We start from the raw sequence: 103,874 nt of genomic DNA, 5'->3' as shown, positions 1-103,874 counted from the left end.
AGGAGGGGGGTGTGGAGGGAGGAGAGGATGGTAGAAGAGGGAAGATGGGTTTAGGAAGGAGCAAATGGCAGAAGGCCCAGAGAGGAAAGGCATATCATTAAAATGTGAACATATCTTCACTGCAAAGAGAAGAAACTGATTGTGTGACATCTTTTTAAAAGTACCCCCTCCCAAAAGTGAATGCCCTTTTCCTTAAAATGATGTACAGTGTATAATAAGGTGTGGGGCAAATGGGGGGTTGATATTAATGGTACAATAATGTCACCACCAATATCATATTACACCTTGTAATGAACACTTCACGTTAACTTTATGAAAAGCAGTTTATAGTTTACAAGGGGCTTTCCCATTCATCTTTTCCATTTCCTCCAACAGCCCACTCAGGTTATGAGCCACATTTTACAGATGAGAAAATTGAGGCTCCAGGAGGATATATGCAATTAACCGAGGCATAATTAGGAGCTGGGGAGGGGCAGCTTTGTCCTAAGTAACCCAGAGCTATGATACTTACTAGACACACTAAGGAGGGTGATTCCTTTTCTGCTCAGAGGGCCAGGTCTCCACTGCGTTTCCAGGTAGAGCAGCCCTACCTTCTCCAGCGTTGTCCAGAACAAGCTTCTCCAACTAGACAATTAGCATAGCGTCTGTGAAGAGTAAAGCACCAGGGAAAATTCCTAGATGCACCTCATGCCATTCTTTCTCAGTGTCCCGTCCTCGACCAGTTCTTTCTGTTCTGGAAACAATACCTTTGGGTCCTCTAAGCATGCCATCTTGTGCTCAGGTGGGTGGGAAATATCCTTATTTGCACAGGACATTATGGAAGCACAGGACCCACCCACCTCAAGGGGTCAGGCAGGTGTTTTGAAAGTGCCGATACCTGTTGGAATCTTCAAGCAGTGGTTCTCAAACTTTGGCCTGCATCAGAATCATCTGGGGAGCTTGTTAAAGACACGGACATCCAAGCCCCACTTAGACCTTCTGAATCAGAATCCCCAGGGGTGGGGCTTGGACATTTGTGAACTTAACAAGCTCCCCAGGTGACTCCGAAGTACACCAAAGCTTGAGAAGCACTGTCTCATCATGGGAGTGGGAGTTACTCAGGTGAAGGAGAGGGGAGTCACGTTGGGAGAGAAGGTAGCAGCAACAGGAGTCTGAAGAACCAAGAGGAGACACAGTCGGGAGCAATTTTCTTCTCCATCCTTATCTTCCTCTAACAAAGTGGTCATATAAAGGGGGTTAGAAATCCCTTTCTTCAGGCATGTCCTCCTTCTTATAGAATTGCTGTGTGCACTAGGAATGAATAATGCACCCCTTTTAGAAGAAATCAAAATAGCCCCTCTTTTTCAGAAAGTAGAGCAGAGGTTACTAGGGGTCAGGGGTGTGGAGGATGAATGAGGAGTTACTGTTTGATGGGTACAGAGTTTCTGTTTGGGGATGATGAAAAAGTTCTGGAGATGGGTAGTGTAATGATTGCACAACACAGTGAGTGTGTTCAGTACCACTGAATTGTACACTTTAAAATGGTGAAAATGGCAAGCTTTATGTTATGTATATTTAGCACGCACACACAAATTAGCCAGTTGTTTTTGAGGGATGTAATGATAGGAGCCAACAACTTTCAACTTTAGCTGATTGCTGCTGCCTCAGGGTGTGTGTGTGTGTGTGTGTGTGTGTGAGGTTGACAAAACACAAGTGGATTCATAGATAAAAAATTTTGAAAAGTGATGGCAATGAAAAAGTGATATTATGTATATATATATATATAGAGAGAGAGAGAGAGAGAGAGAGAGAGAAATGTCTAGAACTCTCTTTCCTGCCCCCTTTGCCTGGTTGACTCCTGGGTTCCAAATCACTTTTTTTTTTGGAGTGGCTTGTTGAGTAGTGTCTCTCAGACTTCACTGAGCATAAAAATCACCTGGGGACCTTGTTAAACTGCACGTTCTAATTCAGTACGTGTGATGTGAAGCTCTAGCCTGCATTTCTAACAAGTTCCCAGGTGATGCTGACACTCTAGATCTACAGACTACATTGAAGGGCTGTGTAAACTGATTCTTTGTTTACCATGATATCCTTATGTCCAGCACAGTGATTGGCATACAGTAGGTGCTCAATAAATCTTTACTGAATGAATGACAGAGTACATAGGGTTGGTATGGGAGTTTGGAGAGCAGACGATCTTTGTCCTGAACTACAGCATATTTAAGGTGTTTCTGCTTCTAAAAGGCATTCACTTTGTAAATTTACCTCATACTCTGTAGAGTAAGGATGTGAGTACAGCATTTATTGGGCCTTGTCACCTTGCTGCCTCAACTCTAATCTTTGAAATAGTTGTCCTATACGCATGGAGGATAATGAACTCTGATTTGCGAGCTCTGAGGAAGCCTTGCTGTAGTCTACAATCGCTGCAAACAAACTCTCTCCATCCAAGGAGGAAGCAGAGTGCAGGGATCCTGCTGGTATGGGAATTTTCCAGATTTTGGTGCCTGAGTAATTTCCACCTTGGCCTCCTCAAATCAAATACACATCCTTTTTAATAGTGTATGTGACAAAGAGATTCATTACCCCAAAACACATGAATGCATTATTTCTGTTAGTTACTATTATCGTTTACGATGATGATAACGACTCTGGCAGTTGAGCGATTAAGTGTGTAGGTCAGTAGGGGGAGGGGGACAGGGCTATGAAGGCAGGAGAAAGAGGAACTACACCTCCCAGAATACCCCGGGAAAGCCACGCCACGGCGGCGCCCACCCCTTTTGCCTGCTGGACCCGCCCCCACCGATGACGTCACAGAGGTGACATCACGGCGCCCAGAGCGAGGCTGGGGTAGGGAGGCCGACTTAGCTGGAATCGTCCGCTGGTCGTGGAGGCTGCTAGGGAGCCGGCGAGGGGGTGAGCAGGCGAGCAGACGAGCGAGCTAGAGCAGGCAGGAGGGAGCGTTGCGCGGCGCAGAGTAGCGCCGGGGCCGGGCCGCGAAGGAACCTACAACCGGAGAGGGGCAACCCGAGCCGGGCGCCGCGGGTCCCCACCCCCACTCGGCCGGACAGTGCCCGGTGTTCCCCCGTGCGGGGGGCGGCGGCGGCTGACTGGACCCGACAGGACCGCGGGGGTGTTGCCACCTCCACCGAGAAGCCGGCGCGGCCGCGGGCTCCTCAGAGCCGGGGCCCGAGGCCCGTGACAGACGGGCCGAGGAAGGAAGGGAGGCGGCGGCGGCGGCGCAGGCGACGGGGAGGCAGCGGCGACACCATGTCATCCCCCAGTCCGGGCAAGAGGCGGATGGACACGGATGTGGTCAAGCTGTATCCTTCGTGGAGGGAGGATTCGGGCTGTAGGTGGGGGGTGGTGTGGGGATGCCTAGGGCACCCCCTGAAACCCAAGCAAGGGCCCTGGGGCACTCCAGGCCACTGTCCGAGGCTCCCCCTTCCTTCCCTTCCCCCAGTGCCTACGGCGGCTGCTTGGCACCTCTTAGGAGCCGAGAGCCTTTTCAGCTCCCCCTTTATTTCTAGTACCCCGAAATGTGCGTTTTTCCTCGCTCTTCCTGCAACCCCCGCCCCATTGCCTCTGACTTTCCTCCACGACGCTTGGACTCCCAAGACAGCCTTTAAAAAAAATTTTTTTTTTTTTTTTTTTTTTTTTTTTTTGGCAAGACCAGCCACCTCTTTTCACCAAGGCCACCTTTTAAGGTCTCTCTTTCCTGTTTGCTTCTGATTTAGGAACTCGAGATAGAAATTCCCGAGAGTGAAGCCTTTCCCCCTTTCTTGAGATGCCTCCATTCCCTCCACTTAGTGCTTCTTGAACTGGGGTATCTCGAGTGACCTCCTTTATCCCTAATTCCTTTCTATATTAGGAAGAGAGTAGTCTGCTCAGGGCCCCTCTTGTAAGTGATAAAGAGCTCTGAGTGTTTTAAATAAGAGACCCCCGGTAAAGGCTCCTTGGTCCCTAGAAGAACCCCACTGTTTTTCTTCCCACTGACAAAGCTTGTCCTACCCATGGTTGTATGTGGTGAGGACCCCCAGGCCCTCCAGCAAGCCACCCTCCATATTGTGGATATGACAGCTGGGGCGAGGAAGAGAAAGACAATCTCCTTGACAAAATAGCCCCTGTACTAGCCACTTAAAGGCAATTCCCTCTATGAAGATAAGGTTCTTTGGGAATAATTGCCAACGACACCCTTTATTTTCCTACCCTCCCCCCTCGCCCCAAGTTTATGTACTCGGGAGGGAGCAGTGGGAAAGCTGTAACTGATAAGAGTCCTTCAGGCAGTGGTTTTGGTTGGAATCCAGACTGATTATTTCAGGACCAACTAGAGAAATTCGCGAAGGTTCCTGTGACAAATCGAGAAATTTTTTGAGGGGTAATTTAGAGGGTAGGGGGGAGAGGAAATGAGGCCAGTGTTCTGAACAACTGATCACTGGGGAGAGGGGGAAGCAGGGGTGGGGAGTGTTAGTGTGTGAAACACAGTTAAAAAGTCCTGTGTCCTGCTTCTCTTTCTGTCTTACCCCCATCCCCCCACCATTTCCCCCTGTTGCAGGGTTTTGTTTATATAACTCAAGTTGTTTGGCTGGATTCTTCAGGTGAATTCCTTCTTTCTTCCTTTTATTTGTTACTGTTTGCGATTGGACGTTTTACCTCTGTAGAGATCGATGATTGTTGCTAAATACCCAGTTATGGAATTTGCAAAAGTTTTTAAACAAGTAGTTTTTGCATTTGGTTTGGAAGCGGGGGATGGGAGGGAAGTTCCTGGGCAAGTGATTTTCTTCTCATAATCTTTCCAGGAATAAGAAGGTGTTTTTCTCTTCACTTAGGAAAACTTGGCTAGAAATTAGGAACAGATAGACTTCGAAGTTTTGGGATTTGAAATTTAGAATTTTGGGGAGGTGGGAGTGGAGATTAGAGAGAGGAACAAGTACTAAAGTGTATATTATGTACCAACATATGTCCAGGCTTAAGTGAGACCCTTTATGAGCTGTTTGTGGCTCTGATTGAGTTTTGTAAATGTGTGAATGATACCAGTAATGCTGGCTTTTCATAAGGTTTCAGGAAAACTTGCAACTGTGGCTATGTGTACATTTTACATAAAGCAGTTTCAGATTTTATTTTTGTTTAGAAACTAGGAAATGGCATGATGGCAGAATCTGAGTTATTTTTATCTTGAATTCAGAGTTACTGTCACACCTAATGCAAATTTCTACCTAATGTTTAATTAGAATGGGGGTGGGTGGGAGAATGCCAGCTGTTTTTGATCAATGTCAGGTTCTCAAATTATATACATATATATTTTTAGAAGATTGAGGATAAAGGGTGAGGCCTAACTTGACCTGATGCCTTTTCCATATAGTGCCTTTTGTTCATTTAGTAGTTGTGGCATCTAGAATGATTACCGCATTTAGGAGTCGGGGTGTGGGGGGTGGAGAGGCAGAGGAAAACAGACAAAGAACTGCAGGGTGTCTTTCTTTTTTTCCTTCCCCTAAGTGGCTTATTTCATAGCTTATTTTTAGTAGAAGATAAAGAAAGGCTAAGATGTATTGGCCTTCTGTTCTTTCCCCACCTTCCTTCTTTCTGACAAAAGAAAGCAAAGGTGCTTTAAAATCATAGATCTCTGAGATAGGAGAACAGCAGTCTCGGGATTTAAAAGGCAGAGGTTATCTTTGTTTCAGATTTTTGATTTTCAGGGTTAACATAGTTTGGAAGTTAAAATTTCCTGCATCCTTTTGTGTGTGCATATGTCTTGTCGGTTGAGAGATTTTGTGGCCTCCTTTCTCTGTTGAATGCACATTAGCAGGCCCAAATGGAGCCAGCAGTTTTTTGAGCAAGGTATAGTTAGCAAAAAAAAGGGAAAAATTCCCTAACCCACTATGAAAATGAGTACAGTTGTGTGAGAGGGCTGGGGGTTGAAAATGAAAGATGGTGGAGAGGAAGTAGAAAAGGTCTGAAGGAATGTACTTGTTTTTTTGCTCCTTAGTGTCCCTTGATGATTTCTTTGGTGTGGAGGCTGATAGCTGGTTTCATTGCAATCTCCTGTTTCAGCCCATTTTTGGATGTCTCCCGAGTGTAATTATGCTACAAGGATTTACAGCCTGATAGGGAACCTGTATAGTAGGAAAGTAGCGGTGTGGGGGTAGGGAGAGAAGAGGATGTGTAACTAACTGGCCACTGCCTTCTACCACCTCCCTAGACACTGACTCTGGTTGTTTGGAGTCAGTGCTGTTTCTTTTGTGATGGGTTGGTAGGAGGAGAGCTGACTTCCAAGTTATACAGGGAGTGAGTGTTTTGCACCGATTCACTTATTCACTTAATAATCCGCTGGGCGATTATGTTCTGAAACTCTGACTCATTCATTGTTTCTCTTCTGATCCTTTGCTGAATGTTGTGCAAACCTCTCCAGGAGCCTAGAAACTGATGTACATGACTTTTGGGCCCTGTTAAAAGTGTGTCCCACTCAAAAAACTTACATTTAGCCTAAATCCTGTGGAATGGTTGTGAATAGTGTGGCCATTTGTCTGCAAATTCAGGTAGATGAGTAGTAATACTGTGCTGTTTCCAGCCTGGCAATCTTTGAGGTTTCCATCTCAAACTCTGCTGCTTATTTAGATTGCCTGAGAACTGGGACTTGGGTGACCTTAAAGCGTGATTTGCCCTAAAGGAAGATCGGTTTAAGTTCTCCCTGCTAGAGGAACAAACAGCTCAGATTACACGGGTTTCCTTGTTGGTGGGGGTTACTCGTCTCACCCTGTTGCACAGCCTGGTGATCCTTTTATCTGTGAACCAGTGGCCCCTGGTGAAGGCTGGAGCTGCTTGTTTTGGAAAAGCGTTTGCAGGCAAAAGGCCGCAGGCACAGCTCCTCACAGCTCATTGGCTGCTCTGTTACTACCCGGAAAAGGAGGAGGGGTGGAGCTTCCAAACAGCTGATAGAGTGTGTGGCCGAGGGTGTTTATATACAAAAGAAGTAGGGGCTGGGAAGGCCTTGTGCTTGGTGTTACAGGATCAAGTGCATTTTCAGGGGTAAAAGGAGGAGAGGAAAATCTGACTTCATAGAGTGAAAGAAATGTTCAAGGTTAAATCAGAAAAGTAGATCTGATAATAATGGGGACCTGGCATACTCGGTATTTGTTATTGGTGTGAGATTTTGGAACTTACAATACCAGGAGTTTTCAAAGATTACTTTTTTCAGAGGGAGTGCAGTAACTTCAAACAGGGTATGTTGCTACTTTGTGTTCTTAATTGACTCTTTTAGAGGCTCAAAAGTATGGAAGAATGTAAGCTTCCTCTGCAAAAGCTTTGCATTTTAGAAGGGAGCAGTGACTTAACACTAAGTTTATTAACGACATTAGTGAATCTTACAGAATCCTGGGTATCTGCTTAGGGCTCAGAAACTTTCAGTAACAGTTCACCCCCTCGCATGTTTGAGTTCCCCCTTTGTGCCATGTTTGGTGTTAGGTGCTGGGGGTTTAGTATTGAAAAATCCCTTGGGGGTTGTCATGATGATTCTGTAACTAGTCAATTTTTTTTTAAAGGTCAGCACTGTATATATCACCTTTTTGAATAATTTGTATTTACTTTCAGGATTGACTTTTCAAGGAATAGAAAGGTTAAAATGTGAATTTTATTTGATGGGATATATGGGAATATTTGTTCCTGTTATTTATCTTTTCACTTTACTTTTTTATTTGTAGAGAGAGGGGAAGGGAAGGAGAAAGAGAGGGAGAGAAACATCAATGTGTGGTTGCCTCTCACACGCCCCCTACTGGGGGCCGTGGCCTGCAACCCAGGCATGTGCCCCTGACTGGGAATCAAACCAGCAACACTTTAGCTCACAGGCCCGTGCTCAATCCACTGAGCTATACCAGCCGGGATTTGTTCCTGTTATTTAAAAGAAAGATGTTAGCCCTGGCTGGTGTGGCTCAGTGGAGTGAGTGCCGGCCTACGAACCCAAAGGTAGCTGGTTTGATTTCTGGTCAGGGCACATGCCTGGGTTGCCAAACAGGTCCCCTGTTGGGAGAGTGCAAGAGGCAACTGATCAGTATTGTATCTCATGCACAACCTGTTTCTCTCCCTCTCTTTCTCCCTTCCTTCCCTCCTCTCTAAAAGTAAATAAATTAAATCTTTAAAAAAGATATTAAAAAATAGAAACAAGAAACATTAAAGTGTGTAGCCATTTGTCTTCGACATCGACGTTAGTATTTTGCTGTTAATCAGTAGTTATTCTGTCCTTTAGTTAGTAATCTTTGTTACTCTTTGGTTTGTGCTGAAAGTGTAGACAATTATGTAATGTTGTCATCAGTTCCCCTGTCAGTCGGGAGCCTGTGTTTTGCCTTTTATTTCCTGTGGCCTCTGTTTTTAGTGAGATGATGAGGTGAAAGGTAGACAGTTTAATGGTCTTCAAGCTCAGAGTTAAAGCTTTGGCAACTCCCAGTGTTCTGAATTTGTTTTCTCCGCCTAGGTTTTGGTGACAGATATAACATACGAGTACTTATTTTGGTTAAGCAGGAACCCACATGAGTAAGCATTCACAGCTTCAGAACATCTGATTCCTGCAGTGCAGTTCTAGTAAATTACACATGAGCCTAAAAATTCAGCTTTTGGGGATAAAAATCTCTTGCAGATGTGACCCATAAAAGTCCCTTACCCTGTTTGTGTCCATGTGTTAGAAAATCATGGGTCTGGTTTTCTAGTGTTGTGCAATTTCCCTAGCACCTTGACCTGCACTTATATGTAGTGTAAGTAATTTAGTATCTTGTTCAGTCTTACCAGATTTAATGGTTCCAAGGACCTTTGGATTTTTAGGCATATAACTTAGACTTGCCAAAGTGCTTATATAAGTGCAATTGTTTTCAACTGTAGACCCTCAGTGTATGTTTTAGTAAAATAGTATAATGAAAAAAACTTAGTTGGGTTGTACAAGTACTAAGATAATTGAAGAAAATGTAGCTTACAAAAAGGGAAATAAAATAGTTACCCATAGTTCTATCCTTTAGATAGTGGCTGTCAGTTATCTGAAGGTTTGTTAAAACAGGTAGCTGGGTCCCCTCCCTGGAGTTATCCCATTCAGGAAGTCTAGAGTGTGGCCTGAGAACTTGAATTTCTGCCAAGTTCCCAGATGTTGCTGCTGTTGGCCTAGGGACCACAATTTAGTAACTGTTGTCCTCAAACGTTACCATTAGGATTTTTCTCATTACTCTTTTTTTCCTTTCCATGATATGTTTTTTAAGCTTCTGAAAATACTGTGTGTGCCTTGTTTTTGCTTAATATTTTTGCAACTGTTTTTCACAGTTAAAAATATCAAACAATGAATAACTGATGTAACATGCCATTTATCGGTTTAATTCTTTGCCATTTCTCCGCGGTAAATAAGATTGAAATTAACATCTTGTGTACAAGGCTTTCCCTGTATTGCTGGATTATTCCTGTTTTTGAGAAATGGGACTCTAGATCAAAGAAGGTAAACATTTGAATTAAAATATTTAAAAATCTCGAGGCGTGCACTTAGCAGGCTTTCATTTTATTCTGTTGCATTTTTGTTGTGTTATTTCAGCACCGCAACAGTCAGCGTGGCATAGTGATGAAAGATGAGCTCTGATCTCTTTGTTGAAACTTTCTTTTTTTTTTTGAAAAAATAATGATGCTCCTCAAATTAGGGGTACTTTTGTACTTCTCAGAGCGCCTATTGTGAGTTGGTGGGTTAAAAATATCACATTCAGGAGCAGATAGATACAACTAGTAAGAGCTGTAGGATCAGTTTTTGTATTGTGAATTCTTTTGTTTCTTTTTTCATCAAGGTATGTTTGACATAAAGTAACTGCATATTTAAATTTGATAAGTTTTGATGAAACCCACCACCACAATCAAGACGGTGACCATATTCATCTTCCTGAAAAGCTTTTTGTGCCTCGAGGTGGTCGTTCTTGCCTCCTGCTCATCCACTGACATGGTTTCTGTCACTGTAACTATTTAGTGTTTTCTAGAATTCTATGTGAATGGAATCATACACTATGTACTCTTTTTGTGTGGATTTTTTTGCCATATTTTGAGGCTCACCCATGTTGTTGCTCTGTAATTCTCTCCTTTTTACTGCTGAGTATTATTTTATTGTATGGTTGTACAGCGGTTTGTTTATGCATTAACCTCTCTGTGAACATTTGGGTTGTTTCGGTTTGGGGCTACTACAAATAAAGCTGTTGTGGACATAAGCTTTCTTTTCTTTTGGGTCAGTGGGAGTGGAATAGCTGAATCACTTTTGGTGGGTATAGGTTTAACTTAAAAAATATATATGTATAGGAATACATATATAAGATGTATGTAAAAATGTATATAAAAATATATATATTTTTAGAGAGATGGGGAGGAGAAGGGAGGGAGAAAGAGGGAGAACTACCATATGACATGCCTCTCGTACATGCCCTGACTGGGAACACAAGCAACCCAGGCGTGTGTCCTGACCACGAATCGAACCTGCAACCCTAGCTTTGTGAGACTACGCCCAATCTACTGAGCCACACCAGCCAGGGCTAGGGTGTTGTTTTTTTTAAGCTCTTATTTATTTACCTTTAAAGAGAGGGGAAGGGAGGAAGAAAGAGGGAGAGAAACAACAGAGGATAATACATCAGTGTGTGAGGTTTGCCTGTCAGCAGGCCCCAAACTAGGGGAAGGGAGGGAGGGAGAAAGAGAGGAGACATCAGTGTGTGAGGTTTGCTTGTCATAGGTCCCCAACCGGGGCCTGCCTGGCAACCCGGGCATGTGCCCTGACCAGGAATCGAACCAGTGACCCTTCGGTTTGGCGCTCAGTCCACTGAGCCACATCAGCCAGGGCTAGGTTTACCTTTTTAACAGGTAGTGTGAATTTAATTTTTACTGATGGTAGTCTGTATTTCAGACACATTTAGATTGCGATGTTAAACTATTGTTTCAACTGTTTATTTTAAAGGAATCCCATTAAATAGCATGATCCTAAAGCACTGATTTCTTAACTCTGTCAGAGTTAATTTTGTAGCTGGTCTGCCCTCCCATTCAAAATAAGTGGGTTAAATTTTCATTGTGAAATATTTTTGTTTTGTGGCCCTTTGAAATGGCACTTAACCAGTATGGACACAAATAACATATTTTTGGATTTGTTACTAAAACTTTGTCAGCTTTTTGAAAAGGTGAGCACACTTTTTATTCATGGTACCCTTTTCTTGCTTTTTGTAAAATACTGATAGAAAGAAAATTTTTACCTTTAGTTTTACTTAGCACCTCCAGTTACCTTTACAGCAGTTTGCAGGGATTTATTTACATAGGAGTCTGTGGAGTCTGAGTAGTATCTTCAGTTTTTATATGTCCTAAACCCAGGTGAAAGGAACCAATAGCAACTCAGTGCAGAAGTGGAAACAGAGTCTCAGAGTTAGGTTATCCCTTACTGTGTTTTCTGGAATCTTTTTTTTTAAGCATCGGAGGTATTGGGGCAACACTGGCTAACAAAATTATGAAACCTGTGACAGGTTTCAGGTACATAGTTCCACAGGGCATCGTCCGTTCACTGTGTTGTGTGTTCACCACCCCAAGTCAAGTCTCCCCATCCATTACCATTTATTCTTTTTTTAAAGTTAATTTTTAACAAAATGATGGGGGTTTGTGTCATTATTTTTTGGCATCCTGTGTGAGTTATTTGAAAGACTTAATTAATAGATATTACTATAATAAAATGACACACTAATATATGGTTATTTTATTCTTCCTGATAAATTACAAACAGAGTTATTATATAGGTGTTTTACGTAAACATTGCTTAAAAAAGTTAACATCCTATTACCGACAGCTGGAACTTCTAGCTTGGCCAACAAGGAAAAAGACACCCTGCTTTATGCCTGTTTCAGGTTGGAGGCAGTGACAGTTTGTTCAGTGGACGGAGACTTCGCTTCCGTCGCCAGACACGAGGACGATGATGCCTGGAGCGTGTGTATCAGAGTGCTATTTTCGTTTGCCCACGTGTAATTTATGGGCAAGGTAGAGACCTTTGAAAACACAGAGAAGCCTGAGTACTTTTGAGGGCTTGTACAGTAGTGATTCTCTGGTGGGTTATTGCATTTGAGAAGAATTACTGTATTTTTATGGGCAGGTACTATGGTTATTATAGTTGCTTCTGTGGACCTCACCAGGTGCTTGGGAAAGGTGGGTGGTTGTGTGCAGGCGGATGCTCAGGGTGGTAGCTGCCATGGGTGGAAGAAGCCAAGCCCTCAAGAGCCAGGTGGTAGAAGTCCCTCTAGGGCAGCGCATGAATGATGATCATTTTGTCTTCCCCTGGTTTCTTAGGTACCTAGGGCATTAGGTAGTGGTTTGAATAGGTGCAATTGATCTTTTGACCTGGCCCTGCAAAGAAGTCAGGGAAGAGCGGGACACCCAGTGAAGGGGAGAGGATTGGCTGGCCTTCATCATCCTTGGGCAGAAAGGCATGACGGGGGGTATCTGTCCTTGAGCTCACAGAAGGTGCCTAGGCCCTAGCACTTGTGAGAACCATATTGAGGGGTTTAGAAAATATTTAGTTGCGAATGGAGTCTGTATGTCTTTTGTTCAACTTCCTGGTTTCTAACTTGAAACCACTTTCAGGGAGGCATTATTTATAGAAAGAAGAGACATTTCCTACATGTGAAATTGTTGTTAATGTTGCAAATTATGTATTTTCTTTTTAGTTAGGCAACATGTTTCGTTTTCCTTATATCATGTTTTTATCTTGTGCATTTTTTTCAAGGTTTCTTGGATTATAAAATCTTAGTTGAAGTAATATAAATAGAAAATTAGATACAGCATGTGCCTGGTTTGTGTTACCTCAGATGCAATTGGGTTACACTTCAATTAGTGAAAAGAAATTTAGTTTTGTTTAAATGGTGCCAGTTTTGGTTATCTGGATATTGCTTTTTAATCGGTTGACTTTATATTGCAGAGACAGTTTCTGAAAGGTTCATTGATTTAAAAAATTTAAAAATTCAGCCCTGGCTGGTGTGGCACAGTGGATTGAGCTCAGGCTTGTGAACCAGGGGGTCGCTGGTCTGACTACCAATCAGGGCACGTGCCTGATTGTAGACCAGGTCCCCAGTGGGGGACATGTGAAAGGAAACCACACACTGATGTTTCTCTCCCTCTCTTTCTCTCTCCCTTCCCCAATCTCTAAAAATAAATAAATAAATAAAAGCTTTAAAAAATTTCAGGTAAAGATTTCCATTGTAGTGTCTACCTATAGGTTGGTTTGGTAGGAAACATGTCCATAAGAGACCACCTGGTGTTACATAGTTGTATACATTGTTTCATAGGTTTACAGACTACTGCATGTTTACTCTTTTGCTAATTATTTATATAAACCTGTGAATAAATTAGTAAATCTCCATGGCAACAAAGCTTGAAATTATATAACTCTTTTTGTTTGTTACTCCACAGGAAAGAAACTGGATTTTTAAAAATTATTCTTAACAAATGGTAACTTACATTTGGCCCTCAGGGTTCCACACCTGTCAGCTGGTAGAGTAGCTTCCCCGTCCCCTGACTGCAGGGCGTGTGTTCTCAGACTTCTGCTGGACGCCTGAAACTGCAGATGGTCCCCAGTCCAACGTATACATTTTTGCCTGTGCATACATACCCTTACCCCCTTCTCTTTGGCTTATCCCAGTTGTCAGCATCGATACTCTGGTACTTAGGGGCCATTCATCATTGAGTGAAACGAGGGTCGCCTGCCCCAGGCACTGCAGTATCTTGAGAGTAGGCCTGATAACCAAGCTGACTGCTAAATGACTGACAGGCAGGAAGTGCACACAGCGAGGAGACACTGGACAAAGGGATGATTCACACCTGGGGCGGGATGGAGTGTGACTTTGTGAGATTTTTTTCATGCTACTCAGAAAGGCATGCAATTGAAAACTTTTAAATTGTTTATTTCTAGAGTGTTCCATGTCATATTTTGACCCTGAGTAACTGAAACCATGGAAATGGAAACTGCATAATGGGGGGAACTACAGTACTTGGTCATCACTAATCCAGACTAAGACTCCTACAATGAAATCACACCATGGCCCTGGCCGGTGTGGCTCAGTGGATTGAGCACTGACCTGCGAACCATGGGAACCAAAGGGTGGCTAGTTCAATTCCCAGTAGAGGCGCATGCCTGGGTTGTAGGCTGGGTCCCTGCCGGGGGCTTGTGAGAGACAACCACACACTGATGTTTCGCTCCCTCTCTTTCTCCCTCCTTACCCCTCTCTAAAAATAAATCTTTAAAAAAAAAAAAGGAATCATGCTATGATGTAGGTCTTGGATATTTTGGATTTTTATTACAAATTACATTCAAATGGAAGTGTATTTTAAATACTTGTAGCATTTTCTTTTTTTAATCGTTTTTTTAAATTGATTTGAGAGAGAGAGGGGGAGAAACAGAGAAACATTGATTTGTTGTTTCACTTATTTATGCATTCTTTGGTAGAGTCTTACATGTGCCCTGACCTGGAATCGAACCTGCAACCTTGGTGTTTTGGGACAACACTCCAACCAGTGGAACTGCCTGGCCAGAGCACTTGTGGTGTTTTCTGACAAAAGGAGTTTTAGCTCTTTATCTTAACTTGGTGGCTGATCTCAGTGTTGCTTTAGAGAATATATTTAAGTAAGTATATTAAAATGTAGAACATAATATATGGTTGAAAACACAATCATCGATTTGGCAACACAATTTTACCAATTAATCCAGTCAATTCACCATAGCTACCATCCTGATAATAGAGGGGGAAAAACCCTTTATTTAACACCTCTGTTCGTTTGTATCCTTAGGGATTAAAAATTAAAAAAAAATTTTAAAGTCAGGTTTGTTTTATGGGTGGAAGAAGGAGAGGATGTAGACTTTTGAGTGTGTTCTTCGGTCTAATTATGTGGATTGCTGCCCATCTCCCGACAGTAAAGAGTGGCAATCTCGAATGCTGTCTTTGATCACCAGATGATGTCTGTTTAAGTATACCTGTATGGAGTCATTCCTGCTCTTGTGAACACTTTTGCTTTTATCTTTTTTTCTGTAGGCTCTTGGGTTAGAATAGTTAGGTAACAGATTCTTTCTCTGTAATTAATGTGGTGTTTCCTTTGAGATTTAGCCGAGAATTTTGTAACATCTAAAAACCTAACACATCAGGAAGACTGTTGGTGGCTCATGAAGACTGTAATACCATTTCATATAGTATTTCAGTGTACCTTTGTATATGTCTCTTCCTATAGTGTTCCTAGCCTATGTTTTGGCTAATTTTTAGGAATTGGGCAAGACAGTTAAGTGCACTGGCAGGGAAGTACATAAATAAACCTTTAGGGAGAAGGTATTTCCAGATCCTTTTCCCTACCTCACATTCAAGGTTAATTAAAAGTAGTAGTGAAGCCAGGTCCTTTTTTCTAGGCCTGTTTCACTCTGTGCAGCTTGGCAATTATTCATCTAACTCAAACTTACGCCAGAAACATGAAAAGTAGTTTACAGCTTTGCTATTTATCTTCTGAACGCAAAAATAAGCTATGCCTTAGATTTGCTTTAACTTTCGGTGAAGTCGGGCACAGTGGAACTTGGCACCTGAATTTTGTGTTCTTCACCCTTTAAAGGTACTAGTCTCTTCTTGCCACTGAAGAGCTTGTTTTTTCTAAGCTGGTAGTATACAGTCTGGTCAGTGTCTCTGAGATTTAGAAGCTACTAAGTAACTGCATTTTCTTTTAAGTCCTCAAGCTAGGAAGTGGAGAGGTCTGTATCTCCCAGCCCCAGCATCCTCTTCTTGCTCTTCCGGCAAGGTAAATGGGAGTGGCCTCTGTCCCTTTGGGGCTTGTTCCCAGGGTGGAGTTTGGGCCCCTTTGCATCTTGTAATTCAAAGAATGACCAACAAAAAATCCTGTCTCTGTTGGTGCTTGTTCTCTGTTTTGGGGAGTGACTTGATGTATGCATATATATTCAAGCCTTTGAACTGGATTATCTTAATTGACAGAGATACATGTCGTATTTTTTTATTTGCTTGATTAGCAAATAGAAATTCTGTTTTTTATAGGATCAAAAATAGTGTATGACTTGGATGCTCTTTAAATTGGGACTTATTACTCATTTGAATTAATTGAATAAAATGTAATGATTTGGGTCTGGTAGTTCTGGCTGTTTTAGTTCTTATGTGTCATTTTTAATAGTGTTTTGTCAGCTCTGATGAAGTTCTGATGACATTTTATTAAAGTGAAATCTTAGAATTTTATCTAGATTTTGGCATGTTTTTATACGTGGAGAAAACTCAGTGCAAAAAATAACGAATTACAAAGCAGTGGTTGCTTTCTGAATATAAGGGTTCTTTAAGTAGAAATTAATAATCGTACTCTCCCTAAGCAATATTAATTGTGGCCTTAAGTAATAGTTAGAGAAATACTGATGCTTAGCTATAAATTCTGGTAATTTTTTTTTTTTTTGATAGAAAAAAATAAAAGCCAAAGTTGAACTAAGGAGTCTGCTTTTCATTTGTGATTTATAAATCAGTTTTGCTATTTAGTAGTCACTTTTGATATGTGAAAATAGAATTAAAACTATAGACTAATACCTCAGTTAATTTTATTTATGAGTGTAAGTTATGAAGTCAAAACTAAAAATGACTTAGTAGGTTTTCATATAAATGTTCTGACATCTCTTTCTAACAGTAGATTAGATGGCATTGTGCTTTGTGTTCTCGAAGTGTCTGGTTGTATGTGCCCTGTCAGTTTAAAAATAAAATAAGTCCCATAAGAGCGCCTGATTCATAGAAGCTTTTTATCAGGCTAGAATGGCAGCATGCTGTTCTTTTCAAAATTTTATATATTTAATTATATAAATTATATTTTGTTTTTTAAAAGGTAAATGAGGGAATGTGGGGTATAATTGAGTAAAAGAATATGCCAAGAGCCAGGATCCCATCAGAGTTTGAAACATCCAGTTTTTAAGCATTTAGATATTTTCCCTTTATGCCTTTTAATACTCTGCATATACCTTAAGTACATCTTTTGCAGAAAATTTAGGTGTCAGTATCTTTATTGATATTTAAGCTCTGAGTGCCTGTAGTGGATCAGTTTTGCTTCATGTTTTAGTATTTTTAATTATTAGTGTCAACACGGCTGAGTGTGTATAAAAACTTTATACGCTTAATTTTTAAAACATTGGGATGATTTTGTGAAAGAAAGCTTGGGATGTAAGCGACTCTCAATTTTCTGCTGTTTTTGCCTTAACGATTGATACCTTTTGACTTTTTAAAGATAAACTTTATTTTTGATTTATAGAAAAGTCGTAAAGATAATTCAGAGATTCCTTCTCTGTTACCTTCTTATATTACAATGGCACATTTGCCAAAACTAAGGAATCAGTGTTGGTACACTATATAAATTAAACTCTGGGCTTTGTTCAGATTTCACCAGTTTTTCCATGAATGTTCTTTTCTGCTCTAGGATTCAGTCCTTAGTATTGGGTTGGCCAAAAAGTCCATTTAGTTTTTTCCATAAAATAAAGTACATTTTTCATTTTCCTCACTAACTTTATTGATTTGGATATTTTGAGTATGTTGGCTCTCTCCCACGTAGTATAACATTGATTGTTCACAACTAATGTCTCTATTTGATTGCTACCAACTTCATCTGGTCTACCCCACTGTGGAGCATCGTCCAGTAAGAACTCTCCAGCATGAAATTTCGCAAACCGCTTCTGATACATTTGATCAGTCACAGCACCTTCTCTATACACTGCATAAATTTTTTGTGTGTGTTCTAGTTTTGTTTTTACCTTTCTTGAAATAATAAAGCATAATATGCTGAAAATGTTGTGTATTTTCTTCCATCTTAAATATTAAAGTGGCTACACAAAATTCACCAATTTTTATTTTAAATGCACACTGATACGGCAGCTGTCATAGTACAATCTAACAATTGTTTCAGATGAAGTTAAAGACAACTAAACGCTACTAGAGCCATCTTATGGAAAAAAACAAACTTTCTGGCCAACCCATTATTTCCTAGTCTGTGACAATTTTTCACTATTTCTTTGTTCTACATGACCTTGACTGTTTTGGAGTACTGGTCAGGTGGTTTTTGTTATGCTCCTCAATTTCAGTTTATGTGGTCCCCCCCCCCCCCACACACACACCCATGATCAGACCTCATGATAATGAGGTATTAAAATTTGGCCAAATTCATTGCAGTTTTTTGGAAAGAATTCCGCTGTGCCCACTCATAACTGCACTAGGTATAGTAACCTCGATTCACGTGACTGAGGTGCTTGCCAGGTTTCTCTACTGTGAAGTTACTGTGTTGCCTTTGCATTCTGTTCTGTGGAAGCTCATCACTAAGTTGTGTGACTAACACACATAGGTGGAGGGGGGGTGCTAGGGGGATTAGATTCGATCTCCTAGAGGGAGTAATTGTTTCTAACTTTTGATTGTAACCCATCGGTGCATTCATCTTAGTTACTAGTGGCTTTGGTATAGGAGTCCATTTAGCTATTTGCATGGCAAATTTAACTTCTTACATTTGGCTGTTTTTAGATCTCTAGTAACATTTATATGTGAAAATGAAGATTAAATTTAGGATGAGTTGCAAAGCTATTCGTTGAGAACCTCATAACTCAAAGAATTGTATAGTCTAAAAGTTTTAGATCAGAAAGAGAACTTGGGGATAAAGTAGTGATAAAATGCTATTACATTCAGTATATGTTTTTGTTATGAACTCTGGCAGGTTCTTGAATGTCATTTTGTTACAGTGTTGACGAGATGTTGTAAGGAACTAAACTCTGTATCAATTAGCCTATGGTAAAATTGGTTTCTTTATAGGTCATGTTCAAAAAGTTTCAGAACCTATCTACTAGGTTAAGTGAGGATTTACTGCAGTTACATAACTAGTAAGAATATATTCTTAACAGCTGCTAATTCTAGCAAAGGGCATTATTTGGGCTCATAGAAACATTGTAGTCTATCTTAAGGAGTATATTTTTTCACTATTTTGACACTTTTTAGCTGTTCTATTTGTAGTTTCAGTGAAAATCTTGATATATTGTAGTTGGCTTTCACTTTTTCTTCAGAATTTTCTAAACAGTTGAATCTTACTCCTTTAAATGAGAAAACTTACTTCAACGGTTGTGTTATATTTTTATATTGTCTGAGTTTTCCCATTTTCTCCTTTCTCCCTATGAACAACACTACCTGATTTCCATATGATAAAAGTCTTACGAAACTACATTGTTTTCTTGAGCAGAGTATTTATAGCTGAGGCTACTGCGTAGTGACCTCTGGAAAAGTAACAGAAGTTTATTAAAATTTGGTCTAACCTGTTTGATCTAGAGTAAAAGTTAAGGCAAAGTATTTATCTCCCAGGGTTGTCCTTGAAAATAGGAAGAAAGGTAGAAATTGAATATTAATGGGAAATATCTCACTAGTTATAGAGTGGTAATAAATTCTATTTTGAGATTGTAGAATATAGTTCAGGATTTCTATATCAACTCAAGGAGACACCTGGGTTTTTGTGTGGTATGTAAGTCAGAAGTGTTTAAAACCAACTGTTTATTGATTTAGTTACATCAGTTTTCAGACCTTTGGCCTTCGCCAGCATCTGGATGTCATGTACATGCTAAGAGCCAATAGTATGACACTTAGGGTCAGTCCTCTTACTGGCTCCACGACCCTGGGCAGGCGGTCAGCCGATGTTTTGGTAACCTCCATTTCCTTTGCTCGCTTTCTCAAGTATGAGTGCTCCAGTAGCTTAAAAAACAAAAAACAAACAACCAGAAGACTTTTTAGTTTTAGGTTCACAGCAAAATTGAAGGGAACGTGCAAAGATTTCCCGGGTCCTTCTGCCCCCACTCATGAACAGCTTGCCCCATAATTAACACCCGCCACCAGAGGTGCATTTGTTACAATTGATGAACCCACACGAGCACATCATAATCACCCAAAATAGTTTACGACAGGGTTCACTCGTGGAATGCTTCATCATACGGGTTTGGACAAACGTATGACGACATACGTCCAACATTGTAGTATCACACAGTATTTTCACTGCCCTAAAAAACCCTGTGTTCCACTTACTCACTCCACCTGCTCTAGATGCTGGCAGCCACTGATTAAAAAAGACAATTTAACAGGTTTTTTTAAAAAAAGATTTATTCTTAGAGGGGAAGGGAGGGAGAGAGGGAGAGAAGCATCAGTGTGTGGTTGCTTCCCATGCACCCCCCACTGGGGACCCAGCCTGCAATGCAGTCATGCACCTGGACTGGGAATCAAACCAGTGACCCTTTGGTTTGCTGGCCGGCACTCAGTCCACTGAGCCACACTAGCCAGGGCTCAATTTTTATTTATTAGAGAGAGAGAAAGAGAAAGAGATAGACGCCTGTTGTTCCATTTATTTATGCATTCATTAGTTGATTCTTTTATGTGTCCTGACTAGGGATAGAACCCGCATCCTTGGTCTATGGGGATGATGCTCTACCCAACTGAGCTACCCAGCTCAGGGCACCACTGATTTACTTTTTTAGCTGTCTCCATAGTTTTGCCATCACCAGAATGTCATAATAGTTGGAATCATACAGTAAAGAGTCTATTTAGATTGGCTTCTTTCACTTGGTAATGTGCATTTAAATTTTCTTCATGTCTTGGTAACTCATTTCTTTTTAGCTTTAAGTAACATTGCATTGCCTGGATGTACCATTTTGTTTATCTGTTCACCTTAGTGGGCCATGTTTAGTAAATAGAGCTAATAATCTTTAAGGTTTCTAATTTTTTTTCCAGATTTACCTTTGTACTTTTTTCAAAAAGTCTTTTAGTGGCGGGTAGCTAAATTCTATCCTGCTGACCCGTTCTGTCCTCAGGTCTGCTTTTCTTACCCTCCGCTCCTTGTCTGTAATGTGGTACTTCTCGTTCTAGTATTTATTCTGGTAGCGTCTTGGTCTGAGATGTTATGGCCCAGTTTTTCCGGATGAAACCCTGGGCTACAGAGACTGGTTGGAAGTGCTGAGATCGTAGAGTGTGTCCTTCTGGTGGTGGGCCTGGAGCCAGCGCGGCTTTCTCATACTTTGTCCCTTACAACATGCACGTTGCTCTCATTTTACTTAATGCCCCCAAAGACAAGAGTAGTGGCGTTGGCAGTTCGGACATTCCAAAGAGAAGCTGTAAGTGCTCCCTTTAAATGAAATGGTTTGTACATGCAGGAAAACACAGTATGGTTTGGTACTGTCTGCAGTCCCAGGCATTTGCTGGAGGGTCTTGGAACGTGTCCCTTGCGGAAAAGGGGGACTCCACTGAACGTTGGATGAGATTGTCATGGCGCCATAAAGTCGAGGATGTGCTTTATTTGTTCCTCGCATAGTGTTGACATAGTAGTACAATGTTTGATAAAATATTTGAAACAGATTGAATTGAATATACAATAAGCCACATAAATACGCATTTAGCCAAGAAGGAAAATTAGTGTGTGAAGATGGCAAGTGTGTTTATGTTAGTAAAGAATGTCAGATTTGCACTGTATTTTATAGATTCTAAGACACTTTTTCCTGCATCTTAATAGCTTTGAAATTGATGTCTTACAATTGGCGGGGAGTCACATTTCGGTGATCGGCCTGTTTCTCTCATGGTATGTCGTAGAGCAGTGGTACATCATCGATGTGATGGAATGCGGTGGTGCCTCTTTTTGTGTGGAGACGAGGAGGAGACACACTGGATGGTGGTTTACTTCTTGAGCTATAGGATGTGCTGCACTAAATGCTATTTTTGTCAGGTGCTGACTTGACTCTGGCAGCTGACCGTGGGGGACCATTGTTAGAACATTTCATTCATAGAGCAGCTATCTTTATTCCAAGCTAGAAGACTAGCCAGAGTCCAGGCTTTTCAAATAAAATACAAAACTGGTATGAAATTTTTTTTACTACGCAAAGTCTTTTGTTTTTTATTTAATCATATTTTTGGTGGGAACATAATGGTCAGTATTGTTATTTCCATTTCTGAGTGAAGCAGGCCTGGGGAGGGTTTACTCTGCAGCTCTTGGAAAAGGAGTGGAGAGTAGCAGAGTAAGTTTTCAGAACTTTTCTTTTAATTAAAGAACTGTAAATTTATTAATACTTCAGCTGATGCTTGAGGAATTAAATTACACGTTTACTTTCGGCTTCTGTTATTCCGAATCTCAGCACTGTTAATATTTATTCTACATGATTTTATGAGGGCCCGGGAGGCACGGGCGCTCATGTCTTCATCTTTAGGGCTTTTTCTGCTCTCTTGAATAAGTCCGTTTAAGGATAAGTTACCAGATTCCGTCATTAACTCTGTGCTTCTCTTCACTTGTGTGTAAAAGTGAGTAGGACCACAGCGTGGAGAGACCGTCGGTCCTTGAACAGCGTGGGCTGCGCAGATGCGTGTACACGCAGATGTTTCCAGTAACTACGCACAGTGCTGTAGGTGCCATGTCTCCTGTGATTTTAGCATTTTCTTTTCTCTAGTACGCATAACATGCGAAATGTGTTAATCGACCATTTACATTACCCCTGAGACTTTCAGTCAGCAGTAGGCTGTTGCTAGTGAAGTTTTGTAACCAAAAGTTACATATGCGTATTTGTGCAGGGGGTCAGCACCCCTAACTCCCGCATTGTGCAAAGGTCAACTGTATAAAGATACTACGCAGATAAATACTGTGGGCACTTAACTTAAAAATAAGTTTAAAAGAGGGCAGGGCCTTGGAAAAGCATAGACTTGAATCTCAGTCAGGTTTTGGGAAGGCTGCCTGAAGGAAGCTGACTGTCTTGGAGGCAGGAGTTAAAAGTGCGGGAAGGTGCCAGTCGGGCTGGGAAGTGTCTGGTGGCTACCTTGATTTAAAGGTCAGAGGTGGTAAATTAGTCCCTGTTGAGTATGTACTGCCATAGTTCAGTGTGTGTGACCAAGGTTATGTGGGTTGCTGTGAATAGGCTGAGCTTTTTGCTGTTTATGATCTAATGGACACTCAGGGACACACCTGATAGATTCTTCGCTGGAGGTATGATCTCTCGTCGTCTGTCGACCTAAGGAGGACTCTTGGTGAAGAATACACCCACAGAGGTTGTTAAAGTCTGATTGTGGATTGACAGGGTTGTAATTGTTTTTATAGAGGAAATGCATGATTTTGTGGCACATTATATGAGAAATGGTTGAGACAGTATTTTGAAATGCATATCCCTTTTCAGGTATGTACTACATTTGAAAAGTAAAATACAGTATAGTGGAGTGACTGTAGGTTTTAGTCACATATTTGGAATTGCATCTGCATTTGTTTCCTCATCCAAAACATAAGGAAAATACCACATTATGAGATTGCTTGAAGAATCATAAGAAATAGTGTATGTGAATGCATTTAGTATGTAGTTGCTTAGTGAATAACTTAGGCATTGTAGTTGGCTGCTACTAACAGATCTGGACTAATGCATCTATAACATGGAGTTAGCAAGTAGGCACAAGGGCAAAGATGATGTCATTAGGGACACAGGCTCCTTCTGTCTTTTTACCCAGTCCTCTTCAGTGTGTGGCTTAGTTTCTAAAGGAAACTAACTACCATAACATTCATGTTTCACGCAGGAGGAGGAAGGAAAGGGCAAAGCAAAAGTATAAGAACTAGCTAAGACTGTGCCGCCAACTTTTAAGTTGCTTTTCTGAGTGTCCCTCCCTACAAATTGCACTTTTATCCTGGGCAGGAAATGGCAGCTGACCAACCCTAGGTGCAGGAGAGGCTGAGAAGCATTGCTTTTTGATTGCCTTTAGTAAAATCAGAGTTTTATTAGAAAGAAGCAGAGAATAGATATCAGGTTGCTTCACCAGCAGTGTCTGCCACAATGAAGGTTAAGTTTTATTTTCTTATTTTCTTTACAGATTTAGGAGCATTATCATTGAGGCCTGGCTTCCTGCCATGAATGTTGGTTCATAAAATTCCCCTCTTACCTTTATCCCATGTCTTCTAGGTTCTACTTTGCTAGGAGACTAGGCTTCTATGATAAAATTGTTGACTCATGGGCATTAAGGGGAAAAATGTGAACTTGGTTGTTTTCATGTATAGCTTAGCTAGGATCTTCCAGCTTTAGTTCAGAGGACCTGACTGGGGCGTTCGGTGGAGAGCAGCGTGCTGGTGTGAAAATTGCCGGGCAGACCATCCAGGGTTCTTGCCCTTGGTTCTGCTGCTCAGTTGCCGTGGGGCCTTGTGCCTTTCACTTCCTTCTTGGGTGTATCTGTTTTTCTATCTATGGAATAAGGAGTTGTTGGAGATGATTCTAATGAGTCTCTGCAGCTTGAACATTCTGATTTTATCTCGACATTCTGCATATAATTCTGATTGTTTATGTAAAATGTAAAAAGCCTTCAGCCATATGTATTGCTTTCTAGGGAATACAGAATTGAAAATAGCTTTATAACAAATTTAAAATCTTATTTTGAATCTTAGTATCTTTACAAATAGATGTGGGTAGTTAAATAAGTTCTGCAGTTTATTGCTTTCTTGGTATGAATATTTACTAGGGCTTTTTAGAAGTACGAAATAAAAACCTTGACATCTTCAGTTCTGACTTTGAAATATGGTAGTAAAATGTTGCTTCATATTTAGAAAACTGCATTAATGTTAAAATTAGAGTATGAAAAGCCTCTATCTTATGCCCATAACAGTTGTTGTCCTTTCATTTCTAGAAATGAATCCCTAGAATTAAATACTATGAAATTACAATTATTTAAACACTATTTGTTTTTTTTTTTTAAGATTTTATTTATTTTTAGAGAGGGGAGGGAGATAGAGAGAGAGAGAAACATCAATGTGTGGTTGCTGGGGGCCATGGCCTACAACCCAGGCATGTACCCTGACTGGGAATCGAACCTGTGACACTTTGGTTTGCAGCCTGTTCTCAATCCACTGAGCTACGCCAGCCAGGGCAAACACTATTCAGTTTTAACTCATGACCTGCTGACTTGAGAAAGCAGACGCTTCGTTTACATGTTTAAGTCAAACTTCGACCAGCCCCGTGGAAGCGCCAGCTGTCGCCATCATGTCACAGATGGTGGACTTGAGGCGCGGCGTTCCTGCCCTGGTCTGGTGATGAGGGGCAACCACCGCACGACTGCCTTCCGAGGTTGTTCTCTGGGGCGAGCGAGTCTGCACTGCATTTTGGGAGATGGAAGCCTGTATTCAGTTCTGTTTTTCATGAAAAATACATCTTGAAAGGCAGTATGGTTTAGTAGGTGAGACAAGGCCCTTGTTTGAATTTTTTCAAACAATTTATAATATAATCGCATGAAAAAGGTCTAAGCTTATTCAGTAACAAGGGAGAGCTGCTTTAAATTGTGAGTAATACCACTGCAGAGCCAGTTCTAGGTTAGCAGTGAAACTTACTGGTTAAAATACTGTGGCAGGACTTAAACCTGGCTTTATAAAGAAATGCTTTTTCTTTTAGCTGCCCCATTTTTATGGGTAACAAGCAGGTAAAAAATCATTTTATTGTGGAAGTTAGTTGATAAGGGTGATTCAGATAGAATTGCATAATTGTGGCAATAGTAAGTTTTTTGCTCAATAGAAATTGACTGGAAAATTTTCTTTCTAGTTTACTATGAAGAATCTTAGAGAAATAAAAGAGGAAATAAAAATATACTGAGTTTTTTGGACTGGAAGACACACCAGACCATAAGACGCGTCTAGGTTTTAGAAGAGGAAAAATAGGAAAAAAATTTGAAGCAAAAAATATTCAATGACATAAATAATAGGCCCCCCCCCCCCCGGCCAGGTAAGCTGCATTCGGACTATAAGACGCACACCTCCTTTCCTCACGAGTTTGGGGGGTGGGGTGCGTCTTACAGTCTGAAAAATAGGGTAAATGAATTACCTGTATATTGTCCCATTGTGTATGTTCATTAATAAATATTTTTCCATGCTTTATCATATATATGGGGGGGGCAAAAGTAGATTTACAACAACCAAGGTTTGGAAGCAGCCTAAGTGTCCATCAGTAGACAAGTACTGATACAAGAAGTGGATAAAGAAATGTAAATATATACGATGGAATATTACTTGGCCATAAAAAGAATGAAATCTTAACATTTGTGACACCATGGATGGACCTAGATGGTATTATGCTCAGGGAGATAAGTCAGAGAAAGACAAATGCCATATGATTTCGCTTATTTGTGGCCACCTAAAGAGCAAAATAAATGAACAGACAAGATTGAAACAGACTCATAGACACAGAGAGCAGCCTAATAGTTGCTGGAGGGGAGAGGGGACTAGGGGAGAAAGGTGAGGGGATTCAGAAGTACAGATTGCTAGTTACAGAATAGTCTTGGGGATGTACAGTCCCCAAGGGAATGCAGTCATGATGTTGTAATATGTACGTATGATACCAGGTAGGTACTGGGAGTACCAGGGGGAACACTGTGTAAAGTGTGTGTATATGGTTGTCTAACCACTATGATGTACACCCAAACTGCTATAAAATGGTATTGAATGTAAACTGTAATTGAAAAATAAAATTTAAAATTTTACTCCTAACCAAAAAGGAAAAAAGATAGCTTTTAATATGGATTCAGATTAAAGGGGTTTCTCAGTTAACCCAAAGAACCTATTCCAAGAATTGAAATTATAGGCTAAAATATAGCCTGTGTCTGCAGTTTGTGTAAAATAAACACTCTGCAGTGATCGGAGGGGTGCACATGTTCTTTCAAATTAGCGTTTTGGGTTTCTCTGTTATATACCCAGAAGTGGAATCACTGAGTCATGAGGCAGTTCCATTTTTAATTTTTTGAGGAACCTCCACCGTACTGCTTTCCACAGCGACTGACTGCACCAGTCTCCATTCCCACCAGCAGCACGGGAGGGTCCCCTTTTCTCTACATCCTCACTAGCACCTATTTCTTGATTTATTGATAACCATTCTGACAGGTGTGAGTTGGTATCTCATTGTGGTTTTAATTTGCATTTCTCTGATGATTAGTGAAGTTGAGCATCTTTTCATGTCTATTGGCCATCTGTGTGTCCTCTCTGCAGAGATGTCTATTCAGGTCCTCTGCCTGTTTTTTAATTGGATTGTTTGGGTTTTTTGCTGTTGAGTTGTATGAGTTCTTTATACATTTTGGCTATTACCCCCCTATGGGACGTGTTATTGGTGGATCTTCTCCCACTCAGTAGGTTGTGTTTTCACTTTGTTCATGGTTTCCTTTGCTGTGCAAAAACTTTACTTTGATATAGTGCCATTTTATTTTTATTTAAAAGTTTTTTTGTTTCCCTTGCCTGAAGAGATACATCAGAAAAAATATTGCTAAGAGAAATGTCAGAGATTTTTCAGCTTTTGTTTTCTTCTAGGAGTTTTATGGTAAGAAGGTCAGGGTCTAGTTTTATTTTTTGCATGTATCTCTCCAATTTTCCCAACACTATTTATTGAATAGACTGTTTTCACCTCATTGTATGCTCTTGCCTCCTTTGTCATAATATTAATTGATAGTACAGGCATGGGTGTATTTCTGGGTTCTTTATTCTGTTCCACTGCTTTTTATGCCAGTACCATGGTGTTTTGATTACTACAGCCTTTGTAGTAGAGTTCAATATCAGGTAGCATGATTCCTCCAACTTTGTTCTTTTTTCTCAAGATTGCTGTGGCTGTTTTGGGTCTTTTGTGGTTCCATATACATTTTCGGATTATTCTAGTTTTGAGAAAAATACTGTTGGCATTTTGATAAGAGTTGCATTGAATCTATAGGTTGCCTTGGTAGTATGGACATTTTAATGATGTTAATACAAATACATGCTTTTATTTGTTTGTATTTTCTTCAATTTCTTCAGTGTCTTAATAATTTTCTGAGTACAGGCCTTTCACTTCTGTGGTTAAATTTATTCCTTGTTTGTTTGTATTTTGAGGCAGTTGTAAATGGGGTATTTTTTTCAGTTGCTCTTCCTGATAGTTCATTATTGGTGTATGAAAATGGAACAGATTTCTGGCCTTGGCTGAGTGGCTCAGTTGGTTAATGTGCTGTCCCGTGCACCAAAACTTTGTGGGTTTGATCCCTGGTCAGGGCGCTTGCGGGAAGCAACCAATAGGTGTTTGTTTCTTTCTCACATTGATGTTTTTTTCTCTCCCTCTCTCGTCAATAAACATACCCTCGGATGGGGATTTAAAAAAGTGAAACAAGTTTTTGAATGTTTATTTGTATCCTGCTACTTTACTGAATTCATTGATGAGTTCTGGTACTTTTTTTGGTGGAATCTTTAGGGTTCTTTTTATACAGAATATGCCATCTGCAAATGACCATTTTATTACTTCTTTTCCAATTTTGTTGCTTTTTATTCTTGTCTAAAAGATGTGGCCGTACTAAAATCTTTTAAAACTAGATTAATCCATTTTTCTGTCCTTAGGAAATGTGCGTGGTGAGTACAAGTCACCCTGAAGATTATGTGACAGAAACAGTGGTGCAGTCAGCCTGGTAGACCCCCAGAGGGCTGTCGCACCCAGTGAGTGCGATTCTGTGCCTGGCGCTTAGTGCAGTGCCTAACACATAAGCAGGCATTCAAATGGTAACTTTTTTTTTTTTTTTTGGAAAGGTAACATTTGGAGCTGTGGACATGTTTGCTGTTTTTTTTTTAATTCTTTATGTTCTTATTTTTTTTATTCAAGTATAGTTGTCCCCCTTTGCTTTTTTCTTTTTCAATTTATGTGTTCTACTTATTGGCTTATTTAAAAATGTTTATGAATCCTGGCTGGTATGGCTCAGCAGATTGAGTGCCAGTTTGAATCCCAGTTGGAGCATGTGCCTGGGTTGTGGGTGGGTCCGCAGTGGGCAGCATGCAAGAGGCAACAACACACTGATGTTTCTCTCCCTCTCTTTGTCCCTCGTTTCCCCTCTCTCTAAAAATAAATCAATAAAATCTTAAAAATAAATAAATGTTTTTGAAATGTTGAATTATTTTTGAGCACCCCAACAAATCTGAGGAATAAGATAATAGAACAGGATTCATTATCCAGTTTTGTCAGATCTTGACATTTTGCCTTATTTGCTTCTGAAATTCTGCGTTTTTTTGTTTGTTTTTGCTGGTATGGCTCAGTGGGTTGAATGCCATCTTGTGAACCAAAGGTCATCGGTTCGATTCCCAGTCAGGGTACATACCTGGGCTGAGGGCTGGGTCCCTTGTTGGGTGTATGCAAGAGGTAACCGATCCCTGTTTCTCTCCCTTTCTTTCTCCTCCCTTCCCTTCTTTCTAAAAATAAATAAGTATCTAAGAAAAATATTTTAAAAATTTAAAAATTCTACTTTTTTTAAAGGAAATTAAGACCTGAAGCTAAATTGAAGCCTCATGTGAAATCTTCTGCTTTTTTACTTTCTTATACATACGTATCCATAGGTAATATGTAACATTGTTATGCATGTGTAAGTAAATGGTGTCATACATTTTAGCCCAGTATTGTCTTTGAGATTCATTGATAGAAGTAGCTCAGCTTTGCCTTGAATGCATTTATAATAAGTTACATGTATGTACTTCATTTTACATATCATTTTATTAATGTATGTTTAGGTTATTTCCAGTTTTTATTTCCAGGTGCACACTTAAGATATGTGGGTGTGTATCCCCTCACATAAGAAAATGCTGATCGGGAACGCCATCTGACAAAGAATGGCTAATGTTTACAACCCGAAGCAGAATGGCTGGTCTTAGTGGTAGTGACAAGCATCAGCTTTAATAGAGACGAAATCTTACTCTTCAAAGTAATTGTACCAACCTTTATACTCCTATCAACAGCATTCGAGACTTCCTGTTTTTTGGCATCAACACCCACGCTTGTCGAGCTTTCTAATATTTGCCAGTCTGATGGAAGTGAAATGGTACCACCAGTGTTTTTTCCGTCTGTTTACTGATCAAATATTTAGAGTGCCTGTCCTCTGTCAGACCCTTTGCAAAGCAGTGAAGACACTACCAAGAGCATTGAGACATGGCTTCTCTATTCCAGGAGGGCGAGGTCAGCTTTGTCCCCTGCGGTTGTCAGAGAGTCACAGAGCAACGTGCACCCCACTCGCAAACATGGCTGTTGTGAGAGATGAAGCTTGAACTTGGTTTTGGAACCTGAGTAGGCATTTTCAGACAGAGCTGATGGACATTCCAAGTGGAGAGGAGGGGACTAGGCAAAGGCGTGGAGCTGCAGGGACTGTGCCTGGGGTCCCAGGAGCGGGAGGCGGGGGCCAGGCTGGAGGGGAGTCTGCGGGCGGGCTGGGGGCGTTCTGCGGTGCAGGCACCAGGAGTCGTCGGTGACGACTTGAAGCGTGGAACTAAGAGGAACGTTTTTTTAAGTCTAGAAAGGGGTTTTGGTGTTTTAAAGATTCTGGTCAATTAAGGCTTTGTTTTCAATTTCAGACTCACTAGCTTGCCTATATTTATTTCTGTGCTTTTGAAACAGGATGATAATGGAAATTGATGTTTTTCTTTAGAACTGAAGTTGGTCATTGCTTTCTAAAATAGAAGTAATTGTAGCCAACATGTGATACATTTGCTCTTTTCCATGCTCCTTGGTTTTAAGTGGGACAACAGATGGTCCCACTTACTGTCAAATAGGAATGGGTGTACGTTTGTACAGGGCCGGTAATTTTAAAAACGTGTATTAGGACAGTGTCCTTCATGAAAATATTTTCAATCTTTACCTCTCATTGTTGGTACATCATAGTAAGTATGAATATAGTTCAGAGAGCTTCCCTTAGAAAGCTGGAGTGGCTCTTGTTAATAAACTCTGCGTGCCCGCGTGCGTGCGTGCGTGTGTGTGTGTGTGTGTGTACAGAAGACATCTTTGCAGTCCTTGCCACTTCTGGCATTTCTTGACTGTGAGTCCTTTTTAATAGGAGCATTTGTCTCACTTTAGGGCATGAATGTTGAGGACCTGCCGGCATCTAATTTAAATAGCAGTTTTAGAGGCCAAGTTGGAGAGAGATGTACTATTTTGAAATTCTCAGTGCCTTAAAATAATAAACGTTAAACCCATAGCACAGAATAGCAAATTCTTGTTGGTGTGTGTGTGTTTGGTATTTGCTTTTGGTCACTTCACACTTGTGAAGCTTTAAGGAGGAGAGTATTCAAAATTATGTTCATTGAGATGCAGGGCAACAGTGAGTACTGCACAGATGTTAATAATTTAGGAAAATCATAGGTGAGTAGATTTTTTTAATATAAATCTTTTTTTTAGTTTTTTTTTAAAGATTTTATTTATTTTTAGAGAAGAAAGGGAGGGAGAAAGAGAGAGAGAGAGAGAGAAACATCAATGTGCGGTTGCTGGGGGTCATGGCCTGCAACCCAGGCATGTACCCTGACTGGGAATCGAACCTGTGATACTTTGGTTCGCAGCCCGAGCTCAATCCACTGAGCTATGCCAGCCAGGGCATGAGTAGATTTTTAAAAATATTTATTTACTTTTAGAGGGGGGCGAAGGGAGGGAGAAAGAGAGGGAGGAAACATGATGGGAGATACATTGATTGGTTGCCTCTTGCAAAGTACCTCAGTGGGGTTCCGGGCCCGCAGCCCAGGCATGTGCCCTGACCAGAATCAAACCAGTGGCCCTTCACCTTGTGGGATGATGCTCAACCAGCTGAGCTATGCTGGTCAGGGACAAGTGGATTTTTAAAAGAACTTTCTAAACTTCACAGTTCAAAGTTTTAGTTGTCTTCTCTAGCTACTTAATACTTTAAAAACACATATTTCTTTGAATCTCCATGATCTCTCTTAAAATAAAGACTTTTTATTAATTTAGGATTTAATCCAAGGAGAGTGCTTACTGACAGAACCAGACCTGAAAGTAAAAGATCTAGACAGAAGCTTCTGTCGCCCAACATTCCTACCTTCCTCTTTCCTCTCAAAACCCCCAGGGTTGATTCTCTCAGCCTTGTCATTGCCTGTGACCCACCCAGCCTCCAACATACACACACATGCACACACACAGTTTAACAGGTGGGGGAGGAGTAGGCATGTGAGGGTCTGTCCTCATGGCAGGGACAGGGAATGTTGTATTTACTTCCTGCCTGTAGCAGATGTAATACGTGCTAATACATTGGCTGCAGAAGTGAGCTGGATCAGTCCGCTACAAGGTGACTGTTCTAAAATAAACAATGAAACAGCATAATCTTGAGTTTGTGGGCAACATCTGAGACTGAGCGAATGAGACTTTCGCAGGTGGTTTGGCTGTTAGCTGTGAGCATGCTGGAAGCGGACAGGGTGTTCTCTGTACACTGCATAACCTTGAAGACTTGCATCTGTTTCCATGTCCCCAGGAATGAAATCTGAAGCAGAAAAGCTATTTTCCTTCCCATTAGCTTTCTTTTTTGTGTAATTTAAAACAAATCTTTATTGTATTTTTTCCATTACCATTTAGTTCCCTTATACCCTGCCCCCAGGAATCACCACACTGTTGTCCATGTCCATGAGTCCTCTTCACTTTTTGCTCAATCCCTCTACCTCCTAGCCTCCCTTTCCCACCCCTCCCCGCCACTAGCTGTCATCTTGCTCTCCATCTATGAGTCTGTTCCCATTTTCCTTGTTAGTTCAGTTTGTTCATTAGATTCCACGTATGAGTGAAATCATAAGGTATTGGTCTTTTTCTGACTGGCTTATTTCACTTAGCATAATGTCCTCCAGGTCCACCCGTACTGTTGCAAAGGGGAAATTTCTTTTTTATGGCTGAATAGTATTCTGTTGTGTAAATGTCCCATAATTGTTTTGTCCACTCATCTTCTGATGGACACTTAGGCTGCTTCCATATCTTGGTGATTGTAAATAATGCTGCAGGAACATAGGGGTGCTTATGTTCTTTTGAATTAGTGTTTTGGATTCCTTCAGATGTATTCCCAGAAGTGGGATTACTGGGTCAAAAGGCAGATTCATTTTGAATTTTTTGAGGTATACCAATACTGCTCTCTATGTGGCTGCACCAGTCTGCATTCCTACCAACAGTGCAAAAGGGTTTCCCTTTCTCTGCATCCTCACCAGCACTTGTTTGTTGATTTCTTGATAGCCATTCTGACAGGTGTGAGGTGATATCTTATTATGGTTTTAATATGCATTTCTCTGATGATTAGTGATGTTGAGCATCTTTTCATATGCCTGTTGGCCATCTGTGTGTCCTCTTTGGAAAAGTGTCTATTCAGGTCTTCTGTTCATTGTTTAATTGGGTTGTTTGGTTTTTTTGGTGTTGGCGTTTTATAAATACTTTATAAATTTTGGATATTAACCCCTTATCAGATGTATTAGTGAATATCTTCTCCCGTTCTGTGTGTTGTATTTTTATTTTGTTGGTGGTTTCCTTTGCTGTGTACCCACTAGCTTTCAAAACAAATTAAGATTTGTAAATTGGAACTAGACTGTTGCATAGTACTGGAGGGGATGGCTCTGATCATGGATTGGATTTTTGGTGAGGACTTACTTATTTTAATCCTCACCTGAGGATATGTTTGTATTGTTTTTAGAGAGAGAGGAAGGGAGGAATGGAGGGGTGAGGGGCTGTGGGTGAGAGAGAGAGAGATCGATCGATCAATTGCCTCCCATAGGCACCCTGATGAGGGATCGAACCTGCAACCTAGGTATGTGCTCGGACTGGAGATCGAACCCTCGATCTTTTGGTGCATGGGACAATGCTCCAGCCAGCCAGCTGAGCCACCCAGTCAGGGTTTTGGTGAGGATTTAAAAAAACACTTTTGTTAGAACCTGAGCATAGATAAATGGTTTTAAAAGAAGTGAGATGAAAACACAAGAATATTATTTTGCATATTCTATAGTGAGTGGCTGAGAAATTTAAAGCAAATCTGTTAAGGTCTGTGTAAGGTGCACTTATTGATTTCTGTGGTGGATAAAGCCAGTGCAGAATCTGAAGACTGTTTTCCTGTTTTTCTTAGCTCCCCCATGGAAGTAGGTGTGTTTGATGGCAGAGGACTTCTTTGTTAAGCCAGTTATAGTGTCCATTAAAACTTTGTGTTTTAGGTATTGAGGTCCTGGATTAAACCTATGTAATTATCTGCCTACAAAAAAAAAGAAAGCTGAAGTTATTTGAAGAAAAGTCAACAGGTGCAGGAATATAAGCCATTTGAAAACAAAGTGCATCTGAGAAAACCTTCAGAGAGTCAGAGGGTTTTATGGATTTCTTCTGGCTTGTCATTAATAATTGAATTTGGTGTGAAAGACACATTTTAGCTGGATGGATTTACAAGATTACTCAAGGGCAAGAATTTTTTATTTTTATTTTTATTTTAATATATTTTATTGATTATGCTATTACAGTTGTCCCATTTTCCCCTTCACTCCCCTCTATCCTGCACACCCCCTCCCACCCACATTCCCCCCTTTAGTTCATGTCCATGTGTCATAAGTTCTTTAGCTTCTACATTTCCCATACTATTCTTACCCTCCCCCTGTCTATTTTCTACCTACCATCTATGCTACTTTTTCTCTGTACCTTTTCCTGCTCTCTCCCCATCCCACTCCCCTGATGTTAACCCTCCATGTGATCTCCATTTCTGTGGGTCTCTTCCTGTTCTAGTTGTTTGCTTAGTTTGTTTTTGTTTTTGTTTTAGCTGTGGTTGTTAATTATTGTGAATTTGCTGTCATTTTACTGTGCATGTTTTATCTTTTTCTTAGATAAGTCCCTTTAACATTTCATACAATAAGGGCTTGGTGATGATGAACTCCTTTAACTTGACCTTATCTGGGAAGCACTTTATCTGCCCTTCCATTCTAAATGAGAGCTTTGCTGGATAGAGCAATCTTGGATGTAGGTCCTTGCCTTGCATGAATTCGAATACTTCTTTCCAGCCCCTTCTTGCCTGTAAGGTCTCTTTTGAGAAATCAGCTGACAGTCTGATGGGAACTCCTTTGTAGGTAACTGTCTCCTTTCCTCTTGCTGCTTTTAAGATTCTCTCTTTATCGTTAATGTTGGGTAATACAATTATGATGTGCTTTGATGTGTGTTTCCTTGGGTCCAACTTCTTAGGGACTCTCTGAGCTTCCTGGACTTCCTGGAAGTCTATTTCCTTAGCCAGAATGGGAAGTTTTCCTTTATTAATTTTTCAAATAACTTTCCCACTTGTTCTTCCTCTTCCCCTTCTGGCACCCCTATAATTCGGATATTGGAATGTTTAAAGATGTCCTGGAGGTTCCTAAGCCTCTCCTTGTTTTTTTGAATTCGTGTTTCTTCATTCTTTTCTGATTGGATGTTTCTTTCTTCTGGTCCACACCATTGATTTGAGTCCCACTTTCCTTCCCATCACTATTGGTTCCCTGAGCATTTTCCTTCATTTCACTTAGGGAAGCCTTCATTTTTTTCATCTAATTTGTGACCAAATTCAACCAATTCTGTGAGCATCCTGATTACCAGCGTTTTTTAACTGTGCATCTGATAGGTTGGCTATCTCTTCATTGCTTAGTTGTATTTTTTCTGGAGCTTTGATCTGTTCTTTCATTTGGGCCTTTTTTTTTTTTTTTTTTTTTTTTTGTATCTATGAGCCTGTTACATAGTGAGGGGCGGAGCCTTAGGTGTTCACCAGGGTGGGGAAACCCAGTCACTGGGTTGTGATGCTATATGTGGGACAGGGGTCCGAGAGGGAACAATGGCACTTGCTCCGCTCTCTGCCTGTTTTCAGTCCCTTCCCCCGCTTCCCCCAAGCAAACTTGGTGAGCCCTTCTGGTGCTGATTCCCCGTGGGTGGGTTTGTGTACTTTCCAGGACCCTGTGGCTCTCTCCAGCGAACTCTCCTGTGAGGCTGGGAGTTTCTCCTGGCACCTCAACCCCCACAGGTGTTTTCAGTCGGTGTTTTGAGGCTTTATTTCCTCTCGCTGGGGCCCTGGGTTTAGAGGTCTGCCTTGCTCCCCAGTTTTGCCTGGTTTATCTGCGCGCAAGCATGTGGGATCACCCTGCCCACCAGTCACCTTGGCGCCACGCTGCCAGCTGATGACTGGCTGAAACACCGGTCTGGGTGAATGTGTCTACTTTAACTCCTTGGTTGTCGGACTTCCATACAGTTCAGTTTTCTGTCAGTACTGGTGGGTTTTTTTTCTAAAGTATTATTCTCCTTATTTTGGTTTTATGAGTAGCACAGTGTGTCTACCTACGCCTCCATCTTGGCTGGAAGTCAGGACAAGAATTTTTTATTACAGAGTTTCATTGCCTTTTATCTGTTCCTATATCTCGAATTAACGATGAAAAGAAAAACCTGTGGAACTCAGGATCTTAACTGCTTTTGAGATGGGGTGGGGCTCTCAGGTGACTGTATGTTGGGGTGGAGGGGGCGTTTCTTTTGAAACAGGCGGATTTGGGTCACGGGCCACTTAGCCACGCATGTTTTTGCTTCCGCTTTGGCCACAGGTGCAGGCCGGCTGTCTGACTGTAAGAGTTGAACTTCTGCTTCCAAACAGGTGCCTTTCCAGCGTTTCTTCCTGGTGCTCTGAAGACCAGATGTGGGGGAAATAGTCTCATTCTGCTTAGAGGTGAAGGGTGTTGCCTGCCTGAACGCACCAGTAGTATTATTTACTATTCATCTTAGGGTTTGGGGCAGCAGATGAAGAACACTTTCTGCCATTTAACAAAATGGAGCCAAGCCACCAGTTTTCCTTGGGAAATGTGTTTCCACCATGCCTTTAAAGCTATGAAAGTTAATTTCATAGCCTCAGGGAAAGATACTGCTGTCCCTAAAGATCATTTCTTAGGAGGGCTGGAAATTGAGTTGTCATTTGGTCTGTGACTTACACTGATAAAAAGCCTCTTTGAGGACTGACTTGGTGCCAGGCACTGTGCTTTTTGTATATTTGTGTTTTTTTTAAGCACCTTAGATAATCTTATTTAAGCCTGAACGTAACCCCAAGCAGTAGATCGTCTTGTCATTTTTCCTCTACTACAGATGAGAAAGCTGAGGCCTAGGCCCCGCCAGTCTCATGCCGGGAGGGTTGAAGAGCGGGGGGATAAACTCAGGACGTCGACTCTGAACCCCTGAACTCTACCTACCGTATTTTGCCATGTGTAACAGGCACTATTTTGCTCAAATTTTAAAGGGAAAAATAAGGATGTGCATTGTACATGGGTAGTACCTAAAATACTTTGTATCTGTTCTTGTGTTTTGTAATTATTTGTTACATAAAATTTCTTGTACCACAGTATGTTAAGAAAATAAATGCTAAAATTTCTTTATAATATAAAAAACAAGTGTCTAAATACAAATAAATAAATAATTGAATTAAAAATTATTTTTATTTTATACTTTTCATTTTTTTAGGTTTATTGACTATGCTATTACAGTTGTCCCATTCCTCCCCCCTTTATTTCCGTCCATCCTGTACACCCCGCTCACCCTCATAGCCCCCATATGTATGACCCCTGGGTCATACGTATAAGGTCTTTGGCTTCTACATTTCTGTACTATTCTTAACTTCCCCCTGTCTATTTTCTACCTACCATCTATGCTACTTCCCCCCCACTCTTCCCCTCCCACTCCCCTGCTGATAACTCTCCATGTGATCTCCATTTCTGTGGTTCTGTTCCTGTTCTAGTTCTTTGCTTAGTTCATTTTTGGTTTTGTTTTCTTTTAGGTTTGGTTAACACTTTTAGGTTTGTTGTCTGAATTAAAAAATTAAAATGAAAGATATTTTCCTGGAAGTTTGGGTCCAAACATGGGTGCGCATTATACACAGGAGTGCAGTATACACGGCAAAATATTGATACATTAAGTGCTTATATTTCCCTGGACCGTGGGGTAAGGAGGGTGGTCTTATTTCTCCAAGGGAGCGGGCTCGGGGAAGAGAAGTAATTCACCATCATGTGGCTAGTTTTAAAACCAAAATGCAAACCTGGGTCAGAAAGCCTGTGTTCTTTCCACTGAGTGTATCGTATCGCCTCTTAGAGTACATTACTGTAATATCTGATTTACTGAGATCTTTTTGTTTCTCGTGTGGGCTGCCGTCAGTTTACAGAGGGGTGTTGAAAAGTCCCTGTGTGGTGCGGTGGAACCGGGTGCTGTGCCGACTGGTGGCCACAGTCACCTGGGAAGGCCAGAGCCCATTGCAGTAGTTGGTAGGCTTCACCTTTTTATGCTTGCGATGCCAGCCCGGGTCTGAGACCTGCTTCAGGTTCCAAAGGAGGAAGAGAAGCAGATATGTGTTCCTAGTTTCCAGGTTCCGTTTGTTCCTTCACAGATGTTCTCTCTCGGTGTAGGTAACAAACCGTGAAGTGTGGGGTCGAGGGTGAGTGCCGAGCCTCTGAGGTCAGGCCTGGTTCTGAGTGTGGCTGTACCGGTGCTACTGGTTCTCCCACCCACTCTCTACTCGGTGACAGGAGATGAGGCGGTTAACCTTTCTGAGACTCAGTTTCCTCATCCAGAGGGAATGAATGCCTTCACGGATGGTTAGAAGGCCTGGGTGACACAGACAGTAGATGCTCAGCATGGGTACCTGGACGTCGTAGGTGTCCAGGAAACGAGGGCAGTAGTGGCGGAGAGGGCGATTTATTCTGCCCTGTGGTCCGCCTCTTCTGGTACCAAAGGTTTCCGTACAGGTGTCTGGAGTAGACTGTGATGTAACTTCTGGATTGGATACAAGGTACGAAGTTTGGGATTTCATCTTCTTTTTCGTAGTCATATGTAAATCAGGAGATTGTTTTGTAATTTAAGCACTATATTTTGGAATTATATGTTGTAAATTTTTATGTACTTAAAAATCTTTAACTGGAAATCTACTTGCATTGAACAAAATTTGTTAGGGGTTGAGCATAAATATCACTGATTAGCTTTGATAGAAAATTAATAACTCTTCATGGGCCTTTTAAGTTCTTGTTGCATTTAAACATAAGTACTTTTTGTTTCTCAGATGGAGAAACTGAGGTAGGACGTAGGGATGGGCCAAAGAGTAGAATTTTTGGCTTTGTGGGTCATAAAGTCTTCGTGTAACTAGCTACTCATGCTGCTGCTGTGGCACGGAGACCCCCACCAGCACACACACGTGAGTGTGTGTGGGGCAGGAAAAGTTGGTTTACAAAACCCGTGGGCCATACGCAGTTTAAGGATCCCTGGACTAAAGCAACCTACTTAATTCTGCCTCGTCATGAAGTCCTGCCCTGTCCTGCATCTCTTCCTGGGCTGAGCAGAGTTGTTAAAGGTGGGTTTTCACACGGGCTTCATCCTCAGTGTTCTTTTCGTGGAGCACATCTTTTGCTGTAAAATGCTTCATATAAATACATCTTTAGTTATTTCCCAACTCTAGATTAATATAGCTGCTTGCCTTCCAAACTTCTAAGAATATCTCCACAGGCCCCTAAAACTTCAGCATGTCTGATGCTGATCTCATTACTCTGTCTTCCAAAATTAGAATATAGTCTGTGAGCGTGTGTGCACTCATCTGTTACCTAAGTGGGAAACCTGAGTATCCCTTTAACTTCTCCTTCATCCTATTTATTTTGCCCCCTTGAGATTGTCCCTCTTCCACCTTCACTCTGTCCCCGTCCTCTCCATCCCTGGCACCACTGCTTCACTCAGGCCCTCGTCAGCTTCTGGGACTGCAGCAAATCATCTCACAACTCCAGGGTTCCCTGTGTCTAGTCTGTCTCTTGTCACTAGAGTGATCCTGTTTTTAGTGTATATCTGATTATGCCACTTCCTGCTTAAAACCCCTTAGCTGTTCTTCAGTGGTTTGAAGCCTAACCTTGGTACAAGAGTCATTTAGATAGAGAAGGTGCAGTGCCTTCCTACTGTGACGGTTCCCGCGGTGGTGCTGCCCCCACCCCTGCAGCACGGCAGCCTTCTCAGAGGACAGCCCCTAACCGCCCTGCGTCGTCCTTTCCTCCTCTTCTGGCTCACTTTCATTTATTCTTCAGTCTTCGTCTCCAGTTTTGCATCTTCCTCAAAGCCTTCCTTGTGTACCCCTCCCCACAACTCCATATCTGCCTTAGATACTTTCCTTCTGCATGCTTTAGTAGCACTTTCTGTTTCCCCTCAGATAAGCAGTTACCACCCTGTAGTCTGCTGGGTGCTTGTGGTCCAACTTCTGTCTCTTTCAAGCTGCTCCTTGCAGGATAAATTCTGCATCTTTTGTACCTTTGTCCCCAGCTCCTAGAACTGTGCATTGTACACCTGGGCTTGGACATTTTGAGGAATGGTAAATGTTTATTAACAAGGAGATAGGAACCCCATGTACATTTTTTCCCTTTTGAGGATGGCTCTTATTTCTACTGTTCTTCCAGAGGAATTAAGACCAAGTACAGTGGCAAAAAAAAAAAAAAAGAGAAGACCCTTGGGCTAGGGTCTGTGGGTACAAAGATGTCTTGGGGCTTCTAACTGTTCCCGTGTATGCTCTTCATGGCATGGCAGCTCAGAACTCACGGAGTGCTTCATCAGTGTGTCCATGTGTGGTGAACACCTACCACCCGCTTCTCCCCGCCCGTCTTTAGGGCAGGGAATGTTGGTGCCGGGCCAGTTCTTAGCATGTTTTCTCCTATTCCCAGTTGTTTCTCCCACCTGACATTGTCTCCGTGCTTCTTATAGCTCATAGTTCTTCATGATTATTCTTAAATCTTATTTCCTTTCCGCTGAGAGAGGGGCTCTAGGTGCAACGAGATACAAATGATGAACATGTTAGCATCTTAGTGTAGAACTCCAGATGCATTTACATTTTCTAGTAGAAACATTAGTATAGATCAGGTTAATATTCCAAAGTAAAATAGTGTATCTCAGATACAAATGAGTTAAATTGGCTTTTATTTGCGAGAAATTGCTTTCTGGGTTTTAAGTAATGGACTTAACTTTTGAAACAAGTGTGTTAGTGACGGACTTGATGGAATCAGACTGCTGTAGAGAACACCATTCTCTCTCACCAGAGCCCCTCCTATGTCCTGATTGCTTATCTTTATAGATAAGAGATCCAGGAGCTCTGTAAAGGCATCCTCCTTGGGAGGAACCCCAGGTGGGCCCTGGAAGGTGGGGTGGAAAATGGTGCACATTTTTCTGGTTCACATTTCAGGGAGGTGCACATTTCTCTGCAGCTGAATCAGTTATTTGCTGTCATATTTATAAGCACACTTTGCTGGCTTTGAGCTTGAGCCTATGCAGACAATTAGCTGGAGCCTGTAAAGAATAAACCTCTTATTCTTAAGTGACTGCTTAGTAATCTGCATAACAAATGAGCCATTTTGCTTCAGAGATGTGAAATAGGCATCTATAAATGAATAGTTTTTGAAACTAAAGCTGTTAAGACAAAGTTCATCTTTTCACAGTGGGGTTTCACTGGGAACCGCTCTTTATTGAAATGCAACTAGTTTGAAATAGGAAAGCATATTCCAATAATAGGCCCATGCAATTAGCCTTTATTATAACAGAGTGAATGTTGGAGGGGTTTTTTTTGTGCATTATCATTATCAATTGGTGTTAGTCCCAGGGGAACCACATAATAGCTAGAAAACCTTGATTGAGAGACACAAAGGTTTCTGTCTTATTCGTAGGCATCCTTTAGTTCTTGAAATTAATAAAACGTTAGGCTCTTAAATCGTACTCTTTTTGGTAACCATCTGCTGATGGTAAGATTGAGAAATGTTACTTCATTTTATTAACCAATGTCACCCCAATAAATTGAATAAAAAATTTAAAAATGTAGAAACCAAGGTGGAAAGAAGTTAAATGACTAGGTTAGGGTGCTCCAGCTATTAAATAGAGAAACTAGAACTTTAACTCTTCAACTACCTTTATTTACAAACAGCTGCAGACTCCTCCCCCCCTCCCAAATAAATTACATTTGGGTGCAGTCCAGTTGGGGCTCACGGATGTTGGGCACAACCTAATCATGCATTTCTGCATTTCCTTCCTGCCACCCCCTTCCCTACCCTTCCTTTACTCTTCAATCAAAAATCTAATAAAATGTCTGGGGAAAAGATACTTCAGAACTGTTTTGAATGAGAGAAACTGTTGAGGGGCTCTTCATTTAGTGCCATATTTGTGCTAAACCTTGTACTGAAGTGACATAATGATACGCTGATGAGTGTTGGACAGCGGCCAGGGATGGGGGCTTAGAGCCCTGATTTGTAAATAGCCCACGCTGGCTGGTTTCAGACTACCAGGGTGATGCCGCTGAACTTGAAGTTGGGAAGAGGTGAGCGTGATCAGCCTGCTTCGGCACACTGCTGAGTTAACTTCAGCTATCAGATGTTTAGAATTTTATAGCCTGTGTATGTTTTTTTAGCCTGTATTTTTAATATTTATCTCATTCCTGTCTTTTGTCCTTTGTTGTTGTTTCTTTTAATTGGCTGTACTGGTGTGTAATTTACATACAATGAAATTCAACAATTTTAAGCATCAGATTTGGTGAGGTTTAATAAAGTATGACCACTGCAGTCACGATATGCTGTTACTTCACAAAAAACCACCGCTGGCTACACACTCTTTGTCACATAAGGTACAGAACGCTGTGGCCTGGCCCTCTGCTCTCTGGCCTCTTGCCTGCTGCTCTGACCTTATCGATTACTGCCTGTCTGCATAAATCTCTTATTCCACAAAAACTGGTAAGCTGGTTCCCAGCACAACTCCTGCATCTGCATCTTTGTTCTTGTCTGTGCCCTGCCTGCAGCATTCCTGTCACCTCACATTTTTTCTTCTTTTGACTGTCTGCCTTTATAAAACCCATTTTCTCATCCAGTCTAGTCTGTAGCGATTACTTCTTCATCTGACCTGTACCACTATTTGGCATTTAACTTTGCAACTTTTATTAAAATTCCAGGGGTTTTTAATGGGGTAGTTGGTCATCTGTAACAAAGTTGTAAAGTATGATGGGTAGGAAATGTATGACTCAATTTTTAGCACTTGGCTTTGCTAAAAACAACAACACAAAAACCTTAATAAATGGTTCTTGATGACAGTAAACTTCTCAGTGGCTCTTCCAACCCAGTGAATCACAGACTCATGACAGTGTAGGGGAGAATAGTATGGTGCTGTGTAACAGACCTCTTAGAGGGTAAAGGTTTGGTCTGTTCCAGAGTATAGTAATGTCTCCCAAAACCAGTGTTAGTCATTAAAATACCCACTGGAGCTTTTATCTCTGTCTTGAAAATTCATCCAGGGGTGGGTAGCATCATGGACTTTGAACTCTTGGCAAGATTTAAACATTTAAACTAAGTCCCAAAAGAAAGTTCTCTGTTCCTTTTCGGCAGCTTTATTTCACTTTTTGAAGTACCGGTAAGAAGTCAGTAGGGTTTACCTCATTGATTTCCTTCCTGTCCCAGGAAGCCATATTATGGTACTCTGAAAGAACTTTTGTGTCTTTTTTGGTAACTTGACTAATTTAGCAAATTGCTTATTTATTTATATTTTATATATATTTTAAATTTTTATTTATTGATTTTAGACAAGGGGTTGGAGGGGAGGGAAGGAAGAGGGGGGAGAAAGAGAGAAACTTTGATTTGTTGTTCCAATTATTTTAATGCATTCATTGGTTGCTTCTTATATGTGCCCTGACCAGGGATCAAACCCACAACCTTGGCATATTGGGATGATGCTCTAACCAACTGCACTACCAGGCCAAAGCTGTTTGTTGTTTTTTTTTCTTTTAAGATTTTATTTATTTATTTTTAGAGTGGGGGAGGGAGGAAGAAAGGAAACATTGATATGTGAGAGATACATTATTAGCTGCCTCTTACACACCCCCAACTGGGGACCTGGCCCACAACCAGGCATGTGCCCTGACTGGGAATTGAACCAGTCACCTTTCGGTTCACAGGCCGGCACTCAGTCCACGGAAGCACACCAGCCAGGGGCTGTTTTTATTTTAAAACTTGGAATTTCTCTGTAAAAAAAGAAAGTTGCACATATACATGTTGAAATCTGACACTGAACGATTACCTAAGAAGTATTTAGAACTGTTCTAGATTCCTACCTCTGTTTCACAGCCTGCTTTGCAAGGATCTCCTCCTTCTGTCCTTTAATTAATGGGTTTACACAAGTTCCACAGTTGGCCCTCATTTCTTGTTAATTAACTCACTTTTCTTGTCTGATTTCATGTATTATTGCCTGAATACAATTTTGTCCAAAATTAAAATTTCACATCTCTTGAGTTTTAGCCTTGGGTGGCCAAATGCCTACTGGGTATCTCCACTTAGCTGCTCTTCGGAGACTGCAGATTCAGCATGACCTGAATGGCACGTCTCTACAAGTCTCACACCTCCTCTTACTGTGTCCCTCTCTTACTGAATGATGATGCCACCCCAAAATAACTCTAGCCTAAAACTTTGGGGTCATCTTTGGCTTTTCCCTGATCCCTCACTTTCTTTGTCTTTTCCACCTCAAATATTTTCAGTCCTTTTCCTTGTCTCTGTTTGAAGTCAGGCTAACTAACCTCACCCCCAAACATTTAATTGGTGAACTCTGAGCAGGTGTATTTCCCTGGCCTCAGAGTAGCCAAGCTCATGCATGAGTCTGAAAGGTGAAATCGGAAAGCCAGCATGTGATTTTCAGTGTGTGCCAGTGTTATCTCCTGGACATAGCTTGGAGCTCACATCATAATTAGGTTATCTGAGAAGGAATGAGAACAAAAGCAATGAGGTGATTCTAGTGTTTAATGGCCTGTCTTGATTGGATGAAGCCACCATCTCAAAATAGGGTATTCCTTCTGACCAGAAAAACTCATGTCTGTGAGCAAATGATCCTCCTCCCCTGGTCAGTTGCTTCCATGGCCCCTGCCAGCCTTTAAAAAATGCGTCAGTGCTTGCAGGGTAGACCCTTGCTTCTTTACAGGTATGGGTGCATTCATTCATCCTGGCTCTGCTTGAATCTTGCTAGGGGGAACCCAAGCTTTCTCTGTCAGATGGCTTGCGCCCTCTTCTTTTTCAGTCACCATGCATTGATGTCAAGTTGAACTCTGGGGGTCATCTTATTACATGCATTTGGAGAAAACTATTATAGCCACCATATAAGAACAAAAGGTCACTCTCTCCCCTTGGGTTTGGCTGGCATCACTACCTCCTGCAGACACCCTTTCCCTTCCCCACTGTCCCAGGTTTGGAGCACCCTCGACATGCCTCTTCAGCACTCTCCAAGTAACCCTTATCGTGACACTCACTGATTTCATTGTTTGCTGCTTGTTTGCCCGTCTCTTCCCCAGTAGAACTTGAGCTGTCTGAGGACAGGCACTCTCTCATTTCCAGATCCCAACGCCTGGCACAGTTCCTGGCACCCATTCACTTCATTCTTGTAACCAGTGTTCTCTTGCACACCCACTATGTGCCAGGCAAGGAACAAGTTAGTTAGATAAGGTTCCCTGCCACCTGGAACTTGAGTTTTGTTGGAGGTGAAGAGGATCTAAGTAGACAAAATAGTACGTGTGGCTAGACCTACAAGGGAACAGGTAATAGGCTGAAGAGAGTATGTGGAGGGTTTGTTGGGGAGTATACTCCAGGTTACTAGAAAAATCTCTAAGGAAGTGACATTTAAGACATACCATAAAGGGTGAGAAGCAGCAGCCTATCTGTAGGAAGAGGGAAGTGAGGACTAGCCTGAGGTCGCCATTGCATCGGCCCGAAGGAGGGCAAGAACCCGTGTTGCAGGAGGTGAGAGACCAGCGTGGCTGGAAGGGCGTGTGTACGGACTGCGTCGGTCTTACTGCGGGCCCGCGGGGATGAAATTAGACAGCTGCTGATGCAGTGGTTCGTGTAGGTTCGATTTGTTGGAAGTAGTACATGGCTGTTTGTTAGCACTTGTGGTTCTGAATGTTTGTTTTGCATATTCCTTTCTGTAAAGTTACTTTTCACAAATAACGACCGCAAGAAAACCTAGAATTTGAGTGTTACTGTGTAGCATATCCTACAGCTGGCCAGATACTCTCAGGAAGTTCCTTTCCGTGCCCGACTTTCTATCCCTAGGGAACCTGTAATATAGACAGATAAGCCTTCTGTACCGATCTGAGAATTTTCACTTAGTCTTATCGACCATTGCTATTTTCTGCTGGTTGCTCTAACTATTTTAGCACAGCCATTGAGAGTAATAATCTTCATGAGATACCGTGATCTGAAAACCAATTCAAGATAAACACAGCAGGGTCGTTAAACTTGTATGAGTACTGTTTTCGAATTATGTTGATTGATGTGTTAACTTATTTTAAGCTATTGTTTGGGTTTTCTGTAAGTGCAAGGCTTCTCTCCTTCCCTTCTAGTTCTTGGACTTAATGGGAAGCAGAATATTGAGAGACAATGAGTAAATAGCTCTACTTCCTACCAACAGTCTTACCTTGGAAAGTGTAGCAGCCTGACTATGTGTGTGATGGAAAAACACCTGCACTGTAGGGCTGTTGAGAGGATTAAATGAAGTAACATTTGTAGGACATTAACATCTCCTGGTGTAGAGGCTTGGTACATATTTGGTATTTGTTCATCTTCAGCTACCCTTTGGGGTAAATATGGTTATCTCCACTTTTGTAAATAGAGGGAAGAAGCAAAACTTAGAGAACATTTCATTTGCTGTAGGTTTGTGCTTCTCAGACTTCACTGGAGGATCTTGTTAATCTGGAAGGGGCCCAGTTTCTGCCCACCACGTTGGGTAGCAAGGTCTGTGGCTCCTTACCTGGGAAGCGGTGGAACTGGGCATCAGCCCAGATTTGCTGCACTCTAAAGCCTTCCACCATTCTACTGACCTCCCTGACTCTTGCCAGTAGAACAAGGGTTTTATTGGGGGACCTGTAAGTTAATTATTTAACAATTCCTTAGGCTAGTGAGAATCTGGAGTTGTATTTCATTCATTCATTCAGCATTACTTAGAACCATTTTAGGATCAGAGAAAAAATGAGGGAATATTACTTAATGTTGTCTCATCACATTACACTTAAATGCTCCATATTGCCCTTCCCTACCTCCCGCCCCAATCTGGTGCTTTTCCTGCCTTCCCTTTTGTTTCTGTGGGAACAGCATCATCTCTCTCATCTACCAGGTCAGAAACATCAGATGTGAGTTCTTTTTCTCTCTCTCTCACATGCCATTAGTCATGAAGTTCTTTTAGTTCTTAGAAATCTCACTGAAATGCGGATTCCTCTCCAGCCCTCTGTTGCCTTTCAGCTCTTACCTGCCCATGTTCTGAAGATCCCAGCTGGCCTTTCTCCCCCCTCTCTCCCTGCCATCCTCCGTTGTCTGTCTGGAATTAATCTTCAGGACACGTTTGAGTATGCTACACCCCTCTCCAACAGCTCTGTGATCTATGTAGAGAGACAATATAGCATACCTAATAGGAGCACGTACTTGAACTAGACTGCCTGTATTCCAACACTAGCTCTACAACTTCCTGGCTCTGTGAGCCTGGGTGGGTGACCTAACCTGTCTTTTTGATAGCTTGTCTCCATGGGCTCTTGTGAGAGTTATGAGTTAGTAAAAAGGCTTAGAGTAGTGCTCAGCACACTATAAATGCTAAAAGGACTAGCTAGCTGTTCTTAATGTTTGTGACTAAAAAGGGGAAGTAGTAATTTAAAGACTTGGGAAGGGGCTGCACCAGCACAGAAGTTGGGCTGAATGCTATTGTTGGAACAAGTCATAGGTTAATAATCCACTCATTAGCGATTGCAAACATCAATATAAGACTAAGCATATTAAAGGTAAAAGAGCCACTTACGTACTTAACTCACCTCAAGATGGAAGAACCCTGGCTGGAGTGGCTCAGTTAGTTGGCCATTGTCCCGCAAACCAAAAGGTCGCTGGTTCGATTCCCAGTCAGGGCACATCCTAGGTTGTGGATTCAGTCCCAAGTCTGGGTGCATGGAAGAGGCAGTGGATCCATGCTTCTCTCCCATGTTGATGTTTTTCTTCCTTCCTTTCTCCCTCCCTTCCCCTGTCTCTGGAAAGAAAAAAAATGAAAGAAAAAAAAAAGACTGAAGAGATGTAATTTCAACTTTGTAGGCTATTAACCAAGGTAGATTAAACTAATATATGTATCTGTTAACTATGAGGATACTGTCTTTGGTGTACTAATAATAGCAAATACTGAGGCTTTCCTTAATCCTGCTGTGTATTTACTATCACTGCCTTTTTACACTGAGGAAACCAAGGCTCACAGAGGTTAAGTGACCTGCCCAAGACCGTTATGGCCAGTAAATGGTGAAGCTGAGATTCAGACTGATGAGCCCACTCTCTTACCACTAGAATCTTGACCTTACTTTATTGTGGAATCTCCATTCTTAGAAAAGAGCCCCCTTTCTTGGGCATAGAGGAGCTCTGAAACGGGGTGGCTTTGTGAAACTGAGTGGCAGAGTGTTTAGGTGGGTATTCGGACTTCTTTGCTGTCTTCTCTCAGTCTCCAGCATGTGACTCTTCAGCCTGGGATTGTCCCATCTAGGCAATGCTGATGTTGAATATTTTCTGTTTGTTTTAAAGTGGTGTTAGTGGTTCCTTGTAACAGAAAAATTGTGGATTACTCCTGGCAGATCGCAGTCAGGTATTGATCCCCGTCTGGCCTCCCTCTGTCAACTAGCGTATTAATGGATTGCCTGCCTTGCCGTCTAGCCGGCGCGTGCTTGGGAAGCCGTGCTCCCTGATCAGACCAAAGAGCAAGAAAGATAACATTTGTGAGAGAAAACCCTCAGATACAGATACTCATCCTGATGTGTTGAAACATGGTGAGATAGTTCCGTCAAAATGAAGGGAGAGATTAGTGATAGATGCATTGGTTTCTTGTGTGCTTACTTTTTTTGTAAGGCGGTGATTATTTCCTTGGGGGGAAATGCTGAAAACAAAAAACAACCATACAATAATATACGGCTGAGCAGTAAGTAATATTTCCAAGGTCATTAGTAACGTAATCCCTGAATATCGGTTTGGCCAACAGTGATACAACTGTGTTCCATGGGAAGGGAGAGGGAGTGGGAGGGTGAGGTGAAAATCCTGGCATTCCCTAATGAGAATGTCATTTGATAATGCTTGTAACTAGAAAATCAAGTAACATATGAGAATGTTACTAGATATGTGGAAGGTAAATACCATTTTATGTTTGAATTATTTTCTACAAGATCTCCTGGTTTTAAGTAGTCATGGGTAAACAATGGCTTTTAGTTTTTAGTAAATTAGAGACTAACATTATCTTAAAATGTTGACTGTCCATTGTTGAGGGATTCAAATCTGTGTAATTTTTTAATGTGAATGTATTGTTTTGTATGCTGTAATAACAAAAGTAGTTTGGTATAAGGAGCTTTTAAAATACCAGCTTTTAAAATGGCTGGTGTGGCTCAGTGAATTGAGTGCCAGCCTGCGAACCAAAGGGTTGCCGGTTTGATTCCCAGTCTAGGGCACATGCTTGGGTTACGGGCCAGGTCCCCAGTTGGGGGTGCACAAGAGGCAACCACACATTGATGTTTCCCTCTCTTTCTTCCTCCCTTCCCTTCTCTAAAAATAAATAAATAAGTAAATAAATAAATAAGTAAGTAAATCTTAATAAAATATCAGGTCCACCCAAGAAATAAATCAATCTCGTATTTGGTTTGAGGCATAGATTTAGAAGTACAAGTGCTTTAAGCGTTTAGAGAATTAACTAAGACGCTGTTTCTGTTACTTAATTAAATGATGCCATGTCAGACTAAATTTGTTTTTACCTTTCTCTGCCCAGGTTCTGGAATTAACCTATCTTATGGGTTGAGATTGGACTGGCTGCTCTTGTCTTTGAGGGAGTTAGTGGAAGGTGCTGCATATCCAGTGCATCTTCGTTCACGAATACTGAGGGGCCGCCTGCCCGTGCAGGTGCTGTGTTAGGCAAGAAGAAGGGTCAGCCGAGTGGATCCTTTTCCCTGCGGTGATCCCAAGGGGCTGAGGTAGAACTGGTTGGTGAACAGGACGAGAGAACAAGAGTACAGGCAGTTTGAGGTGCAGGTGGCAGTGTGGATAGTGTGAAGATGAACTTCATTTCACTTTCACAGCTGTAATACCAGTATTGGTGAGAGTGTGAGGGAAAACCTGTTGCTCTTCTGATAGTGGTTAAAAAGTAACTGGATACAACCTTTTTTTTTAATCCTTACTTAAGGCCATGCTTAGGGGGAGGGAGGGAGGAACGGAAGAGGGGTTAGTCTGTGGGATGACTCTCCAACCAACCAAGCTGTGCTAGCTGCTAGCTAGAGCTGGATATAACCTTTTTGAAGGATATTTAGGCACTATCAAAATTTGGTATCTATCCCTATGACTCTGAAGTTCTACTTTTAGAAATTGCAGACAGAAACTTGAAAAAGTATAGCAGAAGACATGTATTGGGTTTTCCCTTATATAACATGGCAGTGGCAAACCGCTAAAAACAACCTACCTGTTCACTAATGGGTACTTATTTAAATTACGGTACATTGATACTGTGCAGGTGTTACAAGGGTGCCCGGGGGTGGTGGAAGACTTAGATATGTGAGTACTGATACAGAAAGATGTCCTCCAAATACTACATGGAGAACGGTGTTTACAGAACAGTTCCACCTGTGATGATGTGAATGTGTGTGTATAAACATTTCTATATAAAATACAAACGGTGGTGGTATTTAGGCAACATCGTAGTGTCTGGGCATTGGGACTAGAGGGTTAGGGGATGGGAAAGCAGCTTTATCCTCTCCCTCCCCCCCATTCACACTTTAAAGATATTAAAAAAAAAAAAAAAGCTCAAAACTCGACTTTACCAGGTGAGATTTTTTAGTTGCATTGAAAGGTGTTCTCAGAACTGCACTCTGTCCCCTGATTTTTGGCCCCAGAGAACTGTTTGTCTCAGTGGCACCTGAGCCCATCAGTCCTCCTGGTCTCCACGGCACAAACATGAGAGGGGGAAACCTAATCGTTTTGTCACCTTTTCAGTGCCAAATTTCTTACTATATATACACCCACTGGTGTATGTGTCTAGGTTTGTCTTCTCTTGTTTTGCTAAATAACTTTGATTTTTCTTTTCACACTGTTCAATTATTCCGGAAGCACTCCTTGTGAGAAACTTGATTTTTAATTTCTTTCATGTACTGCATAACAGTATAATTTTTATTCTCTTACTGTTTATGCATATTTAAAACTCAGACTTCTGTTAAATTATTAGGCTAGCTTTCATATTATTTATCACTTCCACATTTCTCATTTGTATCTGGCAACCCATTTGTGTGGGAATCATTTCTGTTGGTCTTGAGCTAGCAGCCTCACCAGCGTGGCTGGGGTGGAAAGCTTCCTCTCGAGGCTCTGTCACCTGTTACTTGTGTGATGCTCAAAATAGCTCCAGCCACTCTTCATCCCGTATCATGTTACACACCTAGTTTATAGTCCCCTTTCACCTCACATTTCTTGCCTTTCCAGGGTTTTCTGCTTATTTAATCATATTGGGGTTATTATATAGTAGGGTGTTTTCTTTAAAAGCAATTTTTTCTGCAGTTAAAATTTTTATTTCTTTGGCTTATTTCCACTATGGACGCATTTGAAAAAGGAACATTCCAGTTTCTGTTGAACGTTTTCATCCCAGTTCTTTCATCGTAATTATTCATAAAGGTAATAAATAAAGGTAGTTTCTAATAGCTGTTGGAACATATCAAATTGGATATTTTCCTGCTAACTACCTTTTTGTATAGGTTTTTAATACATCGTTTTGTTCACTTTTTTATTAACGTATAGTTGGCTCAGGTAGTTTTGCCACAGAATCTCAGGAAGACGCTGCTCTTTTCCATACCACTTTAGATTACCTTTCCACCCTCCTCCGTGTTTATCCAGACTGTCGTTGAACTTCCAGCAGATAATTGCTACTGCCTCTTGTAAATCTCCCAAATGGATAATGGAAACGAGACTCAGTTGAATGAAGGCATATTCGTTTGTTTTGGAGTGCAGAGTTCTCTCTTATGTGGTAGACTGCACTTTAATCTGGCATTCTGTCGAGTGTATTCATCCGCAGTTCACCTTTTCTTCAGTGTAAATCTTGACAGTGATCTTGAACCTTTCCTTATTCCTTTGCACATGGTATTGCTTTAAACAGCCTGAGTCTGTGCTGCTCTCCTTCCCCTTACAACTTTTATGAAATCAAAGTCATTAATATTTGACACCCACGTGCAGTGAATGTGGAGTAGTGGAGGGAGCCGCAGGCATCGATCACTCCTGCCCTGGAAAAGGAGTGGGAACGAGGAGGCACTGCGACCGGAGCTTGAGCACATGACGTTAGGGGTAAAGTAATGGTGTGCGCACGCATGTTACCTTTCCCCCTTTCTTTGGGTTTATAGGCAATATATTTGAATTTTAAAGAGCTTGCTGTAAGAAATTCTGCTTGAGATGACTGAAGTCATAAAATTATGATGGGGGAATCACTGATCTCTAGAAATGTCCGTGACTTCGGGATGTGTTGGCTGAGAAGAGGATGCCCACACGTCTGAGATCCCCTCCTGCTCGTCTCTGTGATCCATTGTCCTCACTCACTCACGACCTTCATCTGCTGCACGGGCGCCCCATTGCTTGGGTTTGCTAATTCTTTATGCATCACTTCGCAGTTATAATATACTATATGTTACTTAAAGAGGGCCAAAGGAAATATTTCCTTTAAAATGTCACTGATTACTGTGAATGACTCACACGTGCCTTGATTAGAACATCTCTGGGTAGGGATTATTAAACACTTAGCTTAATTCTATTTTCATTGAGTGCAGTGCAGTCTACATTTCAGGTGTTAGGGTAAAAACTGGTTAGGGTGAAAACTGGATGCATTTCTAATGTATTTGAAATGAATAAAGGAAGTAAAGTTCTCAAAAATTTTCGGAAAAAAGAACGTTGTAAACATGAATACCAGATACACTGCATTGGGTATTCCAGAAAGCCCTGTTAAATTTTGCTTAGCCATATTTACTGAGAAGCCACTTCATGATGCACCTTTGTCCTTTGTGGGTGGTGCAGAAAAGCATACAGCCCAGAAGGGGAGGTTGGGGGTGTATTAAATAAGATGGTTCCATTAGAATTTTGCAGAGAGTCACCTGGCTATTTGCATGTTTCTGTATCATTTGTGGGGAAGTTATGTGTTGCCTGTGACTTCAAAATTTTCAAGTTCAAATGCTGTTGTCATCCTTACGGTTATGATTTGTTTATTTTTCTTCTCTAGCCTACTATGACTAGGTCCTCTGCCTTTGGAGTGACAGGGTTCCTTCCTCCTGTCCACTTCTCTGACGTGTGGGCAGTGGTGTTGTCTACCTCCATCCTGAGAACATGCAAACTGGACGTTGTGATTAAGTACCACTATCTTTTAATGTGCCCCACCTTCTAAATTTTTTTTAAATGTTTAAAAACATTTTAAAAAACACGTTTTTTAGATAATTTGTTTGGATTTTATTTGAGGACTTGGTGTCTCTGGGGTGTCTTGTGTCTTGAGAATCTCTTCTCTCTGTGGTTCGGAGTTGTGTTCCAAGTTCGCAGATTTTATATCGGATGTTTGACTAGCTGGTAGTTCTGGCTGAGCGTCACCTTTCCATAGAAGTATAGCCAGGTACATACATACAGTTTTCTGATTTTATGAAAAGAGAAATGATAGGTATTGGAAATGAAATAAAAGCAAATAATTTGTTTTTATTATGAGTTTTTTTAAGTGTACAAAACTAAAGGTTAGTTTCATGAATTCCCATCACCCAAATTAAAAGTTTTCAATTATTGATATTTTCTCACATATGTATTTTTCTTTCTTTTTTCTGAAATATTTTAGGATATATTCCAGACATTGTTGTTATTTAACCCCTACATATATCAGTAAGCCCCTCTTAAAAATATGGGCATTTTCTTAAACAAATTCATGATGCCATTATACCTAAGAAAATAAGCAATTCTTTGGGAAGTTAGTTTATTGTTAGCATATCTTTGAATCAAGCTATACCAAGGAAACAAATTAAGCTTTTGACTAACCTTTTATGAGTTAAGAGAAATATATTGTTTAATGAACCAGTATATTATTAATTTATTTATATGTGTAAATTTTCAGTTAAAAGTAAATAAGATTCACTGTTGCTATAAAATAGCAAAGCAGTAAAGTTTATTAAAATAACTTTCTGTTTTATTAATACTGACTTGTAAATATTTTGAGGTGCTTAACTGCAATATGAACTGTTTATTTTATTTATTTATTTATTAGAGAGAGTGGAAGGAAGAGGGAGAGAGAGGGAGAGAAACATTGATTTGTTAGTGCACTTACTTATGCATTCATTGGTTGCTTCTTGTATGTGCCCTGACTGGGGATCGAATACTCAGACTTGGCATGTCAGGACGCTTCTCCAACCAACGCTCCAACAGAGCTACCCAACCGGGGCTGGAATATCAACTTTTTAGAAAATATCAATCTTATTTCTGTTTTGACTACGTCACCTTGGTCTCAAGATGGCATTGTTTTACTGTATTTCCCTCTTGCTTTGCTCTCTATTAACTTGTTCTGCAACTGAGTCATCTCTGACTGCTTGACTTTGTAAATCTGCTTTGTAAAACATTTTGTTGGGGGTGGAGTGAGGCTTAGATTTCCTACACATCTCAAACACTTCCTTTTTCTAAAACCTATTCGAAAAAAATTGTTTTCCTTATGACTCTTAATTAAAAAAAATTTTTTTTACTCTATTATTTGGGAGTCTGTTGGCAGAGGGATGCATCCAGGGAAGACCTAAGTTACAGTGATGATTTTCCCATTTTAAAAAAGAACATTTACTTGGACCTGGCCAGTGTTTACTTTGGTTTCTGACTTAGAATCTTTAAATGAAAGCATAACACCCGAGGGGGGAAGGACTCTCTTCCAAGGCTAGTGTGATTTTCAGTTTCCTGAGTGGGCATGAACTTGCTTGCTATACAATTAAATATAATTAAATTTTGTGACTATATAAAAAATTAAAATATGTACATTATATCCATACTACACAGCCATGAAAAAGCAATAAGTAGTTATACACATCAATAAGAATGAATTCTAAAAATTATAATGTCAATTTTTAAAGAAGTTAGGCACAAAGGAATACTTAATATCTGAATACTTTTATAAAACAAAGAAATGGAAAAACTCAAAAGTTTTTTATAAAATATATGCTACTATTTCACTCCTTAGATTATGAGTCTTTAAGAGTTTAGTGTATTGAAGTAAATTGTGAAAGTTTTTTACTTCTGGACAGTGCATTTTGAAATGGCTGTTTTTAATGTAATATGCCTCCTTCAGAAGTTGTTGGCAGCTTCAGCCAACGTAGTTTAAGCCTGCAAACAAATACCTAAAGTTTATCTATTTTACATACTTTACTTATTGGAGAATGTTTCCCTTAGAATCTGTGTACCCTCATTTTTAAAATAAATTTTCCCAAACTTTGGTTATCTGATTTTTTATAACCCACCATAGATACCTTTTAAGGGATGGTAGCCCAGTAACAGCCTTAGACTTAGCTGAAGAAGTAAGAGAAACTAGAGGAAAAAACTTGCCAGTGCCTTTAGCATAACAGGATCATAATAATAACTCAGCATCAACAAAGGCTGTTTTCTTAGTATTCTGCTTAAGGATGTAGAAGAAAATGCTCTAACCGGTATGGCTCAGTTGGTTGGGCATCATCCTGCGAAGTGAAAGGAAGCCCGTTCGATTCCTGGTCAGGGCACGTGCTTGGGTTGCTGGTTCATTCCCTGGTCTCCGGGCATGCGAGAGGCAACAGATCGATGTTTCATTCTTGCATTGATATTCTTCGCTCTCTTTCTCCCTCCCAACCCCTCTCTGTTAAACAAACAAACAAAATCCTTAACCCTGGCTGGTGTGGCTCACTGGATTGAGTGCCAGCTAGTGAACCAAAGGGTCGCTGCTTTGATTCCCAGTCAGGGCACATGCCTGGGTTGCAGTCCAGGTCCCCAGTAGGAGGTGCTCAAGAGGTAACCACACCTAAATGTTTCTCTCCTTCTTTTTCTCCTTCCCATCACCTCTCTAAAAATTAGTAAAATCTTTAAGATAAAATCTTGTATCTTTAAAAAAGAATTTAGAAGAAACCAAAGTTTTCAACATTATAAAAATTTTGTATTGCTTAGGAAATTTTAGTCATGTGGGAATTGATTTAGTCAGACTTTTGTGTATTTATTTTACATTTTAAAAAATGAATTCCCATTGTGTCAGATGCTGGGCCAGGTACCTTTGTAGATATTTCATCTTCAACATTCCTCCCACCCTTTTTTTTTTAAAGATTAGGAAACAGGTCAGAGTTAGTGATTTATAAGGTAATTCTTTTAAATCATGCGCTTTCCAGCTGCCTGTAGTATATTGCCACTTGGTTTATCCATTTTTACTGTAAATTATAATGTATTCAAAACCAAACTTAGCATCTTTCATAAAAAAACTCATTCCTTCTGCCCTGTGTTCTACTTTGCCATTAATAGTATCACCTCACCTGCCTGACAAGGCTAAAACTATACTTAGATCTCAGACTGGGAGCTTCAGGCCATAGCTGTCTTACAACTTCATTCATATGTTTTTTTTTAATTAATATTAATTCGTGTGCCTACTGTGTGCCAGAACTCTCCTAGGAATGCAGCGGCACTAACTAACCAATCTTAGCCTTCCTGGAGCTGGCAGCACAGTAGTTGGAGACTGGTGGTCAACAAACGGAAGGAGACTACAGAGATGCCAGAGAGGTGGTGGGAACGGAGCGGTGCGCAGCTGTGAATAGGGTGGTCCCAGGAGGCTTTGCCAAGAGACACATTGGAGCACGTGTGCTTGTGTGCGTTTAGAAATTGGGAGATGAATTTAGAACTCTAGTTCACTCCTCATGAAAATGCGACATTCTAGCAGCACTGGAGCTCTCTCCTGGCTGTCCCGTGTCTAGTCAGTTGCAGAGCCTGGAAAGTCTCCTTTTAATCTCTCCCATTATTCCCACAGCTGTTACCTTAGTTGGGGCCTTGAACGCTGGTCTTGGGCTGTTTTGCTGTAATTCTGTTTCTTAACACTCGCAGGCAGTTCTCACACCACAGCTCGGTCATCTCTGTAAAGCACAGCCTTGTGCACTGTGCGTGGAACTGCCAACTGTGTGCCTGTTCACCAGATAAAATCCGTGTTTCGGGGCTCTTTGTAATCTGGTCTTGGCCTAGTGTTTTAATACTCCCCATGGTCTACTCATCAAAATAAAAAGACAGTGGCTCCTGTTCCTTGGACACGTCCTGTGCTTTCCTGTCTTTGCATTAAATGCCTTTCCCACCTGCACATGTCAGATCACACTGTTCTTAAGGCCTGTGTAAATGCTTGCCTTCCTTGGCAAACCATCTCTTCTCTTCCCCCACGCTGGAAGAGATCTCTTCCTTCTCTAAACACTAGTAGCACTTTGTGGAAACTTTTCGCATTTACTCCTAGCGGAAAATCTCATGTCCCCTTGCTAAACTTTAAGCTTCTTGAATGCAGGTTGTTTTTAAGAGATTTTGTTTTCCTTAAGGCACTTATGTAGGGGTGGGATGTATATATTTAGTAAACCAACTTTTTAAAAAATATTCTGCCCTGGCTGGTGTAGCTCAGTGGATTGAGCACGGGCTGCTAACCAAAGGGTTGCTGGTTCGATTCCCAGCCAGGGCATATTACCTGGGTTGTGGGCCAGGTCCTCAGTAGGGGGTGTGTGAGAGACAACCACACACTGATGTTTCTCTCGCTCTCTTCCTCCCTCCTTCCCCTTGTCTCTGAAAATAAATACAACCTTAAAAAAAATCCTCACCTGAAGATATGTTTATTCATTTTGAAAAGAGGGGAAGGGAGTGAGAGAAACACTGATGTGAGAAAGAAACACCAGCCAGTTGCCTCTTGTACGTGCCCCAACTGGGGACCTGACAACAACCCAGGCGTGTGCCCTGACTGGGAATCGAAATGTGACCTTTCAGTTTACAGGACGACACTCCAACACTGGCCAGGGCTGGTACAAGTGTTTTGTTTCATTGCTTTTAGTGATAAAAGGAGAGAAACATCGATGTGAGGAAGAAGCATTGACTGGTTACCTCCTGTACACACCTGGACTGGGGACTTGCGCCCAGACCAGGGATCAAACCTGGAACTGAAGTGTGTGCCCTGACTGGGACTCGAACCCCGGAACCTTTCGGTTACAGGATAAGGTTCTAACCAACTGAGCCACACCGGCCTGGGCTAGTAAACCAGTTTTTAGTAGAAATAACGTCCATGATCTTTTGTGGATTTAATAGGTGTTAACTCAGTGTAACAAGTTCCTAGTCATGTAGAGAGTGTTGTTTGTTTGTTTGTTTGTTTGTTTGCAGGGGAGGCAGGGACTAAAACTGCTTGAATTTAGGAGCTGTGGCACATGTATTGTTTTGTTAATTGCTCTGAACTTGTATATCATTACTTCTCTCCCAGAATGAATTAAATGAATAAAAAGATGTCCTTATTCTTTATACGTATGTATTTAATCACCGGTAGAAGCCTTTTCCTCCCTTTCCCTCTGCTTATTTTTTTTAGTAGCTTTTAGTTCTGTTTTTTTTTTGTTACTCCTTTGAATGTATTTCCCTGTCTTCCTAACCTGACAGACACCTTTAAAAATCTTTTTTTTTTTAATTAAACTTCATGTTATCCAGGAGCCTTTGCTTATTGTACATGATTGTTTTTCCTTATAATTTAAACAAAGGCACATCTTTATTATTTTGCCCAGAGGCTATTTTTCATGGATATTCAAAAGCCATGCTCACCTTCCCTCAGTGTGGTTGGATTTTTCTTAGATATCCTTTGAAGCCACTGAAATTTGATTTTTCTGGAATGCAGCTATTGATTTACTCTCCCTTTATTTTCTTGGTTGAGGGATAATTGACGCACAATGTCAGTTTCAGGTGTACAGCATAATGGTGCAGTGTTTGTGCGTACTGTGAAACAGTACAGGATCACCACGGTGAGTCTGGTTGTAACATCTCTCGCCTTAACATGGTTGCAGAATCGTTTTTTGTGGCGAGAATTCACAATCTACCCCCGGCAGCTTTCAGGTGTGCAGCACACACTGACTGTAGTAGCCACACTGCACCTCATACCCTATGACTTGTTTTAGAACTGGAAGTTTGCACCTTCTGACTGTCCACCCATGTTTCCTACCCCCAGTGTGGTCTTCTCTTTCAGTGTGACATCCTCGTTTTCTTATACACTGGATCACGTGGTTGTTTCTTCCTCAGGCTAAGTAGTGGACCTTAGGAGAATGTTGGATCTTTTCATAAGCTTTCAAGAGAGCTATAGTAGCTAAGTTCTTCTAAATTGCCTGTGCTTGTTAAATACTAAAGTTAGGACGATACTGACTACATTACTTTTTTTAGTACTTTTATTATGGAAATTTTCAAACAAATAGAAGTAGAGAGAACGAGAGGATGAACCCCCGTGTACCCATCAGATTCAGTAATTACCAACTCAGAGCCCATACCATTTCTTCTGTATCTTTCTCCCAACTCTACCCACAATGGCTTATTTTGAAACAAATCCTAGACTTTCGACATTAGTAAATATTTCAACCTATCTCTCTTAAGGAGAAGGATTCTTTATAAACATAACTCCCAAAGTATTATTTTGTGGTATTTTACACATTAATGAATTAACAGGTATACCATGCTATTTTCAAGACAAATAGTGAAGGTTGCTGAGTTTCTTTAGGTATTCTAGTGTGACCAGTCTCCAGGAGAATTGAAAACAGACTGGCCTGAGCACACAGAGGGAGGGCAATGCAGATTGTGTCTGCCTTCTGCAAAGAAGCACATTTCTTTACCCCACATCATCACTTGGTGGACACAGCTCAGGGCTGCGCTCTTTTATTTTATAAAGTCATTATTAGGAAACTTCGAAAACAATGCTGTCTGAATCCTACGTCCTTGACTCGTGACACAGGCTTGTGCCTTGGCTCCCTTTCTGGAAAGTTCCAGAATTATATAAAAATTATTTCTGAAATCCTGATAGACACGTTTTGCCAAGAATGTCAGTTATCTCTTGACAGTTTGGCATTAGCCTTTAAATATTAGATTGTGTAATCATAACACCTTTCAGGGAATAAGTTGGCGGGTGGCTGGCATTTTAAAAAGTAAAATGAACTCGGGTTCCTAGCAATGTTAATCATTAGTCTACTGAAAATGCTGATACTATTCTATAATAGTGAAATGCTAAGTAAGTAAAAAGCAGTATGTCACAAATAACTTAGATGAGAGGTGAGTAAAAAGTGATTTTTATGGGTTTAATATATTTTTATCAGTCTATATCTATATCTGAAGGATATGTTCAAGCTTTGAAATGGAGAAAGTAGTGAAGGAAGCTTCTTGTGAGTTCTACCAGTCTGGTAGCCTGACCAGCATATTTCAGAAATAGATCATTATTTTTGTCATTGTACCCTGCCTTCTCATTGCCTTCCTTGCCCTTGCCCTTGCAGCAGAGAAGAGAAAGAAACTTGTGGTCTCTACCATAAATATATATGGTAACAGAAGTCAAGTAATTCTGTATTTTTTTGTGGACAAGTTACTCATTTGTGATGATGGAATGGCTTATTTTTAATGCAGTGTTTTTCATTCAACTAAACTAAGATTCTTTTTTCCATCTGATTTAATGTCTGTACCCCACTCCAAGGCAGCATAAATTTAGTGCAGCTTCTCATTTTACCAACTTGGTAGAAGTTTTAAAGGTTTCATTCAGTTTACTTTTAGCTTTTCATATGAAATGGACTGTAAGAACTCTTTAATTTACAGAATAGTGTGTAATTAAAGACCTAGTGTTACCTGGCACGTGGATTGTACCAGGGATTATGGGAAAGAGGGGGTTTGGGGCATTGATTTACGATCATGGGGAAGAGGAGGTTTGGAGTGACTGGAAAGGAGAATCTTTGGAAATTGGTTAGAAGCATGGACTGTATCCCAAACAGACCACACAATGGAAGAAACCTGGAATTATTGTGTCATGTAAAAGATAGAAAAGATTTCTTCCGTTTTCTAGAAGAGAGGTCCATATGGATAACTCATAATTTTAAATCTTTAATGGAAAGGAATTGCCATAGATCATGGCCATCCATATTAAAAATTTCAGTAAACGGTGTCAGACACATTTTAGAACTTTTTATTAAACAAAATATATGCAAAAATGCATAAATAATTTTTGTAGCTCAATGATGAATGGAATAATAAAGGTGTAATTAGCACCCTCAGAAGTCCTCCTTAAGCCCCTTTCCAATTATCACAGTCCCCTACTGGCCCTAATTATTATTAGGGCAACCACTACCCTAATTTCTAACACCATTGATTCATTTAGCCTGTTTGAATTTAGCCTGTGTGTAAATGGAATCTTATCACATAAGCTCATTGGTATCTGGTTTCTGTCACTATTAAATCTGTGAGACTCGTGTGAGGGGGGGACCCAAAAATAACCAGAATTTATTTATAAAATATTGTGTATTTAATCTTACGTGTTTAAACTTCAGTCACCTTCAAAGTACTCTCCATTTGATGCAATAACACCTATTGAGACTGTTTTTACTGCTCAAAACAGTTAAGGAATATGTCAATTTTGATGCCTTTTTGTGCATCTGCCATTTTTGTTTCATCTCCACATCTGCAAAACGTTTTTTCCTGAGGACTTTTTTCATCCATGGAAACAAAAAAAAAGTCACTGGGTGAGATCGGGTGAATAGGAAGGGGGGGTCACTGGGGCCGTGCTGTTTTTGGTCAAAAACTGCTGAACACTCAGTGCAGTGTGGGCGTACACTCATAAATCACCCATCGTGAAATGGGCAAATGTGTTGAGTCTTCAAAAAAAAACTGACTGAAGCTGAACACAGCTTCTCACCACAACATCAGCTGGTGCACTGATACAGATGGTTCCTAGCAGGGGAAGCCTGTGCTACAAAGGGCCCGCCCTCTAGAAGATAATTGCGGGGGGTTTTTGGCGGGGGGGGGGGGGGGGGGGGTTGGTCCCTGCTTGTTCCTTTATGTGTAGCAATTTATTTTTTTTATTGGTGTATAATATTCGGTTGGGTGACTGTACCATAATTTACCCTTTTTATTGTTGGTGAACCTTTGGTTGTAGCCTGACTCTTGGATGTTACACACAGTGCTGTGAGCATTCCTGGAGGTGCGCTGTGGCGGGCCGAGCGGTACACACCTCCCGGGAGCTGGTCCGTGGGCGCAGGTTGTGCATGTGGGCAGCCCTGCAGTGCCAGGTCTCCCGGGATGGAAGCCATCTCGCACTCCTACCAGCAGTGCCTGGTTATTTTTAAAACGTAACTTCGTTGGAGTGCAATTTGAATAAAAAGAGTAAAATCATTTTAAGTTTTGGAATGTAGTGCTAAATTTGTTTTCAGGAACACTAATTTATATGCCATTGAATGAATACTAGGTTTTATCCAACTTTCACCTTTCAATTTATAGTGAAAACTGTCTCAGCTCTAAACTAATGAGTTAACTTTTGATGGCTTAATTTCGCTCATTTGAGGCTGTCCTGGCCTTGTTTGTTTATTTGTTTCCTTCTTTTTGACCATTTGTGCTTACTGCTTTGTAATGACTCATTTTTTAAAAATCTAAATTTTTGGTCATATGCCATGATTTTTTTTCTCTTAGTTTATTCCTTAACTGTCTCCTACAATATAGAAGTTTTAAATGTGTGTGTGCTTGCATCTGCCATTCTTTTCCTCTGAGGTTGCTGGCTTTGGTCATTCTTATGAAAGCCTTTTTACCCCCCAAGACTTCTTTTTAAAGTGTTTTCTTCGAGGACTTTATTGCTTATACTTAATTTTGTTTACTCTAACTAGATTTGACTTTTTTCTTTCCCCAACACGAGGGTGCTTTGTAAAGTTTTAAAACAATTTAAACACGTTGTACTTCTGTGTGTTACCTTAGTAGTAACTTGGGAGTGTTCTGCAGGCTGACAGAGGGTGACTGGACAGAAAGAATTTAGTGTACCAAAGCATGCACGTGTGTGTCATTTGACTGTGAGAAATGAAGCCGGCTTTCCAGGGTGGTTACTGTTTGAGTCGTTTCAGTGTGCATGCTGCTAAAGTAGTTAGATCAGGTTAGCATAGATAACCCATTTTATTTAATATCTCTGGTGGATGTTGTTCAAGGCTCTTAAACAAGGACTTGGCCGAAAATACACCCGGCTTCTCTGGTCTGTGGTTTTATAGCACAGAGAATTGTGGAGTCCAATACTTAATTTCATACCTTTAAAAATGTAGTTTTTCTGCCCCTGGCTGGTGTAGCTCAGTGGATTGAGCTCGGGCTGCGAACCAAAGTGTCGCAGGTTCGATTCCCAGTCAGGGCACATGCTTGGGTTGCAGACCACGGCCCCCAGCAACCACACACTGATGTTTCTCTCTCTCTCTCTCTCAAAATAAATAAATAAAATCCTTTTAAAAAATGTAGTTTTTCTCTATTTAAGAGATTGTTTAAAAATTTCTTTGGGTTCTTTCTCTTTGTATAATTGTGCATGCAGTTTGCACTGCTGATTAAGACAAGGCCAGCCTGTCATATCTTTTTTTTTTTTTTAATGTTATAGTGGGCTTTGTGAGCTCCCCAAAGCACCCCCCGACAACCACCTAAAAATCCTATCCGTTATTATGGGGTTAGATCACAGAGCAGAGATGTAAAATAGTATTAGACTGGTGTTAATCAATATTAGCTGTCTCCTCTACTGAGATGGATCGGTTTGGTTTGTGTAATGCATCCTAGTACCTTAAAGGAGTGAGTGTCTCCAGGACAGGCACGATCTTGAGGGAGAGAACCCAGAAGTGCTGTCCTCTGTGACTGTGGCCCCAGAGCCCCGGAGTCTAAGGGGGAGAGGGGTTCAGGAGGGAGGGGAAGAGTAGGCGACAAGAAAAACTTCAGACTAGGTTATGTCATTATTTTGTTTTTACTGGTCTTTTGCATTTGGCAGTAATACTTACAACAAGGTTGTGTCTCTATTTTGATTATTTTCGAAGCCGGGGAGAAAACTGTGGGGACTTGCCTTAGCAAATTCATACATTAGGAGCAGAACATTTCCAGTTTAGGAGAATCGTGTTTTCCCGAGAACCTGAATTTGACTAAAGGAAATACTGGATAGATGTTAAAGGTTCATTGTGGGTCGGCTGGAAAGGAGAGAGTACCAAGGGGAGAAAAACGGAGTGCCGTTCACTTATGGACAGTATGTACAAAAAGTCATCTTAGTCATTTTACATATTAAACTCATTTCATTCTCACAGAAATCCTGTAAGGGGCGTTTCCCTGATTTGCAAGGAGAGACCAAAGGCTCGGGGAGTCAGTTCATGCGGTTTTGTCTGCGCTCGCAGACCTGGCAGGCAGCAGTTCTGCGAGCTGAACACAAGTCTCTGGATCTTTAAAGCCTGTTCATGTTCTTTACACAAGAGTGTATATTGCTTCTAAATTACCAGAATTACTATGTTTATTTATATCTTATCAATTTCATATGAAAGTTGGTGACACTTAAAATGGCATGTCTGGGAGGCGTCACTTTGAGTTGTTCTAGGTAATACAAAGCCGGTGTAATTTCCTTTACCTTCCACCTTAGCATTGAGAGTAAGCATGAGGTCACCATCCTGGGAGGACTCAATGAATTCGTAGTGAAGTTTTATGGACCACAAGGAAGTAAGTACACTTGTCGCTGTGCGTTCTTCTATTTCAGTCTTATTCTCCATAACAGACAATGAAATGTCTAAGACAGATGGTGGTGTGTGGGGTTTTTGAAAAGTAAATTTTCTTAAACTCTCGAGCCCGTGAGGAAATCTTGCTGTTATCATAGTAAATTCATATGCTCTTCTCTTTTATCTCTATGTGACAATATTAAACATGAATTGTGAATTCTGGCTTTTGTGTGGATGACTACATTGACAGTTTAGGAAAATGTTTTTTATAGTTTTATTTTTGTTCCTGGTGTATGTATTTAATCATTTATTTTGAGGGGCACGTGGGGTAGATTGAAATAGGAGGCTATTACTTCCCAAAGAATTGAAGAGTTTTTAATACTTTAAAGAATCCAGTAACTTGGAGGGGGGGGGGGGGGAGTAAACCTTTGCTAATTTTCTGTCTTTTAAGAAAAGTATTTTGTTCTGAAAACAAGAGTTATAGGAGGTCCCTGATGCTGAAGGGAATTAATTTGCAAGGTTTTCAAAAGAGATTAGGATTTAATATTTAATTTACACTCAGGTTTATTTTCAGATTTAGAGACATATTTCTAATGCGTAACATTTTAACTTTTCTTTCAGCACCATATGAAGGCGGAGTGTGGAAAGTTAGAGTGGATCTTCCTGATAAATACCCTTTCAAATCTCCGTCTATAGGTAGGTAACTATCTGGCTTCTCTCCTTAGAGAGTTTTGAAATCAAAGAGAAAAAGACAAAAAATCCTATGTTTAATGACCCATAAGATCATTAATTTCAGAAATGGTTTGTTAACTGACTTTTTCCTTTTTTGGCTTTGGTTAAATTAATCAGTGACTGTTTAGGAGGAGACTTCTGTAATGTGAGAGAAGATGTTTAAATATACCCTTTTCCTGATAGTAATGGTTACAACTCTAGATTTTTCTGTCAGGGTCAGATTAAACAGTTACAAGACTCACCGTCCATTTAGGCTGTTGGCAATAAAATCGTAAATATATCTTAAATTTCATTTTAAATGCCAGATTGTTGGAATTAATATTATATAGTATCTGCTGTATTTCTGCCACTCAAAAATCCTCTCTGTGTCCGACTTTGTTCTGTTCTGTTCACTGCAGCTCTGGGTACCTAGCAGTGAAATTTCCCTTTTCTATTCTCTTCCCTCCCAGTCTTTTTGATCCTTTAAACAGCTGAAGAAACTAGAGTAGAAACCTCAGTGGGGTTGTATGAAGAAGTACTTTTCCTCATCTTCATCTTTCTTCTGCCCTGATTATTGATATTTTTAAGGTGTTACGTCCATTAAGGTACTTTGTGACAATTTAGATACTTTTTAGGTACTTTGTCAGATGCAGTAGAGGTTGTATGACTGAAGGTTGATGCCTTGCAAGTATTTTGAGACTGTAGAATGCTAGCAATTTAGCCTAGATAGTAACTTAATCCAACTTTTAAAAATTTCATTCTGTAGACGATTTTAAAATATTATAAGATATTGACCGACTTCAGTAAAGAAGAAAATAAAATTGAACATAGTGAGCATTCTCTTGACAGTCCTGCTGAGCCTCCCGTTCAGAATTGCCGGCTCCACACGTCTTGCTGCTGCTGCCGGCTTGTCTTGGGACTCATGCCAGGTCTCGGGGAGACTCGGCACACAGCCCTGCCCCCGCACGAAGGTTCTTTAAAGAGGTAGATCAGAGATGGTCTGAACTCCACGCTTTGATTCGAGGCCCCCACAGTTCAGCCTAGGATAAACAATGCAGAAAAGTTAGGGTGGTCACAGACTAACTCCCAGTCAACTGCAGCAGCCTCTCGCCCAACATCTAGCTGCTTTATGTGCTTTGGAGAGCTTCATGCTCTAAAAATACTGCAGAGCATCTCTAATTCCATCTCTAGCTAGGAACTGTTAGTGCTCGTGTTAAGAATAAACTGATTTCCTTTTACAGTCCCCTAGGTGAGTTTTCTCAACTCAGTAATTGAGAAGTACTTTATGGATAATTGAATTGGAAGTATCCCCAATGCTCCAAGGGTCTCTGGGTTTTAGAGTCATATCAGACGGCGAGCTAGGAGGAGAGCTGTGAGGTGTTGTGTCTTTGAGACAGCCCCCAAGGGTATCTGTTTTACTGTCTGTGTAGCTGGCAGCAGCCCTGTCCCCGCACCGTTCTAGGGTGGTGGGAGATAGGCTCCACTCAGGTTGGGAGGGCTTTCCCATCCTGTCCCCCGTTTATTTCTGGGCTTTAGGGTGTTTCTTTACATAGGCATTTTAAACTTGATGCAGTTGAATGATGTAACCTTTAAACCTTTACAAACAGAATGTCCAGACCATGTAGGTCATTTAAGATTATTTCATAAATACCTATTTACTGAGACTAAAAAAATCAGACTAAAACTTGGCATGCTAAATCTAGTTGTTGTTTTTTTTTTTTTTTACTCCAGATTCCTAGTCTGAAAGGAAACAGTGTAGCTTGTTGAAACTAACAGTGAACCTATAGAAATGCAATTGTATATCCTGTAGAAATGTAGTTATTTCTCAAGCCTTGTCTTATCGTATTTTTCCAGGTAATACACTTGTTTCATCATAACTTTCAAAGTGAAGATATCTACGCTTTAGACATTGTCTATTAACTAACGGCACAGCAGAAGCCTATGTGCTTTCTTAAATTAATGATGTAACACGAAGTTGGTCGGGACAAATGACTAGGCTAATTTAACTTCTTAATTTTTTCTTTGCCTTACTGTGTGCTCTTAGAACTTTGTAATACCTACAGATGCGACCCATCTTCTCTTAAGGAAGTAGATCTAGTTGAAATATGTGTACAGGCTGTCCTTGTTTCCTCCAAAGGAAGATTGCGTAAGAGAGTTTTAATCAGCTGTGTGGGGTGACCCATTTTCAGGCCATCAACAGTGTAATTACTGTTGGTATGTGCTTTAAACATTTCAGGGGGTAGTGGCTCACTTAGAATAAGCAAAGCGTCCTTTTTGAGTTGTATAGATAGTTGTAGAATTGTACAGAAGGGCAAGGAGATAAGAAAAACCCAGCCTCAATGTTCTTTGTAAAGCCTGCCTCTTGTAGTGTCCATGCAGGTATACACTTCTTGAGCCAGATTTTGAGCTCTTAAAGATTGAGATGTACAAATTTAGATTAAGCATCTTTAGTGGTTAGATCTTGAAATTTAAACGTTATACGTAGTTCTGGCTGGGCCGCTCAGTTGATTTAGAGGGCCCTGATGCCACCAGGTGCACTAGTTCAAACTCCGGTCAGGGCACACACAGGAAGCAACTCGTGAATGCACAACTGAGTGGAACAATAAATCGACGTGTGTGTGTGTGTGTGTGTCCCCGCCCCCTCACTCTCCTCTCCCCCACCTTTCTCTAAAAATCAATTTAAATTTTTATAAAACATGTTTATATACATTTTTTGTTGGATACACACACACACACACAATTTGCATACATGCTCCATATCCAAAATAGGAATGTAAGAAAGTCCAGGTGAGCAAATATCAAAATGTCTCATAATCCTCTCTCTCAGTGGATGTTGTTATTTACATTCTGGGGAATGTACTCTAAAGCATTTTTCCTGCGTATTTAAGTCACAGTGTATCTGACATGCTTACCTTTGGGATGTCCTCCAAATGTTTGAGAGAGTTTTCAGTAGTTACGTGATTGCATGAGGTGTAACTAAAAATGTTCTTTTAAAAACAATTTACATCTTTAAATAAATATTTTTTTCAAAATAGTAATAAAGCTACTTTAAATTCTCTTTGGAAAGAGAAGGACTATAAAAAGACACTTTTAAGAGGTTGTGGACTTACTCTTATAATCTTGATGCTTTGAAGCTGTATATACATTTTCGAAATGGCTAACAGTCATTTAACCACAGAATAAGGCAAAGGAAAAACTGAGTAACAATTGGAGTAAAAAATGATAATACCATAATGAAATTGACTTTAAGGATTATGATTTTCTTATAAACTGGCCCAATGGGAGTTTTCAAAGAGAAATTATAAAATTCCTTTGATCAATTGAACATCATTGAAATATTTGCTTAGTTTTCTTGAGTGACTACTTTGAAGTAAATCTTGTTTGAATCTGTAAGTCTGATTTATGTGCAAGTTCAGACTGACCTGGCTTTCTCGCTCAGAAACATTCCCAGAATGCCTGGCCGGGCTGCAGGGTGGCGCCAGCGGAGCAGAGCTACCAGGGAGGGGCTGGTCAGAGGGCTGGTTACCAGGAGAGAGTGGTTCCGGGCCTGGCTTTGCTCGATCGTGAGAGCAGTCCTCGTCTGACCTGTTGTTTCCTCTTCTAGAGAGTGAGATATTGTCATTAAATGGACTCTGCATGTTTGATACTGACCGGTGTGTGAGATACTCAGGGTATCTGGCATTACTGGGTGATTAAGAAGATTGTGCAAGCTTCCACTAGTGAGGGAGAGAAGGTCAATGTAAGTAAAGTAGCGCACACGCTTTAGTCACAGTGTGTCACTGCTTTTCAGGAGGGAGAGAAAACACATGGAGGAGCCAGGCTTTCGCAAGAAAGATTGTTTCCTGTGTGGAGAATATAGTCTTTACAAAGCTTCAGAGACGTGAAAGTGCACGTAAGGCCTTTAGAAACAGTCTTTTCAAAGCCCCAAGTAATGGTAGTCCATGGAGATTGTGTTCTCTGCAAAGAGGTCGCTGCACAGGCTGCCACGTCCCGTGCTCCAGACGCACAGGTTGCAGCATCGCACACGTGCTTGCTCCTCCGTCAGGAGAAAGTTTTTGCCCAAGAAAACACGTGCTTGCAGTTGCCGTGGGTGGGAATGAGTGGTCTTGTAAAGAGGGCAATGCAGAGCAGTTCTTTGTAAAAATGAAAACTAACCGGTAAGTGTAGGGTACGAGATGGTTTTATGTGTAACACAAACAGTGCAGATTTAAAAATGAGAGAATCTACGACCTATCATATTGACAGCTTAGACGGTGTTGGCGAAGGTATTATGATGCAGCCAGTCTAGCAGTGTGTGTTGATCAGTAACAACTTGACATCTTTTGGGTGATTTTACTTAAAAACTAAATCATCTCGCTGGCTGGTGTGGCTCAGTGGATTGAGTGCCGGCCTGTGAACCAAGAGGTTGCCCCTTCGATCCCCCGTTAGGGCCTGTACCTGGGTTACGGGCCAGGTTCCCACTTGGGGACGTGTGAGAGGCAACTGATCGATGTATCTCTTGCAGATCGATGCTTCTTTCCCTTTCTTTCTCCCTCCCTTCCCTTTTCTCTAAAGATAAATAAAAAATAAAATCTTTAAAAAGGTTAGATTATCTGAAAGATGTGCTCTAAGATTATGTGCAAGAGTATGTAAACTGCAGTGTTGTTTTTAAAATCTTAAAGTCAGAAGCATCCTAAATGACCTAGTTGATATTAAATTATGATACATCTTAATGAACAAAATATTTTACAGCCTGTACTCATGTTTTAATACATCTTGAAGGGCACACACAAGAAAATGTAACTTTATATAGTGTAACTATTTTTTTCCATGCAAATTCTAAACATGAATGCCAAAATATTGAGCACAGTTGTCGTTGGTTTAAGAGGATTAAAGATATTTTTTCTGTAATTTTCAAGTAGTTTGCAAGTTCCCTTTGATTCTGAAAGTAAACATTTTTAAACATATGGCAAATGCTTGTCTTTTGAGATGTCCTGTGTGTGTCCTTGTATGAGTCTACGCTTTTCCTGTCATTGGTTCTGGAAAGCCACAAAGCTATCCTTGGCCAGAATCCCCACCTGGTAGCTTGCTAAGGACCTGCTGACCCCCACTGCCCACCAGCCTCCTTTCTCTTTTCCTTCAGTGTTAATTATGTGTGTGCATAAGGTTACACATTGTTTCTTCCTTTGTCTTTCTGATTACAGTTTAGCTTACTCCTTGGTTACTATCTTCATACCTTTATACATAACCTATTCTTTATTCCTTTTTCTTTCTTTCTTTCTTTCTTTTTTTTTTTTTTTGCTTCCCCTCTTTTCCCTTCTCTTGGGCTGTTGCCTCTAGCAGTTCTTACCTGCTTTTTCTCTTCAGTCTGATTCTCTTCCACTTGTGTTTCCTCCCTTGCTCAATTTTTCTCTCCATTTGTACCAAAAAAAGGCGCCTGCTCGTAGCTAATAATAGCAGTACTACTTTTGTTAAAGCTGAGCTAAAGGGAAAACAATTATGTCTTCTAATAAAATACAGACGTAATATTGGATTTAAAGGTTTTAGCATCTAAAAGTCTTTAAAGCATCTTGAAGTCCCCTTCAGGATCTTCAGTAGTCTTCATCAAATCATACTTACTTATAAACACTACCATTTAAGAGAAAGTTAAGAAGTTGTCATTTAATCCTTCTTTTAAATGATTACTGGCTATTGTACTACAGAACTACATTCTGCTAATTTCAGACAGAACTATGTAGAGAGTATTTTAAAATCCTTTGCAAATAACATCAAGACCTGTCTGGGCATTCTGTCACCTTTTATTATAAAAGAAAAAAAATGGAAAACTGTTGTAAGATCCAGTTAACAAGTCTGGAAACTAACTTTTGAAAGACTACCTACGTGTGTCTTTATATCAGCAGTGAGGAGGAGCCTCTCCCAGGAGCAAGCTGTGTGTACTGTGCGTCTGGACTGCAGTTCGATGATTTCAAAGCTGAGCATGTTCGAGGAGTGGTTGGTTGAGAACAGGGTTCTGGAGGGACCACATAATGGTTTGCCGAATGTTGATAGAGTGGCCAGGGAAAAACCTCCAGCTCTTTCTGCAATGGAATTTGATGTCAGTGGCATATAGCAAGAGCTAGCCAAACCCACTGAATAAATGGAGACCAAGTGAAAAAGCCTCGGACAATAACAATAGTTAGAATCCCATGTTGTACTGTACGAAGGGCCTTCACAGTGAGGTCGGGTTACCATCTAAACAGGATGGTCTCAGAGGTGTCCAACCCATGGCCCAGAATGGCTGTGAATGTGGCCCAACACAAAATTGTAAATGTACTTAAAGCCTTTTTTTTTTTTTTGCTCACCAGTTTTCATTAGTGTTTGTGTATTTAATGTGTGGCCCAAGACAGCTCTTCTTCCAGTGTGGCCCAGAGATGCCAAAAGCTCGGACACCCCTCTAGGTCATCTGTTCCAAGGGAGACTGGACTAGATAATCTGTCAGAGTCCTTTTGGAATCTCCCAGTCCGTCTGAGGGTCTTCATTAAAAGACACTCTGATAATCATTGCTCCATATTATTTTTACTTATGCTGGCGATCTAGGGAAATGATTTAACCTTTTTTTATTGCCCAAATAGCAGATTCTTCTGGCATTATAATGATTTTTATTTCACTGTGGCAAGAAATTACCTCACAGTATCTTTAGAATGGAGTTTTATACTATGGTCTGACTAAACTAATTATAGAGTTTAGAATATTTACTATTTTACTTTGTGTCTTCCTAGATGGAAACATTGTATTCCCTCAGGAACTAGCGTGAGTGACCTGAGTGTGGGTAGCCAGGAGTGGACCAGGGTTTGAAGTAGAGGAGTCCGTTCATGAGAGTTTGGGGTTAGTCCTTTAACAAAGACCTGCTGGAACCACTGTAGTCCACAAAGAGAACGGATTCTCAAACTGAGAAAGCAAAATTCCATTAAGATAACCTGCATAGTTCTCTACTTTTGTGAACTTGGGCTTGAACTTAATTCCTGTCTTAAACAGTGAAATAATTGCTACTATGTCATGATCTATATCTTTGAGTTCCAGGAGAGAGAAATAAGTTTCTAGTAGGAAAGGTTTGTAAAACAAAAAAACAAAAAACTTTTTAGATAATGCTGTGGGAATGTAAACAGTCGGTAAAGGTTCTTTTTTACTGATGTTTTGAAAATGAAGCTTTTCAGGATGGATTTTGAAAAAGATTATGTCTGGCAACTAAGGGAGAACCTGTTTTCTCAGGAAATTGATACAGCTTACATCATTTGTTCTAACCAGCTCCACATATTTAGGGGATACCATCCATGTGCAGGGCACTTAGGTGCCAGGGTTACGGAAATGCTCTCGTGACCCTTAAAAATTAAAAAAAATTAACTGGTAGCTTTATGCAGAGGATGGATATAGGAGAATTGACATGATGCCTTCCTTAGACAAGCTGTTCAGGAAGGGCCTCTCTGAAGAAGTAAATTCAAGCTGAGGTTTAACTGGAAAAGGGGGGGCAGCTGTAACCCTCCAAGGTCAGGGGTGAGAGAGCATGCCTGGCAGGAGAGTGTGCTGCGGACAAAGGTCCGGAGGCGGGCAGGTCGTTCTCGAGGAGGAGAAACGAGGCTGGGAGGCTGGCTGAGGAGTGAGAGAGCGTGAGGTCTCGCAGGGTTTTTAAGAACAGGTTAAAGGGGTGAGTTTTGTTCTTAATGAAATGGAAAAGCCACTGAAAGGTTTTCAGCAGGTTTTAATGATCACTCTGATGTAGGGAAAGAGTAGAGATACTGGTGGTTTGGTTAAGGGTTTTATCTTATTTTTTAAGATTTTATTTATTTCTTTTTAGAGAGAGGGGAAGGAGAGAGTCAGGGAGAGAGACATGAGTGTGTGGTTGCCTCTTGTGCACCCCCCACTGGGGACCTGGCTCACAGCCCAGGCATGTGCCCTGGTCAGGAATCGAACCAGCAACCCTTCGGTTCCCAGGCCTATGTTCAACCCACTGAGCCACACCAGCCAGGGCTGCATTGGAAGATGTCTAGCAGCACCCCAGGCCTCTACCCACTAGAAGCCAATAGTAGGAGACCAACGACACACTCAAAATATCCAAATCAATTAAATTATTGGTGAAAATGAAAAATGTGTCTTTTATGGAAAAAAACATACGGACTTTTTGGCCAACTTAATACCAACAAACCCTTTTCCCTGCTTCAGAATCTGATACAGTGCTTGTTCTGTAGAAGAATACTGTTGATCCTTGAACAAGACAGGGTTGGGGGTGCTGACCTCCTACATAGTTGAATTGCTGTGTATAACTAAAGCTGGCTCTTTGAATCTGTGGGTTCCCAACCAAGGGGTTGCCGCTTGAACAAAGCAGGCTTGAACTGCACAGGTCAGTGGAAGAACTCCCCATGTAAGCGGACCTGTGCCGTTCGAGCCACGTCGTTCAAGGGTCGTCGGTATTTGTTGAGTAGGTGAATGAATGCTTACCTAGTGGTACCCTCAACTCTAAGTGTAGAGAGTGGATGATTGGTTTCCTCCCGCGTAGGTGGGCATTTTGGAGGGGAGAGAGTGAGGGGTTTGCTGGGGAACGATGATGGTGATGGCTCTTAAATCTTCTGTTGAGTAAGGACACCGGGTGAAGATGGGAGGGCTGGCAGGTAGAAAGAAAAAGGGAGGGTCAGTGGATTAGCGTTCACAGTTGGAAGAATTGTTCACGGGGGTGGGAAGCCTTTTGACGAGGATTGGAGACTGTGGGTGGGAAGGCGGATGTCTGAATTGGGTGATTTGGAGGTGAAACTTTGTAGAGGTGGCAAAGTTCCTGGTGTGCCCTGGGAGAAAGAATGAGATGGAATAGAGGAAAGGTCTGCGGAGAAGCGTGAGGAGCTGACTGGGAGGCTAGGGGGTCAGGAGTGTGGTCTGTGCAGGTGGTGACGTCACTTACAATAACAGGAGTCGAGGGGAAGGGAGACTTCGGGGCCGGGTGCTGGAGGTATCGGCGACCAGAGAGACCAGTGGTCACATTGGCCCTGTTAACTTAAGGCAGACATCCTGTTAGCGGTCTGTAACATCTCAATTCATTCAGCTTCATCTTATTAGCCAGAGTGAAAATAGTAGTTAGCTTTCCCTGCCCCGCCCCCAGGCCACCTGTAAGGGGAGCCTTGCCTTTGCGATGGTTTGCTTCTGTCAGAAGGCGTGTCCACTTCCTTCTTACAGCTGGCTTGGGTCAGTTTTAGCTCTGCCTGTGGCAGGTACTACCTGCTCCTTCCATTTGCTGTGCAAAGTTCCATCTAACTTGCTGTTTAGGTTAGCTCCTACTTGAACTATAGCAGCTGACCGCTGGCTTTTGAGCTGGTTATTAATTCTGACATCTTTTTGGCATTAAGTACATTCCTTCCACTTTAGGGTTGGCATCATAATGAAAACATGTCTTCTGGGCTTCCTTTTTTCTTTACAGTGAAATTCTTTAAAAAACAAAGTAAGAGTAATGCCTAAGTTCCCTTTGAGAAGCTTGTTCACACAGTTTAAGATTTGTCCATCTTCCTGATGTTGGTGGAAACGATATTGCTTGAAGGAACTTCCAGATTAAATCATCCAGTTGCCTTATTTTAAGGATGGTAAAAGTGAGACTCAGGAGGGGGGCGCTGCATATGTCACTACTAACGAGTCGCACAGCCTGCCTCCTGGCTTCCAGGTTAGTGTTTTTTACCCCAAAACCGAATGCAATCAAAATGGGCATTTTAATAATAAATATTAGAGCAACTGCATTTTCTGTTTTCAGTGTGGTGGGGTTATAGGAAAACTTAATGTCCCATCATCAAACTATCCTCTAATGCTTGACAGCTCCTACAAGACTGAGACATGGATATGTAGGGGTAGATACTTTCGTTTTTACAACGAGGAAAGGGAGATGAAATTACCTACTTGAGCTAATTAAACAATTGTAACATTATTGAGTGCTTACTGTGTGCCAGTTATTGGTCACACGCTATACATTTATTAATTCATTTAACCTTTGCGATGGTCCTGTTATGTGCAGATACCGTCACTTAACCCTGCTCTGTGGTTAAGGGAGCAGAGAGGCAGGGACTGAGTCACTCCCAGCTTGCCCAAAGCTCATACAGTGGAACTTAGGCGGTCTGACTAGAGCCTGATGTGTGGGTTTTTTGGTTTTTGTTTTTTTAGATTTTATTTGTTTAGTTTTAGAGGGGGGGAAGAGAGGGAGAGGGAGAGAAGCATCTATGTAAGAGAGAAGCACACTGATCAGTTGCCTGTCGTATGTGCCTCGACTGGGGAACAAACCCGCACCCCAGGCATGCACCCTGACCTGGGGTCAGACTGGCGACCTTTCACTTTGCAGGATGACACCCATCCAACTGAGCCACACCGGTTAGGGCTAGAACCTGATTTTTTTAACCATAAATTTGTTTACGATGAGTGGCAGAGACTTGAAATGGGTCTTGCAGTTTGAAGTCCGGGGTGTTCTATATTTTATTGCCTCTGACAATGAAAGTAAATACTGCCTGACTCAGACAGTGTGGCTGTGTGAATGACCGGGAAGGTGAAAGATAAACTGTGGGAACAGGAAAGAGATTATGATCTAACAAAAATGAAGCTGTGGGAGAGTAGGTTTAAGGCTGCAGGATTTTGTAATCTGCTAGGCTGGCGGGAAGGTTATGCTGTTGCAGGACACTGCCTTTTCGTAGTTGTAAATGAACTTTCCTCACCGATCCAGCCCGTTCCTCAAATTCTGTATTATGGGCGGGGGGGGGGGGGGGGGGGGTGGGTGGAGGAACGGAAGGGAGGATCCTTTGTTGAGTTTAGATCTCCCGAACACACACAGGATCAGTTCGGAAGTTCCCATGGCACAGGGCCTGGAGAGCGAGCTCCTTGCTTGGTTCCTCACCCAAGAAGAGACTGCCCAGGACCGTCTGTCCAGAGTAGGAAGGGCTCAGCTCTCCCAAGACTTCTGCCCAGGTGCAGGCTGGCTGTCTGACGCAAGAGGAGAGTCTGGCAAGCGGGCACCAAGGCACTGGACTGGCAGTGTGGCTGTGGCTGGTGAGGCTGGCTGCGTCCCCGAACCCAGTTACCTCTTGCATGCTAAGAGTGGAGGTCCAAGTCATTGCCCTTAAAAAGTGTATAAGTGATAGGAGAGAGAAGATTCAGTCTTTAATGAATACGTTTTAAATAGTTATATCTATTTTAAAAAGTAGAATTTATTAGTTTGATTCCGAATGGTCTTCCTTATGTGGGCATTTGTCCTCAAGATGGAATGTGGGATTAATTTAATGTATTCACTTACTGTTTTCTCTCAGGAATTTATAAGCTTATAATGAAATTGCATCAGCTACAGCTGCCTCAACCATCTGCAGTCCAGGCTCATTTTGTCCCTGGGAGAGCGCTATTGTTTTATGCCTTTGCCACTTTTTTACCTATTTACCTGAGTGTTGGTTTACCTTGTTTCATGAGTCACTTGTTTGACCTCTCATTTTTTGAAGATTGTTCTAAATGAAATTTCTAGATAGATGACAGCCATAGGTATTTCATTCTACCCACAGATTTGATCATTAAAAATATCCTCACAAGTAAAGGGAGCAAAGGTGGAAAACACCATGAGTTTCTGGTTCCTTTGTTTACATACTGACCCCAGTATCAGAAGTTACTTGAAAGTGTGTGCAACTTCGTACAGATTCCCTCCTGGGACTGGACGCAGAAAGAGGCTGTTTTCAGCATGACTCTGCACGATGTTATTTACTTACTCCACTTACCAGCCTGTGGGGCAAGAGATTTGTTACTCTAGAGCAGTTGAGTGTTAGAGTGGAACAAGTCCAAAGCATGACTTTTTTTTTTTAATAGTCTGCTTGCTCTGGTCAGGTGGCTCAGTTGGTTGAAGCATCATTGTCTTATCACCAAAAAGTCGCGGGTTTGATCCCTGATCAGGGCACATACACAAAGCCGATGTTTCTCTCTTTTTCTCTCTTTACCTGCCCCACACCCCCTAGAAATTCAGTGACTATATCCTCAGGTAAGGATAAAAGAAAATCTGTGCTTTTATTTTTTAAATGCATAGTTTTACATCAACTAAGCATGATTTGGACTTTTCCTCCAGAATTATAAATCACCTGATTCTCTTTTGCTAAAAGATAAGAGAACAGAGGAGTTTTAGCTAAACATTTGTTTATATTGTTCCTGCTGTACAAATGCTTGAGCCATGCCAGAAAATAATTGTCCAAAAGATTTTAAACATGCCCTGCCGGTGTGGCTCAGTGGATTGAGTGCTGGCCTGCAAACCAAAGGGTCGCTGGTTTGACTCCGTCAGGGCACATGCCTGGGTTGCAGGCCAGGTCCCTAGTCGGGGCCATGTGATAAGAGGCAACCACACACTGATGTTTCTCTCTCTTTGTCTCCCCCCCCCCCCCAAAGATAAATAAATAAAATCTTTAAAAAGATTTTAAACAAAGGAGTTCTTAATTTTATCTGGTCAAATCACTGACATATACCATTAGAAAATGTCTGGTCATGAATAAAATCTTAAGTCACGTAGATTAAAAATGACTTGCTGCTTCCACTTATCATGTTTCCATAAAAGCAGTTTTCAAAATAATGTTCTCTTAAAATAGCTTCAAAATAGTTCCTGGTCAAATGGAAACAAGTGTTGGGAAAATTCTCTTGTTGCAGACGCATTCATTAGTGTGGTGTTAGCATTGCCAAAAGGAAGGAGGACATGCCAGGCAAACACGCTCGGCCCTGAGAACTTTCCTTTCCTGAATTCCTGGCCTGCGCTTTCTCATCTGCTCCCCTCCTTGTCCAGAAGTTCCATTGTTGCCATCATCGTCCAGAATGTAAGTGGCTTTGCCACAGATGCTGCCCACAGCTCAGCCAAGAACAAATGTACAAGAGATATATGTGCTTATTTTCATTTATTTGCTTTGGGTATTTTTCCAACAATTGAAAAAGCCTGGAACAGGAAGAGGATTGTAGTCTGGGAATTGTTAGCGTTTGGCTGGCTGTGCTTTGGTCCCTGTTTTCTGCCTGCTTGGGAACAGTCAGCAGATACAGTGTTGCTTGGTGGTGTTTTAGCACGTTGGTAGCTTGGTATTCTCCAGAATACTTTTGTTCCCAAACACGTGCCTTACAGAATAAATTTCCTTTAAGGACTTAAACTCTGGACATTTCTCCTTAAGTCTTCTGTATTCAGAGCTCTGGCCGTTGTTACTAAGTCCTACTGTTTTAGGGCTGATGGAGTAAGGCTGGAGGTTTCAGAGATGCTGGAGTCCAACTGTTTCTCTTCGCTGGTGGAGGAACGGGCCCGCAGAAGGGAGTGACCTGCCCAAGGCCTGCAGTTGGTAGCTGAGCTGGGGCGAGCCCAAGCCTCTGCTGGTGCTGTCCTCTCTGCAGTCTGCTTCTGCCGTCTGTCGCCGAGCTCGAGCTCAGACAGGCCTTTCCGCTTCGCCGGGGCACTGCGGACTGCGCTCCAGCACATTCATTGCTTAAAAATGTTCTTAAAAAGGGCGGGCTAAGTCATTTTTGGCCCTCTTTGGCTATGTACTCTTAGACTCAACCAAGCCAAAAATCTAGATTTAATTGAAAGCAGTGTGGAAACTATATTGATTCCAAATGTAATCTCCAGGCCTTGTACAAGGAGGGAGGCACCCTAACCTTTCAGGGGCAGTTTTAATAAACATGTAAAGGTCTTTCACCATAGCTGTTTTCTGGACACACCTTTGAGGTTTCCTGTGACATAAGTTGTTGAAGCTTTGTCGGAGAGACAGCTCATTCCGTTCTGCCTGGATTGCTGTTCTCCATCATTCTTTCCCCAGCAGGCTTCCCACCTTACGCAGAATGAAAGCCAGCATCCTTAAAGGGACCCACAGATGCTCATTATCTCTCTGACCTCTCGGCCGGTCTTCTGCCCCTTACTCACCCATTTCAGCTTCACCACTCTCGTCACTGGTCTTCAAACACCCAGCAAACTCCTGGAGCACATTGCACTGGCTGCCCGAGCTGTCCACGCTCTTCCCCGGGCTGCAGAGTGACTCCTCCCCCACTCACACCCTTCAGACTAAGTCACCCTCTCTGTAAAGCCCTCCCTGACCATCGTGTTTAAAATTGCAGCCCCGCCCCAGCATTCCTGTTTCCAGCCCCTTCTTTGCTGTGTGTTTCTTCATAACACTTGCCGTGTTCTAACAGCACCTCTGTTGTTAAAGAGCTCTCCCGGTGATTCTTCCCTGCGGGCAGCACAGGAGCCTTCTGCCATCGCTGTTGCTTCACTAGGTGCTCCTTCCAGAATTCTAGCTGAAGTATCTTAAGTACCAAGTTCAATGTTAAGTTCTCAGTTGTAACTTCAAAATAGTCCCCACATAACAGAACAAGTCTCTTGAATTAAACCGTATGGTGGCTAACCAGTCGTGTTTCCGTGCGCCAGGAAGTGTCTTGGCAGTTACGACAGCAGTCTGTTCCTGTACGTAACTGATCTTGACAGCCGGTGCCTCATAACCTGAGGGTCTTCTGATTTTTTCTGATGAATTTGTATTATTTAAGCAAGAGTATTTGAGATATAAACACTCAACTGAAATGGTTGATTTTAGTGGCGCTTTTCCTTGAAAGCGTTCAGCACTGGATAACCTGTGTATAATTAGGTTTGCTTTTTAGAGTGTTTGCTACTGTTTATAATTTTTTTATTTGAAAGTGTTTTCCAACTGTTAAAATTAGACATTGTAAAAATTGTGGCAAGTAGAAGAGTAGTAGTAGAAATGGGGGAGGGGGGTGTCTAAAGCTCGCTCCCGTTGACACTTGTGTATTTCCCTCCAGCCTTTCCTCATTGCCTGACCCTGCTTCTGGCTGGAGTGGGGCAGCCGGTGTGTCAAAGTGTAGGCGGGTGTAGGGGCGGTAAATGTAAAAAGGGGCGTGTGGGGAGTATTTGAAAAATGTAATGGAGAAAATATTTCCATCATGAAGAATTAAGCACTGTTAATAGTTGTACGTTTGCTTCTATTTGGTGTCTATGTGTGCACTTTTTAAAAACTGGAGTGAATAATATACAAACACATTCTGTCTTTTTAAAAGGCACATAGTATTATAAATTCATCTTTAGTTACTGTTGCCCATTCTGTCCCCTGATTCTACCATTGGCTGTGCACCTTCACCGAAATAATTTTGCAAGTTTGATATATGTTGTCCAGTGCAATTTCCGTACTTGTTACCATAGAGAATACATGGTGTTGCTTTGTTTTAGTTTCACTAAATGGTATCATGTGGTAAATATATCATTCTGCGACTGTTTCTCCCCTCGGTGTGGATCGATCCAAGCTGATACTGAACAGTCCTAGTTCGTTACCAGGGCTATATGGAACTCCTAGTATATGGATGTGCTTACAGCTTCTCCAGTCCCTTTTGATGGAGTCAGATTTGTCTTAGCTTTTATAAATAATGCTTCAGTGAGTAGTCCTCATGGATCTTCATGAACACCTATATTTTTCTAGAGTCATGTAGGTTTTTATCCTGCTTTTTCTCCTCTTAACCTTAAGATATGAGCGTTTCCATTAGCTTAGTAAAACCTCTTCATAAACACATGCCTCTTAAGTCTAGACTTTGAAACATCTTTCATTTCCATAATAAAAATTAGCATGAAACTGTAATTGGATACAAGGCTTTTCTTTTTACATCAGAGTAATGTGAACATTGCATGGGTTCTCTTAATGGTAGTAGATAAAACATAAATTATTTCAACACAGGATTACAAAACAGGCCTTAGAAGCATAATCAGCACTTGGAGTGGCTGGAGCAGGCGAGCACTGGCGTACCTGGGACTGCATGTTCGTCCCTCCTTTCCTGAGTCTGGAGAAGTTGCTTAGATTTTCTGAGACGTCCTCTGTCACAATGCATTCTTGGGGGTCCTCCTCTGATGCCACTTCTCTGACTCTTTCCCGACAACTTCCTCTTCCCTGACTGTATCAGCTCTGCACATGCACTGCAGTCACTTCTTCATGTCTCTCGTTCCACTGCTGCAGTGACCTCCGCAAGAACAGCGGAGTGGTATTCTGTCCCCTCGACGAGCGCACTGCCAGACACACCGATGCTGACCAAATATGATTTGAGTGAAGGAAAGTGAGAGACCGTGTGAGGGGGTGGTGAGAGAGAGTGGGAGTGGGAAACAGGGGTGGTCAGTTCAGAGAGCACTTCAGTCTTTGAAAGCACGGAATGGAATAAGGAAGTTTTAAAAGTAATTGAAGTGAAAAGGATGATGAAATGACAGCTTTGACCGTGGATCTCTGCTTTAGAATATTGCCATCTGCATGCATGCAAACTGATTATGTATCACCAGTTTTAAGGTAGAAAATAAATGAATTTCTCCTCGGAATTTAAACATCAGTATATTTGTTAAAGTCCATACTTGTTCTTCTATGAATAAATCAAAAGAACTTGGATCCCTGACAAATTTAGCCATCTTACAGAATTTTTTTTTTTTAACTCCTTGCCTCATTTCTTGGTTGCCTCAATTTTAATCAAAGCTGGGTTTCCTGGAGTGAGTTGACTAAAGTGAAAGGAAGTACTTTGGTCACCGTCCTTATGAAATTCTTTGTGGTTTGGAAGTGGTGCCCCTTTAACATTTCAGCAGTTTCATTGATGTCTGCACACAGTGTGGCAGAGCGATGCCGGGAACTGAGCTTTAGAAGGAGAAGTTCAAATGCAGAACCTCCACAGTTAGAGATTGGACAATAAAACTTTGGGGAGGGGGATCAGAGGAATGCTTTCTTGACTTTTGTCATGGCACTAGTTATAAATTAATACGATAAATTTTCTTGGCAAGTACCTTCATAGCTCAGAAAAAATTCTTTTAATAATTATTTTGTATAAAAAGTTGCATTGCTCTCAGAGATTGTTAGTTTTAGGGTTGTTGTTTTTTTTTTAATTGGAACTCTAATGTATTTTAAGTAAATGCCATTGCCAGGAGAATATATAGTCTTACCAGTAATCAAAGGTCTAAGATTGAAAGTAATGAGTTATGGGTATCATCACTTTTTTCCAATTCTGAAATTGTTTCCGGTACAGAAATACTTTAAAACTAATTGTTCTCTGGATACTTTTTGCTGCTAATTAACATCTCTTTTTACAGGATTCATGAATAAAATTTTCCATCCCAACATTGATGAAGCGTAAGTAACTTTAAAAATGTTTAACCCTTAGCAGCAACTGCTCTTGATTAGCGTTCATCTCTCTCTTCACTGTACACAAGCCTCAATTATCTTTCTGGATTTTATCGGCAGATAGGACTGTGTGAGTGGTCACTTAAACTGTAGCGTCCCAGGAGTATGCTATTCTAACCACTTAGTTCAGGTTCTGCTATTGGACTGCTTAGCTTTTCCATGGTCATGAATGGGTCCTTCATTTCCTTGATAGCCAGTTAGCATTTGTAATACTTCACATCTCTGTTCTCTTTGTATAGACACAATTCAGAGAACTGTTTTCAGTGTACAGATTTATCATTTTCAACCCTTAAAGTATTTCTCAGTGTGCGAGAGTAGAGCAGACATGAATAATTGTGGTTTCGTTTCAGTTATTGAATCTTAATTATCCCTTTCTTTCCTTCTAATATGAGAGATATTTTAAAATGTGACACCAGTGCCTCCTATTTTTTTACTTTCAGTGCTGTTTAGAATATGCGATGATTTGTTCTGCATTTTTTCCCTTGTTACGGCACTAAATTTTGGTATTTCGTGTGCATACATGTACGTGTACAATAGGGTGTTCCAACCCCTGTGTGAGGAGGTCGTATACCTGCATCGTGCCCCGGGGTCCTGTGATACGTCTGTGTATCAGTCACGCTAACAACAGGATGCTCTCTTAACACACCTGCAGCGCAGCCATCAGACTCGGGAACTAAATGTTAATATAGTAGCAGTTTCTAGTCTACTGCCACATCCCGGCCGTGTACTTCTTAGCATTTTTTTTTTTCATTCAATAAAGGATCCAATCCAGGCTCAAGTATTGCATTTAGTTGTTATGTTTTTGTAAACTAACCTGGAATTATTTTAATCAGCTTTTGATGAAATTGGTGTTATTAAAAAATTTAGACCAGTTTTATTTTATAGGATGACTGTCCCTCAGTTTGGGCTTCTCTCATGTTTCCTTACCGTGACACTGAGTGTGCACTTATGGCCAGAAAACCACGAAGTGGGTTGTGTCCTCCTCGGGTGTCCTGTTCGGAGGCACACAGGCCTGCCGGCCTCTGGTTACCAGTGCTCATTCTCATCTGGCAAAGATGCTGCTGGTTTCTCCATTGTATAGTGACAGTTTTTCCCCTTCAATCTGTAAGGAGTCACTTAAGACAGGGTGGGGGAAAAATAAGTTAACAGTTGTTCGTGTGGAAAATAATGCAATAGTAAATAATAGTACAAGAATAAATTGTTTCATGCACTCACAACTGTAAACCTACTTTTGCCATACCCTGTATATTCTCCTTATCATATTTCCCTAATTGGGATTCTTTTTTTTTTTTTTTTTAATAATCTATTAAAAGTATTTTTCTTAATAAATAAAATTAGTTGCCAGATACATGCAACTAACTTTCTGATTTTTAAAAAAATGCCATTCTTTCCATCTGTTTCAGGTCAGGAACTGTGTGTCTAGATGTAATTAATCAAACTTGGACAGCTCTCTATGGTGAGTTTGGCCATGGAATACTTTTAGAGGTATTGAGACACTGCCTTAAAAAATGTCGTGTGGCTTTTCTTCTCTGATTTAAGATGTTTTGTTGGGAATGGGAAGGGATTTTTAAAGGCCTGGATGGGAAAGTTTGATCAGTGGGGGGGGGACAAGTTTTCTCACAAGTTTAAACTTTGGTGTAGCAGAAGTTCAAAATAATCTTGTGAGGTTCTGAAATTATAGTGATATATGTAGACATAGAGATATATATATAAAACTTTGCATATCTGTGTATATTCAGAAGCACATTGTATATGTGTTTATCTGTAATGCCTTTTATTTTTAGAAACACTTTTAGAAATGTCCCTGTGAAATGGTACAATGTATAAAGAGGTTTGGGGGATCATCTGTTTCAAAGGCTGGAACCGTGCCATGAAGCAAAGAATAATTTAGCTTTATCTTTAGTGCCGAAGTTGACATCTCTTCCAGTGGATCCACAACGTGTTGCCTAGCTCAGCAAAATACCGTGCTCAACACCGCAGAGAAGTACAAGGAATATCAAGCCTTCTCTCCCTGAGCTTGTAACTGGGTTGGAGAGCTAAACACACTTTAAAATACATTGGAAGTTAATTAGGGCTGCAGCAGATCGGTGTGCTCGCCCCCCACGTGTCAGACGTCTCGTGGGTCACAGGCCCGCCCTGCTGTGGTGCACCCCACCCTGTGAGCTTCCCCTGACACTCGGGCTGGGAGCGGTCTCTGGCCACTCTTACATTCTATAACTGTCTTTTGTGGCCTGCATTTCCTTTCTACATTGTGTTTGTTGTTACGCCTATTTATTTTGTGCTACCTGATTATTTCCTGCCTTAAGAACCAGTTGAGGTGTGCATGTCTGGTTTGTCTTAAGTCCCGGCACTCCTGCCAGAGGGCCTTGCACCCAAGCGTTTGAAAAAATGAGTGGTGCAAACAGGTGCTGAGAGGTACAAGAAGAGGGAGGGAAGACCACTGTAGGTTGGGGTTTACCAGGGATGGCCTCCTGTTGTTGAAGAGTTGTGAGACCTTTTAAAGGTTTAAGGATTGCAGGCATCTGTCTTACTGCCACCACCATCTGTGAGTCACCTTGCCACGCACCCTTGTACGAGAATGGTGCATGAGAATCTCAGGGAGGTTGGTCACCAGCAGCACACAGTAATCCTTTTTTCTCCTCCTGATTCTGCCATTTAAGAATTAGTTCCTCTGCCTGGAGTTTTCTTCCCTAATCTTTGAGTGGCTGGTACCTTTTCTCACCTCAAACATAACTTCCTGCAAAGCCTCCTTTCCTAGCTCCTGCGTCTAAAGTAAACATCCCTCCACAGTGTGGCGCCCTGTTTTAGTAATCTGTCTTTAAAACCAGTATCTGTGTATCATTTACCTTGTCCTAGTAGAGTGTACACTTCGCAGGAGCAGGGGCTTTGTAGTGTGAGCGCATGTGCACACACGCGCATACGTGTCTGAAACGGTGCTTGGTGTGCAGGAGGGGTGCAGATCTTTTTTGAATTAACGAGTGGCTTCATCATGCCCAGTGCTGTTCAACGTGAGAGTTCTAGGGAAATTACAGCTTATGAGGAGAATCAGGCGACAAGGAAGAGACACACTCCGGAATCCTTTTAAGATGCTTTGTTTGGTAAAGAAGTCCGTGGCAGGCTGCCTGGAATATCTGATGTAATGATGTCCTTCCTTACACTGCATTCACATTTTAGAAATGTACACAACAAAATACTGCAAGCTGGTCCCAATTATAATACAGTAAATTGGATGTTAGTTTAACTAATTATTTTACTGTTGACCAGAAAATCTTTGTGGAAGAGGTTTGCTGATTCTCAAGTACCTCACATCTCAGAACAGATCATTTTTATTATTTTTATTTACTTATTTTTCACTTTTGTAAAGACTTTATTTACTTTTAGAGAGAGGGGAGGGGAAGAGAAAGAAGGGGAGAAAAAACATTGACTGGTTGCCTCTTGCCCACCCCCAAGTGGGGGGCCTGGCTCGTTATTGGAGCCGACAGCCTTTTGGTTTGCAGGCCACCGAGCCACACCAGCCAGAGCAGAACAGATTATTTTTTAAATAATAGCTTTATTGAATTATAATTTACATACATAAAATTCACCCATTTAGAGTGTGCATTTTGATAGGTTTTCGTATATTCACAGTTGTGTGCAGTCACTACCACATTTTCATGACAAACCCTTTCATCCCCCAGAGGGAAACCCCTCGCCCTTAGCCGTCACCCCCTTCTCCTCCCATCCCCACTCCCCAGGCCTAGGCAACGACTCCTCCGTGTCTCTAGATTTGTGTATCCTGGACATTCCTTATGAATGGAATTATAAAACTCGTGGTCTTTTGTAACTGCTTTTTTCCCCCCCATTCCATGTAATCTTTTCGAGATTCATCCATGTTGTAGCATGTATTAGTACTTCATTCCTTTTTATGGCCAAATGATATTCCATTGTACAGATGTCACACACTTGTCAGATGATGGATGTTTGGGTTGTTTTTACTGTTGGGCTCTTAGAAATACTCGTGTACCAGCTTCCATGTGGACGTAGGTTTTCATTTCTGCTGGGTGTTTACCTAGGGGCATTACTAGGTGGAGTGGTGGTGACAGGCTGACTGTTGGAGGAACTCACGGACAGTTTTCCAGAGTGGTTGTACCCTTTTACATTCCCAGCAGCAGGTGAAGAAGGTTCAGGGCAGACTTTGAAGCAGGAGGCCAGCACAACCAAGGTTTCATCCTGCCTATAAAATGCTAGAACGTGTTCTTGTGTCACCTTGCAAAGCATTTACTAAGTAACAGATTAAACCTCATTGGTCAAAGTGAACTTTGATTTCCATATTACATGTGTTTCAGTTATTGTTAAATGCTCCATGTAATGCAAGAGTGTGGGCATGTTATCATTACAGGTAAGTGCAGGAAACCAGAAGAATACATTTAGAATATAGCCCATAGTATATTGTGTGTGAGAGAATTGTCTTGATATGTTGCTTTAACCCCAACTTTTCCTTGAGAAAATTTCAGAATTTTATTTAAATTTTAAAAAGTGTAAATTTAAAATTTCTTTATTGATCATTCTAAGGGCAAGTAAATATGGTTTATATCAGAGTATTTGTGGAGAGGGTTGGTTCAGAGTACCTTGTTTCTTTCAGACTTGCCTGATCTTGAGATCTAAGCCAGATTTTCATTACACACTGCTAAAGCCTCTGGCATCACAGATTAATCGTAATTGGTGAATTCTGAATCACTCAAATTTTTGCTGTAATTCTTGAGAAAAATCTTCATTAAAAGGCCAAAAAAAAAATCTAACTTAGTATGTAACGACTAATATTACATAGTTGGATTATTAGCACAAATAACCGAAAAGCAGAGGCTCAGCCAGGCAATGAAAGCTTCCTTCAGCAGCGCTGCTGTCCGGGCTGGTGAGCAGCGGGGATCGCGGGAGAGGTTTCCTGCAGTTCCCTCTGCCCCGGGGCCTGTGCTGAGCCGCGGGTACAGCGTCTGTAGTATAACAGCAATTCCCAGTTGCAGTTTCAGACTTTCCTTCCATAACTTGGTAATAAACAGTGCTTATGTTTGTAGCAAATCTGGTCCTCTATTCTACCCTCCAGCTTCCCCCCACCCAAAAATAATAATTTCTGGTAGCCCCTGTGACTCATTGCTCCTGTTCTCATCCGGGTTTTCTTTGCCAGGCGTACAGCAGTTTGTTCATTCAGAAGCTCAAAACTGGCACAATTGTAGTTTAATCAACCAGTAATTTTTAATTGTATATTAACCTTGCGAGAGAGCTCATTACAGTGAGTAATATGGCTAATTTTCTAAAGATGCCTGTCATCAGTATGAAGCCCTCTCTTGAGTATTTAGGTTCTGTTGTTACTCTTGTGGGCTAAAAGGAAAGGAAAGGGTGCTGGCCCATAGTGGATGCGTTTGGCCGCCTGTGCCTTAGCATCTTTCCTGGAAGAGCGAGCACCTTCCTGCTTGCCCTTGCAGACCAGACAGCAGTGATAAAAGCTCTGGGAAACTTCAAATGTAGTCAGGGGGTAGTCAGGGGGTCTGGATTTCAGTTTCAAAAACAACCGTAATTTTTAAAGACTGGCGGAAGGAAAGCTCATTAAGCCATAAGTAGCTTTTTAAGCTCCTCCTCGTGTTTTTCAGTTTTTCTTTTTTTACTCCAAACTACATATTTTATCCACAGTTGTCTTTTCAGCCCAGACTCCTGGATGTCAGGTACCTTCACTGAAATACAGCTTTAATGCCCCTCCCACGTGTCTGGGCCATGCAGACTTGACCCCTGCAAATTGTGTTTATCTCCTCAACTTTCATTTGACTCACTCCTCAGCTGACTTGGTAAATTACTTATTTTGTGGATCGAGTTGTGGACATGGAAGGTGGAAGACAATTTTCTTATAAAATCCTGCAGTTTATAATTTTATTCCTGCCCTTAGGGTTGCTAGCCAGTAGACTGGATACTTCCCGTATTTTGCTGGTGAGAACAATCAGCATTTGAGAAATGACTTCCCTTAGGTCATCTGGGGGGTCATAGCAGACAAATGAAGGTGACTGCAACAGAAAGAATGCTAAAGGGACTTTGAGATTAGAATTAGACGAGAGAAACAAAGTTTGTTTTCCGAAGCATTTAGACAATTTTTAAACCATGAATTTATTTAATGGTAATAAATCATGGCCTAATACATTTAAGCTGCTAAATGAATGAAAGCTTTCTCATGTCGGAAATACTTAACTCCACCCCTCTTTTCAGTTAGATAGCCTTGTGAATCTTTCCAAACAGTTCAGATTTTGGCTGAAGGTAAATGTACCTTAAATTAATGCTTTACTTGGAATTAGTGTTTGCTGTTTCCAGACTTTCTGTGCTAGTTACACAGATAAAAGGTATATGTATCTGTCTGCATGGATGATTGGCCAACAACTACTGTTTGAACAGGCTTGAAAACCCACTATTGATCCATCCACGGAGGAACCACAAACACTCACCTGCCTTTGAACAGCTGGCTGTCATCATGAGTCTCTGGGACAGGTCAGGTAGAGCAGCTTCTCTCAAGTGCTGTGGGGTAAATGTCAGCGGTGGTAGATAAAGAAGAACTCTGCTGAGTGTGGATTTGATGGCTTCGACCGTGTTTAGCTCTCTCCTCCGCCTCCTTGATCTGTCTGCTTGGAGATGCTCAGATGTGGTGTTCGTACGAGGCCCAGAGTTTAATCCACTGTACGCAGACAAATGGGATCTCTTGGGTTGAACAACTTAGCAGAAATTTGTTAAAAACACCACGTTCATGTTCACTGGTGGTCAGCATTAGAACTGTGGAGTAGTCCAGGCCTCGTGGATTGTGGGACGTGAGCCTCACCATGAAAGACAGCCACAACTTGGTCCTGCTTTCTTTGGGGCTGCAGTTTCAGGACTCAGTTGTGATTATGTGGATTTGTTTTCTCTGTGTTTGCTTGTGATCGCTGCGTGTAAGTCAAGTCTGCCCGTGCACGACCGCTTACCTCGTGATTGCATGACGTTATCTTGTTCTTTTCTGATGTGAAGGACACACGAAATTATCTAGTAATTAAAAACTTTAATAATGAGTTTTAGCAGGGCTATAAGAATACCCAAGTAGTTAATTATACATTAACCGCATTCATTTCTGGAAGGGTAATAACAAATCTTATTACCATGTTTTAGCTTGCAGTTGTTCAAGGTAATTGGGGTCATGCCATGTTTGAACTAGGATGACCTCTGAAGAACACCTGAGGAAGGTGGTTAATGTTTTGAGATTGACATGGCAACCCAGGGGATTGTTTTTGATGAAAGAGCCTGTTTTCTTCATTCCAACCTAACTACTAGCGTTCATTTTCTTCTGCAGCTGTCCATAGTTACGTTACATTGTGGGGAGGGTGCTGCATTTAGGCAGTGGATGGGAACTGATTCTCTAAATTAGTGGAATGCTTTAAACTATTCGTGTTCCGTAACTACGCACCTCTGGTTGGTGATGTGGCACTCAGCAGAACGTGGCTAGTGCCTTGCATCTTTGACGGTCCCCTTTCCCGCGTAGAACAGAAATACCTGTGTTTAGCTTGGAATACTTAAAAAACTATGTTGCTGCCTACCACTAGTGAGATTAAGTGTATTCATGTATGGCAAAGATTCTTTGGATATCTAATTACTAGTTTTTATTAATTCCTACCAATTGCTCCTTTTTTGTGTGAGAGAGAAAGAGGTGTGCGGGAGGGAGGTGCTTTATTTTTTGGCCCGCACGACCCTTGTCATGAGACCTCGTTCTGTCTTTTAAAAATTCAAACAGACTCTCACGAGAACATACATAAACCTGATCGGCTCAGACTTTTTGTACATTTTGTCCACACAGAAAAACTGTCTCGGTTAAGCACGCAACCGGATACGTTCTTGAGTTGGTTGCCTGGCAGATTGGTGACTGGATGTACTATTCCGTAGCGGCGTGTCAGCACTGTAAACCAAACACAGCGAGGCCCGCCTTGCCAGCAGCCCCGCCACGCGCCACGGGAAGAGTCTGCGTGGCCTCCTGCGTGGCCAGCCGCCTCCGCTCGCCACAGGTTTGCCCCCAGAGCGGCTGTGAGATGACCTTTCCTTGTTGAAGATGGGTTCAGATTAGTTATTTTAGAGAATGTTATTTTAACTCCCCAAGCCTTTTTTTCTTTCAAGTCCTTCCTGTTCTGGGGCATTTAAGGCAGGAAAAAAGCCTCCTGGTTGGCTTTACTGAAGTTCTCGAGGGAATGTCCGTCTGCGTCCAGCCCGCTGCTTTCCATGTCTTGTTCGTGCGGACCAGCGGCTGGGTCAGACGCGGCGCTAACTCTCCGGCTGATGGGCTGCACGTAGAATTTCACTCTTTCTTCGTGTTCCCAGACTGTGAGCAGAAGGTTAAAGTAAAGAACACTCAAATCCTTTGGTAAGATTGAAACTGAGGAGCTGATGAAAGAGTAGAAAAATAAGAACTATTAATGAATCCCAAATTATTAAATAAGTGAACAAATCTGAAATTTTTATTTATTTGCCCCGTTTCAGTGTTACCCCCAAAGTGGGCTGCACATGTGTCTGGATGTTGGTTTTTCATACATATAGCAGATAGCCCCTCCCCAGGAAAACCTTATGGGATGAGTGAAATGGACTTTTATCCTCGGGTTTTATTTTGAATACATTTTAAATTCCTGACTTGCTTAGCAGTTCATGATGAATTAATTACAGTCCCTTGTAAGATGAGCAAAAGTCAGTCGGTGGGCTTGTTAAAGGTCAGCTCCTGATTGTCTATAGTAACTCAGGGATATGAGTAACATGAAATCCCAGGTGATCCCAACTTGCTTAGCCGTTCGTTTCAGCTGTGATGGCCAAAGCCCAAGGAAAGAAGTCTGTGTGAGTCAGAGCAAATCACCTCCTAGTGCTGTTTGCCCATCTTTTTGTCTTGTCTTCTCCTCCTTTCATCAGTCCTGCTCCCTGTGAAATTACAGAACAGTTCCATGCCTTAGGGAGTGGTGGCTAGCTCCTCCATTCACAACTTGCGAAGCGGGGGGGGCCCTTCTCCGGGGGGAGAAGGGCAGTGAAATATAAATTTGTTTGGATAGTGTGATACTGGAATATGATGAAGAGTTGTGAAGGAAAACAAGGGGAACTTAGCTGTTCATGGGAAATGACCTGAGTGATTGTTTTAAGGAGGCTGATTACAAAGGCAAAAGTTTACAGCCTAGAAGGCCAGCCAGCATATGGTTGCCTTGCTCCAAGGCTGGGATGATTTACTGAGCCTGACATAGTTACATGGCAGGGGAAACAGAAGAGGAACTAGATTTGTTTTATTAGGACCAGTAGAGAGTCTGGGAAACTGACTGATAAGTGGGAAAAGGGAGGACAGCCTAACCACGGTCCTCCCAGAGGTTTGGGGCCAAGGAACAGTGTTGGAGGCAACCTAGCTATTGGGAGAAAGGAACAGACTTTCAGGGAAGTAATTTTAGACACGTTGAGTGTGACAAGGCCAGAAATATAAAAGGCTGATTGGAAAGAATTGGTTGTCATTAGCATAGGCTTACTGTAAGATGATGAGCTTCCCAGAGTGAGAGCGTATAAAGCTAATTCTTAAAATACAAATTACACAGAATTTACACTACTGATGTCTTTCCAAACAAGCTTTTCCATAGTGCTTTGGCTTTAAAGAGAAGGAACCTGGGGCACTAGGCATCTGGGAGATGAGGAGTAGAATTGGAAAAGCGGGGTGAGAGGTGGCGTTGGAGGAGGCGTGGATGGTGCTAAGCACCCGGCCCTGGCTGTACTGTGTGATGGTGGTGTTTTCTGAGCCTCAGCATTGTGGGTGTTACCTCTGAAAAACAAGTGAAGGTTGTGCAAGTTAAAGTCTCTGAGACGGCTGCCTGCTTGGTAATTGTGGTTCCTGGTGGGGCAGACCAGGAGGAACTGGGCGTCCACAGGGTTTTAACCTAAAGAGAGCAGTGTGCTTTACAAGAGTTTCCACTTTGATTTTCAAAGGCAATAAAGGAAAAAAATAACTTACGGTCACTGGTTCATGAACAGCCAAGAATACAAAGCAAGATGTGTGATTCGCGCCCTCTGCGTGTTCTCCTTTAAGCTGTACGCCATCTTTTGTAAGTCACCTGGAGTAGTGGTGCTTCACTTTGCAAATGGGTGCTTTTCCCCCAGTGTGACTCATTTTAATTAGCATGCATTCCTTAAGGGATACAGGTAGAAGAAGTTTTTGCTCTAAGGAGATGGCATGTTTTATTAATATTTTAGTCTAGTCCTCTTTGATGCAGTTTGAAGGCTATTTTACAGTCCTTTTAGCAACGTGTGGCTCTTCACTGTAAGGAACTGCAGTACTATCTATAGTTCTTTCTGCGGGTGAAGACAGTGAGGTACAGGGAGGAAGAGACCTGCCTTTGGGCAGGTCACAGAACCAGTCAGTGGAAGGTCTGAGACCAAGGAGCTCCCCTTTTGCTGGGAACAGTTCGGCCTCATGGGATTTGCTCTGCCCACCATCCGCAGTGTGTTAGGGGACGTCCAGCACTACCTGTTCTGCTCTGAAACAGCCCTTCAATGCCCTCTAAACTGGATCCACTTTTTCCTGCCCATGGTTTGGAACACCTCCGCCTGGAGCAATGGCAGTTACTTTTAAAGGGTCTGCAGAAAAGAACAGGGAAAGGGTCGGGGAGGGCTACTCGGCTGGAGCCTCTTCAGCAGCTTAGCTACCAAGACAGCATTTTTGGAGCAAAGAACCCTCAAGCAAACAACCCTCTTCTCATTTGGTTTCTGGGGTTAGGGGGATACGTAGGGTAGGTAATGGTTTCTGGCTGTGCGTTTCTACACACCCTGACACACACACACTAGTTGGTCCTAAATCAGAATCCCTGGGGTAGGTTTGAGACCTCAACATGCATATTATGAAAAAACTCCTTAGGTAAATCTGATGGACAAAAAGCCGAGACCTAGGTTCGCCCATAAACCATTGCTCCTGGCTGAATGGGCTAAATGATGCTGCTTTAGATGAGAGATCAGTGTGGTCTGAATGTTCTAAAAAGTTAAATATGAACATAAGTTATTAGTTTATGTGCCTAAACCAGAGGTGTGGGTGTTGTGATACTGTTAACATGAATACTGGTAAGACCAGGCTGAGGAGTCCGTCCCAAGGGACTGCATCTTGGTAAGTGCTGATTCAGTCCAAGGCAAAAAGTAAGAGCTGTTTGTTCGTCATAAGCCATGCTTCTCAGGAATCTTGGCTCTTAAAAAACAAAGGCAGCCAGTAATGGAGCCAGCTGATGATAATCTGTAGATTAGGTGATGCATGACTGACTCTTTCCCTTTCAAAAAGCAGAAGGTCAATGTTTTTTAAAAAGACTTTTGGGATGATAGATTTATTTAAAGATTTTATCTACAGCATTTATTTTTAGAGAGAAGGGAAGGGAGGGAGAAAGAGGGAATGAAACATGGATGTGAGAGAGAGATGTCAATCGGGGGCCTCCCATACGTGCCCCAGCTGGGGGGCTGAACACACAACCCAGGCATGTGCTCTGACCGGGATTCGAACTGGCCACCTTTTGTCTTACGGGATGACACCCAACCCATCTGAGAGCCACACCAGTCAGGGCAGAATGATAGATGCTTTTATTATTATTAATAGTTCTAGGGGGAAAATGTTTATTATGGATTTTTCCAAAGATGAGTATCCTTATTTCATTTTTTTCATTTATAGTTTAGGTCTCTTCTGCCAACATATTTATCTTGAAGATTTTGTGCACATCTGCATGTTTGAGAGAGATTTCTCGGGGAGGACCCTGTCGGTAGTACTCACTCTGTGAGCCATTTTCAGGAATGCTTCATTGCTTTAATCCTGGCCTTCAAAAGCGGCCGTCTCTACCCCAAACTGGGCTGCATACTTTCCCTTTTCTGCTCTTCTGTGTTACAGATGTGACTCAGCATCTGTAAAATGGATCTAAAGGATCTCAACGCAGGTAGAGACAGGAAGAAAGAACCAATAATTGAGGGCTGTTTTATTTGTTTGGTACAAGTGACCTAGGCAGAGCCACTTATTGGGAGCTTGAAAAACCTCAAGTGGTGAGGAAGGGTATAAAATCTCTTCCTGGAACACGGGAAACCCCTAGTTATGAAACACATTATCTGCGGTATTGGAGCCCTGTCCTGCAGCAGCACTTCTGAACATGAAGCAAGTAAAGCCCATACTTCTTTTAAAGATTTTGTTGTTGGTGATAGAAGCACTCCTCTGCCAACCCTTGTGAGCAGCATGAGTCGTGAGGACGGGCCTGAGAGGCACCCAGGTCACAGTGAGCCCGTGTCTGTGAATGGCCTGGGGCTACTTCCTGTGGCTGAGCTGCTCGGAAACAAGCACACCGCCTCTGAAGTACCAGGAAGCTCGGTCACTGAAACACCTGAAACACCGAGAGGCCATCTTGCTGGCCTTGCACTTGTGCAAAAGGAAAGCTTTGAGGAGGGAGTGGCCATCTCCAAGGGTACACGGTTGTGGTGCAGAGACCTGGGGAGCTTGTGCCGTCACGGAGGTGTCCGTTTTATCCAGCAATGGAGGCAGCATTTTGGATTGGCCCAGGCTTGAAGCCCAGCCCTGTGGGCAGGTTACTTCACTGCATCCTGCCTCAGTTTCCCCATGTGCAAAATGGAAGGTAGTAATGGAACCTCCCTCATCAGTTTTGGAGAAATTAAGAGTGTGTGCCAACTGTTGACGAGTGCCTGGCTTGTAGTAAGTGCTGCGTGAGTGTAAACTCTTGCGCCGCCGCCACTGTTACTATTACTGGTGTTACTGTCACTCTTCATAACTCCTCCCTGCTCTGGGATCGTGTTTAATTTGCAAAACTTCCACACTCCTTGTTTTTCCTTCTTAATTTGCTTACCTTTTGGCATTTTTCTATTGCTGTCTTAATAACCCACCCATCCAAGGATGAAAAGAAAAATTTGTCAGATTTGTCATGTTTTATTAAATATGTCAAATATGCAAAAGAAGAAAGGACGTATTTATGGGAAAATGCTATTTTCAAAGGTTAAAAAGAAGAAAGTGGCATTTGAAGTGTGGAAAGTAGAAATTACAAGCCTGTTGCCTTGACATAACTCTGAAAATATTCTGTGGCCGCATACTGTACATGCTTGTAATTCCAGAGGGCGCACCAGCGGGTGGGCTGCTGCCGCCCCGCGCCAGGGCACGAGTGTTTCCCTGCCCCTCAGCCTCGGCAAACTGTGCTCGGTGGTTTTGCCTAGTGAACGGGTGGTTCTTGGCTTGCTGGATGCATTGCTTCCTTTTTAAAAAATGATGAGTAAAATGGCAGTGAAAATCCTAGTGCAGATTTCTTTTTCTATTTTGATTAGGAGTTGTTTCCTGATGCATGGGAATCTGACTGGAATGTGATTCTTTGGAAAGTGAGCTTTATGAAGATGAGAGAGCCCTGGTCCTTGTGATAACACCAAGTCTGTAACTCGGGGAGGGAGATGAAACTGCTGTTTGCCTCTGCCTCTGCCCGAGCAGAGAGCACAGGGCTGGTCTCGCCTCCCTCTCGAGACCTGAGCTGCCGGGTTTCAGGGTCTGCTCGCCCCCTGTAGTTACTTAACGAGAATGCAGTGAAATGAGCGGTCCACCTCCTCACGGTCTCACACACTTCACGTGTTCAGTAGCCACGTGTGGTGGTGGCTACCACGTTGGACAGAGCAGGTACGGAACAGCTCCGTCGCTGCAGAAAGTTCTGTGGCGTAGCGCAGCTCCAGCTTATTCTGGCCGCCCAGTCCCTTAACCTCACGGTGAGGAGGGAGGGCCGCCTCCCGCTGGTAGGGTTTTCTAGAGCGGAGGTCGGCCGACTCGGGCTGCCTGTGTTTTAAAGGCTCTGTTGGAATGCAGCTACACCGTTTGTCTGTTGTCCGTGGCTGCTTCTGTGCCGCCGCAGCAGGGCAGTGTTGGGAGGTTGTGCCAGACCAGATGCGGCCCGTGGCCTGCAGGTGCTCACTCCCCCTTATGAGGGGTTTCCATTCCTTTTCATCTACACCAGGGCATCCCGGCCTCAGCACTACTGAAGTTTGGGTTCATATAGTTATTTGTTGTGAAGGGCTGTCCTGCACGTTGTAGGATGTTTAGCAGCATCCCTGGCCTCTCTCCACTTCCTGCCCCCTCCCCCACCCAGTGGTGACAACCTCAGTTTCCTCCAGACGGTGCCAGGCACCCTCGGGGGAGCAGAGTCACCCCTGGCCGTGAGAACTAATTCACAGCGGTGTGGCCTGACGAAATGTCCATCTGTAATACTCACAAGGTCCATTTAAAGAGCAGAATAAATTAAAGAATACTTTTAATACTACCTTAGCACTCCCTCCGGAAACACATGTCTCCCGTAGCGTGTGGAGTAGCTAGAACAGTGCAGAGCAGTGGAAGCATGGGGTTCCCGTTCACTGGCCGCTGATGGGAGGTCACAGCATCTCTGGAGTTAACGGGGACGTGTGGGCTGTTCCACAGGTTCTCGGGCCTGCCGGGTGGGGCACCCTGTGACTGCACCGGTTTCGTTGCCTGCGGGGGGCGGGGGTCGTGTGTGCGCACCCAGCACCTTATGCTGAATCTGGCAAGAAGGGAGTAACTAAATGTTCATTAAATGACTATCAACAAATGCAATAAATTAGTACTTACCTGTCTTATGATTTTAAGTGGTCCATGTAGGTTCTTACCCTCATTACCCAGAATAATTGAATAACTGGTTATATTTATCTTAATTAGAAGTTATGAGAATTGAATTAAATGTCAATACCTATAAAATTGTGTTTAGTTCTTTTAAGATGTGGTGCTTGACTACTCTCCAGGGTGGGGACTTCCAAGGCTGGAGGAGAAGGCCGTGTTAACCGATGAACCCCTCATTGTGTGAGAATGTAGCGTGTTGGGGCACACATTTTCATTAAGAAACACTATGTAGTACTTCCAAATTCTCAGTTTAGAAACTGGGGCGAATTAGGGTTGGGACAGTCACCTTTCAAAGTGAGTATCAGGTATACCTTTATCTGGCTCTTCAAGTTAAAATTAAATTTAAAACTTTTTAAAGTGGTTTTGAAAGGAGTATGTAACGTGTCATGGAGCCCACTCCCATGTGGTCCAATATCTAGGAAGGTGAGCAGCTCCGACTATGGAACTCAGGTGAATTTCAGGTGAACGTGTTCCGTGCGTGATGTGCTTCTGTTTGTTTTTCCAGATCTTACCAATATATTTGAGTCCTTCCTGCCCCAGTTGTTGGCCTACCCCAACCCCATAGATCCTCTGAATGGTGACGCCGCGGCCATGTACCTCCACCGACCAGAAGAGTACAAGCAGAAGATTAAAGGTAAGGAAGCCAGTGGTTTCACCTGGAGACAGGGGAGCTTAGTCTGTTGGGCTTCTCAGTCACTAATAATTTTTCTCAGGCCCAAAAAGACACAGCTGCTGGCTGGAGCAGAGCTCACCAGCCTCTGCCAGTGGTTCTGAGGGCGAGAGACAAATGTGGAAGGCCGGCCGGAGGTGGCAGCACAGAAGGGAAGGAGAGAGAAAACGCAAAAGGGAAGATGAGACAGTGGGAGGGTTCGCTGTCAGGTGTTAGTGGATGCGACCCTGCCAGCAGTCCCTGCGGACACCCGTCCAAAAGGATCTCTGCCTGCATTTGCTTCCTCTTGTCTCGTAAAATTAGAAAATTGGACTTGAGAATAAAGCATTAATTGGGAGGTATAATCTCACATTTGTGTATAGACAGCTATCCTGGCCCTCAGGAAAACAGTTCCTTTTGGGAGTTGGGAAAATAATGGCCACATCCAGCATCAGACCCTTAAAATTAATATCATTTTACTTGTTGAATTAAAAATACCCTGCTGGCTTCTTCGCCTGGTCCCGTACCGGTGCACTTTTACTTGGAGAAGCTCTCCTCTGGGCACGGTCCTGCCCTGCTGCGGACTCCCAGCCCCAGGGCCCTGGTGCCGTGGGGGTTCCTCCTGGGGCCTGAAATGCACCGGTAAGGGCAGAAGCTTGTCAGTGATGGCAGCGCTGGTGTCCTCGCCCTCCAGGATTTAGAATCCTGGTTTCCCGTCCTCGAGCCGTGTGCATGCTAACGGGGCGTGCAATTCACAGAAGGGAAATCGCGGCGGTGAAGAGCGGTTAGAGCCTCACACAGGCATGCCCGCGTCCACCCTGCTGTCCTCGTCCACTGTGTGTGCGTGGGAACTTCCACGGAGAGACAGCTGGGCACACGAGTTCCACGGAAAGGAGGAGAATCCAAAGTCCACGGAGACAGGCCCATCCTTCTTAACAAAAGGAAGGCCTTGAGATCCACCCAGGTTTTAGCAGTGCTTGCCCGTCTGCCTGGCGGCTCAGAACATTAGCTTCTGCAAGGCGTGGGCCCCTCTGAGGCACAGTTGCAAGAGATGGCAGTAGGGATCGTTTATGAGGGCCTGAGCACGTAGGTCTTCCCTCTGAATTGCGCAGCTGGGAGACAGAGGGAAGCGTTTGGGGCTGCTGGTGGAACACGGGTTTCCTTCTCAGTGTTCTCCTCTTCTGTGGTCTTGACAGGGTTTCGTTTGGTACTTCTGTTGAGATAAAGTAGAAATAAATCTACTCTAATTTCCTTAGGTTTCAGGTGCTTTGCAAATTATCTAATTTATGCAGCAGAATATCTACATAGCCAAACAAACACGAATTTTTTTTCAAAGGCAGTTTCAACCAGATGAAATTCTGTTATGAGACCGTATTAAAACTTGGACAGAGGAGTCACTGCACAGGGTCTGCAACCCGCAGAGCCTCGGTGCGTCTGCGCGTCCAGGGCGCCGCAGCGGTCAGACGCCGGCCCTGCTAGTGCACATCCGCTGCAGCGCCAGTCGCTCGAGGAGCCCCGCCTACGCTTCTGCCTTCGAATGGCTAGTCCAGCTTTCTGGAGGGTTCATGCTGGCGACCATTTTGGCTTACTGAGCAATCTGAGGCCGTCAACGGCCATCAGCCCTGAGCTCACCCCAGCTTCCTCCTCTGCCTTTGTTTATGTCCCCGCCCCACCTCTTCCCGGTCCCCTCCGATGGGACGGGAGCGACGGGAGCGGTGCCCTGTGCTGCCTCAGAGACTCACTCCCCGCACCAGCCTGTGATCTTGTTCCCCACCGCTGCATCTCCTTCCGCCTGCCGCGCCTGCTTTCCTGAGACTCTCAGAGGCGCCTGCATTTAGAAGCTCAGGTCTGCTCCTGTGGATCCCTTCAGGAGCCTGGCTGTTGATCTCCTTACGTTTTCAAACTTCCCGCCTCTGTGCCTTAAGCTCATGAGGTCTAGTTTGTTCCCCCTCCTGTACTGAATCTGTGATCTCATTTCTTCCTGGTATTTTGGGTCCTTCTCAAGACCTGTTTTTTCAGGGACCTCTCTGCAGCTTTGGTATTTCACCTCTTGCCTTTCTGAAAACAGTGCTCATTCCGTTCCCAGACTCAGTCATTCTCTTTAAGATTCGGTCCTTCAGTCTCTCCCCCACCCTCCTCCCCCACCGCTGAGGAAGCCTGTTTGCCCCTCACAGCTTCAGATAATCCCCCCCAGGTAGACGATTTCCAAAAATGTGTCTAGGCATGGCCTCCCTCCCCAGCTGCCCACCGAACAGGCCCATGCCCGACAGTGCACACGGGTGGGTGTGCGCCCTTCTTACCGGGAGCAGTGTCTGCGCTCACACGGGGTCCATGCCGTGTCACCCTGTGAACGCGGGGCTGCCGGGAGGACGGGCATCATTGGTACTCTGGACACGCCACTCCCCTGCCTAGCCTTTGCTGAGCGGCCTCTCAGCTTGCGTTCCAGGTTCTCTGCCCCTGTGTGCGACCCACATCCTTGCCTCCGCCCCTCCAATGCATCTGTGTATGACAGTACAATGCGATGAACTGCAGATACCCAACTGTATTCTTTTCCTTGGGGAACGTCTCAGCGCTACAGAAAACATAGCCGTGCACCCACCACCCACCTCTAGATGAACCTGTACATTGCCTCATTTGCTTCAAAGATTTTTAAAGAAAACAAATGTAGTTCTCTCTTCATGTTGTGTTTTAACATTCCAGCCGCGTCCTTCTCCCTCTGCGCTTCCTGCGAGGCTGTGGCTTCCCCCAGAACGGCTGGGCTCCCTCCGGCCTGGCTCCCACTGGGCCTCGGCCCTGAGGGGTCTGTGCAGGGGTGACTCTGCCTGGCCCTCGGGCCGAGCCCCTGCCTCTGTGCTTCCCTCTGGTGGCCCTGTTCTCTCAGCGAGCTTGCTCTTTCCTTTCCTCTCTCCCGAACGGCCTTGTCCTCGTAAGCACTTAGTACATACGTGTTTCCTTGAATGTTCTGAACGGAGAAGGCTGATAGTGTCAAATTACAGTGTCACAGCCCCGCATCTTCTAGAAAGGAAGAAACAAAGCCAACCCATTAGAGAGTAAAAACAAAATTCCTGGGACTTTAATAAACGTTTCTCTCACTCTAAAAGGTGAACTAAGGTCGGTTTCTATCTAGTTAGGGGCGCTTTTTCCCAGCTCATCTCTGTGAAATGTTGTAACTAAGAATTTGTTAGGACTCTTAAGTCAGGAATCTGCAAACTTTCTTGTAAAGGGCCAGATTTGGCCATTATGGCCCTGTCACTTATTCTTTTTTCATTTTTTATTCAATTAATTCATTTATTTTTAGAGAGGGGGGAAGGGAGGGAGAAAGAGAGGGAGAGAAACATGGCTGTGTGGTTGCCCCTCGCGTGCCCCCTTCTAGGGACCAGGCCCGCAACTCAGGCGTGTGCCCTGACTGGGAGTTGAACCTGTGACCCTGTGGTTCAGGGGCCTGCACTCAGTCCACTGAGCTATGCTGGCCAGGGCTTCTTTTCTATTTTTTATACAACCCTTTAAAAATATTTTTTTAAGTGTTCTTATCTAAGTTCCTGCACTGAGTTAGCCCAGTCTGGCAAGCCCTTTTGGCCGTTTCCCTTCCTCTTTCGTTTAGTCCCTGTGATCCCTGGGAGGGGAACAGAGCTTAGGGATGGGAGGAGATACTTGGGGCTTTTCCCGCTGGAGTTCTACGTGGGGTTCCGAGTGTCTTGCCTCTTCCCGCTGCGTTGGCTGTTGACTGGAGAACAGCGTGCACCCAGAGACTTCGGGAACAAGTTTAGTGGTTTGTTCAGCAGTTTTTCAGCCTTGGATATAGGAGCATAAATTTTACCAGCTGCTTCAAAAACCTGACAGGCAGGGTCTATTTAAACTAAAATCTATTTCTGAAATAATAGATTTGGGCTGACGATAATTACAGAACTGCGAATCTGAGAATGATGGGGGATTTCCTTACGAATTACTGTGGAATCATAACTAGTCCCGTGCTGTCTGGGAAGTGAATGGTGTTGCTAATACAGAAAGTTAAAGTGCAGGCATCGCACTTTCCTAAACCATCAAGTTTGAAGGAGGGCAGTGACACCGGGCAGCCCCCAAGGAGGGCTGGAGGCCCGGTCACCCTGCTGGGCATCCTGCAGGTCCGCTGACCTCCCTGTGCCACGCAGCAAGGCCCGGGGGCGTTGGGCTGCCTTCACACACCCCTTTGGGAAGCGCTGGCCCACAGGCGTTCTAGGGTGGCGTGATACAGCATGCTCGTTCCTCCACAAGTCACATGTCCTGCTTTGCCTCTCTTAGTAATGGGAACAAAGTGTACAAGCTCCAAAGTCTCCCCCATGGCTTGCACGACCACAGCTGACGTGTGAGGAGAGCGTGGACTTCCCTGGGGCTTGCCCACGTGAGGGTCGCCGAAGCTCATGCCTGCCTGCTCACTGCCCTTGTGTTTTCTTTCCCTGTCCCCTGTGCAGAGTATATCCAGAAGTATGCAACGGAGGAGGCACTGAAAGAGCAGGAAGAGGGCACCGGTGACAGCTCATCGGAGAGTTCTATGTCTGACTTTTCGGAAGATGAGGCCCAGGATATGGAGTTGTAGTAGCAAAAGCACCTGCTTTTCAGAAAGACTATTATTTCCTAACCATGAGAAGCAGACTATAATATTCATATTTAAACAAAGCAATTTTTTTTATTACTAAACAAGGTTTTTATGAATAATAGCATTGATATATATATATTATATATCACCCTTTAGATCTTGATTTCTTGGTCATTTCTCAACCTGAGGTGCATAGCATATCCCCACATTCCATTTTGGTAGCAGTATGCGGTCCGAATGCATGCATTCATAAGTCCATTTGGCCAAGTCAGCCTGTGTGCTGCTGAACTGTCAAAAGAAATAGCCGCTCTGATAGATAGACACGAGTAAAAATAACAGGAAAAAGTTGCTTCTTTTATTGATGGTTCCAAAGAAACAAACCAAACCAACCAGCTCTTGGATGTGAAGCTAGGATAGTGCTTTTTCAAAATGGACAGGAAAACACTGGGGAGGAGAGGCCAGCCGTGTGCCTCCCTGGGGTTCCTAGGTGGCCCCGTTTCTGTGGAGTAACAGTGTGGACAGGGAGCGAATTGGAGTAGTGAAACCTAAAACAATTTTTGCCTCAGATTTTGAGTACATTTTTATATGTAGATTCCTGCCCTTCTGGCTGCCCGGCCCTACAGCCACGAGTGTATTGCTTTGGAGAACCTTTGGAAAGTGTTTTCTGAACCCGATTCTTTCTCCTGGGGTAGAGCTTGTAACCCAGACCTTGTCTGCGAGGACAGGACAGGAAGAGAAGAGGGACCGGGAGGGTGTTTCCTCTCGCCCAGCTCGTACGGAGCCGCATCCTCGTCCTGTTGGTGGCCACTCTGAGACCGCTGCCCTGGACTAAGAGCTTTAAATCAGAGGGTGGTTGTGGGTTATTTTTGTTTGGGGGGTTTGTTTGGGTTTTTTGGTGTGTGTGTGAATTGTGCTTAGACAGGTTGCAAATTCAATATTCACCTGCCAAGAGATGGCCGCCTCCTCGGACAGCCCGTCAGTGGACCATTAGACTCGGGAAGAAGACCCGTCTGGCAGCCGTGACTCCTGGGCGCGCTCACTCACGTCTTGGTTTTGGTTTTCCTTCTGCGGCTGCTCTGGGTGGCGGCCCGGTCATCATCTGCTTGCTGGGGTGGGAAATGGGTGTTTTAGACCGAGCACATTCTGAATTTCAAATGAGGAATCATTGGAACAAATAAAGGTTCTTGTACCCAAAGTGACTCTACGTGGGGAAAACCAACACAGTTTTTTTTTTCAGAGTGTGACTGAGTAGAGGAAAGGATTCGGAAACAAGATGTAGTAGTAAAACAGGTTGTGAAGGAAGAAAGTCTTCTCTTCATATGTGTTAAGAGGAAATCAGACAGTTTGAAATGCCTGCTAATGAAATGTTTGCTCAGCGACCACACGTCCAGGTTGCTGGCAGGTTGCTGGCGAGTGCCCTACAGACGCGAGTGCCCTGCAGATGCGAGTGCCGCTGCTGAGGGCGGGGGTGCTCCGAGCGGCGCCTGGGCCCCTCTCCGTGTCGCAGCTGGTAGGACAGGAGCAGAATTAGCCAATCCTCAAACCTTCTCAAGACAGTTTTGGAATGTCCCACTGGGATAATTTAATGTTTCTTTCTGATGTGTGTTTTTAGTTTAGAAGTGCTATATTCCACAAGATT

The 103,874-nt window shown here is 42.3% G+C and overlaps 1 protein-coding gene and 2 long non-coding RNA genes across 4 annotated transcripts; 2 read left to right on the top strand and 1 right to left on the bottom strand.

The window, feature by feature from the left end:
• Window positions 1–2,793: 2,793 nt before the first annotated feature.
• On the top strand, window positions 2,794–103,499 carry UBE2H (ubiquitin conjugating enzyme E2 H). 2 transcript variants are annotated; one of them, XM_028525332.2, is made up of 7 exons: window positions 2,795–3,299; window positions 64,388–64,464; window positions 65,082–65,156; window positions 82,249–82,288; window positions 83,743–83,795; window positions 97,519–97,647; window positions 102,111–103,499. In XM_028525332.2, exons 1-7 carry the CDS (start codon window positions 3,247–3,249, stop codon window positions 102,233–102,235), a joined length of 552 nt encoding a protein of 183 aa, XP_028381133.1. In that variant the 5' UTR covers window positions 2,795–3,246; the 3' UTR covers window positions 102,236–103,499. The 2 variants fall into 2 exon arrangements, with proteins under 2 accessions (XP_028381135.1, XP_028381133.1); XM_028525334.2 differs by lacking the exons at window positions 82,249–82,288; window positions 83,743–83,795 and having other exon boundaries at window positions 2,794–3,299.
• LOC118497179 lies at window positions 3,306–6,433 on the top strand. The gene is made up of 2 exons (XR_004899717.1): window positions 3,306–3,802; window positions 4,532–6,433. It is a non-coding gene; the product is annotated as an uncharacterized LOC118497179 (long non-coding RNA).
• LOC118497180 lies at window positions 51,751–73,698 on the bottom strand. Its single transcript, XR_004899718.1, has 3 exons — window positions 73,574–73,698; window positions 66,121–66,126; window positions 51,751–51,762 (listed from the first exon to the last, which is right to left on the bottom strand). It is a non-coding gene; the product is annotated as an uncharacterized LOC118497180 (long non-coding RNA).
• Window positions 103,500–103,874: the final 375 nt, after the last annotated feature.

Source organism: Phyllostomus discolor, chromosome 10, assembly GCF_004126475.2.
Source record: "Phyllostomus discolor isolate MPI-MPIP mPhyDis1 chromosome 10, mPhyDis1.pri.v3, whole genome shotgun sequence".
NCBI classification, from domain to species: Eukaryota; Metazoa; Chordata; class Mammalia; order Chiroptera; family Phyllostomidae; genus Phyllostomus; species Phyllostomus discolor.
Note: the sequence above shows the minus strand (reverse complement) of the source record. Positions and strands in the feature narration are given on the sequence as shown.

Bases quoted from the DNA above. Each gene is read 5' to 3' on its own strand.
- UBE2H (XM_028525332.2), top strand. From the start codon at position 3,247: ATGTCATCCCCCAGTCCGGGCAAGAGGCGGATGGACACGGATGTGGTC. The intron at 83,796-97,518 runs GTGAGTTTGGCC...TTGTTTTTCCAG, and splicing joins AACTTGGACAGCTCTCTATG to ATCTTACCAATATATTTGAG. The intron at 97,648-102,110 runs GTAAGGAAGCCA...TCCCCTGTGCAG, and splicing joins GTACAAGCAGAAGATTAAAG to AGTATATCCAGAAGTATGCA.